General features: G+C 46.6%; 5 protein-coding genes across 7 annotated transcripts; 2 read left to right on the forward strand and 3 right to left on the reverse strand.

Moving 5' to 3' along the window:
* Positions 1-16,001: 16,001 nt before the first annotated feature.
* On the reverse strand, positions 16,002-35,311 carry SHPK (sedoheptulokinase). Of its 2 annotated transcripts, none has more exons than XM_055001605.1 (8): positions 35,126-35,311; positions 34,178-34,440; positions 32,741-32,882; positions 28,281-28,464; positions 25,611-25,763; positions 22,097-22,272; positions 20,031-20,231; positions 16,002-17,421 (listed from the first exon to the last, which is right to left on the reverse strand). In XM_055001605.1, exons 2-8 carry the CDS (start codon positions 34,376-34,378, stop codon positions 17,027-17,029), a joined length of 1,452 nt encoding a protein of 483 aa, XP_054857580.1. In that variant the 5' UTR covers positions 34,379-34,440; positions 35,126-35,311; the 3' UTR covers positions 16,002-17,026. The 2 variants fall into 2 exon arrangements, with proteins under 2 accessions (XP_054857580.1, XP_054857581.1); XM_055001606.1 differs by lacking the exon at positions 35,126-35,311 and adding an exon at positions 34,860-34,875.
* CTNS (cystinosin, lysosomal cystine transporter) lies at positions 35,311-50,342 on the forward strand. Its single transcript, XM_055001608.1, has 11 exons — positions 35,311-35,349; positions 38,056-38,273; positions 41,060-41,138; positions 41,552-41,636; positions 41,737-41,840; positions 42,149-42,280; positions 43,609-43,708; positions 43,795-43,914; positions 46,302-46,472; positions 48,776-48,893; positions 49,640-50,342. The coding sequence occupies exons 2-11, from the start codon at positions 38,207-38,209 to the stop codon at positions 49,768-49,770; spliced, it is 1,107 nt and encodes a 368-aa protein (XP_054857583.1). The 5' UTR covers positions 35,311-35,349; positions 38,056-38,206; the 3' UTR covers positions 49,771-50,342.
* A 1,313-nt stretch (positions 50,343-51,655) lies between these two features.
* Positions 51,656-60,329, reverse strand: TAX1BP3 (Tax1 binding protein 3). Its single transcript, XM_055001927.1, has 4 exons — positions 60,241-60,329; positions 55,808-55,927; positions 54,494-54,571; positions 51,656-53,335 (listed from the first exon to the last, which is right to left on the reverse strand). Exons 1-4 carry the CDS (start codon positions 60,277-60,279, stop codon positions 53,198-53,200), a joined length of 375 nt encoding a protein of 124 aa, XP_054857902.1. The 5' UTR covers positions 60,280-60,329; the 3' UTR covers positions 51,656-53,197.
* A 513-nt stretch (positions 60,330-60,842) lies between these two features.
* Positions 60,843-64,862, forward strand: EMC6 (ER membrane protein complex subunit 6). 2 transcript variants are annotated; one of them, XM_055000998.1, is made up of 2 exons: positions 60,843-60,957; positions 64,309-64,862. In XM_055000998.1, the coding sequence occupies exon 2, from the start codon at positions 64,350-64,352 to the stop codon at positions 64,680-64,682; it is 333 nt and encodes a 110-aa protein (XP_054856973.1). In that variant the 5' UTR covers positions 60,843-60,957; positions 64,309-64,349; the 3' UTR covers positions 64,683-64,862. The 2 variants fall into 2 exon arrangements, with proteins under 2 accessions (XP_054856973.1, XP_054856974.1); XM_055000999.1 differs by lacking the exon at positions 60,843-60,957 and adding an exon at positions 62,773-62,884.
* A 4,270-nt stretch (positions 64,863-69,132) lies between these two features.
* On the reverse strand, positions 69,133-102,916 carry P2RX5 (purinergic receptor P2X 5). The gene is made up of 12 exons (XM_055001592.1): positions 102,780-102,916; positions 89,785-89,935; positions 87,822-87,893; positions 86,266-86,341; positions 85,165-85,261; positions 84,981-85,061; positions 83,450-83,588; positions 81,193-81,329; positions 78,788-78,881; positions 74,708-74,773; positions 74,128-74,210; positions 69,133-69,241 (listed from the first exon to the last, which is right to left on the reverse strand). The coding sequence occupies exons 1-12, from the start codon at positions 102,914-102,916 to the stop codon at positions 69,133-69,135; spliced, it is 1,242 nt and encodes a 413-aa protein (XP_054857567.1).
* Positions 102,917-118,985: the final 16,069 nt, after the last annotated feature.

The following is a 118,985-nucleotide window of genomic DNA, read 5'->3' on the forward strand; positions in this document are numbered from 1 at the left end:
TTACGATTAAAAAAAGATGGATTCCTCCATCCCTTGTTGGGGAAAATTAGTGAAACAAAGACAGAAAAAAAGGCAATAAAAGGCTCATATGTCCCATGCATCCCAAAAGGAAAAGGGGCAGAAAGGAGTATCTGACTACCGTTCTCATAAGTCTGTTCTTAAAGACACAGACCCTATTCCCTATTGATTTCTGTTGCCAATACGTAGGCATTTCCAGGGCTTTTTTTCAGCTGGAACGTGGTGGAACGGAGTTCCGGCACCTCTTGAAAATGGTCACATGGCTGGTGGCCCCGCCTCCTGATCCCCAAACAGTTTAGATTGATCTAAACTCCCCTCTGCCTGGAGATCGGGGGCAGGGCCACTGGCCATGTGACCATTTTCACTGAGCGCAATTTAAACTTTAAAAAACTTCCCCCTTGTTCCAGCTGAGCCAAAGTGACGTCATGGCATGGTCCGGGAAGCGTGTGCGCACTTTGCACGTGCGCATGTGGTACCAGGGGCACCACTTCCCGCCAGGAGTTGCCCCTTGTGCTGGCAACCCACTGAGTTCCGCCACCTCTTTTCCCAGAAAAAAAAGCCCTGGGCATTTCTATTCTGCTGTAACAGCACATCCCCCCCTTAGCTGCCTTTTTTCAAAACTGAAAAGTCCCAAATACACGTGAAGCTCCCTTATACTGAGCCCGACCATTGGTCCATCGGAGTCGATATTGTCTGCTCCGACTGGCAGCAGATCTCGAGGCTGTCAGGAAGAGGTCTTTCACGTCACCTACTGCCTGGTCCTTTTAATTGGAGATGCCAGTGTTTGGGCCTGGGACCTTTTGCACCCAAACCACTGAGCCATAGCCCCTCCCACTTTATCCTTTCCTCCTAGGAAAGGCCCTCCAACCCCTTAATTGCCTTGGGGCTGTTTTCTGCACTTTCCCCAGCTCTGCAATATCCTACTGCTGAGGACTGCATCAGATGCCTCCAAGTCAGTCCTAGCAGCAAGGGGGCCGATGCGGACACCTTTTTCATACTTAGCACAGGTTTCAAAGAATGCAAATATATTCTGAACAGATTGGTTGCGATCTGTGAGTCTTTTAGAGTAATGTAGTTCTTAAGAAGGTCGCCTGCCCTGTCAGCCTACTGGGTGGATTCAGGGCTAGTCCAAATGACCGGTTGTGCTTCCTGCGCAAGACACAACCCCGGGAATGTGGAAGGGGTCCCTGCAAAAGTCTGGGAGAGACATGCAGGACAGCAGCCACCCTGCTCCCATGCAAGTTGACAATGGCTGCGCGCTTCAGACTGCAAGGAAAACTAACTGCCTGTACAAATCGCTTGGCAAAACCTCTCGTGGAGGGATTCCAGATGGGCACAAATAGAGCGAGTGCTTTCGCTTTTTCAGCGACCTCACTCGTAAAAACCCGCAATTTCCCATCCCAGCTTACCTGCGGTCCATGGCGCTCAGTTGCGCTCTATAAGCGGACGGTGTGAACGCGGTATTGCGGGTTTGCACACTTCTGGACGCTTCATCGCCGCGGAGAGGCACGTTTGCGCACATCAAACTGCGCAAATGGGCACAAACGCACAAAAGTGTACAAAAGTCAATGCTGCATATTCGTATACCTGCGTGTTTGCGCATTTGCGCAAACACGTACATTTTTTTTTTTTAAAAAACCGAAATGTGAACCAATGAAGGCCCCTGACGTCAACTGTGACGGGGAGGAAACAACCAATCCCGGGTACCTCAGTTGGCCGTGTGAACATCCGGAAGCGGGACGGCACGGCACGCTGCGAGACAAAGCGGATGGAGACGAAAGTGAACGCGTGGCCGGTAAGCGATTATTTCCGCAGAAAAACCGCAATTTCTGGCCATCTGGAATCGGCCCTGGTGCCAGCTGCAAAGTTAGTCACATATACTGAAATCCAAGCTGCTCAAGTATCTGATTCATCTCAAGATGAAATTGTCAGTGGTGCAAACACAGAACCTCTTATGCAGGGCTTTTTTCTGGGAAAAGAGGTGGTGGAACTCAGTGGGTTGCCCTCGGAGAAAATGGTCACATGGCTGGTGGCCCCGCCCCCTGATCTCCAGACAGAGGGGAGTTGAGATTGCCTTCTGCGCCGCCAAGCGGCGCAGAGGGCAATCTCAACTCCCCTCTGTCTGGAGATCAGGGGGCGGGGCCACCAGCCATGTGACCATTTTCAAGAGGTTCCGGAACTCCGTTCCACCACCTTCCAGCTGAAAAAAAGCCCTGCTCTTACGGCTGGTTCACCTGCAACGCACCTATGAGAAATAGGTGCGTTGAAAGCCTTCAAGGTGCTCTTGAAAACCTCAACAGGCTTGATTTGGAGAGAAAGGAACAGAAAACAATTCACAGGGGCAAGGAACAGGGCAGTTTCTACCCCCAAAAAGCAGCTTAGCCTCACCTGGAGGCCCCAATCCGTAATCCTTGATGGTGGTGGAACTATCATTCTTGGGCAGGAGGAAGAACAAAAAGTCTCACGAAAGAATCCTGGCCCGTGATGCGGAGAGTCCACACCACAGGACTTGTGGAGATCGTGTGAGTGCTCAAAATTCTGCCAGAGATCTCAGATTTCACACTCCAGTATTATAATTCTCAGGGGGTCGCCAGGAAAAAAGCGAATGGACAATAACTGAATTTCAGGTTGAAAGATCAAGTTCCTTTCCTGGCTTCTCCACACACAGGATGACGCTGCAGTGTTTATTTTCTTATAAACCGTGTGAACAAAATCGGTTAGAAATATCACCGCTGACTTTTGTGTGTGTCGATGGCATAAAAAAAACAAAAGGAAGATGGGAAATGTGATGAAGAAGACAGGTTTCCTTGCTGGTGTCATATAATACCCCCGTATCGATCTAAAGCACAGCCATATTTGGAATAGGGCGCATATTTCTGGTTGCCGTATGTCAAAAAGGATATTGTAGCACTGGAAAAGGTGCAGAAAAGCGACCCCAAAGATGATCGAGGGGTTGGAGTATTTTCCCTACAACAAAAGGGTTAGGAATTTGGGGCTTTTTAGTTTACAGAGAAGACTAAGAAGGGCAGGTAGGGATTTCTACAATTATGCACAGGGTGAAGAAACTGAGGAAAGTTTTTTCTTTATTTCCCATAATTGTAGAACTGGGCGGAGGGGGACAGAGAATGGAGTTGATGAGTTCAGGATTCAGGATCTGAGAAAAAGAAACTACTTCTTTACACAAAATGTAATTAACTGGTGGAAAATTAAAAGAAAAAAAAACAATACAACATATTGGTAACTCCCTGCTTTTAAGCGTATTGAATTCTGCTCTGTAGACGGACCCTTAGATTTTCTCAGCATTTGAGCTTTCTTGTTTTGACAGATGGACTCCTGAGATAGAGGAACAGCTATAGGCAGGATGAGGCCGTTGAGTACACTTCTCCGCAGAGCACTAATTCAACCCACCTGAGAATTTTTTGGAACTTAAGCTTTATAATCCATCATTACAACTTGCCATTTGAAGAGCAGGAGGTTGTTTTCACAGGAGGAACATTTCTGGTCAGAACGGGAGGCGCAAAGGGCGGTGCCCTCAAGACAAGGCAACGTGCCCAAATCCCCCCTCCTGACCTTCTCAGCTGTGCCACCCACTTCTGCCTCCGGTACTTATAAATTATCTGGGCAAAACCCCATCCCCTTAGGTACTGCCGGCTTAGCATGGTTCTTAAAGGAGATTTAAAAGTAAGTTAAAGTGATCGTTACATTTAAGCAAATGTTTTGGAAGGTTAAAAAAACCCATTATGCTATTATTGTATTCTGTTTATTGCCTCAAGCAACGGCTGAAGGCACTCTTCTACAGTTTCTCCCAAAGGAACTGGAAGTTGGAGGTAAACTGAAGCGCCACTTATCTCTAGTAGCTAAGACATAAAAGCCCGGCTGATTCAGAGCAAAAGGTCCCTCTTGTTCGGCATGCTGTCTTGCTCAGGGGTCAGTTAAAAGCTTCAGGAAAACCCACAAGCAGGGGCACACAGGCCAAATATCCTCAGCAGTCGGTATCTGTAAGGATGCTGTCGCTGAACATCGAGGTCCCGTTTAGCCATCACTACCAACAGCTGTTGAAAAAACCCTCTTTCATTAATTGGTTGAATGTACCTTTAAAGCCAACTAGGTTAGTGGTCCTCCCCACTTCCTGTGGCAGTGAGTTCCAAGAGTTAATTGTGAACTGTGTAATGCACTGACTTCTGTCTGTCCTGAATCTACTGCCCATCAAATTGGTTGGATGACCTCTAATCTTAATATCACCTCTCGCGCACTTTCTCCATACTACGCACAATTTTTCAAAACCTTCCAACACTGCAAAGCTCCAACTAATTCCTGAACACAAGGTGCTTCAACCTTTTCATAGTTTTGGTTGCCCAAGTCAAGATTAAATATCCCCTCCCACCTGATCACCTGTAAACTCCATCAAAGGATGCCCAAATCCAAAGCGAACATTATGAGCCAAGCAAAAGTTAAAATGCAGGACTTACAATCTCACAAGAGGCTGCTGTCTGTTCACGAGTCCTTGTGTCCACAACCCTTTTCTGAACCACAGCAATGTCAAGTCCCTTACACTTTCCAAATCTTCTCCTTCTTAGGCGTTGGCTGGAGGGAAAAAAATGTTTCATTTGCTCACAGATTGGTCCCTACAGTGGTGGTTTTGATAGGCGGGCAGCGATGATTTCGAAGAACAGACACTGCTAACACAATAATGAAGAAATCCTGGAAAAGCAGAAGCGATCACTTCTCCCAGGAGTCTAGCAAAGCTTTTTGTAAAAAATCTCCCTGTGTTTTGGATTTAAGACCGTTTTGTTTCAATTTAGCAGGAGACATTTCTCATCAAATTTCCTTTCGGTGGAAACACATTCAGATCCAGCGCTTTTTCTGGAGCTCAGGTCTCGCTTGACAAACAAACAACTTTGAAACAAATCCTCTTCTTGCGTTTTCCCTTTGTCTGGTACAATAATGTGGACATGGCATGAAAAGACACATTTGATTTCTAATTCGGGACTTTGACTTGGAGGTAGCAATCCAGATGCCGCTGTTATGCACATTCCATTTCCTCAAGAGGTGGGAAGTTCCAGCGGCATTGCTTCCTGGGTTTTGAGCACTTTGGGAATGTTTACTTTAAATAGCATACTGGTGGAGAACCAGAGTCCTTTTATGAGACAGCAGATCCACTGCCCCACGTCAGACCGCTCCCCACTTGCTATCCAGCTCTCAGCTCTACTTCTCTCAACATGTGAACAGACTCACATGTATTCCTCCCTGTTCACTTGCGCTCCACTTGCACTCCACTCGATCATGTGCACAGTGACTGTCTCCAGGGGCCAAGCTACAAGTGACGAATGACACTTGGACGGCACGTGAACAGACTCACATGTATTCCTCCCTGTTCACTTGCGCTCCACTCGATCACATGCCCAGTGACTGTCTCCAAGTATTTGTATTTCTCCCTGTTCACTTACACTCCACTCGATCACATGCCCAATGACTGTCTCCAAGTATTTGTATTTCTCCCTATTCACTTGCACTCCACTTGATCACGTGCCCAGTGACCAAGCTACACATGGCGAATGGGCCAAGGGCCAAGCTACAAGTCACGAATGACACTTGAACGGCAAGTGAACAGACTCACATGTATTCCTCCCTTCACTTGCACTCCACTTGCCATTCAAATGTCATTCATCACTTGTAGCTTGGCCCCAAGTATTTGTATTCCTCCCCGTTTTCTTGCGCTCCACTTGCACTCCGCTCGATCACGTGCCCAGTGATTGTCTCCAAGTATTTGTATTTCTCCCTATTCACTTGCACTCCACTTGATCACGTGCCCAGTGACCAAGCTACACGTGACGAATGGGCCAAGGGCCAAGCTACAAGTCACGAATGACACTTGAACGGCAAGTGAACAGACTCACATGTATTCCTCCCTTCACTTGCACTCCACTTGCCATTCAAGTGTCATTCATCACTTGTAGCTTGGCCCCAAGTATTTGTATTCCTCCCCGTTTGCTTGCGCTCCACTTGCACTCCGCTCGATCACGTGCCCAGTGATTGTCTCCAAGTATTTGTATTTCTCCCTATTCACTTGCACTCCACTTGATCACGTGCCCAGTGACCAAGCTACACGTGACGAATGGGCCAAGGGCCAAGCTACAAGTCACGAATGACACTTGAACGGCAAGTGAACAGACTCACATGTATTCCTCCCTTCACTTGCACTCCACTTGCCATTCAAGTGTCATTCATCACTTGTAGCTTGGCCCCAAGTATTTGTATTCCTCCCTGTTTGCTTGCGCTCCACTTGCACTCCGCTCGATCACCTGCCCAGTGATTGTCTCGAAGTATCTGTATGTTCCCCAGATGAGCAGCAACTTACATGGAAGAAAATAAAGGCATATATGTAGAAGCTTTTTTGGTAAAGCTAGGAACATGCTTCATCCTGTGACCTGAGGGTATAACAACGTGATATACCTGACGTATTGGGTCACAGGTTGCAATGGGATTCCTGGTCAGAAGGACAAGGAACACAGAGCCAAGCTACAAGTGAGGAATGACACTTGCCTGGCAAGTGAACAGACTCACCTGTATTCCTCCCTGTTCACTTGCCCTCCACTTGCACTCCACTCGATCAAGTGAACAGGGAGGAATACAGGTGAGTCTGTTCACTTGCCAGGCAAGTGTCATTCCTCACTTGTAGCTTGGCTCTCACTTGAAAAAGTGCTCGTTCACTTGCTGCTACAAGGGAATGCTGCAAGAAGGGAGAACAAACTTCCATTTCCTCTCTCACTCTGCTTTTGCCAGTAGAAAGGGTTACTTGCCCCTTTCCTGATACCACGTTCAAGAAAAGGGGCAAAAAGCCCCCCAGCCCCTGCTGCCATTTTTACTGCTGGAAGCAGGATGGGAGGGAAACTAGAAGCTCCTTCTCTTCCCGAACAGAATTCCCTTGCAGAGCTGAGCAAATAAGCACTTTTAAAAGAGGAGTTCCTTTAATATACATCGGACTATGAATCCGAGCGCGTATTTGCTACCCAACACATGTTGGACATATTATGTAGTTATGCCCTGATTGAATTTTGCCTTGGGAATGAGTTAGGAAAGAGTCATTTGAGATGTTACCCACTTCGTGGTGGAGAGTGCCCTCAAGTCATAGCTGACTTACAGCAACCCCTGGTGGGGTTTTCATGGTAAGAGACTAACAGAGGTGGTTTGCCATTGCCTGCCTCTGCAGCCCTGGTCTTCATTGGAGGTCTCCCATCCAATTGCTAACCAAGGCCAACCCTGCTTAGCTTCTGAGATCTGACGAGATCAGGCTCACCTGGGCTATTCAGATCAGGGCATTACTCACTTTACCATCACAGTATTTTAGTTAGAAAATTCCAGTTTCTGCCACGCTTTCTTCCTGCTTGGGACTGAGGAACAGTTACCTTTTTGCCTGGACTGTGCTAAAAAAGTTCAGTAGCAACTACCATTCAAAATTGACACCCATTTCTGGAGTTGTGTAAAAACACCATATAATATTGTAACGATGTAGAAGGTAAACTAGCAAAGCAAAGAGGTAGGACAAAAACATTCACAAATGTCTGAAAGTTGTGGTGTACTCAGACATCTCCTGCTGTTGGCTTTGGCAGTGTGCGCACACAAAAAAACCTTTGGGGCTCCATGGGACTGTTGTTGAAGACTTCTCCCACTGCTCCTCGCTTGTGCTTGGCTTGGTTGTTCCAGGAGGAGTGGAATAGGCCGCTGTGCTCCTTCCCAGCTCTCTGCCTCCTGGCTGCGTCCGCGACGGCGTAGCACCGTAGTGCCTTTCAAAGCCAGACATCTGTCTGCAATGTTCCTGTGCAATAAACCCATGCTTCCAAAGATCCCTCCAAGGAATAATTTGAAAAAAATCAAATAAAAAGAAACAGAAACTCAATTTCCACTTGGGAAGCTTTTCAATGAGATCATGATGGAAAGATCGTCCAGTTGGCACAAGATAGTCTTTCGTGACTAACAAACACTCCAGCATTCCCTGGGATGGAGACTTCCTCGACATGGAGGCGAGTCATCAAAACCCCAACAGACAGCAGGAGTTCCATCTAAACCATCTTTGTGGGGGGACGAAGAGAGAAATCAAAGCATACCCTGGGAGAAGAATCTTCTTACAGTTCTTAAAAATGATTTGGACAAAACTGTGCTGCTTACATCTGCTGGCAGCTCTTTCAAAGGTAGCTCTCACATTACACAAAAAGGATACTACTGAGTGGAAATGGTGGGAAGAAAAGAACAAAGGAAGGACATAATCTTCTTTGCCATTTGTGGGATTCTTGGACACAGTCGTAGCTGGGAATTGGAAGCAGGACCTTGGCCTGATCCAACAAGGCTGATATGACTGGAGCTCTGGGAACATCTCATCCCTCATAGCAGAAAAGAGCAAGAGTCCAGTAGCACCTGTAAGACTAACATTTGTGGTAGGGTATTGTTAGGCAGAGTGTAAATAAAGCACAGTGGATTCACGCTGTGCTGGTTAAAGAGGTTAAAAAGTTTATTTAGGAACTACACACTTGAGAGTAAAGGGGAGAGATAGAAATAGGTCCTCGCTATCTGACTACATCTTAGAGAAGAGACAGAGAGGAGAGAGAAGCAGCAGGATATGGCCCTGATTAGCCCGATAGGAGACAAGGAAATGACCCCCCAGGAAACAAGAGAGATGCTACCCCCACTATCCTAACTAAGTGATCCTTGCTGCCCCCTGTATGGAAGGCTCCTCTTCTTCCTTCTTGTACACCAGACATTGCTATTTTCAACAGGAACGAGCTTTCATGAACCACAGCTCACTTCTTCAGATACCTGAAGATACCTGTTAGTCTTTTAGGTGCTACTGGACTCTTGCTCTTTTCAAGGGCTTTTTTTCTGGGAAAAGAGGTGGTGGAACTCAGTGGGTTGCCAGCACAGGGGGCAACTCTTGGCGGGAGGTGGTGCACCTGGTACCACATGTGCACGCACAAAGTGTACACATGCTCTCAGGGCCAATGACATCACTTTGTGTCAGCTGGAACAAGGGGGGAGTTTTTAAAAGTTTAAATTGCACTCGGTGAAAATGGTCACATGGCCGGTGGCCCCGCCCCCTGATCTCCGGACAGAGGGAAGTTTAGATTGCAATCTCAACTCGCCTCTGTCTGGAGATCAGGGGGCGGGGCCACCAGCCATGTGACCATTTTCAAGAGGTGCCGGAACTCCGTTCCTCCACGTTCCAGCTGAAAAAAAGCCATGCTCTTTTCTATTGCTACAGACAGAGGGCCGCCCATCTTGATTCATCCTGCATAGTTTAAGTATGTGGTGCAAGAGCAAGATACAGCTGCTTCCACAAAGGAAGATTCTTCCCAATCCCCTGCCAACCCCAAGGACCAAGAGGATTTGGGAAGCCTGGAAGGAAGCCCACCATGCAGGAAGAGGTTCTTGTCTAAGGAGCCAGTTAAGGTGGGGTCCAGGGATTCCTTCTCCAACAGGATTTGCCTGCCTCTCAAGGCCGTCCTCTGCAGCTGTCTCTGGGTTCTCACAGACAGAGAAATGGGCGCAGAAGTCTGGACCAGAAGATGAAGTACACACCGAGGAGCTGAGAGCAACCCATCGTGTGGTACTACTCAGAAGGAGAAAGCAGGTTTATTTATTGAAGTCGTTTATGGCCAGCCTTTCTTGGGGAGACTCAAGGCACATTACAAAAGAAAAAACAAATTGCAACCAGGCAGCAAAAAGCATCCAGCGAACAATTCAATAGCATTAAGATTACAAAATCAGGCAGCCTCCAAAAATCCAGAGGAGTTAGCCGTGTTAGTCTGTAGTCGCAAAATAGTAAAGAGTCCAGTAGCGCCTTTAAGACTAACCAACTTACTTGTCGCAAAAGCTTTCGAGAAGAGAGCTGTGGTTCTCGAAAGCTTATGCTACAAATAAGTTGGTTCATCTTAAAGGTGCTAGCAGACCTCCAAAAAGGTTAAGATGTGGCACAATTTAAGAAAATAGATTAAAGACAGACAATACAAGCAATAAACTCTGCAACAGACTACAATCCTATACCCTTATAAAAGTGTTTTCCAGAAGCATTCCATTATCCTCCAGCCATATCATTTGTAGGTGTTGTATTTAATATGCGATATATTACATCAGACCTTTTGACCCCCCCCCCCCATTTGATTCTATGGCAGCTCTATTCCCTTTATAAAAATGCCCTTCTGAACATTTCTGTTTGCACATTATGCAAAACAACAGAAGTGTGGGAGCCTTCCTGATGGCCTCAGGCAGGCTGTTCCACAAAGTGCAGTCACAGCAAAGAACGCACGGGTGTGGGCCACTAAGCTTGCAGGGCGGTACCTTCAGAAGGCTTTGCTCAGATGAGTGAAGTTGTCATAACAACAACAACATTCAATTTATATACCACGCTTCAGGACAACTTAACACCCACTCAGAGCAGTTTACAAAGTATGTTATTATTATCTCCGCAACAATCACCCTGGGAGGTGGGTGGGGCTGAGAGAGCTCTGAGAGAGCTGTGACTGGTCCAAGGCCACCCAGCTGGCTTCAAGTGGGGGATTGGGGAATCAAATCTGGCTCTCCACAGTCCCGCGCTCTTAACCACTACACCAAACTAGAAAAGAGTCCAGTAGCACCTTTAAGACTAACCAGCTTTATAGAGTCCCGCGCTCTTAACCACTACACCAAACTGTCTCTCTCATGGCAGAGCACAGCAGGAAAAATGGTCCCGAGGCTATGTGGGTCCAAGCGGAGCTTGAGCCTTGCCAAGAACAGGCCCCACTCAAGTCAACAAGAAGGGTGGAGCAGTGTCTTGGCTGAAGTGTGACTTTTGCTGGTATGCTAGTGCCCCAAGGTCAGTTCTTGCCCTAATGCTCTGCCGGACAGCACCACTGCAGTCTGCTCCCAGCTCTTGAAAATCTCCCAGCTTCCAGATCTGTTGCATTATCTCCTGTGTTGACTGAAGTCCACCCACCAGCCAGTAACCTTGCTTCCCTGATTGACTGGGGTCACCAGTGATAACAGCTGTACTGGAGATAGGAAGAACTGCTCCTCAAATCCTACTGTGATACAGTCACCAACAGCCTTCTGAGGCCATTCCAATGGCCCGCCAGCCCTAAAATCAGGGTTCTTCTCGCAATCTCTACACATTACAAAGCACTTAGGGACGCTCAAGTGAACCTCATTTCATGTGCCCCCCCTCCAACTTTCCATGCACTCACTCGTACAGTCACACCTCAATTTGCTCCACATGAATAGATTCACACGTTCTATATCAGTTCCGCCTCAACTGCTAAAAGTATCCCGGTTTCCCCCACATCCATTCATAGAAATGCCACTTTCTTGCTACTTCCTCACACCTTAAAGAAATGCAAATTGGCAGTTCAAAGGAGCCTACAGTACTTGTTCACACAGCGAAAATAGAGCTGAATTGGTGCTTTGCCCTCCGGAATCACTTGCAGATGAAGTCACACAATAATTATATTAATAACAACATTCGATTTATATACTGCCCTTCAGGACAACTTAATGCCCACTCAGAGCAGTTTACAAAGTATGCCATTATTATCCCCGCAACAAAACACCCTGTGAGGTGGGTGGAGCCGAGAGAGCTCCAGAGAGCTGTGACTAGCCCAAGGTCACCCAGTCCCACGCTCTTAACCGCTACACCAAACTGGCTGTCCTGGAGCTTCCGTGTAAGTGGCATTCACGTGTGCCGAGCTAGAACAGCCTGCATGTGAATTGAGGACTACATGAACAATCTGGCACTTGAGCATCCCTAGGTACTTAGCAAGGTGTAGAAAGACTCTCAGAGTTGCATCTTCATGCAATTTGAACTCTTTTATCTTAATTGGTGCACAGGCATGGGGGAGAATAACAGACCCCTCCCTCGTTTTTGTCACCCTTTTGTGCACCAGATGATTTCTCAAGTCCCTTTCCAGCATTCTCTTCTCAAAGCTTGGCATAGCCCACTGCTCTGAACTAAGCCTCCTGAAAATATATCTCGTGCTAAAATAGATCTAGTGCTGTCCAGGGGCTCAAAAACATCTCCAAGTGACACATTCATTTCCCCTAAAGTGCACCATAAACTCAAAAGAAGACTTGCGCATATCACATGCTTTGCAATTTGATAAATGCTCAGACATATAAAATGTACTGAGAAAGTAGAACTAAAATAAGGGGGTTCCCCTACCTTGTTGAGTCTGTGGGAACTTTTGAAAATCAGAATACAGTCTTAGAGCCAAGCTACAAGTGACGAATGACACTTGCCAGGCAAGTGAACAGATTCACGTGTATTCCTCCCTGTTCACTTGCCATTCACTGATTCATTCACTGATCAAGTGGAGCGCAAGTGAATGGCAAGTGAACAGGGAGGAATACACGTGAGTCTGTTCACTTGCCAGGCAAGTGTCATTCGTCACTTGTAGCTTGGCTCACAGGGGCCATCACAAAATGACTGTCTGGGTAGGGGGGGGGGATTGCATCTTTGCTTTGCAAAGGAAGGGGAAGGTTTCCTCCCTGCAAGGCCACAGAGAAACACTGCCAAGATGCATATGGAAGTTTATGCCTGCCAGCTGCTTGCAGGTGGCTATGATGAGAATACCCAGAAGATTGGTGCTTTTTTAGTCCATCAGCTGGCAGAGTAACTTGAAATGCCGTTTTTTCCTTTTACATCTGAGACTGCTTGGATTTCATCCCCTAGACTCAAGCAGATGCAAGGAAACACATCTGCAGATGTCCCTCTCAATCAGATGTTAAGCTGATTTTTAGAATGGTTTAAATAGGTTTTTTTCCTAATTTGCAATTGATGCACGTCTTCTTAGAAGAGGCATTCCCTCCTGAAAAAAAAGAGGATGCCTCTTCTCAGGGCTGCGTGGCATTCGTGCTGTGAATTTCATGGGAACAGCTCATGCGGCATCTCTCTGCAGCACAAATGTTTGCATGGCACAATGCTCTTGTAGTTCCTTTGGTGTGGGACAGAGCTCTCCCCTCCCACTCTTTTCCAGTATCGGTCATTTCTGGAACGTTAAAAGTGGACTGAAGCAAACAGTATCCTATCCAGCGGAGTGCAGTGCAGTGCCTGAAAAACTGGCCAAAGTGGGTGAGAAGCCACAGAACGCCAGGATGACACAGCCTTTCAATGAAAACCTGATTGCTGGGAGGACTAATTACCCTGGAGCGCGCATGATCATGTGGGTGTATTTATTTATTCAATTGTTTGTACTGCAAATGTTTATACCGTGCCTCTTCCTGGACAAGCTCAAGATGGCTCATAGCAGGAACACCGAAATGACCGCCCTAAAATCAATGATAAAATCCAAGTAACATCATCACATAAAAGCCAAGCCACTGGACTCAGAGCAGAGCAAGATCTCTCCAGCTGCATTTCAAAAGAGTCACTGAAAAGCCCCAGAGAATAAAGCAGCTTTGCATTTCTTGCAGAAAACCACAGCCAAGGGGTCTCCCAGTCCTTACCCTCCTCTGACAAACCAGTCCATAAAGTTGGTGCCGCAACAAGGCACAGTTTCTGGAAGCGTCAGACCCAGGGCTTTTTTTCAGCAGGAACGCGGTGAAACAGAGTTCCGGCACCTCTTGAAAATGGTCACATGGCCGGTGGCCCCGCCCCCTGATCTCCAGAGGCGAGTTTAGATTGCCCTCCGCGCTGCTGGAGCAGCATGGAGGGCAATCTAAACTCCCCCCTGTCTGGAGATCAGGGGGTGGGGCTACTGGCCATGTGACCATTTTTGCCAAGGGCGATTTAAACTTTAAAAACTCCCCCCTTGTTCCAGCTGACCCAAAGTGACATCATTGTGCGGTCCTGGGTTCCACCACTGAGTTCCACCACCTCTTTTCCCAGAAAAAAAGCCCTGGTCAGACCTAAGAACTGCGAGGAGCAGAGATGGGCAGCAGCAACTGATGTGAACACAGCTGGCACACTGCTTCCTACATGAGTACCAACAAGCCAGCCCCCAGGCACATAGGCAACACATAAAAGTGGAAAAACAAGGGTTGTTTAAGACCTACGAGGTTTGCTAAAAGTGACTGATGGCAATTAAATTTTTTAAAAAACCCTGTGGCAACAGTGAAATTGTGAAATGTACAAAGAGATGTGCTGTATGAGTAAGGTTCACATCATTTCAAAAGTATATTTGCAAATCCCAAGCTGACGATGCTACATGTTAAGTAAGATGCATGCTTAGAAAGAAGGCAGGTGTTTTTCTTTACAGAGGGTGGGTTCTTCCCATGCGGAAATCAATTCGAAATGAATGACCTTAAATCAAGTAATTAAAAAAATGGGACACAGCTTTACAAAAATATGATTTCATTCTGTTTGGCATGTCCTCAATAACGGTTATTGGCCTCCTCTGATTTTTGGAGTTATGTTTGTTTATATATGTTTATTGAATTCATTGTACATATACTTGATTTTAATTTTAAAAAAATAATAGTAATAACATTCAATTTATATACTGCCCTTCAGGACAACTTAATGAAGTCCAGTAGCACCTATAAGACTAACAACATTTGTGGTAGGGTATGAGCTTTCATGAGTCACTGTTCACTTCTTCAGATACAGCTAGAACGTGAGTCCATCTGTCCTTATATTTTAATAACGTAACATTATAACAACATTCAATTTGTATACCGCCCTTCAGGACAACTTAACGCCCACTCAGAGCAGTTTACAAAGTGTGCTATTATTATTCTCGTGACAATCACCCTGTGAGGTGGGTGGGGCTGAGAGAGCTCTGAGGAAGCTGATTGGCCCAAGGTCACCCAGCTGGCTTCAAGCGGAGAATCAAACCCGGCTCTCCAGATTAGAGTCCTGCTGCTCTTAACCACTACACCAAACTGTTGAAACGTTTTAATGTTTAAGGCTCACCTGCTTGGGGACCCTATTTGGGTAGAAAGGCAGTGTAGAAAGGTTTTAAATAAATAAATAAATAGTTTTGGTACCAGGAGGGTTTTCAGGATCACCCTTCAAGAAACTTCTTCAGGTTCTCACAGCTAGAGAGAGAAAGATCCTCTGAGCGTCCTTCCAGGCTGCACTTTACCCCCTCTGTGTGGCTGTTTCCATCTTTCTGCTCTCCCACAGTTCAGGCTCTGGCCTTCTTCTTTCCTCTCAACCTCTGAGAAATACAAGAGAGGGCAGCCAGTATGCAGGGGGAGAGGCAGAGACAAAGCTAAACGCAGCACAGGAGCAGCAGCAAGGGAGTCTTTTACTAAGAGCCAAGCGACAAGAGACGAATTACACGAGGAGGTGCACGTGAAGGGAGCTGCATTGTTATTTAAGAGCTGAGTTTTAAGAGTGATTTGTCCATCTCCCCTCTCTACAGAGCCATTGCTGCTCAGAAGGTTTGTTCATTTCCTACGGCTCGGTCAGTTTCACTTCCCCTTCTAAAGAGGCAAAGAGGAAATAAGCAAACCCTCTGAGCAGGGATCTCCCTGGCTCTGTCAAGAAGGGAAATTGACAGAGCCTTCTGAGCTTTTTTAAAACTCAGCTTCCCGGCTAACAATGCAACTCCCTTCACGTGCTCCTCCTCGTGTAATTCATCTCTTGTAGCTTAGCTCTAACTTCTACCACTGAACCAGAGGCATCTGCAGCCCCCACCAAGCGGAGCCATCACCCCCCTTTCTGAGGCTGTGCACGTGTCCCAAGAACCGGCAGGATAGGGGACACGAAGGTACATTCCCCACCGAAGCTGCAAGGGACCCTTGACCCGAAGCCTTCCAGACCAAATCCAACTCTCTTTCTCCTGTTTCTATCATGTCTCTTGCTATTACACGGAGCGCCACTGTTCTCCCCCTCAACTCGATCCAACTCACTGTTCTTTACCACCCCCCACCTCCATGAAACTCATTGCACTGACGGGTCAGAAAGTGTTGCTTGGGGCCAGTGTCAGGAGAGCAACACCAGCAACACCATCTGAGCATTGCCAAGGCGGAGAGAAGAAGGGACGCAGAAGGAAGCCGTGGCAGACAGCTGGCTACAGTCAGGGACGGAAACCAGGAAGACGTCTTTGGGGCTTTTTTATTATGAACACAAGAATGAACACTGGAGACTATGCAGTTCCACTAAGACCTGAAATTATATTGTTAAGCCACTGGAAAGACCCTTAAATACCGGAAGTCAGGATTAAGTTAATTGGGATTCTCTTGTCAATAACCAAATCAGCAATTGCATCAAAATGAAACAGAAAACTTCTCCAACAATTACTGATTGGTATAACCAACTCTGGGACTATTTCATAATGGGAAAAATAGCGGATCGTCTAGCACACTACGAAAATCAGAGATACAGATCCCATTTTTCAGAACAGTGGCTCCCGATTCTAGAGCACCTATCATCAAATGAAGCAATGTTACAAGCAAACCTCAAAGGAGATCAATATAAACAACTGTTATACTACTAAGGAGAAGAAAATTTGTCTCGGTATAAAGAAATTGTCTACTCATTAAAGAAATACCAAGTATTTTTTCTTATAGTTACTTTGGATAACTGTTTGTTGTTGAATGTACTGTCTATGTTTATTGTGTTCTGTAAATTCTATAGAATCAAATAAAAACTGTAAATTAAAAAAAATTAACACTGGAGAATAATTTACGAAAGTGGAATGTTTCCTTCGCCTCCAGGGAGATTCAAGGCTAATTTGCTCCCTAACCCATTCAAAAGGGGAGGGGGGCTCCCTTTCATTACTGAAAGGATCCCTTGGGGGGGAGGATGGAGCTCAGGGAAGGTATCACACAGGTGCAGCTCCTATGAGACCCATTTATACATCTGGAACACAGGATGAAGGCTTAAATCCCAACCATCAGGTAGCTGATGGCAGATTGCAGGGATCTCTGTTGCCAGCGATGTTCTGTGGCACCACCAGTCGACCCACATATGCAACCCTCTTAAACGGAAGGGGTTGGGGCTGCCACATCTTCCTGCAAAGAGCAGGTGTCTCCCTGGGCATCTGCATGAAGCACATCCGCTTCCCAAGCAGAGGGAGCTTTGCCATCCTGTGCTTCAACCTTACTGCCTGTGTAGCATCACCAAGGCGGCCCCCACTGCGGCGTCCATGTCTTTCCCATAAACCACAGGAAAGGGGTACATCTTCTCTACTTCCTGCCTCAACACTTCGTTCCTGGAGAGTGCGCTGCCGCTGGCCAGGATCCGCTTTGCCCCCATCTCCAACAAGCGCTCGGAAGGCAACATGGAGTTCAGGTTCTGGACCACGCCACGGCACAGGGCTCGAGTCACGTGCCCCAAAGAGAGGTCAGAGGCCACGATGTCCGTCACGGAGCCTCGCTGCTCGGGGACGTGCCTTTCGCCAAAGACGGTTGGGCGAATGGAGAGAGCGGTGTCGGCTTGGGCCAAGGCGGCTTGTATAGCTCGCGGGAAGAGGACCGAATGTGGGACTTCGAGTCCTGCCAATAAACACGCCGAGAAAAGAAATCAAGAAAGGACAGGGCAGAACTTCGTGGCTGGAGAGATGAGGCATAAAATAAACAGACAGGGCTGGTTAATCCAGAGGGGAACAGGATGCCCTAGAGGGACCGGGCCTTGGACTGGAGGGAAAGTTCAGCTACGAAGACCAGTTTGTCTATAACAACATCCTGTAAAGACACGGGTTTTAGAAAACAGGCCTCATCTCTGAGAAGCCAGCTGGGTGACCTTGAGTCAGTCCCAGCTTCTCGGAGCTCTCTCAGCCCCACCCACCCCACAGGGTATTTTGTTGTGGGGATAATCATGCCCGCTCTGAGTGGGCATTAAGTTGTCCTGAAGGGCAGTATATAAATCAAATGTTATTATTATTAAGATTACACCTAGGAAAAGGGGCCTAGAAGAGGCCACAGAAGCGTGTGCAGTTTTGAAATCCAAAATGGCTGAGCAATCACAGTGTCTCTACACATTACGAAGTACCTCAGGATGCTCAAGTGAACCTCATTTCATGTGCCCCCCCCTCCAACTTCCCATGCTCTCTCAGTTCCACAATCACACTTCAATTTGCTCCCTGTCAGTACATTCATATAACCAGGGGTCATTTTGTAGAAAAAGAGCTGGAGGAACTCATTAGCACAACTCATTAGCATATGCCACGCCCCTTGACAACACCAGAAGTGTGTCGTTAGCATAACTGATTTGCATATGCCACACCCCCTAACATCACCTATCCTGGCTGTTTTGGAGCCAATCCTGGCCATTCAGGGCCAAAATTGGGCCCAAAATGGCAAAAAGGGGCTGAAAATGGCTGGAAAAGGGGCCTAAAATGGTCAGGATTGGGCCGCTGCTGAGTGGGAGAGTGATTCACCACCCGTCAGAGGCCCAATCCGGGCCGTTTCGACCCCAATCCAGGCTGAAACGGGCCCCAAATGGCCAAGAGTCAGGTGGGTGGGGCCACCTGACATGTGACCTCTTTGGGGAACTGCCGGAACTGCATTCCGGCACGTTCCCCCTCAAAATGAGCCCTGCATGTAACTGCTAAAAGTATCCCAGTTTCTAAATAAATACAAATTGGCAAGTCAAAGAAGCCCACAGTACTGTTTCTCACACTGAAAAGCGAGCTGAGTTGGCTCTCTGCACTCAAAGATGCAATCGCACAAAAGGAGCTCCCATGAAAGCGGTATGCACGTGCGCCGAGCAAGAACTGAGGACCACACATAAAATCCTGCACTTGAGCATACCCATGTAATTTGCAATGTATAGGGAAACTGTCAATTATGAGCCACATTCATGTGCCCAACCCCAGTCCTGCCCACTGTACCCGAATCCTGCCCTCCCTTCAAGAAGGCATACGTGGTGCCTGCCCCACATCCTTCTCACCACCAGAGCCAACCCACAAGCTTCACAGGCAAATTGGGATTTGAATCCAGGCCTGCATAGTTCCAGTATGGCCCTCCCTGTAGTACATCATGCTGGCTAGAAAGGCACTGTGGGAGGGGAATTGGGGTTCGGGGAGGCCAGGAAGGGGTGGCCGAGCCGAGCCCTCTTCCCTCCAGCCAAGAGGCAGTGCAGATACAGTAATTGTGGGTGGAGGAAGGAGGAGGCAAGAAACTAAATAAATGACTTAATAGCATCCAGCCCATTAAGCACTTGAAATGGTAATAAAGCTGGAAAAGTAATTGAAAATCCTCATTAACGCGGTCTTTCAAGGCTCCGCTAAAAGCAGAGAGGGGGGCTGTTCTATGGTTTAGGGAAGATTTAGATGTTTACCTTCAAAAAAGCCTTTTTGTTGGGATTTAAACCACAAAAAGAAAAGGGGGGGATCCAACTGATTAGTCCCAACAACCCCTTCTCCCCTGCAAAACACTCTGGGGAGAGGATGCTTCGGAGAGGAGAAAAGGGCCAGAGGAGAGCTTGCAAATTATGCATTTGAAAGTGAACCCTCCCTTTTCCAGGTCTGTGCCTGGCAGACCAGGTCCTGAAAAAGGCAACCGTTCTGGAGGGCGGGAAGGGGCGGGGCAGATGTTCACCAGGAAATGGACTGAAGGGTTGAAGTCTGCCTTGCGCTGCCTCTCTGGCGAAAAACGGCTCCTACCCACAGCGCTTTGGAAGAGAGAAGAGGCTGTCAGGTCTTCCTTGTACATAGCTGAAGGTCGCTGGCACTTCCCATTTAGCTGTTCACTGAAACGAGCCCCCCCCCCCCCCGCAGTGCCTTTTCAAACCCACCAGCATTGCAAGACCAGGATCGCCCCTCCGTACACATGAGAATCCCAGCTCGGCAAAGGAAACTGGCTAGTGGTAGATTTGGCACAGATGAACGAAAGGAAGCCCTTCTTCTGCAGGGCAATGCTGTTGCAAAAGCGCCTCCCCAATAAGCAGGGGCTGAATCCAAGCAATAGGGGTCTGGCCCTCATCCTTTGCTTGCCAACTCCCCAGGGAACCGGCTACTGGTAAGGACAGAGCACTGGATCTTGGTCTGATCTGGCAAGGACGTTATTTTGGCAGAAGCTGAAAATCACTCTTTACGTTGCTCCTCGCAATCTCCTGCCCACTGCCACTCTAAGCCCTTGTCTCCCCCCTGCAAATACTTTACCCAACTCAGCCATCCATTCAGCCAACATGTCCACAAATGTCGCCAGGACATTTCCGCCGTTAAGCGAGGCTGCCACGGCCAGATAGCGGTTGCCAAAATACGGAAAGTAGGCCACAGGCGAACAAGGGTCCGGAGAGTCTCCTGGCTGGAAGCCAAAGGGTGCCTGCATGGTGAGCTGAGCAGAAGTGCCAAAGTTGAGGACTAGGAGGATAAAAAAAAAAGAAGAAGGGGGGATGATATAAGAACATCAGAAAAGAAGTTGGGGGTACCAAACCAAAGGATCCGAGATTGGTCCCTGAAGCAGCAGCTGCCCAGCGCCCCGAATAGCCTAGAAACTGCCAGCCAGAATTCTCTGAGCAGAAACACATTTTGGACCCCACCATAAAAGAACTTTGAACCCTGGATCCACAGTTTGGATTCAAGAGTATGAGAAGAAACCTTCAAAGCTGGAAGCCACCATCTGCATTCTGGTGTGGCACAGACCATTCTACCACCTCCAGAAGCTGCATTTTCATTTACTTGCATGTATGACCACCTCCAGGATCTCAGTTCTAGCACTCAGGGGAGGAGTCCACCCCAGAGAACTGCTGTAGCATAGTGGTTAAGCGGTTCGGCTGCGAATCAGCACGCTATTGGTTCGAATCCCACTATTGCCATGAGCTCAGTAGGTGGCCTTGGGTCAGCTGCGTCTCTCAGCCCCAGCTCCCCAGCTGTATTGTGGGCATGTATTGTGGGCATACTAACTTGTTCACCGCTCCGGGTGAGGCACTAATCTGTCTAGAAGAGCGGTATATAAGCACAGTTATTATTATTATCACTACTACTACTTGCCAAATTCATATGGAAAGTCTAGCTATCAGTAGGAAGAACTAGCTCCAAAGCTAAACTCCCTGATCCTGGCTGAGGAACTAGGATGGAGGAGAGAATGGCGTAAGCTGCTTTGAGTCCCTATTGGGAGAAAAATGGGGCATAAACAAAGTGCAACAAACAAACAGAAACATCAGCAGGTTGGCCTCCTTGGGGTTCACTCCTGCCTCTTCCACGAACAACCTCCAAGTTAGTTCTCGGTAACTAGAATGTCACTCCAGCAGCTGGTGCCCAGAGAGAGCAATCACTTAAAGCGAGTAGCTGAGAGCTTGGCACATCAATGCCCAGGGCTCACTTCGAGGGGGAACGCGCAGGAACGCAGTTCCTGCAGTTCCCCAAAGAGGTCACGTCAGGTGGCCCCGCCCACCTGACTCCCAGCCATTTTGGGCCTGTTTCGGCCTGGATTGGGGCCGAAATGGCCCAGATCGGGCCTCTGACGGGTGATGGATCACTCTCCCGCTCAGCAGCGGCCCGATCCTGACCACTTTAGGCCCCTTTCTGGCCATTTTCTGGCCCTTTTTGCCATTTTGGGCCCAATTTTGGCCCTGAATGGTCAGGATTGGGTCCAAAACAGCCAGGATAGGTGATGTCAGGGGGTGTGGCATATGCAAATCAGTTATGCTAATGACACACTTCTGGTGATGTCAAGGGGCGTGGCATATGCTAATTAGTTATGCTAATGAGTTCCTCCAGCTCTTTTTCTACAAAATGACCCGTCAATGCCCAACATGTCACTTAGCAATTCATAAGTAGACCTAGGACTGATTGAATGTGTCCAGCCCTTCCAAATAAGCACAACAAAGCAACAACAGAATGCTGTAGCCATGCAACCCAGCACTGTGGGGATCTTTTTGTTTTTAAATGCTCGTCCTTATAGATCTAGGCTTGACAGTATGTGGGGCTATGCTTGATGTGTTTGGGGGATAAGGTTCCAGTGTCCCACATACCACCTCTTTGCCCCCTCTCCCCCATAACTAGCTGGACTATACTGCGTTATAGTAATTAAAACTGTGCAAATTTGCATGAAGCACAGCAAATACTTAGGCCTGGCCCCACGTAATCCATTTCACAGGTGGCCTTCTAGGATGAAGCAGGCAAAAGTAATATTCAATCAACTCCCAAACCAGGGCTCTAGTCCTCCCCTGGATTTCGGTTCTTGGTGCTGCCAGACAGAAGCAGTTGCCCTCCTTTGCCCGTACCTGCATCAGTGCTTTGGGGCATGCACGAGTACACGGAACACTGGCAGTCCCCCAGAGCAACGCCAACTTCTGTCCCCTTTGGAATCGCATGCCACGTGCAAGAAGTTTCTCCAGCAAGGTCTCCAGGCTCCACCACTTTGGGAAGCAAATGAAGAGGGAACTGGGATTCTCCGAGGCTGAAACCAGAGGAAGAGAACAGAGTTTGCATTCTGGAGGGAATCACAGAGCCTTGCTACAAGTGACATTTTACACGTGAAGGATAAAGGATCATTTTCGCAAGTCTTTCTGGGAACTGTAGTTCCTCTCCCCCACCCCTTTTCCTTCTGTTCCTTCCCCTCGCTGCCTGAAGAGACAGAGAGAGCCTACGGCAACATCAGCTTTTGCAAATCGTCTTGCTGGTGGTGGTGGGGGGGGAATGCTCCGGAGAAAGCTGAGAAAGTTGAAGCTGCCTGTCCCAAAGATCATTGAGAGCAGGCTTGTGACTGGAGAAATGATTTGCAAAAGTTGCTGTTGCCGTAGGCTCTCTCTGTCTCTTCAGGCAGCGAGGGGAAGGAACAAAAGGAAAAGCGGTGGGGGAGAGGAACTTCAGTTCCCAGAAAGACTTGTGAAAATGATCCTTTATCCTTCGCGTGTAAAATGTCACTTGTAGCAAGGCTCTCAGAGCCAAGCTACAAGTGACTTTTTTCACGCGTAGAACACTTGACTGTTTTTGCAAGTTTTCCTGGGAACTGAAGTCCGAGGGTCCTTCCCCTCTCTGTTAGAATCGCTGCCTGAAGAGCCGGAGAAAGCCGGCTGCAGCAGCAGCTTTTGCAAATTGTTCCTCCAGTCACAAGCCTGCTCTCAACGATCTTTGGGGGCGGGCAGCTGCAGCTTTCTCCCTGGGAGTCTTGCTCCCGGGGAGCTGCTCTGGCTTTGCAAAAGCTGCTGCTGCTTAGCTACTGCTAAGTAGCTGAAAATTAAGAAAAACTAAGAAAAGCTATTATTAAAGTAAACCAGCTGTAAAATCAATTATTTTAAGACTGATTATAAATATTGAGTGTATGGAAGTAAGAGCATGGAGAGGAGAACTAGTTTTGTAGTGTAACAGGCTGTTATATATTCTGTATTTATTGTTTTTGTATATCGTTATATTATTTTATCTATTGTTTATTGTTTTTGTTGTTGTTTTTTTACTTTCAAATAAAAACTTAAACCAATCACACATGACCAAGCAGCATTGGCGGTTGCCATGTGGACATGGAGTGATTCCGCACACGTTGGATAATGCATTTCCAATCCTCTTTATAGATCATTTGGAACGGATTTTTTTGTGTGCGGAACAAAAAATCCACCTCAAACGATTGATAAAGTGCATTGAAAGTGCATTATCCAACGTGTGCGGAATCAGCCATGGTTTACTATCCCTTTTGGGTGCCAGGTTAGTTGTTCTAGATGCAAACCACACCACAAGCAGTTAGACCACACAAGCGCCCTTCACACCCCCTCCCCTTCATGACAAGAGTTTACTTTGCCACACAGGGTTAGTGATGAAACCCCAAGAATCAAGCACAAGTTTTCCCGCAAACCTTGAGATGGGCTAGAAAGCAATTTATCTTCCCTTCTGGGTTAGGGAAGGGAATCCTCTCTTCATGGAGCCCCAGCCCAGGCGGAGGCCTCAGACTCTTGGTGCTGGAAGAAGGAAGCCGGGAGGTTTCATACCACTTTTGTTGCAGGGCCTACTTAATTACTGCATAGATGGACTTCATTTCCAGTATCTTTTGGTCGACTAAAAGTTAACTGGCAAACCCACTTTAAAAAAAAAATCTGGAATTATTTTGGTATATAAAATCTCCAGAAGGTAAGTGCCAACGTACAAGAGTCGTCCGCCTGCTATCTCTCATGTACATTTTCTTCTTATAACTGTGATTTTACACATTTGTAAACAGATGCACATTTGCTACAGGAAAACACATATGATTAACAGAATACCAGGGGCGGACTGGCCACTTCGGCCACCGAGACTTCTCCTGGTGGGCCAGTGGTCTCTCACCTCCCTGTGCCATTCCAGCCCACTGGCAAGAAGGGCTACACAGGGAGGCAATGCCTGGCCCACACACAGCCTGTGTGGCCTAGGGGAGAGAGTGCCTGAGGCCCACACAGAGAAGGCTCTGAGCCCATGCAGGGCTTGGAAAGAGTGGGCTGGCTTGGTAAGCAGGCAGGCTGCCTCTCTCCCTCCCCCTCCTTTGCAGGGGGGATAAGGCAAGCTGCCTTTCTCTCCACGGGGGCCAGGGGTGGGACCCTTTTCCAGGGCTTTTCCCCCCTCCCACTCCACCTCTGCAGAATATGATGCCTTTAGTCTGGTGACAGATCCAGCAAGAAACATCGCAAAAGGGCTGGTGCTGTAAGCTCCCTGGGGCAGAGGCCTCTCTTCCACTTAACGCTGCTCGGCAATGAACCTGGACAGCTCCACCCATTTTCAGTTCTGAAATCATTCCTCTGACCCGACACCAGCCCGTGCAACGGGACTGCAAAGCGAAGGATTATTACGAAAGACGAAAATCCACTGTACAACCCTCCTCCCTCCACCACAGCTTGATTACAGACTAATAAATGTGGAAGCGGGGATGAGTGACACTCGTTCCGAGCATATGACATGTTAGCATCCGTCTCAGAAAATATATGATTGGTCCTTGCTGAGCTTCTGTGGGGAGGGCCCTTTGCTTTGCCAGCATGCTGAGACTCAGAAACGCTGGAAAGTATCCTAAAATCTTCTGTAAGCTGATGCTAGAGAAAGCCATCTCGGAGAAGAGTATTCTACACAGTACTCTATTCTTCTTCTTCTGCTGTTCCTCTGCACCAGCTGGGAGATGTCTGGAACTGTGGCTGGGCTTCCATATATTAACATTAAACCACCAGCCCAAAGCGAACCCTGCAGCAACGAAGGGCTTGGGACAGCACTGAATACAGTCAACTACCTCTCCCTCCTCCCCCTGCCCTGCAAGCATGGAAGTCCAAAAGTCTTCAACAACGGAGCAAGACTTCTCAGGTTTCAGGGCGGAAGCAGATTTCATGGAGAAATTCTGTTAACTGGAATCTCCTACAATCTTTTTAAAGTTCAAAGCATAGAGGAGGGGCGTGGGGCTGAATCAAATCGGAAAGATGGTTGGAACAAGCCAAGTTTATTCCTCCCGCTACCTTGCCCCCATCTAAATCAGAGTCAAGCTACACATGACATCTGACACAGGTTGGACACTTGTCAGCCTCCCTCAAGTTTGGAGGGGAAATGTAGGCGTCCTGGTCTTGCAGCTTGGCTCTCCGACTGCTGTCCAATGGACTTTTCAACTGTCACTTGTCCAACATTCCGCCAAGCTGCCTACATTTCCCATCAAACCTTGAGGGAAGCTGGCAAGTGTCCAACCTGTGTCATTCATCACTTGTAGCTTGGCTCTCAGTTTCCACCAGAAGCAGCTCTCTGTCCCCGTACAGGGACTGCGGCCTGATCTGCTGCCCGCATCTAGAGATGAATCTTACTTACATGTCCATATTCCAGGTTTTTTGGGTGGTGTTGAAGTACCCCCAGCTGGCAGCGTTCTGGACAGACATTCGTGGCTGTTCCTGGCCACACAGCATGGTGACCACATAATCGTGGATGGTTCCAGCAACATCATAACGTTTCAAGAAATCTGGACTAGCCAAAGAAAAACAGGGCAATGAGAGACACTTCTGGGTTCATTCGGACTGCTCTTTTCCAAAAAGGAGAAACTTCTAGGAAGGAGATTCCTCATTTCTAGATGTCACCTTCTGCTAACAGGCATGCAACCATTCATCAGTGATATCGGAATTTACAGCCCTCCCTTAAGAGTGCCCTGACCTGGACAGCCCAGGTGACCCTGATCTCATCCGATCTCAGAAGCTAAGCAGGGTCGGACGGGGTCAGTAATTGGATGGGAGAACTCCAAGGAAGACCAGGGTTGCAGATGCAGGCAGTGGCAAACCACCTCTATTAGTTTCTTGCTAGGAAAACCCCAGCAGGGGTCGCTATAAGTCAACTCTAATTTGAAGGCTCTCTCCACCACCACCCCTAAGAATACTTGGCCTAGACAAAATTAGGCTGATTTCAGACATTGCGGGGAGGTGTCTCTGATACTGGGAAGGGGCAACTCTCTAGGTAGGTAGAAAAATAGAACTTTGTAATTTAAGAAAAAGAACAAGGAACACTCTCCCACCCCCCAAAAAACAGCCTGATAAGGATTGATCACGCTCCAGAGTGCACAAACAAGTTTTTAAAACTTTTTATTTTAAACATTGCATCGTGTTCTTCTTTTAGGTGTTGCATAATATTCTTCAATATAGGTTGACAAACAATAATTGACAATGCTTAGTCACAAATGCTAGATGTTTCAACATATCAAGAATTGCAGATGATCAGCAATTCCATCAACTGTTGCAAGAATCGCCTAATATACAATGCCTTATTTATACCACAGAATTACAGCATTTCATGTACCACTTATTACATATACCTGGATCTTTCACAGCACATCTCCCATTTGACTCAATGATAAAAATGAGACCTATTTTTCTATAAAGCTATTTACAAAAGAGGAATTTTGTGTGGTTTTAATTTGTGCAAGTATTTTGTCAGCTGTGTCCCACATATTGTAACCAAGTATTAGGGCAGATGGAAAGCAGTCAGCCGCCGTGTGCACCTTTGGAGGAATGGTGGCGAATGAATGAATGAATGAATGAATGGAACATTTGCTTTGGGAGTCCTAGGCTCAATTCCCTGCTCTGCCATGGAAGCTTGCTAGGTGACCTTGGGCCAGTCACACACAGTCCAACCTACCTTACAGGGTTGTTGTGAGGATAAAATGTGGGGGAGGATTATATAAGCCATTTTGGGTCCCGATTGGGAAGAAAGGTGGGGTATCAGTGAAGTAAATATAATGCACTTAAAAGCAGAAATTAATTCCCTGTGAACCTCCAGGATTATAGTGGCTTTGTATATATCTCAAAATGAGGGAGTTGTGTGTTTTATGTTATTGTTTGCAATGTGGCTGAGAGAAATCCTAAGAAGCTGTACTCAGAAATAGGTTCCTATTTTATTCAATGAGGCATACCCCCAGCAGAACGTTCTTGAATAAAATGGGGCTTACTTCTGAGCTGACCTGCTTAAGGTTGCCCTCGAATCACCCCACCCCAGCAGCTTTGCACAAGAGCACCAAGGATGGAAATAAGAACAGTTTCTCCTACTTTTTCTGCAACATATTTTGGGGTACCATGGAAACCTATCATGGATTCAGTATCGTCAAGTACATATCTTGTATATTTCTTCCTCCCTGTGTATGGAGCCAGTTTTGAAAGGTTGAGTAGACTATAACTGAGTCCATGTACCGCCTGTTTTTTTGTAAATCTTTGTGCCAGTTTATAGAATGCAAACAGTGGAGAGTTGGACCACAATTCCTTGACAGCCTCCAGTTCATCCCTATGTATATGGAAGTCCTTGGTCCAGCCTCTGTCACATGAAGATGCCCCCCTTCGCTAACAAAAGACTCCCCTTTGGCCTCCTTGCTGCTCTGAATGCCCTAACATCTATTCCAGGATGGTGACTTGGTGCTGCCCTCCAACCCTTCTCCAATCCATCTCCTACAAAAATCTCTTGCTTAACTCCAGCCTTCAGCGTTGCTCACTGCCCTGGCTCACACAGTGGGCCTTTCACAAATCAATAAATAAATAACAACAGCAATAGCAACAACATTGATTTATATACCATCCTTCAGGATAACTCATTCCCACTCAGAGCAGTTTACAAAGAATGTTATTATTATCCTCATGACATTCACCCTGTGAGAGAGCTCTGAGAAGCTGTGACTGACCCAAGGTAACCCAGCTGATTCAAGCGAAGGAGTGGGGAATCAAACCTGGCTCTCCAGATTAGAGTCCTGCCACTCTTTAACCACTACACAAAATAACCCTCATCCTCCAAGAAAGCCACAGTAAATCTACTTTGGATGGCAGCTAAAACTTGCACCACATTTTACAATCTTTACCTACATTGCACCTTCCCTGGCTACTGCCCACCTATTGAACTTCTTTGGATGAAGTTTAGGTCACGGACGTTGCCTACAATGAAGTGTTAAAGATCCAAAGATCAAAAACAAAACAAAGACAAAGAAAGTCCCCTCCAAAGCAAGGCGGTGCCTACCTGTTCCGTAAGTACCAGTAGACTGTGGCACAACCAAATCCTGTGGCCACACTGAGGTGTGATCGTGGTGGAGGAAGTGAGGAGAGGAAGCTGCTACTGCAGCGGCCATCTTGCCATGTGATCAGGCAGCTGACTTCCTGTGGCTCAAATCTTTGCCCAGTTCCACTGCCTGTCCATTTGCAACCTGCAATGACCAAGGGGTCAAGAAGAACAATGCACACAGTGCAGAAGTAACACTGTTACGCCCACCCTAAAGGTTCCAGAGGGCACCAAGCGGTCTGTGCAGATACAAGATTCTCTGTTTCTTCGAGAAGGTTTGCAGCTTTCCAGCTAGCAGGGTACACAGAGCTACAGCTGATGTTCCTTCCTACACAGACATTTCACCACCAAACTTCCTTTCTGCAGATTTTCCAGCACTGAAGCTTTTAAAGCTGGTTGATGAGAAATAGCAATATATAACTCAACAACTACCCTGAATAGTGACAGTTTGTGGAATGAGTATCTGCCAGCTACCTACTGGACAGTGTTTATGCCATTGCTCTGAAGGAGATCACGGGGGCTGGATTTGGTACAGAAAGCATTTTGGAAGGGTAAGGGGAGAAGAAAAGGATATGTCTGAATTACATTACATGCCATGTTATAACCTCCAGAGTAGGGCGCTCCCAAATAAGCTCACAAAACAAACGTACGTATGCAACAGCTTAAAATCCACAATTAAAAAGCCAAGTTGTTTCATGACCCTTTTCAGGCCTGCTTATGGGATGGAGACAGCTTCGACAGCTTCGGTGGAAGACACCCTTTTGCAGACTGATATAGGAAATGCCTGTCTTTTAGACTTGTTAGAGCTTTTGGCTGCTTTTGATATCATTGGCCACACAAACGCAGCTGAACTGTTTGATGCACAAAGTTGAGATGAGGAATATAGAGCTCTGGTGGATCAGATCTGATACAGATGACCAAGTACAGAAGGCTGTTGTGGGAGCAACTGGATCTGCTGGGTGGGGCATCTTTTGTGACGTTCTCCCAGGTTCCGTCTTGTCCCATCCGTTGGTCAACTTTGCAGCGAGACCAACCACTGAATGTGATCTTCTGAAGCTTCCGGGTGGGTTGCCAGCAGTACGCTGATACCTAGCTCGGTATCTTTTGGAGACAAGCCGGTCAGCTCTGAGCTGGGGTAATGCTTGGGGGCTGTAGTCAAAGGGCTCAGGCTTAACCCGCATCAGTTGGAGGTGATGCTGGTTGGCCCCTTGTAGGGGTGAATCCTTCATTAATGGATTTGGTGAATAGCTACAGTGCCGTTTTAGACTGAGCCCTCCCCCTCAAAAAGTATCAGAAAACAGCTAGGAGCTTTCCTATCCCCCCAGCTGCATTTAGTGTAAATACTGGTCCATCTCCCACCCCTCCCTGGGACACAGCTTATCCACACTATGGTAACCTTGAGCAGGACTACTGTAGCACATTGTACATGGGGCAGTCCTTGAAGACAGCACAGAAACCTCCACTGGTGCATAATGCAGCATCCTGGCTTTTGAGTGGAACAAATCAGTCTGCCTATAAGTCACCAGCTATATTTTAAAGGCGCTGCGTTGGCTTCCAGTTTGTTTCTGGGTTCAATTCAAAGTCCAGGAACTGATCTTTAAAACCCTTCACAACCTGTGTTCCTGAAGGGCTGTCTGTCCCCACATGGCCCTGTACAAGCCCCCTGCTTTCCACCTCCTGTTGGATGGGGCAATGTGCCTCAGATCCGCCTTCAGCTTTGGGGGGGCTGCACCATCTTTATGAAATGGTTCGCACACACGTGTGTGACAAAGGCCCTTCCTTCTTGTTTTTAGAAAATTCTGCAAAGCCAAATGTTTAAAAGAGAACCTGCCAGGGTCCATTTGGTGCTGCAGGCTACTTAGAAGGTTGACTACACAGAGAGCTGTTTTTAGCTCATTATTATTGCTTTGGCTTATTATATGATAATTGCTTTGGCTTATTGTATGATTTATTTGGGGGTGTTTTCATATTTGATAATGCTGTGCAGTTTACTTTCTATTGGATCCCTGCTGGCAGAAAAGTAGGTGAAAAATTCTGGATGAATACATAATATCAAAATATTCATCCTGCCTGGGAAAGAGTAAAAGGAGCGCTGGCACTCTATTATTGTGGAATAACAGGCCTGCCCACACCCTATGCATATGAAGCATCCACACTTCCCAGAATCCTCTTCAACCCAGACAGCTTCCTTGATAATCAAGTCAGGGCAGAACAAAAATCCCTGAAGACAGAACCAGTCATATGACGGGAAGGGAGTACAGAGGAGAAGCGATCCTGCCTGTATTCTTCCAACTTTGGTATATGAGCTGTCGAAGTGTGTGCAATCCCGCCTGCAATAACTGCACACAAGAGCAGCCCCTCCACGTGAAGGCACTGAGCCCTTCCACAAAGGCTGGGCTTGTAAAATGCAAACGAAGGAGATAAACCCCGGAAAAGTAAATTTCTGCCTCATTTCCTCCGGCCTCTTTTTAAGCGTCCCTCAAACCCTATTTTTCTTCCCATTTATCTCCCTAGCGTTAAAAGGGGCTCTTTGAAGCAACATTAATAGCAAGCTCTTCAAAGGAAAAAAAGGCCATCGCACACAAAAAGTATCATTTACAGCAAAGAGGATGCCGCTTCACTTAATCCACTCAGAAGAATAGCCATTTGTGGAGGCGGGGAGGGCTAACACTGAAAAAGGGCATGATATTTTGGAAAGGTAAAAAAAAAATCAAGCCTCTCCGTTTAAAAATATATTTGCATTTTTTTTTTTGGTCTAACCTCAAAAGAGCTGGAAATTAGTCATCAGGTTTACGGATCGAATACTCATCGCAAATTGTTTCAGCATTCAAACAATCACATCACAAAGTGCTGGGAGTCTCAAAAGGATCCTCTCAGATAGGAAACAACCGGTACTTTCAGGAAACGAGCTTTATGGCTTGCGATGATGGCTTCCTCCAGCTGAACTCGCTTAATCTATTTGACTGAAGCTTTCCTACAACGGAATCCGAGCGCCGGCCCTGCCGAGTTCAGTACTGCCTGCTCCAAGAAGAACTGGCACGCTGGCATCACAGACGGTGAAGAGTTTCTTTGGACACGAGATCATTTTACTGGGGACCGAACCTGGGGCCTTGGAAGTCTAAGAGCCAAACTACAAGTGACGTCTTACACAGGTTGGACACTTGTCAGCTTCCCTCAAGTTTTGATGGGAAATGTAGGCGCCCTGGTTTTACAGCTTGGCTCTCCATTACAGCTGCAACACTAGGATGCCTACATTTCCCATCAGAACTTGAGGGAAGCCGACTAGTGTCCAACCTGTGTAAGACGTCACTTGTAGTTTGGCTCTAAGCGTCACTCTAAACGTTTCTTCCTTCATGAGTTCACCATGGAGCCAACTCGGGCTCGTGCAGACACAGCAGCTTGCATTAAAAAAAGGAGCACCCAAATGGGTTTCGAAAGCTGCCGCCAGGGGAGGGAACGTATCTGCCTCTCTCCCAAGTGTTTTTCCCTATACAAAAAAAGTGTGGGAGGGGAATTTTCTTGTTTCTGCAGCCAGACTTGCACGTTATGCCTCCATGTGCAGGAGCAGAAGTGGGAAAACTCTCCCCCCCTGCATTGCTTTTTTGCATGGGGAAAAATGCTTGGAAGAAAGGCAGGGGCTTTCTTTCCCTGGCAGCAGCTTTCCGAGCCCATTTGGCCTCTCCTTTTTTTATACAAGCCATTCCTCGGAGCTGCTGTGTGTCTGCACGAGCCCAGGTTGGCTCTGCGACGGACTTGTGAAAGGAGTAACGTTTAGAGAGACCCTCAGATTTCCTGGGTCATAGAGTGAGCAGTCCTGCCAAGATAATGAATTTCTGTTATACACAGTTAGACCACTGGTTCATCTATCCGATGATCGATAGCAGCTCTCCAGGATCTTGGACAGAAAAAGGTCTTGTTCAGCCCTGATATTGGAGGCATTTTATAAACGAATTACAAATATGGCTTTGTAAGGCCTAGGCTTGCTCTAGGAGGCAGGTAGGGACATAGAGGCCATTTCCGCACACGTTGAATAATGCACTTTCAATGCACTTTTGCAATCCTTTAGAAGTGGATTTTTTGTTCCACACATGGAAAAGCAGTTTCAAATGTTCACTAAAGAGTATTGAAAATGGATTATCCAACGTGTGTGGAAGCAGCCAGAGTGCAGCTGAAAATCCGTTAAATGGGGCAGGTGAAGCTCTGAAGGCCTTGAGAGCGTGTTGAATTCTGAAGGGGCAGATTTTGGGAGGCAGGGTAAGATTGCGGGCTCTTCCAAATTGTCCCCCCCCCCCCCCACACACCCTTGATTCCTCACAGGGCCCCAATTTCCTATTATTATTAATGCCGGCATTTTGAGGTCCCTTGCCATACAGGAGAAAGGGGAGGGATACAAACTATGCTTCTTGAAAAGGAATACGTGCCTCGACCAGCTTTCCAGAACACGATCCCGTGCATCTGTCCAGAAATTCCAATGCGGCAAACCCGTTGCAAGCAGTGCTGGGGAAGGGCCTCGAGGCATTCGTTCAAGGCAGCTACAATTTTTTTAACATCCTGCTCATCGCCCTACAAGAACAAAAAATAAGAAGTAAAGCTAGAGGGGAAGAGGGGAGAGGCAGGCCAAAAGACCCCTTGAAGCATTTTCCGATTCTATGCCAGGAAGAGCTCCATCAGTTGAACTTTGGTCTGGGAAGCAAGCAACATGCTCTCCTGGCCCATACTGATCAAGGACAGCTCCTATTGAAAAGTCCCAGTTCCCTACTTTTTCCCTTGTTAAATTGCTGTCAGTTTGAACTGCTAGCACAGTCAGCTAGCGGGTGGGTAACTCTAAAATGCAGTACTGTTAAAGCACACAGAATTGCACATCCTGCAGTTCTGCACCTGGGAGAGGCTTATTCAAACGGTCAACGACAATGAATTGAAGAAAAGGAGCCATTTTAATTTATTGCTCCAAAAAACAAGCAGGAGTCTCATGGCATCTTAAAGACAAAGTATTATTTCCAGGGTAACTTCTCATGGACCAGAGCAGCTGAAGAAATGAGCTCCAGTCCACAAAACATTACGCTGGAATAAAATGTACTTTTAAAGGGCCACAAGACTCCGGTTTGTTTAGGGTGATTGTACTTTTCTAGTGTACCTGCAAGCAAAACAAAAGACCATCTTTGCCTTTATCATCACTAAGCAGAATGATTGCACTGAATGTTTCAATGTGATGCCATCCGGGCCACTTTGGGCCAGAAAAATGGCATGGGGGGCAAGCAGGACCCCCTCTCTCTCCATGCCACAGTCCCAGTCTGAGTCAGGCCTCTGCAGTACTTCTGAATTGAGTTCCCACGGAGAGCTCACAATTGCCATATGGCTGCAAATCCCCACGGTGACCACGCAGCAGATGCAATGTATAGTTTGGCCCTCGGAGTTTCAGAAATGTGAAGCATGGGGAGCCTGGGCAGAAATCCCTAGTGCATGTGCACCCTGAACCTTACTCAAAAGTAACCCCTCCGAGTTCAGCTGGAATTACTTTCATGTAAGTGTGCACAGGATTGCAATCTAGGTGTTCTCATCTGTGATAGGCTGTACAGTGAATGTTAAACACACAGGCCTGGCTCAGGCATGCAGAAGAACAAAGGGATGTTCAAATGATAGATGGATTCAAACATTAAAAATGTCCTCTAAACAGGAAACAAGCCAAACTTGCTGGGCTGGTTTTCTGTTTGCAGGGTGCTTTCAACAGAAGGGAGCACCCCAAAAGCCAATCCTCCACACTCAACTGACACTGGGCAGCCCAGTCTCTGCTTTCTTCCCCCATCCTTGCAGTGTGAATCCAGAAACAGAGACCTCAGGTCCACCACCATTCGACTCACCTGCGGCCCACTCTGGCCCTCCACCTGCGCCTGCGTCTCTTTGGTGCAGCTCTTGATGACAGCTGGGCCTTGGTCAGTCTCTTCCACCAGAGCTACTTTCACAGAGGTAGTGCCCATATCTATTCCTAGCACACAAGCACGCCCGGGGACATGAGACATGACAGAATTTGAACCCTCCTCCGCTTGAGGCGGCGTCTGCATTGTCCACAATCAGGGCAACCAGAGATGGCAAACAGTGCTTTTGAAGACTCCAAATACACCAGCTGGAAACAAGTGGAAGGGTGTGATCAGCACATTTATAGGCTAAAGTTCACCACGTTTTAGGCTAACATTTATCTGAAGAAGTGATCTGTGGCACAAGAAAGCTCACACCCTACCACAAATGTTGTTAGTCTTATATAGGGTTGCTAGCCTCCAGGTAGTGGCTGGAGATCTCCCACAATTACAACTGGTCCCCAGGCCACACAGATCAATTCACCTGGAGAAAATGGCTACTTTGGAGGGTGGACTCTATGGAATTATGCTATGCCAAGGTCCTTTCCCTCCCCAAACCCTGGTTTCTCCAGGTTTCACCCTCAAGATCTCCTGGAATTTCCCAACTTGGAGTTGGCAACCCTAGTCTTATAGGTGCTACTGGTCTCTTGCACTTTTGTACATTTACCACATTGGCTTTGATGATTACCCAGGGGATGATGCTTCCTGCCAAAGCCCTTCCATCCCAAAACTGCAGGCTAGGAGAGGGAGAGCGATACACTCGAGACGTTCACACACAACCGAAAAAAACACGCAACTGCTCCGCAGAAGTGAGCTTTGGCCCCAAAGGAAGCACCCACGACACTCCCAAGATGGCGGGCTCAGGCGGCGGCCATGTTGGGCGTGGCATCACTCGGTTCCAGCCCCACCTCAACAGCCTTTTTAAACCACCTAAACCTGCTTTGAAACTTTTACCTAAACACGTTTCTCCGTTAAGAATTATAAGGCGAAGGGCAGGAACTAGCAGAGCGCGCTCGTCACTACCGCCACACCCAAGATGGCCTCTATGGCGAGCGCGAGGCGGGCGGAAGGTCCGGCGGCTCATTATATAGGGCGACCTGCGAAGTGACGGCCGTAGACTTTGGGGGAAGAGGCTGCGGGCTGAGAGCTGCCGGAGGCCCTCCTCCCCAACCTCCCGGGTGAGTCGCAATCTCTCAGAGGGGCGTCGTGCATCCGAGCCCGCGTTCGAGATCGTTATGCAGGTAGACTCCATTTCCCAATGTGCATCGCGGCACTCGGCCGTGGGTCTTGAGAGCCGGGGAGCCGCGTTGCATGGTGGGATTCGTAGTTCGGAATGGGATTCTAATCCCTTAACCCCCTCGTCTAAACGCTCCTACTTTTCTACACGCGTGTAGCTGTTCTCAGCTTTCTCCGAGGAGCTCGGAGCGGGGCCCTGACGGCGCTCCTTCATTGCATCCTCCCAGGAGCCCTGTGAAGTGGGCTAGGCGGGGACAGGCTGGCCCCAGGCGAGATGAAGCTGGTTCTCCTAGGGAGGACTCGAGTCAGACGCGCTGGCCGCTCCAAGCACCAACGCCCGGGAGCTCCCCGGGAACCCAGGAACTGGATCTGGGCTGAGCGTGTGCCCGCTTTAGTTCCTGCTTGGAACTGTGAAAGGCTGACATTTGGAGGATGGCAGGGAGCTGTTCCAGTTGGCAGCAGGGGGTAGGACCACAGGCACAAAGGAACCGGCTGGATATTAGGAAGAACTTTTTCAGGGTCAGAGTAGTTCAAAAGTGGACTCAAGCTGCCTAGGGAGGTGGTGAGCTCCCCTTCACTGGCAGTTTTCAAGAAGAGGCTGGATGAATATTTGTCAGAGATGCTTTAGGCTGATCCTGCACTGGGCAGGGGGTTGGACTAGATGTTCTGTATGGCCCCTTCCAACTCTATGATTCTATGACTGAACGTTTGTGGTTGGGTATGACATTTTGTAAGTCACAGCTCACTTCTTCACATACAGCTAGAATGCGAGTCCATCTCTCCTTATATTTTAATAACATTATAATTACTTTTGATTTGTATACCATCCTCCAGAACAACTTAACACCCACTCAGAGCGGTTTACAAAGTGTGTTGTTGTTATCCTAGTGACAATCACCCTGTGAGGTGGGTGTGGCTGAGAGAGCTCTAAGAGAGCTGTGACTGTCTCAAGGTCACCCAGCTGGCTTCAAGCAGAGGAGCGGGGAATTGAACCCTGCTCTCCAGATTACAGTCTGGCTGCTCTTAACCACTACACCAAACTGGCTCTGGGATAGTGGTATGATTTCAGATGCCAAATGATAACAGCCGGCGAATGACAATAGCGGGTGTGATTGGGTTGGGTGGGATATGCGGAGGGATAGTAGGTGTGGAGAAATCAGCATTGGTAATGAGACAGGAAGCTAAGGTCTTGATTGAATCCAGGTGGATGTGTTGTCTTGAGGTTCCTTATCTGTTGCAATTCAGTAGTTGCCTGGACTGATCATCCCGCCTCCAAAAATTCTGGGAGGGGCGATGCAGATCCTTTCCTGGGTCTTGGCGCTGGTGATCAAAAGGGTGAGGGAGGGGTCTTCTCTTGTGCCCCAGCCAGGATTGCCAACTGTCCAGAGGGAAAAAAGTTCCACCCCCTTAATAGAGAGTTACGGTTGTTTACCTCTATGCTGTGAAAAACTTCCCTGCAACATGGGTTACATCAGAAGGGTTACATCAGTGCTTAGTTCTTGTGGCTCCTTCTTGCATGCTCAGGGTAATGCCAATCGCCACCTTGGGGCCAGGAAGCAATTTTCTCCAGGCCGGTTTGGCTAGGGATCCTGACAGTGTTTTGCCATCTTTGGGCATGGAGCAGGGGTCACTGGGTGTGTGTGAAGGAAGGAGAGGTAGTTGTGAATTTCCTGCATTGTGCAAGGGGTTGGACTAGATGACCCTGGAGGACCCTTCCAACCCTATGATTCTATAAGCAAGCTCTAACCAGATATATGATCTAACTGATGATTACATGATTTAAACGATAGTACTTTAGTTAATGGTTTTTTGTATTATTTAGATTATCGTGTTTAGGTTTAATGCATGATTTAGAAGATTGCAGATGTTGTATGATTTAGATGATTGTACAATTGTGGTTCATGTTTTGTGTTGTTTGGTGTTTATTGACTGAAATAAAACTATAATAGTGAAGAGTCCAGCAGCATCTTTAAGACTAACCAACTTTATTGTAGCATAAGCTTTCAAAAACTACAGCTCTCTTCATCAGATGCATCATCAGCTTTCGAGAACCATCTGATGAAGAGAGCTGTGGCTCTCAAAAGCTTATGCGACAATAAAGTTGGTTAGTCTTAAAGGTGCTCCTGGACTTTTCACTGTTTTGCTGGAACAGGCTAACATGGCTAACACCTCTGGGTTTCTAAAAACGTACGGAATTTTTTTTTAAATGTTCCCTGCCCATTTCCACACCTTGAGTTGCTGTTAAAGGAACAGGGCTTTCCTCCCTTCCAGTAATGAGCCTTCCCTGCTTCAGTCTACTCTTGATATGCTAAATCAATACGCCTTAAAGTAGCAGCAGTGTCAATTAGTATCCTCTCCGAGCTAAGGGAGGGGGGTGCATGGAAATCGGTGCTTCATTTCACTGGGCAGCATCTAGTGTGGCTGGGTACAAGTAGAAGAGTGAAATCATGGTGGTAGACGCATATGATCTGGAAGGGCTGCAGGCTCTCTCTGCCTGCTTGGGTTTCTTTTCAATTTAATTAAAATATTCTTTTAATCCATGTGCAAGCCCTGGCCATAGAGACATATGTATGTTCTAGACTAATGCAAGCATTGTGTATGAAGAACGTTCACTGATTTTTTTTTTAAACATTAACTTTGGATTACAGTTGCTGTTCAGTCGCGTCAAGGAAAACCCCGTCATCTCCACTGCGTCTGTCGTCCTAGAAGAGTTTCAAATGTGGTTTTTTAAACACCTCCTTTGATCTGGGGATTTACCTTTTGGCGAAGACGGACTTCCCCTTTCGCGTTCTGGCCATTATGGTGCATGGCGGCATCCTCTTCTTCCCTCTGGGGTGTCTGTTTCTCATTTCATCTGGACACTGTGGTGAGTGCGTTTACCTTCAGCCGTAAGAGGCCATGCAGACTTCTGCTGCTTGCCGTTTATTGTTGTGTGGGAGGGATCACGAGGCTGCAGAATCTATAATGCTTGTCTTGCTTTTTTTTTAAAAAAACCCTCTTTGTTTTCTAAAGCTGTGTGGAAACTTGGCTGGGTGCCTGTTTTTAAAGGAGCACCCCACCAAAAAACTTCTAAACTGCAAGTACTTAATATGCATTGTAAGCTAAAGGAGTTTGGGGGGAGGGAAGAGAGCCCAAGATTTTTCTTTATAACCTGTATTTTCGTTTCATTTCATAACTGCTTGCCCTGTTTCCAATCTATTGGATTCTCCTGCTGTTATCCCCTAGTTTTATGGTGGCTCTTCTAGGCTTTTAGGAGCACCCTGAGTCTAGCACTGATGCTGTCTCAAATTGTTTTCTTGCATGTTTTCTTCTGTTTTGGGGGCCATCTCTATAGTTTTAACTTGTTTTGTTTCCATGGTTTTAAAATGCTTACTGTTTTACAAGCTGCTTTTCATGGGGAGGTAGGATAATTTTTTTTTAAAGCATACGTGCTCAGAGGTGCACACCCCCCTCCAGAACTAACTTGCCACAAACTGAGCAGATAGACCTTCAGCATGTTCGTTGCTCTCATTTTTCTCCAGGGCTACCTTCTAGGTACATCAGAAGTGAACCCTCCCCTTTCATTTTATCCTCACAGCCAGGGCTTTTTTTCAGCTGGAACGTGGTGGAACGGAGTTCCGGCACCTCTTGAAAATGGTCACATACGGCGCGGAGGGCAATCTAAACTCCCCTCTGTCTGGAGATCAGGGGGTGGGGCCACTGGCCATATGACCATTTTCACCGAGGGTGATTTAAAACTTAAAAAAATTCCCCCCTTGTTCCAGCTGACCCAAAGTGACGTCATTGTGCAGTCTGAGTTCCCCCACCTCTTTCCCCAGAAAAAAAGCCCTGCTCACAGCAATACTGTCAAGTAGATGAGGCTGAGAGAAGCGGAGTGGAATTTGCATAAGCTCACCTAGAGAGCTTTGGGGCAGAATGAGGACCTAAATCCGGCACTCGAGTCCGTCATTCTGGCTCCTGACATCACACTGGCTCTCCTCTGGAGAGTAAGCAGGGTCTGAAGGCAACGACTCCCCACACCCAATTACAGCAGAACTTGCTTTCCTAGGGCTGGGAGCAGAGTACGGTGGTGGTGATGGAGAATGCCCTTGAGTCATTGCTGACTTATGGTGACCCCTGGTGGAGTTTTCATGGCAAGAGATTAGCAGAGGTGGCTTGCTGTTGGCTGCCTCTGCAACCTTGGTCTTCATTGGCGGTCTCCCACCTGATTACTAAGCTAGGCCGACCCAGCTTAGCTTCTGAGATCTGATGAGATCAGGCTCACCTGGGCTATCCAGGTTAGACAAGTAAAATTCTGTAAAACTGTGTGGAAACACTCTTGTTATTTGCCACAGGTTTGGAGGTTTTTCCTGCTTCCCCATAGCATCATTCACGGTGCAAGTTTTCTGTGTTTTTTTTTTTATCTGATCTTTCACAACCCTCCTTTGGTATGAGGTTTTGGGAAAGATCATAACAAAGCCTGGATGACTGCTGTGTGGCTGAGAAAGTTTGGGTTTTCCTGGCCCTGTCCACATGGCAGCCATTTTTTCTGCCTCTGTAGTGCCCATTTCTTCCCCCTGGCACAGGGAACGCTTTTTAGTTTTTTAAATTGCCGATTGAATATCATAACATTACAGCAATCTGTGTGATGGGTTCTCTGATAGGTTTCATTTTTAAAAAAGCAAGTATCTAGCCTCTTTCATTGAAGAAATAAAGGGGGGAACGCATCTCTGTGCAATGATAGGGGCGAGAGGCTTCTTTTAAAATGGAAATTCAGAGAACCCGTTACACATATTTTTAATAACATTATAATAATATTAAGGTGTGGTGGTGTGGGGAGTGGCTACTTCCAAAGGACTCAGGCAAGGAAACTGCTGGCAAACCTGCCATGTGGAAGCCCCATTGCTGCTATGTTGCATCGGTAGCTGCAGCCAGGGCTTGTTTTCCGGGAAAAGAGGGGGTGGAACTCAGTGGGTTGCCCTCAGAGAAAATGGTCACACGGCTGATGGACCCGCCCCCTGCTCTCCAGACAGAGGGGAGTTGAGATTGCCCTCCGCGCCGCTGAGCGGCGCGGAGGGCAATCTCGACTCCCCTCTGTCTGGAGAGCAGGGGGCGGGGCCGTCAGCCATGTGACCATTTTCAAGAGGTTCCGGAACTCCGTTCCCCCGCGTCCCCCCTGAAAAAAAGCCCTGGCTGCAGCAGCAATAGGAAAAGCACAAAAGCCAGTCCCCACACGGAAAACATCTCTAAGCTTCAAACAAAGCATTGTTTCTTCCAATGGTACAGCTTGATGCCATTAGCGCTTTTCACCGAATCATCCCCCAGCCGTAAACCTCGCCTTGTGCAAAGGAACTGCTGTTGAAAAATGAAGGGTTCAGTGACTTGACCACGGGTGATCAATGGGCTTTCCTCTCAAGCCTTGTGCTTGTACAGGGAGCCCAGTGCCCTGTGACAGACTAGAGCCTGAAGAGGGCCCTACAACCCCAAATAACAACCTTTGCACTAGACCAGGTCAAAGGTCAGCTTCAGATCTGGTGAAAGGATGGGGGGGGGACAGCTCACCTGCATTTCAGGGGGATGGCCAGGGCAGTTCAGCTCTGGCGGCCCTCCCTCAGAACCGAACGAGTTTGCTGCACATTAGGAACTTCGTCTGATCACGGCCTTCTTTCCCAGAGGGAGCCCTCACGCTCTCTGTCCCAGAAGAAGTTTCGTTGGAAAATGGCAGCGTGACAGACATCACTGCGACTTTAAGGTGAGTTTATATCGTAACGTCTCCTTTCTGTGTAACGTGAGTTTATATCGTAGCATTTCCTTTCTACTAAGTGAGCTCAGGAGAGATGGAAAGGGAACCGAGCAGGTGGCTAAAATGGCCATTACGGGGGCATCACTGGCTGTGTGCTCAGCTCAGGCAAGTCCTTGTAAAAATTCAACCAAGCTTCCTTTCCGGCCCTCAGCCAAAGCTCTGCTGCAGACACTGACGGTCTTTTGCCTCGCATTGCTCTCTGGTCCCACCCCAGTTCTCCTCCCCCCCCCCAAGTTCTGTCTAACATAAATTTCTCCTCTTCTTGTTCGGCACTTGTGGTGCCTGCCCCTAAATCTTGCCTTCCTGTCCGCTCCTACTTGGCTGCCTGATTCCTTGGCCCTAATTGCTCCTCTCTTCCGTAGCACGCCAGCCAAGGAGGCCGTGGTGATAACTTTTAATGTCACGTATTCATCCAAGAACACAACCATCGTCGATCTGCCCGATCAAGTAAGTTCTAGAACAGATTTCCAAGCTCAGAGACTGCAGCAAGTCTGCCCTGGTCCCTTCTTGTTCCCCCCAGAATTCTGACCTCTTGTCTGTCTGTCAGGTAATCATACCTGTGGGGCTCAAGAAGACTGACTTCCAGGTGAGAGCCGAAGATATCGGGCAGGTGACTGTGTATCTTCTATCCAATCAATCCAGCCTGAATGAGTAAGCTGAGCTCCAGTGCCCCCCTTTAACAATGCTATAATCACCTTGCCGTAGAACACCCTGATTATTTAAAATAAAAATACTCCTGGCTCCAATCTCTGCAGAGCCTATCTATTCTTGCAACCCCCCCCCCCCTCTTGACACACAATTCCTTCATGTGTCTGCGACCAACCTTTCTGCTGCCATGCCCCAAGGGGGTCATGTGTATGCAGCAGCCCTGTGCTAACGTGGATCAACTCTCATAACAGCACTGCCAACCGTGCAGAGGAGAATCCACTTGGCAACCTGTCGCAATTTGTTTTTTGCAGGCCGAGAATCCGGTTCCTTGTGATCCACAGCAATGCGTTGAGGATTGTAGACCAGGTGATCGGGTGGATCTATTTCTTCGCCTGGTCGATCTCCTTCTATCCCCAAGTGTTTGAGAACTGGAGGCGCAAAAGGTAAGGAAGAAGGCTGGTGACCATGGGAGAAGCCACTGAGGGCAGAGAATGATTGGCGGGCTCCCACCCAAAGGGGTATTGGGAGAGGAGCAGTCTCTTCCAATGAGATCACTGGCGAAAGCTCTAAACGGGAGCTTGGTTTACTCTGGAGGCTGCACTGAGGCCAAAGAGGAAATTAGTACAACTTACTTCCTTTCCAGGGAAAGGGATCAAATTCTAAACTTGGCAGACTTAAAAAAAAACAAACACCTGGGTTTTGTAGAAGTTGCCAGCAAAGGACAGTCAGAGATGGAAACATGACACTTACAGGCCAAGTCTTATCAGCTCCCATTTTATGTTTATCTGGCTTGTTTTCAATATTAAAAATTTTGTTGTTTTTACCTGTGATCCTCAAGCAGATCTCTGGACGTGGCATATAAATTCTCTAATCTATTAAAGGGATAGTCCTAACTGCTCCAAAGGGCAGTACAAACAACATTTGGGCCATGTGCTTCTCTACGAACACCCAGTCCTGCTTCCCCTTCTGACATTCTACTGACACACTTTCCAGTCTTATGTCCACATTCACAAGGTCTAGAAACATTGGATTTGGCTTTAATTGAAAGCAGCGGTCTCGGATGTCCAATTCTGGAACCAGTTTCTCTTTTAAAAAAATTTTTTTCCCAACACATCTATATATACAAACATGAGACAGTTATCATTTTACTTGTCGATATCTATTATCTATTTCTATCACTTATATTTCATCTTATTACATCAATTGTGAGTTCTATTATGTCATTATACAGTTAATCTTAGTATCATATTTATATTTACCGGTTATAGTTATTTGTCATCCATTTGTAGAAGGGATCCCAGGGTACAGAAAAATCTTCTTCCATTTGCCCTTTCATTAACAATGTTAATTTATCCATTTCCGCCGTCTCCAGTACCTTTGTTATTAGTTCTTCTTGCTGGGGGATTCTTTGTTGTTTCCAATAGGTTGCTAATAAGATTCTAGCCACTGTTACTATATGGATTACTAAGTGTTCTTGCTCTCCTTATATCCGACATACAGTTTAATAGAAAAATTTCTGGTTTCAAAGGAATTGTTATCTGTAAGATTTTTATAATAACTTATGTACCATTATCCGATATCTATGTACTTCTTTGCAGGACCACCACATGTGGAAACATGTCCCTATATCTTCTTTACATTTCCAACACTTATTTGACATATTTTTAAACATTTTAGCCAGTTTCTCAAGCTAGCGCTCAGCCTTTTCTTGGTGCTTTGAAAACCTTCCCAGGGATGCCTTTAATTTTGACTTCTCTGTGTCTTTCCCCAGCGTCGTGGGGCTCAGTTTTGATTTTATTGCTTTGAACCTTACCGGCTTCATTGCCTACGCAGTCTTCAACGTCGGGCTGTTCTGGATTGGCTCCATTAAGGTAGGCAGGCGCCGTGTCTTCCTTTAGTACAGTCCCCCTTTCCAGCCGGCTCTGACCCACCAGGCATTTTTCTTCTTCCTGCACAGGAGCAGTTCTTGCAGCGGTATCCCAACGGAGTGAACCCTGTGGACAGCAATGACGTGTTCTTCAGTCTCCATGCTGTAGCTGTGACCCTCTTCATAGTGTTCCAGTGCTGTATTTATGAGGTGCCCTGGTCTACGGTTGTGCTACATTGCTCTTGAGGCCTTGTTCACAGAGGCAGAAGAATAAGGTGGTGATGGAGGAATAGAGGTTCCTTTACGTAGAAGATGCCTTGCAAATAGAAAACTAGCGGCGCAGAGAGAGAGGTTCCAGTTCTCCACGTTGTGTTGATCTTTCTGGTTGCAAGGAGTCTTTAGCAAAAGGGAGCAGACACCCCCCCCCCCAACCTGTAGTCTTGGGCAGTCCATTCTATCTTATTCTGCCGCTTGTGCGAACCAGGCCCTAGAGTGTAAGCAGGGTCCTGTCTCTTCAGTGGCGACTGGTACAGCAATAGGCAGAATGTAAGTTACTGGATATGGTGGGTTTATTTATATTACGCTCTTCCTTTGGTCGCATCATGGGAAGAGTACAAAAATCCTAACAATGCATTACATCGATGGTTGTTGGGGGTTTTCCGGGCTGTATTGCCGTGGTCTTGGCATTGTAGTTCCTGACGTTTCGCCAGCAGCTGTGGCTGGCATCTTCAGAGGTGTAGCACCAAAAGACAGTGATCTCTCAGTGTCACAGTGTGGAAAAGGATGACTCAGCCCAACCCCACCTTCCGGAGTAGATATAAATTACCTGCCAACATCTTTTCCACACTGTGACACTGAGAGATCTCTGTCTTTTGGTGCTACACCTCTGAAGATGCCAGCCACAGCTGCTGGCGAAACGTCAGGAACTACAATGCCAAGACCACGGCAATACAGCCCGGAAAACCCCCAACAACCATCGTTCTCCGGCCGTGAAAGCCTTCGACAATACAATGCATTACATCCATAGTATTTCATATATATAATACAATGATACACTCAAGTCAACAACCTTTCATATACATCAGGAATGTCCGATAGTCCTCTAGTAGAATCGTCCGTATTCGGTTCTAATTAATTATTCCAAATTGCACTTGCCTGTTCTCCCAATATTCCAGTGTAGCTGGATATAATTCCCAATTTCGGTGATGAAATCTTCCAGCCCAATAGTTGTGGTGGGGAGGTACCGGTTTCCGACCGGCCCAACAAACTGCTAGCGTGGTTTGTTTTGCATACAAATGCTTTGTCAGGAGCACTATATTAACTTTCTCAGTGCATTAATCATGTTGGACGTACTTCTGTTCTCTGCCGACGGAGAATAACGGGCAAGTGCAATTTGGAATAATTAATTAGAACTGAATACGGACGATGCTACTAGAGGACTATCGGCCATTCCTGATGTATATGAAAGGTTGTTGACTCATTGAGTTACTGTATTTTATATAGGAAATACTATGGATATAATGCATGGTTAGGATTTTTGTACTCTTTCCAATGATTAACTAGATTACAGCACTGAGCACTTTAAGAAGTTTATGATTTTGCATTGTTTTTGAGAGAGCCCTTTCTTTCTACAGTCTTTGTTACTCTTCTCATTTAGAACCCTCTGTATAGGTTTTCACACATCATGAGAAGACAAGATTCTCTAGAAAGGTCAATAATGGTAGGAAAAGTGGAAGGCAGTAGGAAAAGACCTAAAACGAGATGGCTGAACTCAGTAAAAGAAGCCATGTCCTCCAGTTTGCAGGACTGGAGCAAGTCTGTTAATGATAGGATGTTTTGGAGGTCTTTCCTTCAGAGGGTTGCCATGGGTCGGAGGCAACTTGACAGTACATAACATAACCCCCTTTATGCATAGGCAGAAGGGGTGCTTTCCTTCCACTCTGACATTTGAGAGCTGGGAGAGATGAATAGTGAGATACTGATCTCCATAGCGCTCACTCAAGAACCCACAGTTAGTCTCACCGTGTTAAAAGTCTTCCTGCGCAGATTGCTTATTGGAGCATCCACGCAACCTTGTATTTAAATATCGTGAGATACTAGAGCACTTTGAAAGATATTCTGGGGCATGATGGAGCTTTTGAGCCTTTAAAATGGAATATAAGAACTGCTGCAGACCTGACTGGATGACAGTGCTGGGTGCAAAACCAATTTCAGGATGCATCAAAGACTGCCAAGACGCAGAGAGCCAAATTAGGGTGGGGGGAGACACTGTCCATTGAAGACTGAAATGCCAGCAGTTAATTGGAAGTCTCTGCAGCATAAGAGTCCCTGGGAAGTCTGGGATCCAAAGAAAAGAGTGGTGTTCCTTATGTTTAGAGATGGATGTCGGGTGATGCACTAGGCAGTCGGATGAAGACAAATGGGGTAAATGTCATAGTTACGTCCCCAGAAGCGTCATCCCAGTTCAAGAATCCCCATTATTGATGGCTAGATTGGGTATTTCCCAGACTAGCCCAAGATTGTGGGAAGCTGCGTCAGTCATGGCAGAATTCCCAAACAGTTATGTGATACCTTTGTTTGTTGTTTTACCTTCACAGAAAGGAAGCCAGAAGGTCTCTAAGGTTGCCGTTGGGTTGCTGGTCCTTGCCTGGGTTTTCGTCTTCACCACCCTATTTGTGGCTGCTCTGCGGCAAATCACCTGGCTTCAGTTCTTATTTTACTTTTCTTATATTAAGTTGGGAGTGACTCTTGTCAAGTATTTCCCTCAGGTAAGTGGGCTTTGGAAATGAGAAGCAGCACCAACTGGTAAACAGTCCAGTAGCACCTTTAAGACTAACCAACTTTATTGTAGCATAAGCTTTCGAGAGCCACAGCTCTCTTTGTCAGATGCATCTGACGAAGAGAACTGTGGCTCTCGAAAGCTGACGATGCATCTAACGAAGAGAACTGGCTCTCGAAAGCTGACGATGCATCTGACGAAGAGAGCTGTGGTTCTTAAAAGCCGACGATGCATCTGACGAAGAGAGCTGTCGTTCATGAAAGCTGACAATGCAAGCTGTCGTTCATGAAAGCTGATGATGCATCTGACGAAGAGAGCCGTCGTTCGTGAAAGCTGACGATGCATCTGACGAAGAGAGCTGTGGTTCTCGAAAGCTGATGATGCATCTGACGAAGAGAGCTGTGGTTCTCGAAAGCTTATGCTACAGATAAGTGGGTTAGTCTTAAAAGTGCTACTGGACTTTTTACTATTTTGCAACTACAGACTAACACAGCTAACTTCTCTGGATCTAGCACCAACTAGATCTAGCACCAACTAGATATAACGGGATATTCTCTCCAAATATCCCGTTTTCAGTTTGAACTCTTGAATCTTAATTTTTGCACTAGTTCCTGTTCCAGTATGCCAGATTTTCCCATTATAATCCATGGATCTTTTGGCATAATTTCCCCTTCAATTACCTATATAAACAGCATAAAAATCAGTTGCTTCACAAATGTGGCAAACAGGTGACAAAATTTAAAAGGGCCTCTTCAGTGTGAAATTACCCAATGAGGCTCTGGAATTCTGCCCAGCCATCTTCCAACCTGGCAGCTCTTGCAAAATAAGAATTTTAGATAATTTTTCATTTTAAAGAAAACCTTACCTCTTCCCCTTTCCATTCCTAATAATTCAAAGTGCTAAAGTGAACTGATTTGTTTAAAACAAAGCTCCATAAATCGGATCAATAAGTATCAGATCACAAATAAAATAAAACAGCACTTAAGTCACAAGGCCACCTGAAATGAAGGTTTCTTCACCCATTTTCTAAAATTCAACGACATGCAAGCCTGGAAGGGTTTTGGAAGGGCATTGCTGGGACTTCATTTGTGCTGTGATTCCATGGAAATGCAAAGCTACAGAACAAGTTGTTGAACACACAGCTGAGCTTTTAGGCTTTAAAAAAAAGTCGCACTTGAAAGTATAGCAAACAGCCTGGTGAAATCATCAACACTAAATGAACCCTCGGTGGAAGTTGCAATGACTGGGGGAAGGGCAGTGCATGATACAAGCCTGTAAGAACTGCAAGAGAAATGGTAGAAAATGAAGCAAGTGGTGCAAACACAGAATGCTCTTATAGGTCTCAGAAGAACTGCTTTTCCTGGCCATTTTTAATTTGTTCAAAGAAGCCCCTGATGAGGCAGCAGCAAACTGGATTGATTGCACTTTTTCCTACCTTTCTTCCAAGGAGACTGGTGTGGTATCAGATGCAGAGGAGTTAGCTGTGTTAGTCTGTGGTAGCAAAATCAAAAAGAGTCCAGTAGCACCTTTAAGACTAACCAATTTTATTGTAGCATAAGCTTTCGAGAATCAAGTTCTCTTCGTCAGATGCCTGATACAGAGACTGGTCAAATACAGAAGAGGTATCAGAGGCTCTGTCATCTTCTATTTTATCCCTATAAACACCCTGGCCGTTTTCACACTGCTTACCAGCCACGGAACATCGCGCCGAGCTCCCAGAACGACAGTGTTCTCGTGTGAAATTGCACCAGGAAGATGCTGTTGTTCCGGGAGCTCGGCACGATGTTCCGTGGCCAGTAAGCAGTGTGAAAACGGCCTCTGTGAAGGTTAGGCTTCACGTTCCGAGTAAGGGTTTGAATTTAGGTATCCCCAGTCCTGATCTGACACATTCTAGCGCCCCCCCCCCCGTCTCCTGTTCTCATCTAGACTGTTACGAACCTCTTGTCATCTGATCAGCAACTTCCTGTATGTGGTGTTCCTACAGCTGCTTCCTTCTCCCCTTGATTCGCATTTCAAAGCAGTCACTTCCACAACACGTTGCTCAATCCCGTCTGGGTATTTGCCACAGAATGCTGATGCTGACGGCCCCCCCTTTCTTCAGAATTCCGTGGGTTTTGATCAGAAGTTGCAAGCTTGCATTTCGTCACCAACAGGAGGGAGGTGCAATTTCTGCTCACGGGAGAGGGTGTGCTTTCCTTCAGGCGACTGCTGGCCTAAGCAGGCAGGCTAGTAACCCTTGAAGTTTTCTTACCAGGCAGCTTATTCACCAGATCGCGCTCTCCTCCCTCTTAGGCCTATATGAACTTTCGGCGGAAGAGCACCAAAGGCTGGAGCATTGGCAATGTCCTGCTGGACTTCACGGGCGGCGCGTTCAGCCTGCTCCAGATGTTTCTGCAGTCATACAACAACGGTAAACAGAAGGGAAGGGAATCATCGGTCTTCCACGTGCTGCCTGGCAAACTACCGGGCCAGCACCTGGTTTCCCCTGAGGGTTGAGCTTGTTGGCAGCAGAAGCTCCTAAGCGGGGCACGAGAGAGACTGCCATCTGGTGCTTATGTGCCAACTGTCTCTGTACATTGAGGCTTTATTAACCAGCACTGCTGTCAGCTATGCAGTAAGAATCATGCCATCCGTGGAAGGCTTCCCTCCCTGTATCAAATCTGTTTTTTAAAAGTTGCCTTCTGTTATCTACCCTAATCACAGCTTGTGGGCACTGAATCTCATATGCTAGTTTCATCTGTGAAGCTCTACCGTCCATCTATCTTAAATGCAATACTAATTATTGTCCATGAGAAAGGGAGTGGAATCCCTTCTATACCACGTGCAGACTTTTTTCCTAAGCTTTCTCCTCTCCCATGCCAAATTCAAAATGTTCTCTGTATCTTTTTTGTAAGAGCTAGTTTGGTGTAGTGGTTAAGAGCGGTGGGACTTTAATCTGGAGAACTGGGTTTGATTCCCCACTCCTCCGCTTGAAGCCAGCTGGGTGACCTTGGGTCAGTCACCTCAGCCCCACCCACCTCACAGGGTGATTGTCCTGGGGATAACAACATACTTCGTAAACTGCTCTGGGCATTAAGTTGTCTTGAAGGGCGGTATATAAATTGAATATTATAAGTTGCCTAAAATTCTGCCATAACCTTTCTTCTCCTCCTCTAGATGCATGGAAGCTGGTCTTTGGAGATCCTACCAAGTTTGGTCTAGGCCTTTTCTCCATCATTTTTGACATTGTGTTCATCATCCAACATTACTGCTTATATAGAGCTCCAGGCTACGAGTCCGTGGGTTAGAAACTCTGCCCTGATGAGCCCTGCGCCTGCCCCAATTCACCCACCAGTGCTTCCGTGACTCTTGCCGTGGAACACCAGACTTTCTCCATGTGGACCACAGCAAATCACCTTTGCCTTACTTACCTCACACTTGTGCCTGTGTGTGTTGCAAGCGTGCTCCTTGACCCAGGAAAGGCCAAACCTGCCGCCTTGGGTGTTTCAGGCCTTCAACTCAGGGGAAGGAAGGCAGGATATCAAAATATTGTATACTGAACTTTTTTACCTGGAGCCAGTTGAAATTCATGGTAATTTATAAAGCAACCACCTTCAGAAAAGATGGCTGGGAACAGAAAATGAAGCAAGAATAAACAGCCACGCTTCTAAGGATTGGTGCCCTACATTTGGAGAAACCAAAGTGATCAGTAGGCCCAGGTCCAGATCGCCAGTGGATCTGTCCTGCTTGGGAGGAGGAAAGGGGGCTAGAGAATATCGGAATCGCTGGAGCCCTTCTAAAAAATTTTCCTAAGACTGCTTGTAATAATTGGTGTAAAACACCAAGATCTGTTGATACAATTAAAGCCCTTGTAACAGAACTCTGGTTTGTGGATTATGGTACCTTTCAATGCAATGGGGGCATAAACATACCATAAACCAGGTTCTTAGTATGCTACAGAAACCATGTTCCGATGCGCTGTAGCCAAAAATCAGGTGTGCTGCTCACTTCTGTGTTCTGCTTGAATGCTTCTGTGCAGGCTTGTTTTGGTTTAATGTAGTAAAGTTCTTAAACTTGATCAAATAAGCTTGCACTGGAACAAAGTTTAGGCCACCTCGCTTGTGCAAGAAACATCTCCCTGCAAAGTTCCAGGATGGCTTCTAGGGCAACACAGCAGTTTGTTTCCACAAAAGCATCACTCAGTGAATTAGTTGACACCATGATGCACCTATTTCTGCTGGATACCTTGGGTAACGCTATGCTGGGTGTATGTACACAGCAGGAGGGTTAGCACCTGCCGGAGTTAGTTGAGTGCTTCCCTTATCATGAACTGCCCTAGCCAGGGATAAGCACCCAGATCCTCGGTCAGTATCCTGCCCCCTTTAAAAAAAGTTGTTGAGCAAGCAGGGGCTGCCTTTAGCATTCTTGGAGTGTGGGTCAGCAGCCCAGTTGCAGGTGTGTGTATATGTTGAGCTATGGTTCCACCTGTACGAGTAGAGGTAGTTTGTATCCCGAACACTAATACCGAGCTTCCACTGAGAAATGGTCTTTTCTCTAGTAGCAGCTAGTTTCACTGTTGTCTTTCTCCTCTGCCACCAACCTCTCAGCTTAGAGGAAGTAGCAAAAAGTCAGGAATTGCATGCAGACATCAGGTAGATCCACGTGACCCCCCTCCCCATGTCATAAACTAGACCTGCCAAGTGTCCCCCACTGAAACCAGATGAGTGCACTGAAGCCAATCAGATTCTCTCAGCCCCACCTAGAACTATGTAGGTCCTAGTGTTACTTCTAGAAAAGGACTAAAAACTACTCTATGCTATGCCTTCTCCCACCTGGCAGGCAGGGCAGAACAAAGGCTATACAAGGATAGAAGAAACTTGGCCCTTCAGGTAGGCCAGCGTTGTGCTGCAACTGAGGACACAGAGAATTCAGCATTTCTTTTTGTTTTCAATGTAGAGTTACACTTTGCAGTCAACTTCTTGTGATTCATCTCCACAATGGGCCCTGTCCAACCAGCAAAAATTTACAGAAAAGCTTTCAACCCAGTCCCCAGACCATGCGGTTGCTCAATAACTACTTCCAATCATCTCCTTTTACCTGAAAGGCTCAAGGTAGCTTACCTGTGATACAGCTCTTAAGCCACCTCTGTGTTGCTCCAGGTTTGGAAAAATGAAACACAACCACCAAAAACAGTCAAACTAGAAAACCCAGCCGAATTTTATTGTATACAAAGTCAGGCAGAGCAGCAGCATAGCCAACGAAATGCTTCCCCCCGAAACAAGAAACCAGGCTGATGTGGACTTGCTCTTACCCTCGCACTAACCAGGTGGTTTGTAGTTTTAAGTTATAGAAAAGACCCCAGTACAAATCACAGCCCAGGAGGCAGCAAGTGGCGGAGATGGGCACTTTCTTCTCCAGTCCTAGCCTGAGTTAAATATGACTGAGGTTAAAAATCAGCACACAAGTGGAATAGCAGTAATATACTGAAATAAGTTAGTGAAACTTCCACAGGAGGATTATTTACAGTGCATTAAAAAAAAACAAGTTGGAAGTACAATTGCAAAGAGGGTAATACAAAGAGAAATCGGAGGCTGTCTTTGGAAGGGCTGAAAGAACCCAAGATGATTTGCCTGTGAGGGGGACTGCAGTAGCAGGATAATCCCTGCTGCACACAGAATTGGGGTAAGAAAGAATCTCACCAAGAGTGGTCGTCTTTTACTTTTCAAAGCATGATTTAGGAACCCGAAGACGTTTAAGGCTCTAGTCACAGCAGTCCCTTAAAATTTAAGAGTGTACCTAGTAGTGGCAAAGAAGCTGTAAGAGATTCATAATATCTGTGTCTGAGCAATTGTGATGTTTCGGGTTGCAACGTTTGGTACCTGTCAAAGCACAAACGTGATTCTTCCAGGAGAGGGGCCCCTCCGCTAGCTGCAGGGCTATCAGTACCCAACTCAGGTCTCAAGGCAATTCCCAAGGAGGCTTGGCAGTGCAGCAAGTTTCGGCTTCACCCAGACACCAGAAATCTACTACAGACTGCATTTGGTATGTTCGCCTTGAGTTTCCAAATTAGACTAGAGAAACAGACCTTGTGATAATATCAAAAAGGTTATTTACAATAATGCCTTTTCTAACAAAGATGAAATGTGCTTTGGCTGCCTTTAAAAATAGGTTAAGAGCATTTGGTGTTTAAGTCACAGATACCTTCCACACCAGTAAGAAAGCCTCAAAATAACCAGTAATACTGCCCCTCCCATTTGTGGTATCATGATGGCTTTTGTTACTCCTGGAAGACAGGTGCCAAGGTAGAGTTAATGAGCAGAATACACCAGAGACTTCCATATTGAGAAACAGACCTCAATATGGCTTCTACCCTTGGGGCTGACCCTCAACCAAAGGTGCCCCAGGCACCTCAAGTTGTCTTCACTTTCCCAGGGACTGTCTTGATTTGAAATCTGCTACAGAAGGGGCCTGGAGAGCAGTCCAACTGTGCCACCAAAAAAACCCCTCCTGAAAGACCATCTGGCAATGCCCATGGCATCTGTGCCCTCTTTATGTACACATGGAGCTTACTTCTACAGAGAGTGCAGGCAGTGTTACATCTGTGGAGGGATTTTTTTGGAAGTCAGTCAGTGGCATTTGCCCAAAAGATCTGCCTGTGGTCCACTGGTGAACTGTGATCAATGTCCTTCCCAGCCCCCGTTCTAGATTCGCCTTCATCCTGACCCAACAGTGCAGTTAGGACATCATTGACTGCTGCACCGCCTTCTGTAGCGAGTGCCTGGTCACCAGGAGCCGGACCACTTCCTCATTCCGCTTGGTCAGCCTCTTCCGTGCTTGGTCATGAGTCACCATCGTCATGTCCCACCCGTTCACCTGCAGCAGGAATGATATTTAACAAGAACAGTTGAGCATGCTTTTATGTTTAGTGCTGCAAGTCCATTGGCAAAGAACACGACAAATGATTAAAGATTTAAACGAAGGTAGTAAAAGCGTGTTAGTCAGTCCCTAGTGCTGGGGAACAGACTCTGTACTCTGCAATACCCAAGTGTGCAAAGCAATATGCAAAAACTCATGTCCCAGTTTGGGGCTCATGTCCCAGCAAGTTTGGTGCAGTGGTTAAGAGCGTGGGACTCTAATCTGGAGAACTGGGTTTGATTCCTCACTCTTCTACTTGAAGCCAGCTGTCACAGCTCTCTGGAGCTCTCTCAGTCCCACCCACCTCACAGGGTGTTTTGTTGTGGGGATAATAATGACATACTTTGTAAACCTCTCTGATGATGAGGAGGAGGAGGAATACTTCATTTAAAAAGGAAGCTTAGCACGGTTGGTATGGCAACTAAGCCACACGCACTTCTCCATTTTGCAAGAATTAAGAAGCTAGAGCCAACCAGCTTTTCTACTGGTGATGAAAACTGGGAGGGAACCCCTTTGGCTATGCTGGGGATCATGGGACCTATCAAGTGGGATGGGGGATGCAATAAATACGGGAATCAGACAAGCTGGAACAAAAACATTGGCTGGACCCAACCAAAGTAGCCCAAGTCTTCAAGATCCTGGGTGAATGGCAGAACTTTCCAAACTTTTTGCTTCATTGACTCAGAACTCAGCAACTAACTTCCCAAGCCTTAGGAAGCAAGCACACACCCCTTTACAGGCAACAAATCCCACTGATTTCATTGTAACTTTGAGAAATAAGTTGCAATAAAACCAGTGGGATTTACTTGCATGTAAAAGATCAGGCTCTGCTCATGCAATGAAAATTAAGGGGTTGGGTGTTTTTTTTTTAAGAAAATTGTAATAAAGGGACAGATTGTGGGTTTCCTTTTGGGGTTCATATACTAAACAGCCATCTTCATGATTCATAAAAAGTGCAGCTATATTACAATTCAAAAATTAACTAATTATTAGCTGAACAGTCAAGCAACAAAAAGTAATTGGGTTATGGCCACTATAAACCTGCTTGGCTATTCATTGGAACAAATGCAAGGGGGGAGGGGGAAGAATAGGTAAGAAAAGGTGTTGTGCTGTTACCTGCATTATTTTATCTCCAACCTGAAGCCCGGCAATTTCTGCTGGACCACCTTCTGTCACTCTTGTGACATAAATGCCCTGCAGGGAGAGTAGGGGGGGAAGACTAACATTGGTCATGGAACAAGAGGTAAGATACATTTTTACACACACCCTAGCAGTTGTCTTCACACTGGGGTGAAGCAGCAATCCATTCTAGCAAGTAGCTTGCCAGTCTAGCTGTTCAAGCCATTACTGGACATGCAAAACGACTTGGTAATTTTCTTCTGCTGCCTGGTATGCTTTCTGTACAACGCTTCTTTAACTGTCCTTCAAACCGCCCACTGCGATAGCAACTGGCACGACCTGGACAGTCTAGCCCCAAGCCATCTCCCAAGCCCTGAACTGGAACTGTCAGTCCTTAGATGGGCTTAACATCAGAAACGGGAAGGCGACTTGTCACTTGAACTTCTATTCTCCCCAAGAGGCCCTGCAGCTGAAGAGATCTGGTTTAGAAAAGCTACAGCGCAGCCATTCCTCTGCTTTAGACACACTCCTACATGAGTCGCTAGGCCAGCCCCAGCCCACAGCCTCCCATAAGCTCAACAGACTGGGCAGTTTGATCCGTCATTCCTGAACAACTGTGCAAGCTGTCCACAAAACTGACCAGCATTTCAATTCACACGTATCTACATCTGATGCATCTGTGCTCTAAAAAAAAGGAAAGGAACAATTCTTTTACAGCTTTCCTACTGGTCATCAATGGGGCATGATTCACTCACTATCGGTGACCCTGTGCTCCCAAGAAAGCCAAAACAGGAAAAGCACCAGCCCACTTACTAAGATATCCTGATGCAGATATCCTATGATAGGGCTTTGAGGCGGAAGTGGTGGCTAGGGAAGCCCCTGCCCCTCAGTACAGATGGCCTACCTGCCCTGAGCTCCCCATGATATTCTTGCTTCAGAACCAGTGTAGTGTAGCAGCTAGAGAGTTGGGCCAGGATCTGGCTGACCCAGGTTCGATTCCCTGCTCTGCCATGGCCGCTTGCTAGGTGACCTTGGGCCAGTCACACACACTCAGCTTAACCTTCACGACAGGGTTTGTTTTGAGGATAAAACAGAGGAGAGGAGAATAATGTAAGCTGCTCTGGGTCCCTGTTGAGGAGAAAGGTGGGGCATAAATGAATAAAAATAAAATTTAAAAAAAAAACGGAACAAGGCTGGTTTTTGCAGAAGATGGGGACCCGGGCCAGCCTCTGAGAAAAAGCCGTTGTGCCTGGATCCAGATGAAGTACCACCTGTCAAAGTGACCGGGGGGAGGAGGGGGTCAGTCCTGACCTTGTCTGTTTTGTCCTCCGAGAAGGGATTCTGGGTGGGGTCCTGGTCAATGCCGCCTCCAATGCTGAAGCCCAGAATCAGGTTCTCCCCTTGACGGAGCTTGTGGATTTCAACTCTTTGCTTGAAGGAGAAGAAAGGGAGAGCCAGACGTGAACCCTCTTTCCTCCCAGCCTGATCTGCGTGTGGCTCAGAATGCGCCCCTTTTAGCCCCGGACGCTGAATTCCTGGCAACAGAACGATCTACTTCAAGAGCACGGCGTTCCGATATATTCAGGCTTATTTATAACCCGCATCTCAAAAACAATCGTCCCACACTTGGTTAAGAGAAAACGCAAAGATCTTTGAAGCTGAAACAAGGAGAAAACCCACAGCAAGGTGTGCAAGTGTGCCAAAGTAGAACGCCGGACACAGCTAGGTTCTGCACCAAATCAACCCAGACTGAGCAGAGCCACTGACTTGCTGTTCCCTCCCAGATGCCCCAATTTTGTTTTCTCTTTGCTGAAGTGGAGGGAGGGGCTGGGCTGACTTGGCAAGAAGCTCTCCCATTGAGCTAAGACTCCCCAAAAGTCTTTCCACGGGATCCGAGAGAAGGACGACTGCCACCAGCAACACTTGGCTGGGCTCTAGCGTCGAAGAGGGCGGGGCCTTACAGAAGGGTCTTCAGCTGCCATTAGCTTAGCTGCTGCAACCTTACAGACATGTTTTTCATGGCTATCTGAAACAATCAGTTTTACTGGGCCCTTGGCCTCTAGTTCTGAAACAGCGCTCTCTCTTCCCGGAGTGTGCCTGGCTTTCATTCTCTCTACTCAAGACCATTCCCCTCAGGCCAAAGAGGCCCAGCATGAAGTTTTGGTGAGGGGGAAAAGAAGGCTGGATTCGTCTTGGGTAAACAAGCAGCCTTTTATACTTTTTTTATTGGAGACTGGAATTTGTTATGAGCTCATTGGAAAGAGAAGCCACTTGCAGAGAAAGGCATGTGCGGGGACAAGAAGGAAGGGCAGCCAAACAAGGTCAGTGGACAGCAGCAACTGATAATTTCCTTCGCTGCCTCACATGCTGAAAGGTCAGAAAGAACAAAGTTGGCAGAAACCGTAATCTCTTGGCATTCTTACGGTGCACATATTAAAACCATCAGCACTAGAAACAGATAACTTCTAGGACACGGAGTCTTCTAAAAGTAGCAGCTTTGGTTTATGAAGATGAATGCACACATCTAGCTTCATTTTCTCTTGATAGTAAAGAGTCCAGTAGCACCTTTAAGACTAACCAACTTTATTGTAGCATAAGCTTTTGAGAAGCACAGCTCTCTTTGTCAGATGCATTGTCAGCTTTTGAGAACCGCAGCTCACTTCATCAGATGCATCCGACGAAGAGATTTGTGGTTCTCGAAAGCTGACAATGCATCTGATGAAGAGACCTGCGGTTCTCAAAAGCTGACAATGCATCTGACAAAGAGAGCTGTGCTTCTCAAAAGCATATACTACAATAAAGTTGGTTAGTCTTAAAGGTGCTACTGGACTCTACTATTTTGCAACTACAGACTAACACGGCTAATTCCTCTGGATCTTTTTCTCTTGAGAATTTCTTTGTAGCACAAGAGTCATTGACTCCTTGGAGACTGGAAGAAAGAACCTCTAAAGTCTTGTGAGAGAGAAGAGCACCTGGGAACAATCAAGAACCTTCCTCTTCCAGATTCTGCCCATAACTGGAAACAAGCCAGCTTAACCCTTGTTACAGCACTTCTGACAGCTATGTTTTAGGCTCCACTGATCCATACTAACAGCCTCCAGCTCTGAGATAAAGTAATCTCCTTAATTTCTATCTTAAGCATTTACACAGTAAACGGCCAGAGGTGATATCTAGTACTGGGGCAAGAAAACTCCATGGAACTTTAACACCAGGACTGCCAATTTCTCCAGTAGCCTGCCAATTTCCAGCAATAAAACGTCAAGCCTTTCTTTCCACTTGAACACGTCATCACAAGGCCCTGTTTTTAGGGTACTCTTCTTTAGCATAAAGGTGTTTGCAAGCTTCTCTCTCAATGCATCCTCTCTTTAGTCACTCTCCAAAATAGCTTAGGTTGAGCTGGGTGTCCCCAAAACCCACCCGGTGAGCCACGATTCTTTAACCCTGGGGCTGCTTGTACGGCCAAACTCAACTGCAAGCCACCATTCACCTTCCATCTACTTGCCTGAAAGCCCTAAAAACTTAAACCTCCTGATGTGTCACAAGGATCTGGGATGGCTGCTGGCTGGCCATCTATCACAGACACTGACAAGTTATTATCTACTCATCAGCATTTTTTCAGCATTCCTGTAAAGATGAACTCATTAAAGACCAAACCCCAGACGAAAGAGGGGGAACACTTGTCTGAGAAAACACACAGCACTATGATGCGCTGTTTGCAGAAGGCAAAGAAAGTAATGGGCAGGGTTGCCAGGAACTCTTTCTTCCTGTCCTAGGCAGAAAGAAACATGTATGCACCCACATGCGTGACTTATGCTTACTCATGGCCCATGATCACACAAAAGGGCAAAAATAAAACCACTCCTTCAGGCTATTTGCTAACCCAGCCCTGAATCATCAGCCACTCCCAAAGGTAGCTTTGGATTCAAAAAGATGCAACTAAGAAGATAATGTGGACTCTGTTTATCTGGGGTGAGGAAGTCGGAAAAAAAGTAAAAAGACAAAGCACAATCTGCATTAAAGAAAGTTGGGACGAGGACACAAGTCCAGGGTGCAAATATTAACACAGGCATCAGTGGGAGAGATAATTCAATGACACCCCAAGGCTCCATGGGAAAAAAAATAAGATCCCAGCCCACCACCAAACTGGGAAAAGCCAATCACACTCCTGCCTCATTTAAAAAATCCAGGTCAAAATGCTTCTTAGAAGAAAACAACAGCCTGGTGCCTCCTGGAAAGACTGATACACTTTATGGCCCCCAGTTTCACAAGCTGAAACCCTCTTTGTCAGATGAATGAGTGTTATTCTCAGAGTGCAGACACACACACACACACAAAGAGAAATGCAGGGAGTCCAGCAGATGGCATTTCTAGGCAAAGCTTAAATACATTTAAACTTTGCATCAAGATATACCTCCAAGCTTTACGCAGAAATATTAGAGAGGCTCCACTGTGTTTCATGGCCTTGTGGCCTCACTTTGTTGGGTACACAGTTCAAAGTCACAAAGTATAAAAAGCTTCAGCCATCATAAAGTTGCAACCTTACTGTTACACAGGAGAAAAATCCACTGTGCACAGCAGGGCAGCTTGCTGTGGCAAAACCAGGCAATTATGCCACCCTGAAGATCACCACCCCCTTAAAAGTTCAGTAGGGAACAGAGTTGCACCCAGGCACCCCACAGAGGAAAAAAAGGTGACAAAAATATACTTTGAAAGAATAAAGAGAAAAATCTCCCTCATCTATGAAACACACCCACCCCCGTTCCAACGCATAGGAGAAAATTAAAAAGGTAAAAGAGGTGCGGAAAGGTGGCGCAATAGAACAGAGTAGCAGAAGCCAGATAAAGCCTAGAAGAATTATTCAAAAAGGCTTTTGTATTGTAAGGAGGGGGTCTCATTTGCTTCACTAATGAGTTTGGGACCATAGACTTCACCTCTATGCTGCCTTCTTTAAGTATGTGCTCTTATGAGCTACCTGTGCTTCATGTTGTCTACTGTCAGTTCTAGAACTGCTTATGCTCTGTTTCAGCATTTCTTCAACTCTGTATCGGATTCTTGCTAATTATTTGTAAACTTGCATTTATTTCCCTATCTACAGCATTGGTTATGGAAATGTCCTTGAAATTGTACTAATCTCACACTGTGTAATCCGCCTTGAGTCTCAGTGAGAAAGGCAGACTTATTAATAATACTTATTAATAATGCATCATTATTAATAATGCTGATGATAATTATTATTATTATTATTATTATTATTGCAGCAAGATGCGGGTCCAGTAGCTCCTTAGAAGCTCCAGGGTGTGAGCTTCTGAGAGTCAAAGGGGAGAATACGAGACGACGACCTGGGAAGCCCAAGTCAAATCTCGGCGAGCCTCTCAGCCTCTGCTCCGCAATACATGATCCCTTATAGCGTGGCTTATGGGATGCCCCGTCCTCTGGACTGGCACGGGGTAATCCGCCTTGAGTCTCAGTGAGACGGGCGGGCTTAAGCTGCTCCTCCGGGACCAGCCCAACTTCTGTCCTGGGCGCCGGGAAGGGGAACAAAATCCTTTCCAAGAGGTGCAGAACGCGGCGGCGGGGGGGGGGAGGGCACCAAAGAAGCTCCTACGGGGGGCGACGAGGGACCTTCTTCTTCCGCACAGCCAGGGCGGGCTGGCGGCCCCTCTCCCACGGGGACCGTTGGACGGCCGAGGATGGGGCAAAAGGCGCGCTGGCGAGTCCCCGTCCTCCGCCTCGCTCATACTCACCACGACGGCCGTGACGGGCTGACCGGGGATATACGACATGGTCCCGGCTGAGGAGGCTCCCGCCGCTCCTCTTTCTCCCCTCAGACAGAACAAAAGGTCCCACCCAGCCCCTCGGCCACGCCCTCTCCTCCGCCCCGCCCACTCCACAGCCGCTCGCGCGCGCAGGCCCGCCCCTTTCGCCACCGTTCTCCTCAGGCGACCGCGCCCCTTTAACACGCATGCGCAGAGCCCCCCCCCCCCGCTCTAGCATGGAGCGTTGTAGGGCTTGGCGTCTCATTGGAGTTCCCAACCTCCAGGTGGGGTCCGGAAATTCCCCGAAATTACAACTGATCTCCAGATGCCAGAGTTCAGTACTCGCGCAGTTTTTGCGTCACATTGCGACCCTTGTAAAAGTATTCCATGGATTTTAAAAACACTGTTGTAAAAGGTCTGTTTACAATTCCCCCCCCCTATCTTTTTGCCTGTTAAGGATAGAACAGGACGCCGTTTCCGTTTTAGACCGGAAGGGGCGTGCTGAGGTGAGCGGAGTTTCTATGGCTACCGGAAGCGGACCGTTGAAGTTAACGGAAACATGACGTCGGTGGCTTGGAGACTAACGCCACGCCTCCTGTGGCTCCCCACGGCCTTTCCGATCCAAGATGGCGGGAGTATACTACTTCCGGTAAGGTGGGCTGCGGAGCGGCTGTTGTTCGGTCGGGCCCGGGCAGGAAAAAGAAGGTGAGAGGAATTCATGGGCTGGAGGGGAAGCGGTGATAGTCGTGGCGGCATCGCAGTGGGGGAGAGGTGAAGCTTCCCGTCTCACTCACATTTGTTTGGCAATAGATGAAGATGGGTAGCCGTGTTATTCTGTCTGTAGCAGTAGAAAAGAGCAAGAGTCCAGTAGTGCCTCTAAGACGAAAAAAATTGGTGGTAGGGTAGGAGCTTTCATGAGTAACAGCTCACTTCTTCTACCACACATTTTGTCTTACAGGTGCTACTGGACTCTCACTCTTTTCTTCTCTGTGTTTGGCAAACAATCGTGTTGTTCCTTAGAAGAGTTTTTTTCTGAAGGTTTTGCAATTCCTTTTTTGTTAGAACCAACGAAAATACACAAAATAGATAATATTTTTGGTCCTATAGAGCTCAGTGCAAAAGGGGAGGGAATTATTCAGGGTATGATGAAGGGGCTACAGCCCAGCCTGCTGTCTGAATACCGGATGCGCAGTAGAGTATTCAATGGAATTAGGTGGTATTGTGTGCAAGACGGGGCTCAAGATGGACCAGAGTCTGCAAGAAGAGAAAAGACTCCCCCCCCCTTTCAAGGTAATTCTTCCTATGAGGGCATAAAATCTGATCGCCAATCAGCTGTATCCCCGTTGGGACACTGTCTAGAACAGTGGATAAGTGGCTAATTAAGTGCACCTGGTGGTTGTCCTTGATTAGGCGGCTCCTCCTCCAGGCTTAAGAAAGGGCGGGGTGGATCGAAAAGAAAGGAGGAAGAGGCTGAATCACAGGAGCATGGAGGTTGGGTACCTATTTGTCTAGTGGGCTTTGTTTTAGCTCAGATTAGGTCAAGCTCTTTTTTTTATTGCCATTGCTTTCCCTCAAGAGTGAGTATGGTTAATTTGACTGTTCTCTTGAGCTAATAAATAATTATCCTTCCTGTGTCTTGAGTGTCTGCTTGCTGTGCACAAGGGCTTCCAGCTAAGGACCCTGAAACCTGTGAGTCTGGTATAAACAGGCGGGGCATACTACTCTGGGAGAGCTTCTGGGGTACTGTGTGGCTGTAGGAAGAGGCTGAATCCATCCTGAACAATCCAGTTATTTGTAATTTGCAGTTTGTAATCATTTGTATTCCTGCCATATTTTAATTGTGTATTTTAATTTGCTGACCTTTGTATTGATAACCTATGTTGTCTGCTCACTTGTATGCTGCAGTTATATGTTTGGAGGCTATCTTGCCTAATTGGTTCGAATTCTCCACCATGCTCTAACAACCCTGTTGGAGAATTGGGGGGGATGTCTAGAACAGTGGATAAGTGGCTAATTAAGTGCACCTGGTGGTTGTCCTTGATTAGGCGGCTCCTCCCCCAGGCTTAAGAAAAGGCGGGGTGGATCGAAAAGAAAGGAGGAAGAGGCTGAATCACAGGAGCATGGAGGTTGGGTACCTATTTGTCTAGTGGGCTTTGTTTTAGCTAAGATTAGGTCAAGCTCTTTTTTTTACTGCCATTGCTTTGCCTCAAGAGTGAGTATTGTTAATTTGACTGTTCTCTTGAGCTAATAAATAATTATCCTTCCTGTGTCTTGAGTGTCTGCCTGCTGTGCACAAGGGCTTCCAGCTAAGAACCCTGAAACCTGTGAGTCTGGTATAAACAGGCGGGGCATACTACTCTGGGAGAGCTTCTGGGGTACTGTGTGGCTGTTATCAGCACCAGAACCAGGCCCAGAGGGTTTGCCCACTCTTTACATGATAATGTAAATTGTAGTTTGACACTGAGAGATCTCTGTCTTTCGGTGCTACACCTCTGAAGATGCCAGTCACAGCTGCTGGCGAAGCGTCAGGAACTACAACGCCAAGACCACGGCGATACAGCCCGGAAAATCCACAACAACCATCGTTCTCCAGCCGTGAAAGCCTTCGGCAATATAACTTCCAGTATCCTTTGTACGTTGTCTATATTGCTGTTATAATTCTCACAACAGCCCTATAAAGCATGCCAGCATTATCACCCCTCCTCATTTTGCAGATAGTTTGGTTAGAGTTCCTTGCCTAAGGCCACCTAATGATTTAATGGCAGAGGTGAGATTCAAACCAGCAGCTTCCTGGGTTATAATGCATTCAGTTAGCCTCTGTGCTATGCTGACTGCCATTCATTTTTAAAGTACCTAAAATCTTATCATTTCCCCCCTCCCCACCCATCTAGTACATTCTAAAATGCTCCCTTAAATGCATTGTTAAGCATGTGAATGTAACTGCTGTGGAGTAGTGCTGTGTGAACTGGAATAGACAGCAGCAGAGGGTGATAAATGCTTGTTTTTTGTCTTTGCAGCAAGGCTCCGACATGGTTGCTTTTTTTGAAGCTGTCCAGTGACACCTTAAAGATTAATAAATTGATTATAGTGTAAAAAGCCTTTACAGTAAACGTGTTGGTCTTTAAGGTGCCAAAGGAATCTTTTTTGTCTTTGCTCCAATATGTCAACTTCTTTGAAGTGTGACAATTACTTTTCTTTTAATAACCTTGTGATATTTTTTCCATGAGTTTGAGAACCATGGAAAATACCAGGAAAAGACTCCCTATTCTGTACAGTTAATCAATGTGTTAATTCTTTATACCAGTTTAATATGATGGTTTTAACTAATGTATTTTCTTAGTAAAGCAGCGATTTTAAAACTGGGTTGGATTCTCGAGGGGTACATGGGGACAATGCCAGCCAAAGCCGGGATAGGTGGGTGTCCCCTTGAATGAGGACTTCACTTGGTCCATGTAGGATGTGTAGGACAACTGTCTCCCCACACTCAATTTGCTATTCAGTTCTGTGCTGAAATACTTCAGTATATGCCGGGTGATTTTAATGGGCTTCAGTTGGAGTAGCACTGCATAGGATTGTACTCTTGGACTGGAACCCACTTCACTTCTCAAGTTCCATTTGGAAAGAAGAGACACTCCTTTGTTCTGTTCCCCCCCCCGTTCTTTTTTCTGCGTATGGTTCCTAAAGTGGGTCAGATAAGTCCTCTTCTGTTCCATCCTAATGTAATTGTCAAATTAGTGTCCCAAATCCTAAATCCATGCACACAGCTGGAAGCTGTTGCACACTGCAGTATTGAGAAATGCTCCACTGGGAAATGTGTTTGCTCCAGAACAAATGGTTTGGGAATGTTCCTATGACAATATGCTGCAAATGATCAAAGAACATGTTGTGGTTTTCATTATATAAAAGACAGCGTACTTTCTGTCTGCTTGGAGAAAGTCATATTTCTATTATTAAACTGTGGCCTGGGTTAAGACACAAAGCCAACAATCAGTTGTAATGTTTAATGACTTTGTCCTCAAGAAACCAGCCTGAATTAGTGATTTTTTTAAAAAACAGAAACCTTGAAAGCGACGCCGTCGGAGCCAGACTCTGAAGCCATGGCTGCCGTTGTGGCCAAGCGGGAAGGCCCCCAGTTCATCAGTGAAGCAGCCGTCCGAGGGAATGCCGCCATCCTGGATTACTGTAGGACGTCGGTGTCTGCCCTCTCAGGAGCCACGGCAGGGATCCTCGGCCTCACCGGCCTGCACGGATTCATCTTCTACTTCCTGGCCTCCGTCCTGCTGTCAGTGCTTTTGGTCCTCAAAGCCGGGCGGCGGTGGAGCAAGTACTTTAAATCTCGGCGGCCCCTTTTTACCGGGGGGCTTATCGGAGGTCTCTTCACGTACATCCTCTTTTGGACTTTCTTGTATGGAATGGTGCACGTTTACTAGGAGGCAGAGTGCGCCAAGCGTGAATGGTTCCAGTGGAGTGGGGCAGTGGCTGCCAAACCATTTACCGAGGGGAGGTTGGTGATCCATCCCTTGCACTGCTCACGCTGTCTATAACTTATGTCAGAAAACAAGCTTGTAGAATCCTTCTAATTAAAGGAAATGCAAAAAAGTTTGAATTTTGTTTTCCCCCCCGCACCCACCCCTTCCTTTCTTCTTCCCCTCACCAAGCTCAGGACTAGAGGTGTATTGTGAGGCATCACCTTAACCTTAGGAGGTTTGGACAGCAGCTGTCATTTTATTTATGACTTAAGAAAGGCATGATATAAAATCAGAAAACCCAAACTCTTCGTATCTTCTCTCTCAGTAATCCAGTAAGGGGCAAGTCGGCATTGCTGTGCCAGGATACAGACAGGGGGATGGGAGTAAAAGAGTGTGCTTAACGTGAAAGCTCTTACCTGCACAGCCCCAAGCATGTTTACTCAGACCCACTGCTTCCTCGTAGGTATGCCAGGAACATTCTTCCCTCCACTCCCTCCTCTCTGTCTACCCTCCTTCTTGCTCAGTAGAGACTAAGGATGCATTTGTTCATGGCTCATGTTCTTGGCCCTTGTGACAGAGCCAGATCTTGACATTCTGTAGAAGTGCTTGGCGTGGGGGCTCTTGCTTTTTTCCAACCAGGAAGAGCAGGGAGATGTCTTGGCCGTTTCTCTTGGCAAGGTCAGGTGAGGGGCCACAGTCAAACCTCTCCAGAGGGAGATGCAAGCGGTTTCCTTCATCCTTTGCTTGGAACCTCCCAGAGGCCTCTCTCAGGCCACTATTGCAAGGAGATCTTGTTGCCTTTCCTGGCAGCTTTGCCACTAATGCCCAGTGCCACCTCCCCTGCCGTGTGGCCTCCCTGTGCCCCAGCCAATGCCCTTCATTGTGCTCACACGTTGGAACATTCAGGAATGGAAGCAAGACCACAAAAACCATCCTAGGCAAATAACAAACAGAGCCAAGAGCAAGAAGCTTCACAAGCCTGTCAAAAACAAGACAGCTGTAAGAGAAAACCAACCCCCAACAAGTAAACCAGAACCAAAACACATTGCTGACAATTCAGTTCACAGTAATCTGTATTCAAGTTACATAGATCTCGGGTGCCTGCAAGCACCAGCATGGTTATTGCAAACACAGGGATCCTTCCCTTTGGCAATACAGACACAAGCTACCTTGTAAGTACACAACACAAAAAAACACTCAAGTCTTGTCTGTGCATCGGTTTTATAAAAGTGCATTCCTTGCGGAGAACGTGGGTCATAGACTGCAGAGTGAGATGACAAATCCAGTGCCCGACGACTCCCAAACTGCATCCAGGACTTGGCTCTGTTCTGGTTTGTATGAAATGCTTTGCAAGTGTTAGGCTCCCCCAGGCATGGCGTAGGGCAGGTCCCTCCACTGTAGGTTCAGTCCACCACCAGTATCGAGGCTGCTTAATTTCCACATGTTGGCATTGAACTGGTGCATGTGCTTCCCCGACGAGGCCTCGCTCCTTAGTTCCAAGCTGTGTTTAGTTAGCTGTGAGGGACATGCACTTTGCACATGGTCAGCGCCTCGTATTTTTTACTACATCTTTCAAATTATGCCTACCAACCCTTGGCATTAAAAACAGGTTTCAGGGCTAGGCCTGGTTCGCATTAAGGTTCACTTTGCGACAGTGTCAGAAAATAGCCCTATTGGGTTTTGAGTCACAGCCCCAATCTTTGGTCAGTCTAACAACTAGGTATATAGCTCAACTGGGAGTTTCCAAGATACAGAGCTAAGAGTTAACCTTTGCTAAAAGCCTTCAGACTAATTTGACTACATACATACACACTCACTTGACTACACACATATGCATACTTTTAAACCTTTGCTATGACTTCAGATTTGAAGCCTTTACATTACATTATATTTACAGTACGTCCTATACATTAAATTAGCACTCATTAGCTATTGCACATAAATTTAGGGCTAGATCAAAATTGCACACTGCTTTCCGTGAACACTATCAGAACAGCTGAAAAATGCTTCCTCATTCAGCAACTTTATGGCACTCCTTTATTTACCAGCACTCCATTTAGAAGCAGAAAATGAAATGACTTCCTATTTGCTATGCGATGCCTGATTGGGTGGGCTCACCATGTGACTGTTTTAGGCAACAAAAGAAAGCGCTGTCAGTGTGTTTTGTTTTTAAAAAGGCAAATATTTGATATAGCCCTATATAAAATATTTTTGCCAAACTATACTTGAGCATCTCATATAGCTAAGATATGTACACTGGATATTTTGTTCACAGTAAGCTAAACTTAACACTGCTGTAATAAGAAAGAAGTTGGCATTCTAAAAATAATTTTAATACTTTTTCTTATTCACATAATCATTAGATAGTTCAAAATTTCCAACCTGCCTTTCTGCCTAAAGCAGTAAATGGCTAACATTTTCTTTGTAAGCTGCCTTTTGCTTGTAGTGGATCATAGCATGGCTCATGCAATTTAATTATATGTATTTAAATATATGTAAAAAGTTGGCACTTTATAATTTATGTGGATACCTTTCATCCAGCTGTTGACATCTGTTCTTCAGAAGCTGGCTATAATTTTTTCCAGAGAACAGCCAGCATCCTGTCTATAAATACTGTACATGTGTAAAGACCAGTTTGCAAGATTTTGTCACATTCTGGTGCGATCAAGAAACAAAAGCAAAATGGGAGCTTTGCAGGGGAGGTCTGTGAAACTGGAGCCAGTTTGATATCTAATTATGGGTTGCCAGGAGCAGAAAGCAGGTTTTAACTCCCACCTCAATGGGGTGGAACCTATTACTTTCTCCCATCCATTTGTTGTTTACAACAAAGCAATGTGTTGTACTCAGTGACTGTAGTCTGATAGAGGAATGTAATGTCCCTCTGTGGACAGATACGCTTTGCATCCTCCAGTAGAAACGGCAACATCCATGTCCTTCCTCTGCCGTCCCACTTGTCAGAACAATAGACATTTTGCAAACTTTTTAAAAATTGGGTTTTTCCTCCAAGGAGTTCACAGCAACATACTTTGTTCTCTCCTCCTCTGTTCCTTACAACACCCCTGCGAGGTAGATTGGGCTAAAAGAGAATGACATAGCACATAATCATCCAGTGTCCTGGGGGTATTGAACGTGGGTCTAGTCAGGTGTAGTCTGACATCTGACCACTTCTAGTAACAAAGAAAATCTAATTGGCCAGCAGTTAAATATGCAAACAAGTGATTTTGCTAAACAAAGACTGGACATATTGTTGATAAAGGCAAAAATAATCCATAAGGAAAAGATTCCTGAAGATCTGGAAGTCAACCACCACTTCAGCTTTAGTCAAACAGAAGGATAGAATATACCTCCCAGTGACTGAATCCAGGAAATGAGGTAAAGGCAGGCTGCCTTGTGGTGTCTTTTGGAACAGCAGAAGACTGGACGAGCAGTTTGTAAGTTCTCGAGGTGAGGCTCCGTTCCATCTCCTGCAAACCCCTCTGCGCCACCTCTGTGACCACATTGCGTTGGGTGACCCACCTACTCACAGAACCGATCTAGGGTGCCTCTTAAACACCACAAGTGTCAGCAAGTGCACCTGATGCTACTTAGGGTAGCTGCTGGCCGCCAATCCTTCTGAAGATGCAGCAGCCAGGAGTAAAACCAATGTAGATGTATGCATTTCTTAATTCCAGTGACTTTCCATCTGCAGGGACAGGCTCTGAAACCTTTTATAGATGTCCAAAGTTAACTTCATATATCTCTTTAGAGAGCAAAAAGTCCAGACTCTCTCTTTGGAGATGTAAATTTGCAGCCAGTGCAAAAAAAGGACATATCTTTCGCCAACCCCATTGAAAGAGTGAAGTCACAAAGCCGTTAGATTCAGAGGTCAGATCCCACGTGGGACAAAATCAGCCGTTTGTTCAAGGTTATCCATTTAAAAGTAGGCTAGTCCAGGCGGAGGACGGAAGAGTGAGCAGCTTGAAAGCACCTGGATGATTGACGTACGCCCTCCATCAGGATGCCAACTGATTCTGGTCCAGTTTTCCACTGCTTCCCCCTTTCCCCAGTAAAGGCTAGCTGTGTCTGAAAATGGCAACTCTCGGACCAGCTGCAAGATTGGCAGTCTGAGACCTGCAATCCAGATGGCTACACAGAATTTACTTCTGCATCTCCATCACACTAATGTATACACATGGTTTTGGCTTCTGAGTTTGTATAAAAATGTAAACTTCTGTATTGACCAGCACAGATGTCTTTGGGCCAGGGTACCATTGAATGTCCTCAGCTGGGAAACAAGGAACACTTACGCTGGCAAGGCCAAAGTGGACCTCTGAATTCTGGCCTCCCCCTCCCCCAGGGGTCCATGGAAGTTGCCTCTTAATTGGCTGTTTGACTCATTGCAGGGCGCATTTTCCAACCAATGGCCTCGAGGCTAGGTCTCTGTATTCTGCAATTGTCTCAGTTGGTCCATGCTGGACAAAGAGTCGTCTCTCTGGTTCCCATTGAGCGTCGTTTCAGGCAAGGGCTTTCTTGTGCTCGATCTGACATAATAACAGAAGCAGAGTAGGAAAAGGTCAGTATGGTTTTGTACATTTCAGAAAAAATGGGACAGGTTGCAAGCTTGGTTCCAGTGCTTTTCAAGCTGTATTCAGGGAAACCCTGGGATTTCTTGGAACCGTATCGTGGCTTCTTGAGAGAAGCAACCCTGAAAGGTAAGAGGAAGTGTGCTGCCTTACATAGCTGGGTGAAGCTTTTAATCTGTTGTACTGCTGAAGTATTTTTATCATCTGACAGTACCAAAACTCAGAAGAGCTTTTACGTTGGTAGGAATGAATGCCCTTCCCTCGTTAGTTTCGATGGGCAGATACAAGAAAGTACCGTATGCCAACAGAACATACAGATGCCCATATGATAAAACTGAAACCACGGAACATGATTATAGAGTGCCCCATATTTAATGAGCTGAGGGCTAGCTTAATCATCCCTCTACTTAAAAATATGGAACTACCTAATATGAGAGCCCACGTGACGTGGTTACTATTGGACACAAATGATTCCGTTCCTCTTTCTGTGACAAAATATATAGGGGCAATAATTAAACATCAAAGACAAGATATCAAGACATGATATCTTTTTAATTTCTGCTTAAGGCAATAGCCATAGGAGCAGTACTAGATGGATAGATAGATAATTTGCTGTAGGATGTTAATCAATCGATCAATTTTGTTGTGCAAAATTCTTTTATTATTTATTTATTTATTTTATCGTATTTATATTCCGCCCTCCCCGCAAGCAGGCTCAGGGAGGATAACAACATTGCAGTGGCCCACAAGATTCGCCAGGCAATCATATGCACTGAATCTAAATTTTAGTTAAATTTTATAAACTGATATGAGCCCCGTGGCGCAGAGTGGTAAGTGGCAGTACTGCAGCCCAAGCTCTGTCCCACAACCTGAGTTTGATCCTGGAGGAAGCTGGGTTCAGATAGCCGGCTCAAGGTTGACTCAGCCTTCCACCCTTCCAAGGTCAGTAAAATAAGTACCCAGTTTCCTGGAGGTAAAGTGTAGATGACTGGGAAAGGCAATGGCAAACCACCCCGTAACACGAAGTCTGCCAAGAAAATGTCATGATACTACGTCCTCCCATGGGTCAGCAATGACTCGGTGCTTGCATAGGGGACTACCTTTACCTTTTTAAAATAAACCAATACTGTTTTGTTTCTTGGCTATTATGGCTGAGTTTTCTTTTGTAATTTGTGATTCTGAGATTTGTGCTGGCCATTGACCATTGATTGACCGACATAAGCTGTGGTAGCATGGATTATGGTAAGATTTGTTGTGAAAGGGTGTAATATTCCCAAGCAAATACAGGTGCCTGGGTTTCACTCCCTCCCCTCCCTTGTATAATAGCTAGATCTGGCAATGACAACTTGACTATCGTGAGGCTATCGCAAGGCCCAGCAAGCATGGCCAATCCATGTGCAATTTCTGCAGGCAGCCAAGAACGTTGGCCTCTGCAACACCCAGTGCTTCTGTTTCAGGAATTCTGCAAGACAGGTCAAGTGGGAAGAGAGGGAGAAAACTGGGAAACCACTGAGTTAATCAGTTTATTAATGTGGATTTGTTTTTTGTTTTTTTAAAAAAATTAACATTTCAAAGCATTTTTTTAATTATGTGCTGCAGGGATGATTCCTTTTTGCCTGGTCCAATTCTGTGGTCCTGATATTTCTCTGGGGAACCCAAGCTCTCTTTTCTCTACAGACTGCACAAGCAGCTCATCCTTTTGACCCATTCCCTGCTTCATATCAAGAGCTGACGGTCAGTTAAAATGATCAGAGTATGAGCAAAAGCACAGCCATTTTTCTTGCTAGCCTGAAATACAAAGCAGCTTTTGCCTGGCCTTGAATGTAACCGTCCAGAGAAATGCTTGGCCAGCAAGACCAGAAGCAGTAAACAACTACTGGCTGAAACCAGTTAGAGAAGTGGGAAAGTTTCACTTAGCGCTAAGCTACAAGAGACGAATTACACGAGGAGGAGCACGTGAAGGGAGTCGCAATGTTAGCCAGGAAGCTGAGTTTTAAAAGAGATCAGAAGGCTTGTTAATTTCCTCTCTCTGCAGAGCCAGGGAGATCCCTGCTCAGAAGGTTTATTTCTTCTTTGCCTCTTAAAAGGGGAAGTGAAACTGACAGAGCCTTTGGGAGGCAAAGAGGAAATGAACAAACCCTCTGAGCAGCAATTTCCCTGGCTCTGTAGAGAGGGGAAATTAACAAAGCCTTCTGATCGCTTTTAAAACTCAGCTTCCGGGCTAACATTGCGACTCCCTTCACGTGCTCCTCCTCGTGTAATTCGTCTCTTGTAGCTTGGCTCTTAGAGCTGAGAAAAGAGGATGGACCTTTTGTCTCAGCAAGAAAGTGGGCTTTGACTCAGAATGAACCAAGAGGTATAAAAGATCCTCCCTGCCGTTTTAGGTTGGGATCAGAGTGTTATTACTGGCTTGAAACTCTGCACCTTTTTATTCCTGGAATACAATCTTTTCCTCTTCAAAGTTCTCCAAGTCTTGGTGTAATCAATGGGCAAAGCACCAGGTCATGAACCCTGCAATTTTTGCAGTGAGATACTTTGGCCGTTCCATAGGCTTGGCATCGTTACAGAGGATGAGCCAGGAGACCATTTCACTTAAGACTTGGGTGCTGATATTTTCCCTGCTTCTAGAGTGATTGCAACAGTCATTTGGGGGCAGCAGAGGGAATGCTCTCTCAAGCGATTATCCTGCAGTGCCATTTTTTGGAAAGGACAGTGTTTTATTTATTTATTTATTTTCTTCAATTTATCGTCCGCCCTCCCCACACAAGTGGGCTCAGGGCGGATCACAACAGAGTTAAAATACACCACACAACTAATCAACATCACCATTAAAAGCATAAATAATACATATCATTCTGTTTAAAATATATACTACAGCTCTATAAATACAAATGTAAAAACAGAAAAACATGGCAGCACATGAGCATTTTACAGCAACTATGTGAAGGACAGGAGGTGACATTGGGCGGGAGGGCATAAAATTTAAACTACCCCCAGGAGGGGGGGGGCACCGCCTAGCATCACCCATGTGCCTGGCGGAACAGCTCCGTCTTGCAGGCCCGGCGAAATGCCAACGAGTCCTGCCGGGCCCTGGTCTCGCAAGACAGAGCATTCCACCAGGCTGGGGCCAGGGCTAGTCAACGCCAGGCGGGCCTCCCTAGGGCCAGGGATCTTTAACACATGTTTATCGCTCGAGCAAAGGGTCCTCTGGGGCTCATATGGGGAGAGGCAGTCCCGCAGCTACGATGGTCCCAGTCCACTTAGGGCTTTCGGAAGGGACAGTGTTGCCCTAGTGTTAATACTTCTCACGTCTTCCACTCCCAGTGCTCGGAGTGCAGTCGTTTTCAAATTGTGTTGGTTATCCAGAACACCCAGAAGCGTACTGGAGACTCCTCAATGAGAAGATGGGTGCTTGTGGACAAGAGACCCTCCAACATTTCACCGATGAAACAAACAAGGGCACTCCAGTGCGCTACATGTTGTGGCAGGCGCTGCCTGGTCGATTGCACTTGCATTAATCTCTCCAGCAATAATTTAGAAGCCAAGAAGGTGTTTGGCTGAAAGGTACTTTCAAAAAACATAATTGACTGATGACAGATGGTTAACAAAATAAGCCTCAGCAGCTGCAATGTGTGAAGCAGCAGGCCACGCACTTAAGAGTCTCTCTACGTGAGATGTCTGACACATGAAAAACACGTGTTGGGAGATGCAATGTTAGCCAGGAAGGGTAGGTTAAAAAGACACAGCCAGCAGCAGGGCAAAGGCTTTGCTATACACTGGAGCTGTGTGAAGGGGCTGTGAAAAGCCAGAAGGGAAACTTCAGCTCATTATAACCTTTCCAGGTCCAAGCCTGGCTCTGGAAGGCAGCTCCAGCCCATTTCCACTCCTCGCTGCCCTCTGGTTGTGATCCCACCCAGTTTTAGACTGGAGAAGTGAAAGTGACAGAGCCTTCCGGGAGGTGAAGATGAAATTAACAAACCCTCTGAGGAATGATCTCTGGTGGTTCCAAATTACCCTTCCCAGCTAACATTGCATCTCCCTACATTTGACGAACACGCGCTGAGGCGTCTCGTGTAGAGAGACTCTTACTGTTCAGGTGTGGGCATTTACCTAACAAGATGCACTTTGGGCATATGCTTCAAAGAAAAAGGTCTAAGCTCTGAAGAATGACCACTTTAGCAAATCAAATTTTAACAAGGCAAAAATTTAAACAGTCAGGGCTTTTTTTTCTGGGAAAAGAGGTGGTGGAACTCAGTGGTGGAACTCAGGACTGCACAATGACATCACTTTGGGTCAACTGGAACGGGGGGGGGACTTTTTTTTAGTTTAAATCGCCTCGGCAAAAATGGTCACATGGCCAGTGGCCCCGCCCCCTGATCTCCAGACAGAGAGGAGTTTAGATTGCCCTCTGTGCAGGCGCAGAGGGCAATCTCAACTCCCCTCTGTCTGGAGATCAGGGGGCGGGGCCACCAGCCATGTGACCATTTTCAAGAGGTGCTGGAACTCCGTTCCACCGTGTTCCAGCTGAAAAAAAGCCCTGGAAACAGTGATTTACTAGGGACTGCCCCTGGTAAATATAGTTAGATCCTATGGGACAAGCTTCCCTCAAACTCAGTTTCTGGGCACTCCAAAGATTAACATGCTCAGTGCACGTGTAGCAACAGATGTGGCTAGAACCCCAGGGGACTAAACTGGCACTAGGAAGGTTTGCCAACCTCACCCACTGCCAGACCAATCACCTAAAATTTGACCAGCTGTACACAATACACGAGGGTGCCACAGCAATCCACATGGAACGTGGGATGTCTGAAAACCATTATGCGACACATCTGAAGGCAACATACCTCACTTCTTCATATTTTTTTCCTCGGTAAAAATTGCTCTTTTTGATCAGATACAGGAGCACCAGATCGCAAAAGAAGGCTCCCTACAAACAGATAATAAAATACGGTTACAACATAATATACATTTTAAAATTTAAAAGCGTGGACTCCCCCCACCCCCACAGCTGCGCATGTGCTCTGAAGCATGCTCAGCTCTCTAGAGTGTGGAGGTTGCTTTGTTCATTTAGCAATTGTGGAATGGTGGGGGGACCACTGCCTGCAAGCTTCTAAATAAAATAATAGGGCAACCACTCTGCGAGGAAGAAGGGGAATTTTGTGTGTGCATCTCTGGATCAGGGCAAGTCTGTCCCAACCAGGGCTTCTGTGGGACCCCAGACAAAGCTCCCCCCTTTTCATTCAGGACACAAAAAATGCTTGACTACAAGTGATATGGTACTGCTACCCCCCCCCCCACCAAGGGGGACATCTTTCTCTGCCCTTTAGGACCTCAAGGTGACAGTGGCCCTTCAAATTTCGTACCCCTTGGCTTTCCCTCTTAGCAGCCCTACTTCCAGATCCAACTTGAATATGATGTACTCACGGCACCCATGAGTGCTAGACCGGATCCCACATTGATAACTGTTGGAATGATGTTGAATTTTCCTGCCTGAAAGAAAAGTAAAAAATAAAAATCGGCGTGTAAGCCAAACCTTTAACTTTGCATTCGGACCCTAGCTGTGGTCTGATGAGTTCTGCCAGATTCAAGAGTCCAGTCCTGGCAATTTCACCAGGACCAAAGTCAGGGCTTTTTTTCAGCGGGAACGCGGTGGAACGGAGTTCCGGCACCTGTTGAAAATGGTCACATGGCTGGTGGCCCCGCCCCCTGATCTCCAGACAGAGGGGAGTTTAGATTGCCCACTGCAGCGGGGCCACCAGCCATGTGACCATTTTCTCCAAGGGCAACCCACTGAGTTCCACCACCTCTTTCCCCAGAAAAAAAGCCCTGACCAAAGTGATCCTTTTTCTTTCTCACCGCCTCTCCTTTTAAGTTGTGTCATCATAGCCATTTCCCACTGGTTCACTACGGCATGTAAGATTCGTGCTCCATTTTAAATCACTACTGCTTTGGTTTAGCCATCACTGAAGCGCTAATCAAGTTTATTGACTTTCCCACTTAAAACTGCCAAGTTGGGAAATGTGAATGTTCGTCCATTATCAAAAAATTCCCTTTACACAGAAAACTCACACGTCACAGGATAAGGGCAGTGTAATGATTTCAAGTAAATGTGTGCATGTATCTTTAAATGCTTGGTGTGAGATAGGTGAAGAGTGGGGGTGAAAGAGAGGGATATGATTGGTTGATGACTGAGAGTGGGCGGAGTGAATGCAGTTTGAGACTGAGAGTGAAGGGAGAAAAGTTTCAGTCAGAGGAAGGCAGGCTGGCTGTGTGCTGCCTGAATATGTTGAAGTATTTATGAGATAAATATAACCTGTGTGGAACCTGAACTGAGCATGTTTGTGAAAGGACACTCAGTCAGGGAAAGAGAGGCCAGCTGTGTGCTGCCTGAGCAGGTTTAATATTTCTGTGAGACAAATACTGAGTTAGAGAAAGAGGCTAACTGTGTGTGAAGCCTTGGAAGAGATCTGTGTGAATGAGAGTAAATGAAGCAACTTTAAGAACCGAGAACTACTTTTATGAAACCAATACGCTTCTTAACTAAATAAAAGTTTTTGTTTTGTTATATCCCAGTGTAGCTGTCATTGCTATATTCCTTTCCTATCCTCAGGGCCACATAGAACCACGAAGGAGCCTGACGCTTAAACACGTTACCAAAAGGAAAATTTAAATAAAATATTTTGGAGTAATATATTCCTGGTGGCAGCAAACTACCCAGAGGGTGTAAGGGGAAGATTAAAGGCAAAATCTACCCCAAAGAAAGTAAAGGTCATAACAGGCAGCTCTGAAAACATCTCCCAGCATGCATATTTCTGATATGAAGGTTTTTACAAATTATTATTCCTTTATGTTAGCCCCCATCTCAGTCTGAAGTGGTATAGCCCTGACACAAGTTGAATACTTCACTACAAAATAGGATATTGTTCATCTGAAGCAAATATTCTTTTGAATTTATTGGTGGACTTGGATCCCTGATTGGCTGGCCACCAAAGCAGCAAATTACCCTGGGAAATAACATGAGAATTTCCATCATACTTGAGTTCTGCTTTCAATCTAAGATCTGCCTACCCTTTGTCCCAATTTTGCCTGCACTTATCTTCACCCAGAAAGTGTCTGGGTAAAGGTAAGAGAGGGAAGGACAAGCAGTATTGTGGTTGGGGGTCTGTTATAGACTGCCCGACGAAGGAGATGAGGTGGATTCTGCCCTCCGTGAGCAGCTTAATAAGTTATCTAAGAAACATGACCTTGTAATTATGGGAGGCTTCACCTTCCCTGATGTGTTCTGGGAGACCAACTCTGCTATGTGTCCAGGGTCACGCAACTTCTTGACCTGCCCGGCCAACAACTTCCTTTCTCAAATGGTGGAGGAAGTGACAAGGGGCTCAGCCATACTGGACTTGATATTAACCAACAAGAAAGAGTTGGTTGATGGGGTAAAGGTGGTGGGAACCTTAAGGAGAAATGATCCCATCCTCCTAGAATTCCTTTTGTTGTGGGGTACCCAGAGAATTTGTAGCCAAACTCACAGGTTAGATTTTAGTAGGGCAATCTTTAATAAACTTGGAGGTACGATGAGAGTTATTCCATGGATAAGAATGCTGGAAGGGAAAGGAGCGAGTGAAGGGTTGGCTCTCCTAAAAGAAGAGTTGTTGCACGCTCAAGCTATCACCATTCCAGCAGGACAAAAATGAGGTAGAATATCTAACAAACCAATGTGGATGGACAGAGAACTCTGTGCTGAGCTAAGGAGGAAAAAGGAGATGTTCAAGAAGTGGACAGAAGGAAAAAATAGTAACATTCCATTTATATACACTCTTCAGGACAACTTAACACCCACTCAGAGTGGTTTACAAAGTGTTATTATTATCCCCACAACAATCACCCTGTGAGATGGGTGGGGAGATGAGATGGGTGGGGAATGAGAAAGCTCTGAAAGAGCTGTGACTGACCCAAGGTCCCCCAGCTGGCCTCAAGCGGAGGAGTGGGGAATCAAACCTGGCTCTCCAGATTAGAGTCCTGCTGCTCTTAACCACATCCAAAGAAGAGCATCTACGGGTACCTAGGCACTGTAAGGCAGCTGTCAGAGAGGCCAAAGCTCAGAATGAGCTGAGACTAGCTAGCGGGGCTCGCCGCAACAAAAAGAAATTCTTCAGATACATGAGGAGCAAACGGAAGGTAAAGCGGGCCGTACCCCAATTGCTGGGCGAAAAAGAGAAACTCTAATGGAAGACAGAGACGGCAGAAAGGCTAAATGCCTACTTTGCCTCGGTTTTCTCCCTTAAGGAGAGAACAGGCTCACCTAGAGATAGTAATATGAAAAGCATGGCTTTGGGACTGCTGGTTGACACAGGAAGAGAAGTTGTGGAGAAGCCCTGTACTATACTGGATGTGTACAAATCCCCTGGGCCAGATGGGGTGCACCCAAGAGTGCTTACAGAACTTTCGAAAGAGCTTGCAGATCCTGTGTCAATCATCTTCCAGGCCTCTTGGAGGACACATGACGTGCCAGAAGACTGGAGGGGGGCCAATGTCACCCCAGTCTTCAAGGAAGGGAAAAGGGGCGATCCTGGGAACTACAGGCCAGTCAGCCTGACATCTGCCCCAGGAAAGATACTGGAAGAGAGGTCGAGGGTATCAATCCGCAAGCATCTGACGGACAACACGATGATAACCAATGTAATTCAGACTGTCTTCGTTAAAATTTTACTAAAGGGTGTTTTTTTACTCAATTGAAAAATTTCTGGTCAGTGCCTTCAATTGTTCATCCGGAATTTAGAAATGTAGGGTTGCTAAGCACTTCTGAAATATGGCATTGGCCTGGAGTGGTGAAAAGTGCTGACTTTATAAGGAACAATACTTCTGGATGTCCCATAGATATTAGGCAAAGGACAGGGCTAAGGATCCCCTGTCCCCCAGTGGGGGTGGGGGATCCCCTGCTCCCATCCTCTGCCCCCCCCCCCGCCACCACTCTCCTGGCTGGTGTGGGGGGGAGAAGGTGTGGGAACAGGCCTCCTGGGGAGCTCCCATTTGGGGCCCAAATCGGCCCACTGTGCAGCGTGCATATGCTCCCATGCCTGCATGATGACATCACTTCCCTTTAGAGAATGTTACACAAGAGGCATCACCCCTTAGATCATTGTGGTAACAGGTGATGATCCCAGACGTATTAACCTATTTTACTTTGTGTTAAAGCCAGTTGCAGATTTTTTAAAATCTAATTTCAGATGTTAAAGATATATGGTTATTATTAGAACTATTCTTTTGTTAAATAAAAAGAAAACAAACATATCAGGAATACTAGTCACAGAAATGCACAAAACCACAAAGACTCCCAACAAGAAAGAAAGAAAGAAAGAAAGAAAGAAAGAAAGAAAGAAAGAAAGAAAGAAAGAAAGAAAGAAAGAAAGAAAGAAAGAAAGAAAGAAAGGGGACAGATCTGTGCACCTCTGAATGTATGTACAATAAATACACAAACCCCTTTTTAAAAAATCACACACCCCATACCTTGCCATTCACCATCACATCAAAGCGGATTCCATACGCCTTGATCAGTGTGCGGAAGTCAACATCAGCCGCATCCTTATAATACTTGGCAAATCTAAAAAAGAAAATAAGGACACACTGCTGGAGTTTCTTGCTTAAACACCAGCTTCCAGAGAGATAGAGCCAAGCTACAAGTGATGAATGACACTTGCCTGGCAAGTGAACAGACTCCCGTGTATTCCTTCCTGTTCACTGGTCATTCACTTGCGCTCCACTTGATCAAGCGGAGAGCAAGTGAATGGCAAGTGAACAGGGAGGAATACACGGGAGTCTGTTCACTTGCCAGGCAAGTGTCATTCGTCACTTGTAGCTTGGTTCTCAATGCCTCATCTGAGCTTGAAAGTGGGTTTTCAGATGGAAATCCACCCTGTGTCAAGCTCTGGCTAAAGTCCAGAGGGGAAGCTGTTTAACAGCAACAGGCCTGAGCGGGTGGACCACATACACGGTTCACCCCTCAGCTTGAAAATAGCCCCTTGTCTATTTGCTTGTGGTGAGGAATTATTGTCTTCAGAAACTTGTAAGAGTTGGCAGCTGTTGGCCCCCATCCCCGTCCATCAGCATGCCACAGCTTAATTTTGATGTTTGTGGGCATCCATGCCAGCACAAATGTGTGGACTAGTAACTTTAGAAGGCTGATGCAGACATTTCTGTTGACTACTGTTAAGGCATCCAAATCTGGTCAAAGCAGCACAGGGACTCTGCTGCTCTCTTACTTCCTGGGAGCAGAAGGGCTTTATGTCCAGCTATTCTTTTGTCTCTGCCTTATCCAACCTTGCCTCAGCCACCCTTTGCCTTAGGCCCTCCACTTGACAGAAGTCAAGTCTGGCACTGCGTCCGCTCCAGATCTGGGTAACCGGACCCACTTCTGAGACTTTTATCCCGCAGTGGGTTCCTCCTCTCCTTGCGATCAAGGCTGCTCTTCCCAGCAGCTATTGCCATCGCTTGCCACCAGATGGCAACAGCAACGTCTGCTCTCCCTTGCCGTCACTCACCATCACACACTTGCTCCTTTTGGGCCAGAGGAAGGTGCTCAAGAAAGCCAAAACGACAAGGAGAAGGAAGAGCAGAGGCTGAGGTGGGGTTCTTGGTGGTGGACCCCTTGACGGGGCATAGTCCTTGGTAGGAGCCCAATGAAGCCAGCCTCTTGCGGCAGTTCTGATCTGACACAACTTTAGGGGTGAATGAATGGGGGTATGTCTGAATCCACGTTGTGCAGGTTTGGGTGTTTCCTAACAGTTGAAAATCAGTGAGAAAGAGATTTCAGCACACATCAAAGTCCCCCTGCTTTCAAGGTGAAGGACAGCAAAATTGCTAGGGCAAATTTTGAAATATTTTAGCCTCCATTTCAGATATGATTTCTCAACATATAGTTTGAAAAGCAACAGCTAGATTTAAGATGGTCCATACTTCGATGAGGGAACAATAGTTAGAAACATTTTCCTCTGTAATATGACAACCCACCCTGACCTGGATAGCCCAGGTGAGCCTGATCTCATCAGATCTCAGAAGCTAAGCAGGCTCAGCCTTGGTTAGCAATTGGATGGGAGACTTCCAAGGAAGCCCAGGGTTGCAGAGGCAGGCAATGGCAAACCACCACTATTAGTCTCTTACCATGGAAACCCCACCACCAGGGGTCGCCATAAGTCAGCTATGACTTGAGGGCACTCTCCACCACCAATATGGCAACTCAGTTATGGATCATGCCCATGTACTGTAACAGTGCAAAGCCCTGAATGTGTTTTTTTAGGATACTTCCCGAGAATCTCAGCTTTCTTTTTTTAAAAAGCAAGCTTCTAACCCTTATGTCTCCCAAGGCAGGTAAGCGATGTCTGCTGAAATCTCAAAAGCGAGAAGGGTAGAAGATTTCCAGTGGATTAAGGGCAGGACTCTGACCTGGATGGCCTAACCTAGCCCAGTCTTATCAGATCTGGGAAGCTGAGAAGGGTTGGCCCTGGTTAGTACTTGGATGGGAGACCACCAAGGAAGTCAACAGGTGCAATGCAGAGGCAGGCAACGGCAAACCACTTCTGAATGTCTCTTGCCTTTAAAACCCTACGAGGTTGCTGTAAATTGGCTGAAACCTGATGGCACTTTCCTCCACTGCCAAGTATCCAGTGTGTCTTCTCACCCTTCCCCATAGCTACCAAAACCAGAAGAAAGTAAGCAAAATATCCAATAGAGTGAAATGAATTATGCAAAAGACGGTTAAATATGCAAAGGGTTTTCAAAATGCATTCAGGTTGCAGAATTCAGTTAATCCTGGAATGCAAAAAGATGCAGAACCTTGGAGACAGTCCCACTCGTTGCGCGTGAGGGGGATATTCATGACGCACACAAAACACAGACTCGTGAACTGTGCTTGTTACCTGAAGTTGTAGCCGGACGAGATGGATTTCTCAGCAAATTTGTTATCCAGTCGGCTAAAAGAATAGTGAGGGTTGCATTCAGAGGCAGCTTTATCAAGGTCACAGTCCCATTCAATCTGAATGCCTATCACACCTCCCTTGACAAAAGAGAGAGAGGTTTTCAGCAAGTGTTTGGCTCCCATTTACCCACAGTCCTCTCTGTCGACTGGCTTCAGCCTCCCACCATTTTTACACAAGGGCGTCTCCAGGGTAGGGCCAGTGGGTGTACCACTCCCACCCAAAGCCCTGCTTTGTTCCCCTGAAGAGTGGCACGCTTGCCCTCACAGTGCCTGAGGTGCGTTTCTGGAGCCTATCCCAAAAAGAAGGCCACTTCAGGTGGCAGAACTCGGACATTGTTGAATAATACTCAAAAGCTATTTCTACAAATTAGAACTACAACAAACAAGAACCCTCTATTGGAGCCATCTGACAAGAGAGACTCTTTTGTGCATCACCCAAACTTTCTAGCAAGGCTTGTGTAGAAAAATCTCTTGGCAGATTGTGTCAAATATAGTGGAAGAAGTGGGTGAGGAGTCATATCTTGATTTTATGTCTCAGGCTTCAAGATAACAACAACAACAACAACAACAACAACAACAACAACAACAACATTCTATTTATATACCGTCCTTCAGGACAACTTAACCGCCGCTCAGAGTGGTTTACAAAGTGTGTTATTATTATCTTCATAACAATCGCACTGTGAGGTGGGTGGGCTGAGAGAGCTCTGAGAGAGCTGTGACTGACCCAAGGTCACGCAGCTGGCTTTAAGTGGAGGAGTGCGGAATCAAACCCAGTTCTCCAGATTAGAGTCCTGCTGCTCTTAACCCCTACACCATCTTATTTAAGAAAAGGTCTCTTTTCCTTACTTCAAAACCTGTATTTTTTGCCGCCCTCCTTCTCTTGAATATCAGCCTGAGGAAGAATTCTGTGCAACTCTAAATGCGTAGCCCTAAGCAAAGTTACACCTTTCCAAGTCCATTGACATTAATGAGCTCAGAAGAGTGTAACTCTGCTTAGCTCACAGCCTTCCTGTGCATCTCATTTTTATCCTGGCCTTCCCCAAAAGAGCTCAAGACAGCAGTACACCGTGTGGGCTATTCTATTTTTATCTTCATGGTAACTCTTTGAGGTAGCTGATCGGAACGCAGGTGTTGCTGGTACAAGTCCAGCATTCTACCCCCATACTGGCCGTCATCTTGGACATCCTAAATTTTGAAGGCAAATGGGTTCAAATCAAGCCAAAGGTAACGCCTCAGTTCTTCTGTGCAACCAATGTGGCTTTTAATACATTTGTGTGTGAGGGAGGGAATCTATGATTTCAGTAGCACTAGATGCAGGTATGGCTTCAAGTTTGGGAGCCCCAAGGAAAGATGCCCTCCAGTGGCCCTCCACAAAGCTCACCATCCACATCTATAGGATGGGATGGAGCCTTATTTTACAGGCTCCTTGAAGGCCCAACTTCATTGGTTTCTTTTTGGCAATTTTATTCGATCTTTACACCATTTTTACACAAATTTTAATAGTAATATTTCTAACATATTTTGTTAGTACACTGAAAAAAAAAAGATCAGTGTAGTTTCATCCCAAGTCGAGAGAAGTGATGTCAGAAACAGGAATTGTCTACCCATAACAGCGTAGCCACAAAAATTGATAGGATTCCTCAATGGAAGAAGTCTCTGATCAGCTATGCCTGAGAAGATGCCTGCTTCAAGACTTGGCCTTCACTAGATGGAAAAAAGGAGAGGGGAGATCTGTCTAAAAGAGGAGAACAGATATCTGGCGGACAGGGCCAGCCCGCCCATTGAGGCCGGTGAGGCCGCCTCCTCAGGACGCTAAGGCGCCAGAGGGGCACCAGCCCAGGGGCAGGGGTGCACGCTACAGAGCTGCCACCGCTGCTGGCCAGGAGGGCGAGCTAGCGGTGGCAGTGTGGGGCAGCTGAGTGGGCAGCCTCCCGTTAAGTTGCTCTGCGGGCCAGGCGCAGCCAGGGCAGCCGGCTGCACCTGGCCCGTAGAGCAACTGAACAGGAGGGCTGGAAGGCCCCCTGTGTGCACGCCAGCCCCTACATGATGACGTCACACAAAGTGACATCATCACGCAGTCCGGTGCGCGCGCGCACAGAGGCAGCCTTAAGCTGCCTCAGGTGCCGGTGACGCTGGAGCCGGCCCTGCTGGCGGACATGTCACATGGGAGGAAGTGGAAATGCTGAGTTCCATACCTCTGATGCCATTTCCTGAAAGTTGCTCCCAGCCCACCTGACAAGGTTCCCCAGAAGGAATATGGGGCAATAAGGATGCTCCGGTCCGTAGCGGCAAGTTTTCAAATAGGTGTTGTCTTCCGTGTCCAGAACATTGGTCCTGCATTGGAGTAAAAATAAACAGTGCATAGTTTGCTCTCCTGAGCCATCTAATTATGAATTAGGGTTGCGAACCTCCAGGTGAGGCCTCCAGGTCTCCCAGAATTACAACTCATCTCCAGACCACAGAGATCCGTTCCCTGGAGAAAATGGTGGCTTTGGAAGGTGAAATCTATGGCATGATACCACTGCCCAGACTCCACCCCCAAATAACCAGGAATTTCCCAACCTGAAGTTGGCAACCCTACTACCAATGTTGCAATGAACTGCCCTACTGGGGAGATATTATCTACAGTACCACAGAGTTCAATAATTCCATCAGTACAGAGAACACTAGCGCTGATAGTTCTACATGTAGAGTGAGGATTCTCTAACAGAAAATATCTGTATTCTTGTTGAACTACAACTTCCACAGTTACACTGAAAGGAAACCAATATTCATTTTTAATGTAGATATGCCCTGAGAAAGAGTAGCTGCTGGCAAACCTTACATGAGCCAAAGCTGTTATGCTGCAGCAGCATAGGCCAATACCATTCCACGTTATGTTCTGCACCCCTAGGACTCAGAAAGTAATCATAGACTCCAGAGGCGAGGAAGAATGGCTGACCCCCTGAGCTTCTGGGCAGAGGGGGGTATTAGACTTAATTCTCTACATTAAATATGTTACAAAGAACATCTCTTTCATTTCATAGTCTTTGGGCCCTTCTGTTCTACACAGTGTGTACGCATGTGTATATATGCCCCAAGTCTGATCAATACTACACCATATAAGCTCAATACCCATATAGTGGCGTATATCTATAAATCTGTATCTGTCTTCAGATTTAGGCTGACCTTCACGCATTTGAATAAGCAAGCTCTGAGCCACAAAATGTTTATCACACAGCCCGTGGTGGCCTTTGCTGTTAGGACAGGCTTCAGTGGATGAAGCTGCAAAGGATTCGGTTAGGAGGTATGAATATGATAAAACATCCAGATGGAAAACTGGCACAGAAAAAGGGAGGTTTAAGAAGGAGGGGGATTGTTTGGTTGGTTTAAAAACATTTAAAAGAATTTCAGAAAGAAGAGCAGGAAACAATTTGATTTGTCGTTAAGAGGGTAAGTGGATCAGAACAAAGATTTATCGGGTCCAATATTGTTTCCAGCAGTGAGCAGCAAAATACCCCTTAGGAAGCTCAAATGCAGGTCCTCACACACACCCAGACATCCTATTGTGTGTTCCTAACCTCAGTATATGGAGGTTCTAATGAAAAAAGCTCATCACTATTATTAGTCAATTTGCTGATATACCTCTCCAATCCATGAATCTTCACTGAAGCTATCTAAAAGCTAGCAATTCTGCAAGCAGAAAGCTTCAGAGAGAGAGAGAGAGAGACAGAGACCAGCACTTACTTTGAGAATTTAAACTTGGGAAAGCGAATGGAATTCTTGATGTAAATGGTGAAGTTTTCCGCATTTGCCAGAAGAAGTTTTCTAAAAAAGAAAGGACGGATTTCTTGGATTAGTGGTATTTCTAACAGCTGGCGTATGATAAAAAATTTGAAATGATTGAAAAAATGCACAGATAGGAACCAACCTGGGTTTGCCTTTCTTCTCTACTGGACACCAAGCAAGTATTTCACATGTCCCACTTATCTGGCCTCCAATCTTCAAGCAGCGTCCTGTCTTGACCCCTGCAAGGCGACCGAGGATAAGGAGAAAAAGATCAGGCAGTGCAATGGACAGGGATTTTTTTCAGCAGGAACGAGGTGGAACGGAGTTCCGGCACCGCTTGAAAATGGTCACATGGCCAGTGGCCCCACCCCCGATCTCCAGACAGAGAGGAGTTTAGATTGCCCTCCGCGCCGCTGTGCGGAAGGCAATCTAAACTCCTCTCTGTCTGGAGATCGGGGGCGGGGCCACCAGCCATGTGACCATTTCCCCCTAGGGAAAAACTCCCCCCTTGTTCCAACTGACCCAAAGTGACATCATTGTGCGGTCCTGAGTTCCACCATTGAGTTCCACCACCTCTTTTCCCAGGAAAAAAGCCCTGGCAATGGACCTTCTGAATGCTTCCTTTTTTAAAAAAAAGGCATCTGGGAAAGAAACCTTGCCAATGTTCTCAATTTCTTTTGTCTTATTATGTTTGTTATTAATTTATTTTTGACTCCCTTTTGCTATAACCTTTTTGTTAAATTAGAGTTGCTTCCCTGATGATTCCTTATATATATATTTATATATATATATAATATTTATATATATATAAAACAAACAAAGCACAATACAATCACAAAATCAGATAGAAGAGCTGGGTAACATTCCTCTCTTAAGATGGAATCCAAGTTTTTCTCAAAGGCAGAACTGTCCATTGTGCAGAAACAAATTATGTTTTTTGCAAACCCACTTTTGCTCATACTGGGATGGGGGGTGTTTTGTACCTATTTTATGGCACTTTGATGCCACCGATATGCTAGTTACCACTGACATGCGATTGATACAAAATAATGATAATATTGCATGACTTCATTGAAGAAAATGGTGAAAGGAAACAAAGTGGTGCAAAAATAAACCTTTGGAGTCATACAAGGGAGAAATGAAGGTTAAACCATGATTTTGGAGTCAAGTGGTGGGCCTGCAGAATTCAGGAGCATCACCAAAGGGGAAAGGGCACTTAAATCAAACCAAGAAAGGGCTTTACCATTGCCAGAAATCACAACTTCCCCCGCTGGACAGTCACTGTTCTGATAACAAAGAGCATCCGGTATGCCAGGACTCTGTAAGCAGAGGAGAAACAGGGCCAGTGATTCTGGGGCCCTGGGCAAAAGGCAAGGATGCACCCCCCCTCCTTTGTTCCCACCTCTCCATCTGCACTAGAATAAAGTACTCCATTTTCACACTGCATGTTCTTCAGATATGCACTGCAGTTTGCATTTTGACCTTCGTCTTTTTTCCTTCACCATTTTCTCTCACCTCACCGGCCCATCCCTGCCTCCTCAGCAATTGCCCAGCCTGCTGCCTAGCTAAGGCTACCCCCGAAGAAAGAGCATAGATCCCCTACGGACATTTTAAAGGCTCCTTTTCTTATACCAATGTACTGGATTACCCTGGTCAGGCCTGCTTCAGATATAGGCATGCACTTTAGAAGCCCTAAGCATCGAGTTAGCTTTCCTGTATCAAATCATTTAACACCTGGCAACAGGTACAATTGACCTTTAGCTTCCATTATAAGCTTTTATTATTAAAACATAATTATTTAATATTCCTAATATCCGCGCAATCAACAGAAAATCATACTATCCATTATAACTACATGGATCATTAAAGGAGAGCCATTATGCGAGTCCAAGAAAGTATCTTACCCAAAGATAAGCAGGTTACAGGCAAGGAACCCCTTCTAGGAAGAAGCTCCCGATCAACAGGGCCGGATCGAGTGGGGGCAGGGGGGGTAGTCTGCCTCCGGCACCACCAAGGAGGGGGCACTGGGCGCAGCTTCCAGCCGCTGGGAGTGTGCAGGCGGCCTCCCAGCCCCCCGTGCTGCCTTTCGCCTGCCCCGCAGGACAGGGGGCAGGTGAATGGCGCAGGCAGCTTCCGATCCCAGCCCCGTGCTGCCTCCGCCAACTCGCGGCGGCATGCTCTGCCCTGCGTGATGATGTCACAGAAGTGACATCATCACGCAGCGCCGGGAGCACGTGCTGGGTTGCCCTGGGTGCCAGCAACCCTAGATCTGGCCCTGCCGATCAATTCAGCTTGCTCAACACAGTGTTGAGCAGTGTGTTGAGGAAGTAAATTCTCCCCCCCCCCCTTTCCCTTCTTGATCAATTCAGCTTCTCATAGTTATAGGGCTTCAAAATTACTAACAATAACTGATCGTCTCACTTTCAGAAGGGCTCACGTTCTTGGTTAACTAATTGTCTTATAACTTCAAACACCGGACAAGGATATCTATATTTGAAACGTCCTCTTAAAATATATCAAAATGGTCAGTTAATTCTTGCAACATTTTATCTTAACAGAAGGTCCACCCCCTTTCCCTAGTGCAGTATCCCCAATCCACCCCAGCCCCCTTCACAGCTGGGTTTTTTGGTCCACATTTCCCACCTGGAGTTGTAGTCCTGAAACCCCACCCCAACTTCGTTAGCTCTGCAGTGCCTTCTGATTGGAAACAAAAGTTGGCTGGTTTGAGACCCCCGTGTCTGAACTGTCTTCGCTGAACTCTTCTCTCTTGCCCATCCCTTCATTTGTCTTTGTTCCTACCTCAGCACACGTGTCCTGGCGCTGGTTTGGAGTGACGATCAAATTGGTCATTACGAAGAAGACGCTTTCGCCCTACATGGGGAGAAGGAATCAGAAAAAGAAGGTTTTTTTAAAAAATGGCTCAGACAAGCTGATAATGTGTGTGTATGTGTGTGTGTGTGGATTCAGTCAGGCTTGAAAGCATTACAAATCAGTGAGAAAAGTTAGCATCTGCCTCAGGAACAAATTGTGCAGGCATGATGATGTTGCTAAATCTGTGTGTTTAATTCACATTCCTGTTTTTTCCTACAGAATTAAAGAGGGCTTGTAGAGACTAGGAAATTTCATGATGCCAAGTACCTTGCTGGGTGCTGTTATGCCAACAGGAACTGAACCCAGGCATGATGGAGGGGTGCCTGACTGCTGCCTCTTTCCTGTTTGTGTATAGAAGTCCCCAAAACACACAATGCAGCCCCCTTGCTAGCTTTAAGAAGGTCAAGATCTCTGGCATACATCTCTTGGGACAGATCTCTTTGGAGCCCTCAATTGCTCTAAATTAATTTTTTTTTAGTCCCATTTGCAGGAAGGGTGGGGTATAAACAGGGTTTTTTTGCTGGGAAAAGAGGTGGTGGAACTCAGTGGTGGAACTCAGGACCGCACAATGACACCACTTTGTGTTAGCTGGAACAAGCGGGGAGTTTTTTAAAGTTTAAATCACCCTCAGTGAAAAAGTGTGTGGAGGGCCATCTAAACTCCCCTCTGTCTGGAGATCAGGGGGTGGGGCCACCGATCATGTGACCATTTTCAAGAGGTGCCGGAACTCCATTCCACCGCGTTCCAGCTGAAAAAAAGCCCTGGGTGTAGGTCAAATAAAATAAACTGCAGATGCGATTAATGCAAATATAATATTAAAAATGTGTGATTTTAAAATGTTGTAAAACAAACAAAGGAAAGAGTGAGCTCCACTAATGAACACTGGCAAAACAAAAATACTTGCAGTGAAAGTAAATCAAGTCTGGTTTGGGAAATTCCTGGAGATTTGGGGGAGTGGGGCCTGGAGAGAATGGGGTTTGGTGAGGGGAGGGAGATCCCTGGGGAGGGGTGAGGGCAGAGCCCAGGAAGGAAGAGACTCAGTGGGGTATAATACTATAGAGTCTACCTTTCAAAGCATCCATTTTCTCCGGTGGAGTTGATCTCTGTTGTCTGGAGATCAGTTGTCATTCCAGGAGATCTCCAAGCCTCACCTGGAGCTTGGCAAATTCAATGGTGTTGCCAACTCTGGGATGGGGAAATTCCTGGAAATTTGGGGGTGGGATAGGCTTGCCAGATGCTGACTGATGGCAAACTCCCAGTGATTCATGCCTCTGCCTCCTGATTGCTCACTTGTCTTTTGAAGAAAGCATAAGCTCCCACGGGAAGAGGGAAGCTGGGGAAATGGGCACACGTGCACCTAGGGCACGTGTCATTGCGAGTGTGACTTGGAAGCAATGTCCTCTTGCCAGAGCCAATTCTTTAAAGAAGTGACTTCATTGACTGGGCTGCTTACCTGAGGGCCCATGGCTGATCAGTTTAGGGAGGGGAGAGACCTCAGAGCCAAGCTACAAGTGACGCCTGACACAGGTTGGACACTTGTCAGCTTCCCTCAAGTTTTGATGGGAAATGTAGGCGTCCTGGTTTTACAGCTTGGCTCTCCATTACAGCTGCAAGACCAGGATGCCTACATTTCCCATCAAAACTTGAGGGAAGCTGACAGGTGTCCAACCTGTGTCAGGCGTCACTTGTAGCTTGGCTCCCAGTGGGATATAATGCCATAGAGTCTATCCCCCAAGGCAGCCATTTTCTTCAGGGGAACTGATATTTGTTTTCTGGAGATCAGTTGTATTTCCAGGAGATCTCCAGACCCCACATAGGGCTTGGCAACCGTACATGAGAATGAATCAAAAGTGGGGGGGGGACCACAGTAAAATCAAGCCCCTCTCAGTACCTGTGGGGGGATGACGTAGTCAGCAACATCCCACAGGCGTTCACCCAGCTCTGAGGTGTTGGTGAAGGCCACGCCTTTCAGCTTGGTGATGACAGAGCTCTGGATGGAAGTGTCCACGTCTTGGTAGCCTTTCTTGACAACAAACACCCACCTGAAAAGCCACAAAAAGAGCCACAGTGGTGAACTGGGGCCAAAGGTTGTCCAAAGGGAGAATAATTCACCTCTGTGGAGCATATAATGAATTCTGGATATACTCAGAGATATAGGACTAATGTTCTTTTAGGATTAATGCTTCTTTTGTTCCGGAGTTGGATCCCAGCAAAGGAATTCAGGTCTGGAGAGGAACTCTTGTCCTAAGCCCTTTGGGCAGGCTCAGAGATTGAGATTAGCTCTCATCGTCGATGCTACCGAAAGCCAGTTTGGTGTAGTGGTTAAGAGTGCGGGACTCTAATTTGGAGAGCCGGGTTTGATTCCCCACTCCTCCACTTGAAGCCAGCTGGGTGACCTTGGGCTAGTCACAGCTCTCTCAGAGCTCTCTCAGCCCCACCCACCTCCCAGGGTGTTTTGTTGTGGGGATAATAATGGCATACTTTGTAAACTGCTCTGAGTGGGCATTAAGTTGTCCTGAAGGGCGGTGTATAAATCAAATGTTGTTGTTGTTGTTGTTGTTACTCTTTTCCCTCTCTGGAATTCTGTGCCTGATGCAGAGAGGAAAATGCAAGCCAGAGAAAATAGCTTTTCCTGGTGAATAATAACAACATTCAATTTATATATTGCCCTTGAGGACAACTTAATGCTCACTCAGAGCAGTTTACAAGGTGTGTTGTTATTATCCTTACAACAATCACCCTGTGAGGTGGGTGGGGCTGAGAGAACTCCTAGAAGCTGTGCCTGATCCAAGGTCACCCAGCTGGCTTCAAGCGGAGGAGTGCAGAATCAAACCTGGCTCTCCAAATTAGAGTCCTGCTGCTCTTAACCACTACACCAAACTGGCTGTCAAAGGCCATGAGGTTGTCTTCCTCCAATATCTCCTGACACCAACATCTTTTTGGGTCATTGTTTAGTCAATGAACACACCCAGCCCAATTTGGGCAGAAGATTAACCTGGGATATACCAGTCAACGCTGCCTTCAACATCATCAGGTATGTGGGGCAACATACCAAGATATAAAATGGTGATACTACATTTTCCAGGTATGGGTGGCACTTCTGACACACACAGTAGCCATTTCCTCCTTTCAGGCCACAAAAATGTGGGTCAATAATTTCAAAATCTCTTTGCAGATGGGCTAGTATATATACCTTTTACTTAAAAAGAGGTTACTAATCTGTGCCGACACAATCCAAATTACATTGGCAATCCAACATAAACAATGCACATTTGTATAATTTCTCCTTGTGGGGTGAAAGCATAAAGCTTGGCAGGGCCCTGAAAATCTTCCTCAGCCTCCCTATGGCTTCTGCAGTTTCAGTACATGTCACATTCTCATTTCTCAGTGTTTTCTTCACAGCCATAAGGTTTACTTGTTAAGACAAGTTAAAATATATTATAATGACACAGCCAGGGCTTTTTTTCAGCAGGAACGTGGTGGAACGGAGTTCCGGAACCTCTTGAAAATGGTCACATGGCCGGTGGCCCCGCCCCCTGATCTCCAGACAGAGGGGAGTTGAGATTGCCCGCTGCAGCGGGCAATCTAAACTCCCCTCTGTCTGGAGATCAGGGGGCGGGGCCACCGGCCATGTGACCATTTTCTCCGAGGGCAACCCACTGAGTTCCACCACCCCTTTTCCCAGAAAAAAAGCCCTGGACACAGCAGTGTCGTTATAATAACTTCCTAGAGTTATCACAGAACAGCTGGAAAACTAACTGCAGCTGGATAGTGCTATCAGCTGTGTAATTAGGATGCAACAAGGTCTTACTAATTAGAGTAGTTACACCCTATTATTCTTGTCCTCTGCTTTCCGTTGCTCCACCACCCACCCGATCAGAATCAAACAACAGAATAGATGAAATAAATTAAAATAAATAAAACGTCCCACAACCCGGCTGAGGAAAGAGAGCAGAAATGTCCTCTAAGGCAGGGGGCAAAACTCACACACCAACAGCCATAAGGACTAGAAACATGATCTTTTACAAATGCAAACTGGAAGCTGAATGTGGTGGCCGCATTCTCCACGTCTTCCTCCACTCCTGCGGAATCTCTGTATTTACCCCTAGGTTAACTCCACAAGCCGATATTCCTCATTCTGCACTCACCGATACCACAAATATGCAGAGGCATTCAGACAACACAGGCCGTCGTCACACGGGCATCTCTTCCGTTAAATTTACAGCATATAGCGTCCTACCTGTTATCGGCACAGTAACGTTTCTTTGGGTCACCTAACGGCTCTTCGCGCCACCAGCTGTCCACACCGAAGCACTCTGTTCTGTTCTCTCTAACTGCGCAGAAGCAGCTCCTCCCCCCCTTTTTTATTATTCTGGCGTTTAATTCCGCTATAACGGAATAACAGCATATAAACATTCCGTTAGAGCAAAACATTACGACCCTTTTGTTTTTCCAACTTTGAAATGATATAAATAGCCCTTTGCCTGCAGAAAACTCCCTGTCTGACGTGATCCCCATCGCTGAAGACTCTGCCATGGCGACTGAGTCATTTTTACTTCAGCAGAAAGTTTGCAATGTGTTATGTCGTTATGGTGTTATAAGGACATAATAAAATTTAAAAAAGGGGAGTCGCAGGAAGAAATGGATTCTGGGATTGAAGGGAGGGCATAGGACGATGTGAGGTGAAATACATCGATGTGAGGCATTCACACTGAGGCACAAAATAGCGCGACTATCAAGCACAAAGCAGAAGAGAGAAAATCGCTACAGTGTTGGAATAAGGTGGGTGTTTGCCGGGAAATAGTGCCATTTTAGCGCTAAATAAAAGCCCGTGTGACGACGGCCACAGTCCACATAGAATGATTCTACACACTTTCCCTGATCATCCCCTCACAACCTTCACCATCACACAGCCCAACATCAGAGGTCTTTCTTTAAAAAAATGGAAATTGCTATATTGGTATAGCATTATAGTGTTATAGCAATGAATGTAGCATTTATAGGGGGGGGGGGGTTAAGCCAGCAGAAGCCCTCCGATGGCACCAGAAGGGAAACTGCAGCTGTAAGTTATTGATGGCTGCAAAATAGCTGGCAGTAAAATAGCGAAACAGTGCGAAGGAGGTTCAAAAATACTTGCCTTCCCATCCACATGGAACACAAACCTGCCTGGACTGTAATCTTTCAGGAAAGATTTGCCAAGCAGGTACTCAGTTTACATTCCTTTTGATGAGAGACACTGAACAAATAAGAACATCCGACTCTCACTGGATCAGAACAATGGTCCGTGTAGTCCAGCATCAGTTTCCCACAACAGCCAACCAGATGTCCTGGAAGGGCCACAAGCAAAGGCACAGATATTAAAGCCTTTGTCTGCTGCCACCCTGTCCAGCAAAGGTATACTGCCTTTGAACATGGGGGTTCCATTTAGCCATCACAGCCAATAGCTTTAAAAAGGAATCAGGTATGGAAGAGAGAGTTGCCAATGGCTATCTAAACTTAAGGCCATTGCTACACGCCGCAGCAGTGAGCACCACAAGTGGAATTACATATCATGCGAGGAAGAGCTTTCTTTTACTGCCTTGGTTATTACAAGTCCTTTGTGCTATTCACTTGATCTGCAAACTTACCAATGGAACATTTGTGGAGGCATACAGGGATTTCTAGAGGGGAAGGTGACCCTTAGAGAACAATTTGTGCAGCCCCAGAAAGGATGTACTTCCACACCCCATTAACCTCTTATGGAAATTCTCAGCTTTCTCTTTCTCGTGATGTTTTCCTCTTTTGAAAACTCCAAATCTCTTTTTAAACCCCCAAATCCCATGCCCGCTCTGCTTCAGGTTTGATAAGTGGCCCATTCCAAACAGTTGGAGAGAGATTATTATCCCAGTTATTAGCAGACCATCTCTTGGCATTAACCCCAGTTATGGATGTACACAGGGCTTTTTTTCTGGGAAAAGAGGTGGTGGAACTCAGGACCGCACAATGATATCACTTTGGTTCGGCTGGAACAAGGAGGGAGTTTTTTAAAGTTTAAATTGCCCTCAGTTAAAATGGTCACATGGCCGGTGGCCCCGCCCCCTGATCTCCAGACAGAGGGTAATTTAGATCACCCTCTGGGCTGCTCCGGTGCGGAGGGCAATCTAAACTCCCCTCTGTCTGGCGATCAGGGGGCGGGGCCACCGGCCATATGACCATTTTCAAGAGGTGCCGGAACTCCATTCTACCATGTTCCCGCTGAAAAAAAGCCCTACATTTTCAGACGCCTTGATCCTGATTTGTTTGCTCCCCCTGCCATCTTTATGCATTTAATGCAAAAACAAGCATCAATTTAAACAGCAATAGTTCTGTTTACTGATATTGCTGGGCAAGGGGAGAGCTGCAGTATCATGCGGGGGGGGGGGACCCAGTCTGGAACTGGGTTAATTTTCTAATCAAAACACTGTGGCTGTGAAATTTGATAACATTTGTAATGTACCTTCACTAGCCTTGCCATATGAAGAGGACAGCCATCACGGGCCATCACGGGCACTCCCTGTCCCCCACTGGCTTTCAATAGAGTGGGGGGATGTCATAATGCAGTGCCACAACGTCACTTCTGACTAGGAAATTGGAGTGATATTGACACATTGCACAACACTCTAGGAATGCTCCCCGTCCATATGGTTTTTATTACAGAGATCAGGGAAAGTCCTAGAATGCCGCACGATACAGATCACTTCCAGGTTCCTTAGCCAAATACCATCACGGTCTCGCACAACACCATTTTTTCCAAGTACCGTCCCCCAAAATCTCCCGCAGCTGATGGGCCAGGGTTGGCAACAACCCTCATGCTTGTCCTCCCCTCCCCCTCCACCTGCCCCTGCCCCTCTACTTCCTCAAAAAAGGAAGCAAATGTTTTGATGCCACCAATATGACCCACCTTAGGTCGGGCTCCACCCCACTAGCTGAAAGCCAGTGATCTATTGGACTGTGGAGCTGTGTTCTCTGCAGCTAGAATTTGACCCTTCTGTCGTACCAGCCATGTGTTTGGCTCAGATGGAACTCAAAACCATCCAGCAAGGCCTCAGTTTGGCACAGGTTGGGTTGCTATAGAAGCAGCTTTACTACCTCGTATTAATTATATCTTTGAGCAAAAAACACTTTAAAGCAATCCACTCCTGTTCTTCAGGCCTTCTGCTGAAACAGAGTAAGCAATGACCTTTTGGTTGAGGGAGGAGGCATTGGGGCCAAATGTGACTCAGGTCCATATTCCCACGTTCTCACCACTACATCATTTGAGCTTGCAGTCACTGCAAACTCAGGTGAGGCTGTGACCCAGCAGGCTAACTGCAGACTGCTTTGGAGACTCTGGAATTTCTCAGCCTTGCTGTTTCAACCCTCAAATTACCATTTCAATGCAGTTTCTCAAGTGAGCAAATCAAGCCTGCTATTGTTTATTTCTGTGCCTTTTTCTGGTTCCTCACATCAATGCCCGTTTTTTCCCCATCAATTACATAAATGTGGCATTTAATATTCTTTTTCTTTGGATTTTTTTGGGCTGTACCCGTAAAATTATGTCTTCAAGTCTCTCCAAACAATGGGGAACATGGGGTTTTGTCTATGAAATTTCAAACGACATAATAATACTCACCATTATAGTCTCTCTAATGGCACAGCTCCTGTAGACTGTGAGCTAACCATACGGAACTGCAAAGCAGAATTTTCCTTGTAAATATTTTATCTTACTATATAAAAAGCAAGCCGTATTGACGATGACTCACTTTTTATCCCTGTGCAGGCGCTATCTGTCCTGTGCAAGGATAAAGAGTAGTCACCAATACGGCTTGCATACGAGGGGCCGGGAGGTCTGGCATGCCCCTCCCAAGGCTCTGTAGCCGCCGCGGGAGGGCCCGCACTACTGCCCGGCACACAGGCAGGGAGGGCCGCACTCCTGTGCTGGCTTTCTTCGTCACTGCAGCAGCCTCCTTGGGGCTTTGGAGGGTTGTGCCACTGTAGCCACTGAGTCACCGGGGAGGCCAACCATACCAGCCTGGCCCTCAGCACGCCCCAAGCAGGCTGGGGTGTTGCAACGGGCCATGGAGTGCTCCTGCGCACCGCACCAGCCCAATTTCCACCTGTTTGAGGCCAAATTGGGCCAGTGCGGGGCACAGGAACGCTGCCAGGGCAGTGCAGCGGCCCCTAGAGTGCTCCTGTGCTCTGCACCAGCCTGATTTCTTCCCATTTGAAGCTGAATTAGGCCAGTGCAGAGCTCAGGAACGCTGTTAGGGTGGCGCATTGGGCCCTGGAGTGCTCCTGTGCTCTGCACCAGCCTGATTTCTTCCCATTTGAAGCTGAATTGGGCCAGTGCAGAGCTCAGGAATGCTGTTAGGGTGGCGCATTGGGCCCTGGAGTGCTCCTGCGCTCTGCACCGGCCTGATTTTGGCCCATTTGAGGCCAAAATTGGGCTGCTGCAGAACGCAGGAACGCTGCTGGACCAGCACATGCCCTCACAACTTGGCCCCACTAGAACCTGTCGTATTGTTAAACACAATGGGCTTTGTTGCTAGTTTTCTATAATTTGTTTATTTAATCTTTCTTTAGATTCTCCTCATGTCTCTTATATTCAAACAAACCCAAAATAAATTTCACTACTGGGTCTGTAATAGCTAAATCGAAACCACCAAGCAAAAGTTGGAGCTTTTTTTCTATAGGCATGTCTATATCGGGAACTAGCAGATCGATGAATTGTGCTCTTAATTGCTTATATCTTTGACAGAAGAATAAAACATGCTCCAGAGTTTCAATAGAGCCAGTTCCACATCCACATAAGCGCTCGGAGTAGCTTAGCGCAGTGGGAAGTACATTGAATCTGGCTAAGAAAAAGGCTCTCCTATAGAGTTGCCAGCTCCAAGTTGGGAAATTCCTGGAGATCTGGAGAGTGAAACCTGGAGAAAGTGGGGTTTGGGGAGGGAAAGGACCTTGACAGGGCATAATTCCATAGAGTCCACCCCCCAAAAGTAGCCATTTCCTCCGGGTGAACTGATCTCTGTGGCCTGGAGACCAGTTGCAATTCCGGGAGATCTCCAGCCACTACCTGGAGGCTGGCAACCCTACTCTCCTATAAGCTGAGATGGTATACGGACAGCAAGAATTTAACGACGTAAACCCTCCCCAAAACAGGCGAGACCCCTTGATCACCATTACAGTGTGCTTTCAGACATTCAAAGCATTCCAAATATATTATCTTCCCGTCAACCTTCTGTCAACCTTGGGGGAAAAAACAGGCCAGCATTTTCATCCTCATATTGCAGACGGGGGTTAGGGTGGGTTAGGGAAAGGGGCAGAAAGCCGTTTGCCTGGCGAATCTTAGTAAAAGAGCTATTTGAACAGGGGACCTCCTCATTTGACCACTGTGCAGGGGTCATTTCGTAGAAAAAGAGCATAACTCTTTAGCATAAATCATTAGCATCTGCCACGCCCCTTGACATCACCAGAAGTGTGTCATTAGCATGACTGATTTGCATAAGCCACACCCCCTGACATCACCTATCCTGGCTATTTTGGACCCAATCCTGGCCATTCAGGGCCAAAATTGGGTCCAAAATGGCCCAAAAGGGGCTGAAAATGGCCCAAAAGGGGCCCAAAATGGTCAGGATCGGGCCGCTGCTGAGCGGGAGAGTGATCCAGCACCCATCAGAGGCCCTATCCGGGCCATTTCGGCCCCAATCCAGGCTGAAACGGGCCCAAAATGGCCGAGAGTCAGGAGGGTGGGGCCACTTGACATGAGACCTCTTTGGGGAACTGCCGGAACTGCGTTCCTGCGCATTCCCCCTGAAATAAGCCCTGCCACTGTTTCTCTTTAACAAATGTGTCAAGAAAGTATCATGCAAGTGGTGAGTTTTCAAGGGATGCCCCCAGGATCCTTACTTGTTTTTAGGCCTGTCTTGCTGGAGCCAGCGTGGTGTAGTGGTTAGAGTGTCAGACTAGGATTTGGGAGATGCAGGTTCAAATCCCCACTCTGCCATGGAAGCTCACAGGGTGACCTTGGGCCAACAGCCTCATCTTAACCTACCTCGCAGGGTTATTGTGAGGATAAAATGGAGAAGAAAATGATGTAAGCTGCTTTGGATCCCCTGGAGGAGGGGTAAGGTCGGGTAAAAATGAAGCAAGTAAGTAAATAAATGGTATTTGCGCTCTCAAGAATTCTATGTCATTTAAGTGACTCACCTAATTGGCCAAAATACTTTGGGATAAGGGAAGGATGGAGATAAAACGGAAATGTAGGCAGCACTTGGAAGAAACAATCATCTTGATGTGTAATGTTCTTCCTGTTTCTTAAACTGATGGCTGGAAAATGGGCCAGGATGTTTTCTCGATAAGCGGGAGTCTGGGATGCTACCAAGTTTTGCAACCCCCATGTCTGGACTTGAAAATCCTGGTTTCAATTTCACTTCTTTCTTGTGTGAATCAAACCCAGTATGTTCACAGAAGGGGAAAGTGACATTAAAGAAGCGGGGCTGTGAAGTATGTCAGCATCCCAGACTCCTATCGAAGAAACATCATGAAGCAATCCTACACCATTAGCTGGCAATCAGTTTATAACACAATTTTTTAAATGTTATTTTTGTGTCTATTGCAAAGAAACTGTTTGAATGAATAATGCAAAGAGTGGTATGGGGGAAATGGTATGAAACTGCAATAAAGATGCCATGAAAGAAAGAGACAGATCGGGAACAGCAGCAATGAAAATAGGGAAAATGGAAAGGCTCATGAAGGCAATGTTCAAAAGAAAAAGAGATGCAAAAGAGAATATTTGTACATCCAGGGCTTTTTTTCAGCAGGAACGTGGTGGAACGGAGTTCTGGTACCTCTTGAAAATGGTCACATGGCTGGTGGCCCCGCCCCCTGATCTCCAGACAGAGGGGAGTTGAGATTGCCCTCCGCGCCAAGAGGCACAGAGGGCAATCTCAGCTCCCCTCTGTCTGGAGATCAGGGGGCGGGGCCACCAGCCATGTGACCATTTTCCCCTAGGGTGATTTAAACTTTAAAAAACTGTTCCAGCTGACCCAAAGTGACATCATTGTGCGGTCCTGAGTTCCACCACTGAGTTCCACCACCTCTTTTCCCAGAAAAAAAGCCCTGTGAAAATGAATGTAAATAAATTTTTTAAAGAACCTATTTGTCCAGTTCTCATGCAGAGTGGTTCTATTCTAGTTTATTCTACGGTTTCTCTATTCTATAGTTTTTCTCTCCCCGCCCCCCAAAAATTCTAGGAATTGTTTTTTATAGGTGCTAAGAATTCTTTGTTAAAAATCCCTCCTCCCCTGGGAATTACTGTTCCCAATCACTTCTTGAGAAGAAAATTATTATTAAAGCATTATGTCTACATGGTAGATATGCTCTGAGCCACACAGAGAGAAAAGAAACGGAAGAGCTATATGCATTACAAAATTAAAACTGGGTACTGCATAAGTGATGATGGAAATCATAGCCGATTTATGGCAAACCCTGCTGGGGTTTTCAAGGCAAGAGTTTTAGGTGGGTAGCCATGTTGGTCTGCAATAGAAAAGTAGGATTTGAGTCCAGTGGCACCTTAGAGACCAATAAAATTTTCAGAGTGTAAGCTTTCCAAAGTCAGAGCTCCCTTCTTCAGACCCCAGATCGGGTTTTGCCATTGCCTGCCACTAAATAGCAACTCTGGTCTTCCTTGGAGGTCTCCCATCAATTACTAACCAGGCCCAATCCTGCTTAACTTTCCAGATCTGATAAGATTGGGATTTCCTGGGCTATCCAGGTCAGGGCCCTATATATCGAGGTTAGGCTTAAAGACTGAATGTTTTGAAGATGCCGTAACTGTTATTGCAGAACCAACCAGATCTACTGCAGTGTTTCCTTTCCCAAAGCCAGTGTCATTCTAGTTGTCCTTATTAACTACCACCCTGCCCTAAATGCCAGGCTTCACCCTAACCTGTGATCTAAATGCAAGTTCTGTGCTCATTCGCATTCCACCTGTCCATTCTTTTCCAGCTGCTTTTTTAAAAAAGGCTTTCTCTGAGCTGTGGCTCAGCAAAGCTCATCTCCTACCACTAATTTTGTTAGTCTTACAGGTGCTACTGGACTCTTGCTCTTTTCCACCGCTACAGACAGACTAACACATCTAAACATCTTAAACTTTTCCCATTCATTTAGGCTGAATTTTCACCAACAAGGCTGTACCATTTCTGAGCTGCAGATACATAAAAGAAAATGAAACATGAAATTATTTAACATGGCCTTTCAAGCACTCCCATTTCAAGCTCAAATATCTCACCTTGTGGAGGGCATTAAACTAGATGGGCCGAACTGACAAAAGAAAGGACTTCTCCATACTACCTATAGGTAGCTTGTAGAACAATGTTGCAATGGCCAGTAGCTTGGGTGTGTGTAAAGTACTGTCAAGTCATAGCCAACTTATGGTGACCTCTCCTGGGGTTTGCAAGGCAAGAGACTAGCAGAGGTGGTTTGTCATTGCTTGCCTCTGCACAGCAGTCGTGGTCTTCTTTAGAGGTCTCCCATCCACTACTAACCAGCACCAACCCTACTTAGTTTCTGAGATCTGACAAGATCATACTAAACTAGGCCATCCAGGGCACATCTTAAATGGCTTTTAAAAGGGGATTAGACAACTTCATGGAGAAATGGCTATCAGCTATGATGGGCGAATGGAGCATCCATGCTCAGAGGCAGTAAATCTTTGAATGACAGTTGCTGGTGCGGGGAGCGGTAATAACAGAAGCTTTGGCCTCTGTGCCCTACTTGCGGGGTTTCCAGGACTTCTGGTGGGGCGCTATGGGAAATAGGACAATGCTGCAATCAATGGGCCTCTTGCCTGGTCCAGGAAGACTCTGTTGATGTTCTTACATTGCTTCTTCAGGACAATGGCAATCTATCCAGCATGCCGTTGAACCTGTGTGTTAAAATCAGATCTGCTTCTGAATTCTTCCAGCCGGGTGACGGAACACACAGTATGGGCAGGAAGGCGGCACTGAACTGTCTCACGGCCCAAGTTCTTCATCCTGTAACTGGGACATCCCAATTCTTTATTTGTCCCTAGTGGAAAACTGGAAGTAGTCCGGAAATTAAGAGCAATGAGGGGGGGGAGGCATAGATCATGGGAGATCTCATCAGGCCCTGACTGGATTTGCTGCTGGCTTGTTCTGTTTGAACCTCAGGAAGCCTTTAAAAAACACGCGAAGGGCAATTTAATTTAATCAACGGAATGATTCAAAGGCAAGTGATTCTGGAACGGAAAGTTATCATCAGTCCATGGCCCTAATCTTGTTAGACACGCTGTAAAGTTCGGCCATAGAAAAGATGGAACGATTGATAGTGTGTTGCTCGACAAACCCAGCAGAAATATCAGCTGCTCTACGTGCCTTTCCTCCTTGGTGCAACACTGTTGGCGGGACCCAGCCGAGCCCCTTCCCCCATAAGGTTTGAGCCTCCAGGTGGAGCCTGGAAATCTACTGGTGGCATTGTTCAATATTTCACCAATCGGTATCTCTGTCCACCAATCACCAGCTGATTGATGGGAGAAGGCTGATGGGCGGAAATGGGGGGGGCATGAGCCCGTCATCCCAACACAATGGCATTGCTTCTGGTGTGACCTGGAAGCAGTGGCATCGCGCCGGGGCCAACACTTTAACAATCGGTCAAAAACATGTTGCTGTTACTAAAAACATTTTATTAAAGAATCGGTCCTGGCACAACGTTGCCACTTCTGAGCTGTGCCAGAATGTTGCATCATTGCGCAGGGACATTGGGTGCACATGGACACCCTGGTACGTTCCTGCCACCCTCTCCACCTCCCACTGGTTGCTAGGAGGGAACTCGCAACCCTGTGACTGCCGGTATTACAACTGATCTCCGGACTACAGAGACCAGTTCCCCAGGAGAAAATGGGAGTTTTAAAGAGCAGAAAACAATAAGGATACCTCAAGAAACATTCCTAACTAATGTTACTGCTTGGAAGGGGGCTGTACAAATCAGCTGTCCCCCCTCTTTTGCATCTGCTGTTCCTGATTATTATGTTTAAAATTGCATAAGAGGGGGGTTAGAGCAAGGTCTGTCCACTCCAGCATCCTGTTTCTAACAGCGGGACAGCCACGTGCCTCTGGAAAGCCCGCCAGCTGGAGATAAAGGCAGCAGCCCTCCCCTCCCTGTTTTTCTCCAGCATGAGGTACACTGCCTCTGAACCGGGAGGTTCCATGTTGCTATCATGGATAATAGCTGTTATGCGTGCATTTATTCAACCCTTATTAAAATTGTTTTCCAAGTGCCGGGTGTCTCTACATAAAGCGCAAAGGAGGAAGAAGGGAATCTGCATGCATGCAACCGACAGGCACAGGGGGGGGGGGCTTGGGCAGCACAGGCTTTCTTATGCATTCCCCCATGTTGTCGGAAACCTTCCTTTTCATATTTGATAGTGCTGACCACCACTGGTCACTGCTGCGGCAGGCATGGCGAAATGCAAGTCAGCCCTTCCAGCGCTCCCAGACAAAGTGGGGCTTTTTTCTTTTTTGGAGTGACAGGCAAACTGATTCAGTCAACCACCTGGGGACCATGCCCAGCCCCACAACACACGATGCTCAGCGTGCCAGAGGCGAAGACCAAGCCGCCCTCCGCAAAATTGCACCTGATTTTCTCCCTGGCTGGTTAGATCCCAAGAAGAGTGTGGCAGGACCCGAGCAGAGGTCCGCCTAAGCCCAGGGGTCTCTTAGCAAGAGTGGGCAACCTCAGGGCAACCAGGGGGCGGGAGCATCATGCTGCGCGCCAGGCTCCCTGCATGGCATTGCTGGGCTCAAAGAGAGCCTCCCCCGGCGCCTTCCACCGGCACCCCCTCGCATGCAACCGCACACCCCTCCTTACCCCACGATGTAGGCCATAATAGACAGCTGGAGCGCTCGGTAGAGAATCCCCACTTTCTTGTTCTTGGCAATGACGTACTTCTCGGTCTTGTAGTCGAAGAGCGACAGGCACAGCGCCCGCCCGGCCCCCTGCCCCATCCTCCCGGCTGCCTCGGCATCAAGGGCGCCTCTGGGGAGGGGGAAGGAGCCACGCCGGCCCAGCCTTCCGCCGGAACCGGAGCCGCCAGGCAGCCCCGGGCCGGGCTGCCGCGTCCCCGTCCCCTGCGCCTGCTTCCAGACGCGGAGGGAAGGCGCTCCAGAGCGATGCGTCGCCGCAGCGGCGCAGGAATGCGGGCGGGCGGGCGCGGCAGGTAGAAGAGGAACCTCCTCGGGCAGGAAGCCCAAGGGAGGTTGCCAACCGGCCGGGAGAAAAATAGCCCAGCCCTTTGGTCGAGGTCGATCGTGCAGGAAGGCAGATAGCATCGCCTGGGAAATAACATCCCATTCAGCCTCTCTTAAAGGGACAGGGCATTTCCCCCCTCCCGCTCCCGGCAGTTGGCAACCCTAATTTCCCAGGACTGGGTCTTTTGCCCTCAGAGGCTACTGTTTGAAGCACACTTTCTTGGAAGTAAGACTTAGTGAATACAGCGGGGCTTAATTTATGAGCAGGAGTAAAAGACTGCATGCAGTATGGGTATAAATCCCACTGAACTAAATGGGATTTATCTGCAAGGAGGAAAATTATTTAGGATCAAGACCGGTAAGGACAACGACGACGCTCGGTGCAATGTCAGAAGGCAGAGGCCTCAGGGACTCCTAAATTCTTGGATAAAATCCAGGCCGGTGAGGGGCCAAAAATTGCAGCCCAAACATCTGTTGGACTGTGGAAAATAGAGATGATAATAATAATAATAGAAACATATGAACATAGAGCTGGAAGAACTCCCAAGGGTCATCTAGTCCAACCCCTTGCTCAGTGCAGGAAATTCTCTGCCACCTGCCACCCCACTCCTCCAGTGTTCCTGCTCTATGTTCAAAGGAAGGCAAAGACCCTCCAGGATCTCTAGCCAATCTGGCCTGGAGAAGAATTCCAATCTGCATTCCCCTAGGCATATAAGAAGGGGTCAGGAGAGCCAAGCACCACCTCAACGGTTCCTGCCCTCCCTTTCACAATCTGCCTGAATTCATACTGAGTCACAGAATCAGCATTACTGACAGTTGGCCATCTAGCATCTGTTTAAAAATCTCCAAAGAAAGAGAGCACACCGTCTCCCAAAGAAGCCTGTTCCACTGAGGGACCGCTCTAATCATCTCATCGGGAAGTTCTCTAATGCTAAACAAAAGTTACAATTCCTAATGTTCAGGGGTCATTTTGTAGAAAAAGAGCTGGAGGAACTCATTAGCATAGCTCATTAGCATATGCCATGCCTCTTGCCATCACCGGAAGCGTGTCACTGGTATAACTAATTTGCATATGCCACACCCCCTGACATCTCCTATCCTGGCTGTTTTGGACCAAATCCTGGCCATTCAGGGCCGAAATTGGGCTCCAAATGGCAAAAAGGTGCTGAAAATGGCTGAAAAGGGCCCCAAAATGGTCAGGATCGGGCTGCTGCTGAGCAGGAGAGTGATCCACCTGTCAGAGGCCTGATCCGGGCCATTTCGGCCCCAATCCAGGGTGAAACGGGCCCAAAATGGTTGAGAGTCAGGTGGGCGGGGCCACCTGACATGTGACCTCTTTGGGGAACTGTTGGAACTGCGTTCCTGTACATTCCCCCTTGAAATGAGCCCTGCTAATGTTCAAAAAATGTTTAGCAGAAAACTCTTTTGATTTAATTTTAACCCATTGGTTGGTAATAATAATAATAAAGTGTTTTTCATTTGTATTCAGTTCCTGCCATTCCCTCACAGCAGCATACATGCGGCTATCTCATTTTCTCCCTTCACAATAAACCTGGAGGGTAAATTGAGGTGACTGTACTGAGGGCCAAAACAATTTGTCAGAGGTAAATTGCAAGTGTGTGCAGCCCTGACTTGGATATGGGCCATATAGGGAGGAGAGAGGAGATTTAAACCTTCAACCCCCTTTGAATTATGTTAATCAAAACTGAGTTTCTAAAACAATTATTCTGATTTTAAAAGGAGGAAATTGTCCTTTAAAAACCTTGTCCTTTTACCTTTTAAAATCCTAATAAAATCATTGATTAGTGAAATTAATTCACATTGGTTCCAATCCAAATAGCGGCAGATGTGCCATTTATCTTTTTCAGACTGATCTTTCTCACCACACTTGTTTTGGAACTGAACCTGGGTTCCACATCTCATGCTCTTCTTGCTAGACTACAGCCTCCATTTTTAGGTTGGGATTCCCAGCTTATAGACAGGCGGGAATAGGCTTGTAAACAAACTTTACACGCAGCCCAATCCTATGTGTTTTTACACAGAAGTAATTCCTATTATGGGCTTAATTCCTGGTCAGTGTGCATAGGATCGCACTGTGGGTAATAAAAGTTAGAATACTAATATTCAGAACAAGAGTCCTAGCACCACATCAGTTGTGGAAGATGTCAAAGGGCTATAAGCAGAATCAGGGCTTTTTTTCTGGGAAAAGAGGTGGTGGAACTCAGTGGTGGAACTCAAGATCGCACAATGACACGTCACTTTGGGTCAGCTGAAACAAGAGGGGAGTTTTTAAAGTTTAAATTGCCCTTGGTGAAAATGGTCACATGACTGGTGGCCCCGCCCCCTGATCTCCTGACAGAGGAGAGTTTAGATTACCCTCCGTGCTGCTGGAGCAGAGCGGCACAGAGGGCAATCTAAACTCCCCTCTGTCTGGAGATCAGGGGGCGGGGCCACCAGCCATGTGACCATTTTCAAGAGGTGCCGGAACTCCGTTCCACCACGTTCCAGCTGAAAAAAAGCCCTGCCACCCACCCTAGGAACTGAATAGGCAAGGCTAGACAGGAACCCAGAAGCCACCTTCTACAGGCTAGGCCCAGGAGGGAAGACAACAGAATGCCTCTCCTTATCTCTTGCAGCTCACAGCCAAAATCTCCCGAGAGCTTCCTTAGCTTCTCCTGGACAATAAGTTTTCCCTTGCACAGGCCTTGGAGGACAGGGGAATAGTGGCCGGTCCTTGGTTACCAACAGCCTCCCTCTAACCTGAAGCAACTACGGTCCTGCCAAGACAGCCCGTCCAAGGAAAAGCCCCTGCAGTGCTAATTCTGCTACACAGGACATGGGGTGGGGACCCTGGACCCTAATTCTTTTCTGAATAACGTGAGGTATAACCATAACACCAGAATCATTTTGAACGTTGAAGGTGTGTTTGTGTTTGTACATTTCATTTAATTGCTTAAAATATTTTTATATATTCATATTTTAAACATTGTTTTAACGTTTTAATTTCTGGAAAGTTTAATGTTTGGAAAGTTTTAATTGTTTTAACGTATGCCACCTCAGGGACCCTGACTTGGGTGAAAAGGCAGCATAGAAATGTTTTAAATAAACAAAAAGGTGCTATTTCCAAAAAAACAAAAGAGGAATTCCAGAAACAGGAACAAGATGAGGTGGGAAACATCAAAACACAAGCTGAGCTCTCTCAGCCCCACCCACCTCACAGGGTGTTTGTTGTGGGGATAATAATGACATACTTTGTAAACCGCTCTGAGTGGGCATTAAGTTGTCGTGAAGGGCGGTATATAAATCTGTTGTTGTTGCTGTTGTTGTTATTCACAGCCCTCCACTGCCTCTGGCATGCTGGACTGTCTCCCCTTCAGGAGACTTTGCCCTGCCAATGCTCAGTTAATTTAAAGTTTTAAGCAGCAAGGGCAGTAGGGCAATGCTCCAGAAAAGGAGACAGTCCAGCATGCCAGAGGCGGCAGAGGGCTGTGAGAGAATCCATCCCCTCCAGAGTGATCTCTGCCAGCTCTGTCTTTTAAAACTATGCTTCCCGGCTAACATTGCGCCTCCCAGCATTTGATGAACACACGCCCAGGCGTCTCTGTAACAAATCAGGTCTTGGAAAGATTGCAACAAAATGGTGGGAAACATGAAAAGTGGATGATGAAAGCATGTTGCATGGATGCTAAGCACGCACACACTCTTGTTTCCACTCCTGTGTGAAAGTAGCCTAAAGCACCTCCTGCCCTGGAGGTGCTTTAGATGGAGGAAACCTGGAACCAGTGCTTTGCTTTGGAAGAAGCGCTGTTTGGTTTCACTCTCCAAAGAAAGAGGAGGGTCTCCTTCTTGCACTAACACAGGGAAGAGTTTCCAAGCTTGAAAACATTAGAGAGTTTGTAGGCTCATGGCTGAGATGCACCTACCCCAGGCAAACTCCGTTATTGGCTAGTCCATCAGCTGGTAGGGACTGAGTGGATGCCCCCCCTTCCAAGCAAGACCCTTTATCCTCAAGAAACAAGAGGCAAGAAGCACATCAGCGGGTGCTATGGTGCCTTCGGGTAACATGTTAAGGATCACTGAATTAGGATGCCAAACTAAGGTTTGGGAGACTCAGTTTCAAATCTCTATACTACCCTAAAACTCAACAGGTAGATCTGAACCACTCCTGCTCTTTTTTTATTTGTCATTTATAGTTCATCTTTCTCACTGAGATTCAAGGCGGATTGCATAGTGTGAGATAAGTACAATCAGTATCAAGGACATTTCCATACTATCAAGGACATTTCTATAAACAATGTCATAGGATAAATAAATACAAATGTACAAAGACATAGCATTAGCAAGAATCCCATACAGAGTTGAAGAATTGCTGAAACAGAACATAATCAGTTCTAAGACTGAGGCCGATTCCAGATGGCTAGAAATTGCGGTTTTTCTGCGGAAATAATCACTTACCAGCCACGTGTTCACTTCCGTCTCCATCCGCTTTGTCTTGCAGCATGCCGTGCCGTCCCGCTTCCGGATGTTTGCACGGCCAACTGAGGTACCCGGGATTGGTTGTTTCCTCCACGTCACAGTTGACATCGGGGGCCTTCATTGGTTCGCATTTTGGGTTTTTTTTAAAAAAATTTTTTATGTGTTTTGCGCAAATGCGCAAACGCGCAGGTATACGAATATGCAGCGTCAATGTTTGTGTGCATTTGTGCATTTGTGCGCATTTGCGCAATTTGATGTGCGCAAACGTGCGACTGCGCAAATGGTGCCCGGTTTAAAAAAAAATTAAGGGAATATTGTTGCCGGTCGGCCAGCAAAGGAAGGAGGGAAAGGGGAGGGCCTCTCCACGGCGACGAAGCGTCCAGAAGTGTGCAAACCCGCCATACCACGTTCACACCATCCGCTTATATAGCGCAACCGAGCGCCATGGACCACAGGTAAGCCGGGACAGGAAATTGGGGGGTTTTACGAGTGCGGTTGCTGAAAAAGCGAAAGCACTCGCTTTATTTGTGCCCGTCTGGAATCGGCCTGACATTAGATAATACGAAACACAGGTGGTATATAGGAGTACATATTTAAAGCAAAAGATAATATGTAAGGCAACATAGTGGTGAAGTCTGTGGTCCCTAACTCATTAGCGAAGCATCTGAGACCCCCTCCCTACAATACCGCCCTCCTATCTGAGTAAAAAGCCTTTTTGAATAATTCAGTTTTGCATTGTTTCTGGAAAGCCAGGAGCGTGGGGGCTCTCCTGACCTCCTCAGGCAGGCCGTTCCACAGGGTAGAGGCCGCCACAGGGAAAGCTCATGTACGGGCTGCTGTTGATTTCGCCCATGTTCAGGCTGGCAAGAAATCCTGTTCTGATTAGCGAAGCAGCCAACAATAACAATAACAATAACAATAACAATAACAATAACAATAACAATAACAATAACAATAACAATAACAATAACAATAACAATGACAATGACAATGACGATCAATTTATATACCGTCCTTCAGGACAACTTAATGCCCACTCAGAGCAGTTTACAAAGTATGCCATTATTATCCCCACAACAAAACACCCTGTGAGGTGGGTGGGGCTGAGAGAGCTCCAGAGAGCTGTGACTAGCCCAAGGTCACCCAGCTGGCTTCAGGTGGAGGAGTGGGGAATCAAACCCAGTTCTCCTGATTAGAGTCCCGCGCTCTTAACCACTACATCAGGGCTTCTTTTCTGGGAAAATAGGTGGTGGAACTCAGTAGGTTGTCCTTGGAGAAAATGGTCACATGGCTGGTGGCCCCGCCCCCTGATCTCCAAACAGAGGGTAGTTTAGATTGGCGGCACGGAGGGCAATCTAAACTCCCCTCTGTCTGGAGATCAGGGGGCGGGACCACCAGCCATGTGATCATTTTCAAGAGGTTCCAGAACTCTGTTCCACCGCGTTCCAGCTGAAAAAAAGCCCTGCACTACACCAAACTGGCTCACCTCAGTGGGTTATTGACAAGATAAACAGAGAAATGAGAGCCATGAGCTCTTTGGAGGAAGGGCAGAATAAAAATGTATTAGTAGAATAGCTAGGAAAAAAGGACATAAATACATTATTTTCATCTCAGAAGGTTGTATACCTAAGGAACAAACAATGAAATCCTCAACAGAATTACTCCAGTCTAAGCCCATTGATTTCAATGGGCTTAGACTGCAGTAACTCCGCTTAGGATTTCACTGATAATCATATATTGAAAACCAACAGTCTGGGAAACACGTACCAAGAACATTTGAAGGGGAAAGAATCCACAGGAGTGGCAATAAAAGTTAAAATTAAAAGATTTTATTTTATTGTAGCAAAAATCTGGAGGAGCTGTGTAATAGTACAAGGTAATTAGTCCACAGAGTGAAATTGCTTGCATTTTGATATAAATACCAAAATGATATGATTTTATAAAGTCCTATTAGAATGGGGGAAAGTTCACTGAAAGAGATATGAATGGGATTCTCGGTATGGTTTTAGACAGATCATCTGAGAGTCGAAAGGTAGAACTACCAAAATCCTTCCAAAGAGAACCAGAAATTGGTGGTGGAGAGTGCCCTCAAGTCAGAAAAGAAAACAATATTAGACACTGTCATTGTTTGTATACTTACCTCGAACATGGACGTCTTTCCCCAGAGCTTTTCTCCTCAAAGGATTTAAGAGATTAGAAAGAGACTGCTTCACCTTTAAACTGCACTAGCGCTGGGTTGTTCAAATAGTTGCGGCCATTTTTTATTGTACAATATTTATATATTTATTCACTCAAGACATGTATTTATTCTATTTATTGATTGCTCTACATCAATATTGAACTATAAAATGTTTTTGGATTGTATGTACTTTATGGTATTTATTGTTGCACACAGACTCCTTATATTCTGGATTAATAGTATGTAGGGCTTTTTTTCAGCAGGAACGCAGTGGAACGGAGTTCCGGAACCTCTTGAAAATGGTCACATGGCTGGTGGCCCCGCCCCCTGATCTCCAGACAGAGGGGAGTTGAGATTGCCGGCGCGGAGGGCAATCTCAACTCCCCTCTGTCTGGAGATCAGGGGGCGGGGCCACCAGCCATGTGACCGTTTTCTCAGAGGGCAACCCACTGAGTTCCACCACCTCTTTTCCCAGAAAAAAAGCCCTGATAGTATGAATAAATCTTGAATTTGGTTTTGTAATTTGTGTTTTGCATTGTGAACACTCTTATTCCTCCGGTCATGGCTTTACCATCTTTGATTTCATGTTTCTAACCGGGGAAGCCTCATTTGGATTCTGTCATGCTAGGAGCTGGCACATGGAAGGCTTTGGCTTAAAATATGAGAAATAGGCATACCATATTAAAGACTACTGATAAGACCTCTTTTATTAGGAGAAAGATGTTCTCCAGCTTCCCCGTACTGGCAGTAAATCACCTCTCGGAGGACAGAAGGACAATGCAAACCTTGCAATGCAGTTCATTTCTCACTGCAGGCCCCATGCCTGCAATCTTATCTTTTCCACCATGGGAACATCACATTTTTTAAAAGAGTGCTGAAAATTCAGGGGCCCTCCCTCCGCGCACCATGGCCACAATCTTGGCCCTAATTATCGGTGTGAAATTATTAGTGTTAGAATTTTCTAAAGACCGCAGATGTACTCCAGAGACTGGGGGATGATCACAAGTCCTAGTCAATGGGAACCCCACTCCCCCAAACCAGTAAGTGGCTTCTCTCTAGTTCAGGGTGACCCCATTTTTCCTGGCACACCCAGGAGGGAAAAACGTACCTCATACAGGCTTTCAAACTGTCTCTTTTGCACTAAAAATGTTATCTTTGTCCTCACGCAACAATGCATCTTATTAAGCTCTTTCAAAGTCCATCGATTTAGCAATTTTGTGCTGCTCTGTTATTCCTGTTGGCTGTTATTTAGAGCCATGAAAGGGTTGAAATACGGGGCTGGGAATACGAGCCAGCTGTTCCATTGGCTGCCGCATTCTAGCTTGTAACAATGTGTATCTTTTTTTTTGGTTCATTTAACTTGCTGGGCCAGCAGATCAAAACAGTAAATCCTGAGAACTGCACTTACAAGATCCCCATTTATTCGCCCCCACCCTTCCTTTAGTTAAGAGTACCCATCTGTCTTTCTCAAATATAGGAGACCACGATAAAGAGTTGCGCCTGGTGTTGTCAACTCTGGGTTAAGAAATTCCTGGAGATTTTGGGGTGGAACATGGGGAGGGCAGATTTTGGAGGGTTGAGGGACTTCCGCAGAGTATAATGCCATAGACTCCAACCTCCAAAGCTGCCATTTCCATCAGGGAAACTGACTTGGTTATTTGGGAGGTCAGCTGTAATTCTGAGAGAAGTCCGGGTCTTACTTGGAGGTTGGCAACTCAAGGTGAACTTCTGATAGCTCTCTAAGGACTTCTGAGGCTGATTTGGGGTGAAATCAAAGAGCTATTTAAATAAGCCCTCTGAAAAGGCTGTGTGGGCTTTTCCTTGAGGTCAACCAAGACTTACCACCAAGTTTTTCAGCAGGGATCCAGGCAGAAATTCAACAGATGAAGTTTTCACCATTATTTAATTTTGAAGGACAGCAGTTGCACTTTAATTCTGGCATCTTGTGGAGTCGTCCAAGGAATGCCAGAAAAAAGGTGGCACCTTTAAGCCCATGACTGGTGCAGTGGGGTTGACCCTGGGCTCACATACAGAGGCAGTGCCCACCCAGAAGAAAAGAGGCAGGGGAGATTTGTTACCCCCTTGCCATCTTCCAATCTCTGTTGAGGAGCACTTGGGACTTGTACCCATTGGAAAGCAGGAAAATGAGACGAGGAGCATCATACAGTCGTGGGGCTCTTGCCCAGAAGCAAGCCTGAGTCAACCACTCCCACGCAAACACTCCTGAGAGTCCAAGAACGCTGCAGGACTCGGGCCAACTAACCTGAAAACGAGCCAGACTTGGAGGACCGGCTCAGAAGAGATCCAGGATAAAAATAGCTGCTAGCCCTGCAGTATGTGAAACAGAACTGGTTATTCCAGTGAACACTGCAGGTCCCAAACGCCTTCCCAAAAGATACCGCAACATCTGGGATCATGCCCAGCACTGCACCGGATGCCACGAACGACTCTGGCTAATCTTTAAAAAAAAGCCGATGGGGGGAAGCAGATCTTGTTTCTTCTGGGGCACAAACACTCTTCATAACATCTCACTGGATAGAAATGGCTGATGAAGATGCTTCTCGCAAGTGGGAACAATACTAAGCAGGTCTACTCATGAGCAAGCCCCATTTTATTCAATGGGGCTTGCTCCCAGGAAAGTGCTTATAGGATTGCAATCTTTGGCTGCTTGCTAGAGCCCACCCCTGCCAGCAAAGTCTGTTTTGCAGCTGGGACAGTCAACAGACCTGGGGGGAAATGTCCTGTGAGCTGCTGTAGCACAGTGGTTAAGTGGTTCCGCTGCAAATCAGCTCTCTACAAGTTCAAATACCATTACTGCCATGAGCTCTGCAGGTGGCCTTGGGTAAGCCACTCCTCTCAGCCCCAGCTCCCCCGCTGTATTGGGGGGATAACAACAACAACAACAACAACACTAACTAAATATGAGGGAAAGTAAAGCTTTTCATGGCATGGAGGTAAATAACATCCCATTCATCTTTTATTCAGTCAGTTCTTTATTGCTATTCGGCCGAAGCCATAAGCCGTACAAACACCAACAAAATATAGACTGTACACTTTTGAACATACCCAATTCACAAGACACAGCTCAACATTGATCTTTTATTAGGAGAGCACAGGGCTTTTTTTCAGCTGGAACGCTGTGGAACAGAGTTCCGGGACCTCTTGAAAATGGTCACATGGCTGGTGGCCCCGCCCCCTGATCTCCAGACAGAGGGGAGTTGATGTATTGTCGAAGGCTTTCACGGCCGGAGAACGATGGTTGTTGTGGGTTTTCCGGGCTGTATTGCCGTGGTCTTGGCATTATAGTTCCTGACGTTTCGCCAGCAGCTGTGGCTGGCATCTTCAGAGGTGTAGCACCAAAAGACAGAGATCTCTCAGTGTCACAGTGTGGAACAGATGTAGGTCCTTTGTATCTACTCAGGAGGGGTGGGGTTGAGCTGAGTCATCCTGTAAGAGTTTCCCAGGGTGTGGAATGCTAATGGCGGGAGGCTTCACTGTATCCTGAGGAGGTTCTTTTGCATATGGATTGGTACTTGATGTGCTAATCTTCTCTGCAGGGCTATTGTCAGGGATAGAATGTTTTGTTAGCCTGGTGTTTTTCAGAACTGGCAACCATGCTCGATTCATTCTTAAGGTTTCTTCTTTCCTGTTGAAGTTTTGTGTATGCTTGTGAATTTCAATGGCTTCCCTGTGCAGTCTGACAAAGTAGTTGGAAGTGTTGTCCAGTATTTTGGTGTCCTGGAATAAGATACTGTGCCCTGTTTGAGTTAGGCTATGTTCAGCCACTGCTGATTTTTCAGGTTGTCCAAGTCTGCAGTGTCTTTCATGTTCTTTTATTCTTGTCTGGATGCTACGCTTTGTGGTCCCGATGTAAACTTGTCCACAGCTGCAGGGTATACGGTATACTCCTGCAGAGGTGAGGGGGTCTCTACTGTCTTTTGCTGATCGTAGCATCTGTTGTATTTTTCGGGTGGGTCTGAATACTGCTTGAAGGTTATGCTTTTTCATAAGCTTTCCCATCTGATCAGTAATTTCTTTGATATATGGCAAAAACACTTTTCCTGTGGGAGACTGTTTTTCTTTGGTTGTTTGATTCATCCTGGGTTTGATTGCTCTTCGGATTTCATTTCTGGAGTAGCCATTTGCCTGAAGTGCGTGGTTTAGATGATTAATTTCCTCATTGAGAAAGTGTGGCTCACATATCCGTCTTGCACGATCCACTAATGTTTTCATTATGCCTCTTTTTTGTCGGGGGTGGTGATTGGAGTTTTTGTGTAGGTACCGATCAGTGTGAGTTGGTTTCCTGTAGACCTTGTGACCTAACTGAAAGTTTGCTTTGCGGATGAACCAGGTATCCAGGAATGGGAGTTTTCCCTCGATTTCTTTCTCCATGGTGAATTGTATGTTCAGGTGTATGTTGTTGAGATGATTCAAAAACCCCATCAATTCTTCCTCCCCATGGCTCCAAATGATAAATGTATCATCCACAAACCGGAACCATACACTAGGTTTGTGGGGTGCTGATTCTAGAGCTGTTTTTTCAAAATGTTCCATGTAGAAGTTTGCTATAACTGGGCTGAGTGGGCTCCCCATGGCCACCCCATCCATCTGTTCATAGAATTCGTTGTCCCATTGGAAGTAACTGGTTGTCAGGCAATGGTGGAATAAGGCTGTTACATCCTCTGGGAAAATCTGATTAATCAGTGCAATAGTGTCTTTTACTGGAACCTTGGTAAAGAGGGATACAACATCAAAACTGACAAGTATGTCTTGTGGATTGAGTTTCAGAGAACTGATTTTGTTGATGAAATCTGCTGAATCTTTGATGTAAGCCGAGGTTTTCCCGATGTGGTCCTGCAGGAGATCTGCCAGATGTCTAGCTAATTCATATGTCGGTGAACCAATGGCACTCACAATGGGTCGGAGTGGGACTGAATCCTTATGTATTTTGGGGAGTCCATATAGTCTAGGTGGCTGTGCTTCAGTCTTGCATAGTTTTCTGTGCGTGTCGGGATGTAGTGAGGAATTCTTGATCAGCGCATTTGTTAGCCTGGTGATTTTGCAAGTGGGATCTCGTTTTAGTTTTTTGTAGGTGGAGGGGTCCAGGAGTTCTTTAATCTTCTTTTTGTATTCCTCTGTTTTCATGATCACTGTAGCATTGCCTTTATCAGCTGGTAGAATGATGATGTCTGGATCTGCATTGAGGGTCTTGATGGCATCTCTCTCCTTGCGTGTTATATTGCTGGTGGGAAGCTTTGCCTTTCGTAGAATCCTGGCTGTCTCTCCTCTTATTTCCTCAGCTTCCTCTTCAGGTAGATGACGAATGGCAGCTTCTACATTTGCAATGATGTCTTCCACAGGAATTCTGGTGGGGGTGACTGCAAAGTTTCCTCCCTTTGCCAAGATGGAGGTTTCTTCTGGTGAGAGTTGACGGTCTGTCAGATTGATGACAATGCGTGCATTGTCGAGCATGGGGCTTGTCTGTCTTTTTTCCTGTAGTTTGTTAAACTTCTGCTTCTGTCTGGATGTGTGGTTGGTAAAAACTTGTTCCATCTTCCTGTAGGTGAGATTATCGACCTTGTCCCAATCCTGACTTCTCATTTTATGGCTGGTGTTGATATGCAAGCAAAATAGCTCCTTGTCTGTGGCAGCAAGTTCTCTGCGGGTAGTGTGGATTCTCTCACGTAAGAGGGCCTGTTCTAGACGGTCATAAATGCGGTTCGCCTGTGTGGTTTTGAAGATTCTTTTAGTTGTGAGAAAAGATGGAATAGTTCTTGTGTCCCTGCAGCGTAGAAGAAAGGTTAAAGAACAGAGTAGATGTGCTTTCTTGTTCCGAAGTGTTTCCAATCTCCGGGTCTGTTGGAATGTTTCCTCCCCGTAGAGGTTGTTGTGGGTTTTCCGGGCTGTATTGCCGTGGTCTTGGCATTGTAGTTCCTGACGTTTCGCCAGCAAAAGCATAACCTTCAAGCAGTATTCAGACCCACCCGAAAAATACAACAGATGCTACGATCAGCAAAAGACAGTAGAGACCCCCTCACCTCTGCAGGAGTATACCGTATACCCTGCAGCTGTGGACAAGTTTACATCGGGACCACAAAGCGTAGCATCCAGACAAGAATAAAAGAACATGAAAGACACTGCAGACTTGGACAACCTGAAAAATCAGCAGTGGCTGAACATAGCCTAACTCAAACAGGGCACAGTATCTTATTCCAGGACACCAAAATACTGGACAACACTTCCAACTACTTTGTCAGACTGCACAGGGAAGCCATTGAAATTCACAAGCATACGCAAAACTTCAACAGGAAAGAAGAAACCTTAAGAATGAATCGAGCATGGTTGCCAGTTCTGAAAAACACCAGGCTAACAAAACATTCTATCCCTGACAATAGCCCTGCAGAGAAGATTAGCACATCAAGTACCAATCCATATGCAAAAGAACCTCCTCAGGATACAGTGAAGCCTCCCGCCATTAGCATTCCACACCCTGGGAAACTCTTACAGGATGACTCAGCTCAACCCCACCCCTCCTGAGTAGATACAAAGGACCTACATCTGTTCCACACTGTGACACTGAGAGATCTCTGTCTTTTGGTGCTACACCTCTGAAGATGCCAGCCACAGCTGCTGGCGAAACGTCAGGAACTACAATGCCAAGACCACGGCAATACAGCCCGGAAAACCCACAACAACCAGAGGGGAGTTGAGATTGCCCTCTGCTCCAGTGGCATGAAGGGCAATCTCAACTCCCCTCTGTCTGGAGATCAGGGGGCGGGGCCACTGGCCATGTGACCATTTTCAACGAGGGCGATTTAAACTTTAAAAAACTCCCCCCTTGTTCCAGCTGACCCAAAGTGACGTCATTGTGCAGTCCTGAGTTCTACCACTGAGTTCCACCACCTCTTTTCCCAGAAAAAAATCCCTGGCTTCCAGGAACTTCTGCCCATGGAGCCAGTGGAAAGCACCGAAGAGAAACAAATAATGCAGCGACACTCAGGCAAAGGAGGAATTTGATCCGGTAATCGTCCTCCAGCGTGCACACTCAGAGCTGTAATTAAAAGCCGGTTGAGCATTGCTGTGACCTGGGCATCAAGGAACAGGTGGCAAATGAGGCTGCCTGCATTTTGAGCCGCTGCAGAGATGTGGCTTTTTTTTAAAAGGAATTTTTCAGCACTGGGCATTCGTAGCTGTCATTAAGCAAGCAGGGAAGAACAGAACAATTTCAAGTCCTTTTAAAATAAGAACGATCATAGCAGCACAGCCTGGTTACGCCATTGCCAAGAAATTAGAGGGATTGGTGGTTTTCAAACTGCACTGCAGGAAATGCTGGGGTTCTTCAGAAGCTGGGAGCATCCTTAAAACCAGCAACAGCAGGCACACAACCTTCAGGACCCCTGAGTCAGGGTATATCTTATGGGGAAAAGGCGCATCCCTTGTGTCCCAGCCTCTTCGGGCATGACTGGGATTCTTGGGTTTTATAGCAAATGAATTCTTTCCTGCTGCAACTCAAGCATGCTTCTTGGCAGGGATGTAGGGAAGGCTGGGGATAAGACCTTGTTGGCAGGATTCTAAATCTAGATAATTCTTGGGAGCCAGTAAGAGCGGCGGGACTCTAATTTGGAGAGCCGGGTTCGATTCCCCACTCCTCTGCTTGAAGCCAGCTGGGTAACCTTGGGTCAGTCACAGCTGTCTCAGAGCTCTCTTAGCCCCACGCACCTCACAAGGTGATTGTCATGAGGATAATAATAACACTTTGTAAACTGCTCTGAGTGGGTGGTAAGTTGTCCTGAAGGGTGGTATATAAATTGAATGTTATTATCAGGGCTATTTTTCAGCTGGAACGTGGTGGAACAGAGTTCCGGCACCTCTTAAAAATGGTCACATGGCCGGTGGCCCCGCCCCCTGATCTCCAGACAGAGGGGAGTTTAGATTCCCCTCCGTGCCACTGAGTTCCACCACCTCTTTTCCCAGAAAAAAAGCCCTGGTTATTATTATTATTATTCCTCCATTTACCTCTCTGGGTAGTTTTCAAAGCATCCAATCTTTAGGGGACCCTTTTGGCATAAAGTTGTGTATCTTACAGCATGCTGATCACAGGGTTTCTGCATGCTGCAAAGGGTTTGGGACCTAATGTAGTGAGCATCCTTCATATAGGACACTGGACTGCCCTCCTGGGCCTCAAGTGCTTCCCTATATGGGACTCTGAAACCTTTCCCTACTGCAGGAAGAGTGCTGGGTACATTTGGTATCTCAAGTGCCCTCCTGTCTGCCTTTCAGGGAGGGATGCTGTCAAATTCCTCTTCCCTACCTCTTTGCCTTGAAAATCCTGGTTTCAGCTTTACTTCACCACCCCCTGGCTTGTGACCCAGCTCGTGACTTTTGCTCTCCAGCAAGATAGAGCGACATGCCAGGCTAATCTCTGTTCTTCAGCAAATGCTCTACTTCCTTTCTGTCATTTCCCACACCCTCCTTCAAAACCACAGCAACCTGCAACTGACCAGCATCATTTAGAGACGAGTCACAAATTGTGTCAACGAAGGTGCCTCCTTGAACTTGTCTTTCTTCTTCAGCAATTGAAACTTTGCCCCTCGGTGATTGCTGTTCTCTAACTTGCTCTGTTACTGCGGGTCTTGGCAGCCTGTTTCCCAAGCAACACCAGCAGAAGAAAGATATTCTGAACAGTGGGAAAGGATGATAAATTGCTAAATAGATCTTGCACTCGAGAGCTACTTGCTTCCATGCAGAGATCCACAAAGAACAACAGAGAGCCTGTAGCAGTATAGTGGATAAGTGGCTGGGCTGCAAATCAGCACTCTGCTGGTTTAAATCCCACAAGTGCCATGAGCTCAGTGGGTGGCCTTGGGTAAGCCACTCCTCTTGGCCCCAGCTCCCCAGCTGTATTGTGGAGATAATAACAACACAGACTTTGTTCACTGCTCTGAGTGTGGCACTAATCTGTCCAGAAGGGTGGTACATAAGCATACTATTGTTGTTATTATTACTATTATTATTACAACATTTCCTTTACTTGGATTTTCAAACTTTGCAGGCACAAAAATCAAAGAAGCCAATTATTCTCTGTCTTTTGCACTCAGTTGCTGACCCAGACCAAGCCAGATAAAGGCTTTCCATCAGAAAGGATCAAAGAAGACCCTGGTAGAGTCCAGC

Source organism: Eublepharis macularius, chromosome 17 (assembly GCF_028583425.1).
Source record: "Eublepharis macularius isolate TG4126 chromosome 17, MPM_Emac_v1.0, whole genome shotgun sequence".
NCBI lineage: Eukaryota > Metazoa > Chordata > Lepidosauria > Squamata > Eublepharidae > Eublepharis > Eublepharis macularius.

Bases quoted from the DNA above. Each gene is read 5' to 3' on its own strand.
- SHPK (XM_055001605.1), bottom strand. From the start codon at position 34,378: ATGCAGACGCCGCCTCAAGCGGAGGAGGGTTCAAATTCTGTCATGTCT. The intron at 32,883-34,177 runs GTGAGTCGAATG...TTGTTCTTGTAG, and splicing joins AGGGCCAGAGTGGGCCGCAG to GGCGATGAGCAGGATGTTAA. The intron at 20,232-22,096 runs GTACGGGCAAAG...TTATCCTCCTAG, and splicing joins GCCCCAAAGCACTGATGCAG to TCCTCAACTTTGGCACTTCT.
- CTNS (XM_055001608.1), top strand. From the start codon at position 38,207: ATGGTGCATGGCGGCATCCTCTTCTTCCCTCTGGGGTGTCTGTTTCTC. The intron at 41,841-42,148 runs GTAAGCTGAGCT...TGTTTTTTGCAG, and splicing joins AATCAATCCAGCCTGAATGA to GCCGAGAATCCGGTTCCTTG. The intron at 43,915-46,301 runs GTGCCCTGGTCT...TTACCTTCACAG, and splicing joins TCCAGTGCTGTATTTATGAG to AAAGGAAGCCAGAAGGTCTC.
- TAX1BP3 (XM_055001927.1), bottom strand. From the start codon at position 60,279: ATGTCGTATATCCCCGGTCAGCCCGTCACGGCCGTCGTG. The intron at 55,928-60,240 runs GTGAGTATGAGC...TTCTCCTTCAAG, and splicing joins AGCCCGTCACGGCCGTCGTG to CAAAGAGTTGAAATCCACAA. The intron at 54,572-55,807 runs GTCAGGACTGAC...CTCTCCCTGCAG, and splicing joins CGGAGGACAAAACAGACAAG to GGCATTTATGTCACAAGAGT.
- EMC6 (XM_055000998.1), top strand. From the start codon at position 64,350: ATGGCTGCCGTTGTGGCCAAGCGGGAAGGCCCCCAGTTCATCAGTGAA.
- P2RX5 (XM_055001592.1), bottom strand. From the start codon at position 102,916: ATGGGGCAGGGGGCCGGGCGGGCGCTGTGCCTGTCGCTCTTCGACTAC. The intron at 78,882-81,192 runs GTAACAAGCACA...TTTCTTTTTTAG, and splicing joins TCGTCCGGCTACAACTTCAG to ATTTGCCAAGTATTATAAGG. The intron at 74,774-78,787 runs GTATGGGGTGTG...CTTTTCTTTCAG, and splicing joins ATGTGATGGTGAATGGCAAG to GCAGGAAAATTCAACATCAT.